Source organism: Dromiciops gliroides, chromosome 1, assembly GCF_019393635.1.
Source record: "Dromiciops gliroides isolate mDroGli1 chromosome 1, mDroGli1.pri, whole genome shotgun sequence".
Lineage (NCBI taxonomy): Eukaryota > Metazoa > Chordata > Mammalia > Microbiotheria > Microbiotheriidae > Dromiciops > Dromiciops gliroides.
Genome location: NC_057861.1, coordinates 53,446,551 through 53,560,305, shown reverse-complemented (window position 1 = coordinate 53,560,305; position 113,755 = coordinate 53,446,551). Strand labels below are relative to the sequence as shown.

At 44.6% G+C, this 113,755-nt stretch overlaps 1 protein-coding gene across 1 annotated transcript; it reads right to left on the bottom strand.

The window, feature by feature from the left end:
- Positions 1-8,624: 8,624 nt before the first annotated feature.
- CSNK1G2 (casein kinase 1 gamma 2) lies at positions 8,625-101,782 on the bottom strand. The gene is made up of 12 exons (XM_044002331.1): positions 101,555-101,782; positions 50,429-50,911; positions 19,913-19,953; positions 17,725-17,794; positions 16,539-16,687; positions 15,618-15,852; positions 14,965-15,050; positions 14,282-14,366; positions 13,810-13,958; positions 13,522-13,605; positions 12,656-12,762; positions 8,625-10,528 (listed from the first exon to the last, which is right to left on the bottom strand). Exons 2-12 carry the CDS (start codon positions 50,613-50,615, stop codon positions 10,474-10,476), a joined length of 1,248 nt encoding a protein of 415 aa, XP_043858266.1. The 5' UTR covers positions 50,616-50,911; positions 101,555-101,782; the 3' UTR covers positions 8,625-10,473.
- Positions 101,783-113,755: the final 11,973 nt, after the last annotated feature.

The following is a 113,755-nucleotide window of genomic DNA, read 5'->3' as shown; positions in this document are numbered from 1 at the left end:
TCACCTTAGATCTGGCTCAATGTTTGAGCTGCTTCAGAATTCTTAGGATCTTCACTGTATTGTCATAGATGATGACACTGAAGTGGAGAACTTGTGTCAGGTGACCTGCCCACGCAAGATCACAAACATGACAAAGTTAGGTTTGACCTCAGATTTATTACTCTTTGCTACACATGTTCATTCAGTGGATTCACTATCCCTGCCAACTTACTGCATTCTCTGAATTTGATAAGCATGCTACATAATGTGAGTGGGGACAGGAACACTCAAGAGCCTCGGGCCTGTAAAAGGTCATTGGGTCCCTGCAATAGAGACCTCATAGTATTGCCCAGCCTGTATCTCTCCATCTCGTCCATAAGGACAAGGAGTACATGAGAGGCTTTGGCAGAGGCTTTCTAGGTTTATACTTTTCCAAGTATGTTTTAAGTCTACCGTGCCTACTGCTTGTAAAAAAGGAAATGACTGGTTTGACAGGATGAATCATCTTACCTTTGTCGCATTTGCAAAATGGGGATCATCAGACCCACCTCCGGGATTGTTTTGAGGATCAAATGAGGCTGTCATTGTAAAGGGGTTAGCACAGCACCTGGCATGCACTAAGCACTTCCTTTCTCGTCATCGGTTTCTAGATGCTCACAATTTACCTTTAAATAATTCATTTTAGATTTTGCCAGTAATTAAAAGTTAAGTTCACAGCATGACCAGCTTTTTTTAAACAACCAAATGAAACAGGGATATGAGCCCTTCTTTAGAGCTGCCCCCTCTTTTTTGTCCTTGAGAAGCTTTCAGAGAGTGCACCCAGAAGCAGTCAAATCCGCCAGTCTTCATTCAGATCCTTGGGGACATCGACTTCACATGCTGCATTTCTGCCCCTTGCTGACCATTTTCTTTCTTCTTCCAATGGTCATTTGTCTAAAATCCATTTGGGGAGTCGTGCAGTCCCACCCAACCTTTGCAGTAGCCTTGACTGACCTAGGCAGGTCCCTGGAGCCTCTGGTTTGCCGCTGCCTTTATTTCAGCACATCCCGATCCTTAGTGTACGTGGTGCCCTTGCTCTATGCCAAGACTCCCACGTGCTCATTCTTGCTTGCTTTTGCTGTCATCTTAGGTGTATGTATCTGAAGAACATGGTCAGTGAGTTGTCTAGGCATTCACATTGAACTTTTTAGGCAGCCTTTATTTGTGGGCCCTTATTGGAAGCGTTTGCTTCCAATGTGCTGAGTTAGCACAGCTTCACCAATTTAGAGAAAAATAGACAAAATCTAATTTAGAGGAAAATAAACATTAAAATCGGGTAGTTAGGTGGCTCAGTGTACAGAGTGCCAGGCCTGGAGGCACAAGACTCCAGAGTTCATATCTGATACTTACTAGCCTCAGACACTAGCTATGTGACCCTGTGCAAGTCACTTAACCTTGTTTGCCTCAGTTTTCTCATCTGTAAAATGAGCTGGAGAAGGAAATGTCAAACCACTCCAGTATCTCTGCCAAGAAAACCCCCAATGGGGTCATGAGTCAGACAAAAGTGAAAAAGTGCTTCAGGCACTCACATCCTCATTCAACAAACACCTGCCATGTGCCAGGCACCGTGTGAGGCCCTGGGGACACAAAGACGAAACAATTAAAGAGCCCTTTCCTTGAAGGATAGCTTATAGGTGAGGCTTCCTCCCCTTCCTTCTGTGACATCAGGTGTCGGCCTCATTCGGCATGACACCACCCCTTCAGTGCAGTTCTTCAAACATTGGGTTGTGAGTCAGAAGATTTGAGTTTAAGTTCTGACTGCACTACTTCCACAGCTGGGTGCTCTTAGGCCCAGATACCCTCAAGGCAGTCATATTGCCCCTTCCAGTTCCCCAGCTCTGCCCTGTGATCCTAATCTGAGAACTACCCCTACTCCTCCTCATGGGCCTCAATGCCCCTGTAGGATTTGAAATGATATCCTGTTTTTTCAATCGGCATAAACCCCCCTTTTCTCCCTCCAACAACTGTGAGCAAAAGAAAAAAAAAACCATTATAAATATACATGTGCCTATGTATACATTAAACCCATGTGCCACATATGTATGTATGTACGTGTATATGTGCAAACACATGTCACACGTGTTTCATTGTGCCTTCTTGAGTCCTTTGTCTCAGGAGCTGTTTTATTGTCACTCCTCTGGAATTGTGGGTGGTCATTGCCTTGATCAGAGTGGTCTTTATGTTGTCATTACATAACTTGTTCTCCTGGTTCTGTTCATTTCATGTTTCATCAGCTCATCCAAGTCTTCCCAGGTTTTTCTGAAGCCATCCTCTTCATCATTTATTACAGTACCATAGTATTGCCACATTTGTATATCATCATTTGTTTGTCCATTCTCCAGTTAATTGACACCCTCTCAATTCCCATTCTTTGCCACCTCAAAAAGCTGTTTTTATTTTGTCCTTTAATCTACCTTCCTAGGGGCAGCTAGGTGGCGCAGTGGATGGGGCACCGGCCCTGGAGTCGGGAGTACCTGAGTTCAAATCCGGCCTCAGACACTTAACACTTGCCAGCTGTGTGACCCTGGGCAAGTCACTTAACCCCAATTGCCTCATAAATAAATAAATAAATAAATAAATAAATAATATATATATATATATATATATATATATATATATATATATAAAATTATCTACCTTCCTTCTAATTTCCCCTTCCCCCTTCTCTTTCTCGCCTTTTTTTCCTGTTGTGTGAAATACTCTGTGTGTGTATATTCTTCCCTCATTCAACCATTTCAGGTGGGAATAAGTTTGAAGTATCAGCCCTTCACCCTCACCCCCTGCTGACCTGCTTGTTTGTATAGACTTAGAGATCTTTATACCCTCCCCGTGGAAGCACTGCCCCCTGCCCTCATTCCTCTTCCCCCCTCTCTCTCTTTTACTCTTCTTAAGCTGTCAAGATGATCTTACACCACTTAAAACCACTCTTAGGCCTTCAGTCTCCCTCTCTGAGCACTGATGATAAAGTTTGAAGAGGACACATGTATCTTCCTAGAGTACAGGCAGTTTATCCTTGTTTGGTCCCTTATTCTTTTTTTGCTTTTCTCTAAACTCCAGTGTTTGGAATTCACTTTCTACAGAGTTCTGGGCTTTTATCAGGAATGTTTCAAAATCCCTTATTTCATTCAAGGTCCATTTCCCCCCTAGTAAGATTATACTCAGTTTTGTTGGTTAAGTTATTCTTAACCGCAAGCCTAAATTCATTGCCTTCTGGAATAATCATATTCCAAGCTCTCTCATTCTTTATGGTGATGGTTGCTATATCTTTTGTGAGCCTGAATCTGCTTCCTTCATACTTAAATTCCTTTTGGATTCTTGCAGCATTTTTTCTTTGACTAGAAATTCTGGATTTTGTCCATAATAGTTCCAGGCCGCCCCCCCCCCCCCGCCTTCCCTCCCTTTGTAGGAGTCCAGATGAACGTCTGCACTCTCTGGCCCCCAACCCACCTGCCATGGTCTTCAGCCATGGTCTAGAAGTCCAGATTCTGTTTTCAAACTCCCAAACCAATGGTGTCCTCCTTCATCTGCCTTTTTTTTTTTTTATCAGAAGTGCCCAGACTGCCCCGTGAGCAGCAGGGATAGAAACCACCCGCAGCCATGTAGTCTTCGGTTCCCAGGACTTGATGATCTCTACCTGGCCATCATTCAGTCAACAAATATTTATCAATAAATGCCTACTGTGTGCCAGGCATTGTGCTCTCAAGAAGCTCTCGTTCTCATGGGGAGACAGCGTACAGACATCTGTGTGTAAACTCTGTGTGTGTATATGCATATACATACACCATAAACATGAGGTAATCTCAAAGGGATGGGAGATGCAAGAGGGGAAACCAACAGGAAAGATTTCTTTTTAGCTGAGACTTCAGGGAAGCTGGTAGGCAGAGGTGACAAGGGAGTTATTCCAGGCCTGGGGAACTGTACAGGCACAGGGTGTGGAGATCAGCCATGATGTTGGTGTCAATGGATCCGGGGGTGTGGGGGTTAGGGATGGGGGTGGGATAAGAAGCCTGGAAAGTTAGGAAGGGACCGGCTTATGAAGGGCTTTATAAGCGAAACAAAAATTTACATTTGATCCTGGAGGTAACGAGGAGTGGATTGGGGGGGGGAAAGCGGGAGGGGGGGGGGGTCTGGAGGGATGTCATGGGTCAGACCTGTGCTCTAAGAAAATCACTTTGGCCCATGACTGGAGAATGGGAAGAGGTGAGGCTGGGAGACCTGCCTGATGGAAGGCCGTTGCAGTAGTCCAGGTGTGGGGTGAGGGTTTGGACCAAGGTGGCAGCAGTGGGACTGCAAAGATGATATGCACAAGAGATGTCATGAAGGTAAAGCTGACAGGCCTTGGCCACAGATCGGATGGGGGGAGGGTGGTTAGAAAGAGTGAGGGTTTGAGGAGGATGAGCTGGCTTCAAGGATGGCAGTGACAAGGCAGTTTGGAGAAGAGTTTGAGGGGAAGTATAATGAGGTCAGTTCTGGCCGTGTTGAGCTTTCAGATATCATGTACAGTGGAGTTGGAGACAGTCTGGAGCTTAGGCTGGATACATCTGAAAATCATTTCTATAGAGATGGTCACTGAATCCACAGAAACTGATGTGACCACCAAGTGAAAGAGGCCCAGAACTGAGCCCACATTTAGTGGGCATTGACCTGTGAGCTGGAAGAGATGAGAAATGTCAGATAAGAAAACCAGGGGAGAAAGACAGAGACAGAGACAGACAAGGTGGGAGGGAGGGGAGAGAGAGAGAGAGAGAGGGAGAGAGGGAGAGAGGGAGGGAGAGGAGAGGGGGAGAGAGAGAAAGTGCAAGTGAACCAGGGAAGATGTGGAAGAAAAAGGGAGGAGGGAGAGAAATGGGATAGTCAGAACAAGCATGGCATGTGGACATGTTTACGGGCATCAGGAAAGCAGCCAGTAGAGAGGAAGAAGGTGAAGATTGAGAAAGTAGAGAGCATTCTGCTGGAGAAGATGGGACAGAATGGGAATCACTAGTGCAGACCGAGGGGTTTGTGTTGGCGAGGAGCAGGGCCACTTCCTCATCTGAAGTGTGGGAGTTGGTAGAAAATGGGGGAGGAGGGAAGAGGGAACTCTCAGGGAATGGCCTGGTTTTCTTAGTGAAGTAGGAGGCAAGGTTCTCAGGTAAGGGTGGGAGGGAGAGGAGGCTTGGGAGGTTGAGAGAGACCTAAAATGTGGGAAATCTGCTGCAGCGAGGGGGAGAATGGATCAGTTAGGGAGGGGTAGAAGGGCTGCCTCGCTTTAGTGAGGGTCCGGATGAGAAGATGTAGCATGGATTTGCAATGGATCCAGTCAGCAGTTTTATCATTCCCCATCTCCATTCAGTAACGTGAAAGTAGGGGCAAAAGTATTGTCTGGGCTGTGGGAATCCGGAAAGGCTTAGGCTTGGCATTAAGGGAGTAATGGACCCAGAAGAGGGTTGAGTTGACCTGGCTCACCTAGAGGTCAAGGTGAGGAAGGAAGAAGTGTAATGAATTCCCAGCAATAAAAGGTCCAAAACAATTCTAGGGACCTGTAATGAAAAACGCCCTCCACCCCCAGAGAAAGAACTGGTGGAGTCTGAGTGCAGATCAAAGCGGACGATTTTTCTTGGGGGATTTTTGGGTCTGCTTTCTTTCACAATATGACTAATATGTAAATGTTTCACGTGAGCACACATTTATACCCTTTATCCCCTTGCTTGCCTTGCCTTCTCAGTGATGTGGGAGAAGGAAGGCGGGAGACAATTTGGAACTCAAAATTGTAAAAAAGAAAAAAAGTTTAAAAATGGTTTATAGGTAATGGAGGAAAATACTAAAAAGTTTTTTAAATGTGTAGCAAATACAGTGGAGACTGGTGGTCACAATGAAGATGGTGAGGTCGAAGGAGAGATCTGGGGATGATAAAAGATTATGACCAGAGAGGAATTTCTGAGCTTATGAACATAGAAGGGGAAAGCTCTGGGTTGGTGGTAAGATCAGAGGTATGACTGTACCTGTGTGTAGATGTCTTGGGATAAAGAAGTAGTAGGTCACTTGAAATGAGTAAGTCAAGGAAGTGGGAAGGTAGGGTGTTAGAGAGATTGTCAATATGTTGAAGTCTCCTGGTATGACAGGAGTTAGGAAGGAGAAAGGCTGAGCCAGGCACTGAACTTGCTGGGGGAGGAAGGAAGGAGGGAGGAAAGAGGGAAGGGTGTCCCGGAGGTCCATGGATAATAGAACCTTAATTGGAGTATATCACCTACTATGATGTGGATTGATATGATCAACCTCAAAAGTTCTTGAGTGATGGTGGTAGCAAAGTCTAGAAGTGGCTGTGGGCAGCCTGTGTGTTGGGAGGGGCACAGGGGAAGGGAGCTAAGCTTCTTACTTCTGGAGCTCTGTTAACACTGACTCCGACAGGAATCCTCATTAGTGTTTAGTGGTCGTCCTGCCACATTGTTTCACCCTCCAACCTTATGGTGGAGATTCCCCATTGATTGCATCCTTTGAGCTACTGTTTCTTTCTGAAGCATTTCTTCTATAGGTGCTTTAGAGGAAGACTTCATTCTCCTGTTAGGAGGGATAGAGGATTCCTTAACCATCCCCCCCCCCCCCGCCCCCCCTCTGTTCTTTGGAGTGTCATTGCTCCTAGTTGGTGCATAGGATTAATATGGCTCATGCGGCACAACATAGGGGCAGTCTTTAGGTCTGGTGCTCGAGCCCATCCAGCAGGAGTTCAGCCTTTGAAGCCCTTTGCCAGCCTGGGGCCCTGATGAGGAGCCAGCAGTGAAGTCGTGTCCTGGAACCTGCGGAGAGCTGGCAAGACTTGGCTCTGAGTCCAGATCCTGCCCATAAACCACTCTGGATCAAAGTGTGTTTCCTGTGTGGGTGCCTCTTTTTCTGCATTTCTGTGTTAACCTGATCAGGGTCTTTTAAATCCTATCCAACAAGCAATTGTTAAGTGCCTTCTGTGGTCTAGGCCCTGAGGACAGAAAGTCACAAATGAGAGGGACAAGCTGTGCTTTCCCATTTAGAAGTGGTGAGCTTTGGATGGTGTATTGGACAGTGGTTGGCGGTCTGAGCTTGGCTCCTGGTGGCATGAATGTTATTTTTGATGCTCTTGTAAAAAGCTTTTTTTTCTCTGCCCTTTTCAAACACAGATGGCAGACCTGAGCTTGGCTGGTAGACTAAGGCTGGACAAAAGCTCCCGTGAGAAATGGTAATAATAAAGACGCCCCTTTCTCTAGTTCCTTAAAGTGGGGCACTGTTTCCAGGCTGCACTATCCCAAGCTTTGGAAGGTCCCAGGTGGTATGATTTGAGGAGCAGCAGGTTCTTTACTTGCCTGGCCTGTTCCCTGGTCCGAAGATGACTCCAGACCAACTTGATAATCAACCAGCTTTGTGTATTGTGGTTGTCAGCGCCCCTGAGCCTGTGCTCCTCCCCGACCTGGGCCACTGCTACTCAAGCCTACCTCCTGGTTCCCAGCAGGGGTGAAAAACCCAAGCTCTGCCTCAGCACCAGCAGAGACCCCTGTAATCTCCCCCTTGCCCAGGGCTCAGCCCTCTCACCAGACTGTGAATTTAGTTCCAGACGACCCTGCGGCTGCGTCTGATTCAGAGGCTGGGGGGGGGGGGGGGTCCCTTTCTCTGACGAGGCTTTCCTGGGGTTGGATCTGTGTCAGCACAACTGTGGGGCTGGGCTCCACTCCTGTCTCAGCACAGCAGCCCCCTCCTTCCGACCTTCCCTGCTGTCCTTGGTAGGAAGATGATTTCAGCACATTCTACTGTGGGTTTTGCTGCTCCAGACATCATCCTATGGCATCATTCGGATGTTTTTTGGAGCAATCATGGCACGAGTCGGAGAGCTCACCGCCTTTCGTCCCCCGCCCCCCTCTAGTGGTCTGCCCTTTGCAAAATAGCTTCCTCACAACAGCAGACAGGGCGAGAAGAGGGTGGCCTCTTGTCCCCGATTGGCCAGTCTTGGTAGGGGGTGGAGCCAGGATGGGCACAGGTCCCTTCTCTTCACACCAGGTGGGTTTGAGGATCTCAGCACCTTGGCAGAAAAACCTTCCACCCCCCGTAAGTAATTCAGCTGGTATTCAGATTTTCACTTGATCTCCTGTTTGCTCATGACAGATGGCTGGGTGAGAAATGGGAAGATCTGGGGTCAAGTCCTTGGCATGTCTGCAAAATAGGGATGAGAATCCCAACCCCCACAAATGAGAGGCTGTGCCCTGGCCCGTTCCCTCTCTTCCAAGGCTGGGTGAAATCTGTTAAGGGGAACCACCCTTCTGAATCAGCAGTGGTTTTGGCATGATGGTGTTTTAGCATGATGTTATTTTTCTCTAAGAAGGCATTGTGGTATGGTAAAAAGAGCAGGATGCTGTGTCCTAAGCCCTGGATTCAAATCCTGACTTTGCAGCTCATTTGCTTTGTGGCCGGAGGCAAGTCACATCTGGGTTTCTTGGACAAGATGGCCTCGGAGAGCTTTTCCCGGTCACATTTTATGTTCCCCAGAGACCAGGAAACCCCATGCAGTACAACGCTCTGGTACCGAGTGGACATCTCTCTAAGGACCTATCCCCTCAGCTACACTTCCCCCCTCCAGGATGCCCAAGCAAGCAATGAAAGGCCTCGAGTTCTTTTTCATTTTTGTTTATTTTTTTTAAAAAAGCCCCTAAATTCTATGGCTTCCAGGAAGCATCAGAGAAATGTAAATGCCATTTCTGTACACTTTGTAAAGCAGTAACTAAACTCACAATGGACGCTTGCTGGCCTGCTGTGGAGCTGCGCAGGTACGGTCTTTACACTGGGACTCGGCTCTGGAACAGGGGTGCGTCTTCTAGCCTCAAGCTGCTGCTTCTCAGCCAAGCCAGACACATGGACCAAAAGAAGTGAGACTTGACAGGCAGAGATTCATGTACAGACTGGGCCAATGCTCCCTTGGGCCGTTTCCTTTGGGGAGGAGGAGGTGAAAGGGCGCTTGGGTTTAGGTTTGTTTGCTGTGGTCACCAATGACCGGTATGGCCCTTCCCCTGCCACACGTACTCATCCTCGGACCCTCTCAGGGGTGCCGGGGTCTTAAGGCGTTTTGTCGTCCTTGGTGTTGGCTGGGGACAAGGGGGAATGCCCAGTGCACGTCACCAGCTCTCAGAGAGCAACCTCGGGGGGAGGGGATTAAAGGAGCCGCTGTCCCCTGGACACTGGCAAGGGGTTGGGGGAGAAAGAGGAGACAGGCTGACCTGGAGTCTCTTGGCAGCCTTAGTGAGCAGGACAATCGATGTGGGGTGGGGTGGGGTAGGAGAGGATCAGGGTCTGGGACAGCACTGAGGGCAAGGGTGTTTTAGGCCCTATGCCTTGTCCCAGGGCCACCAAAGAGGGCCCAAGTACCCACTGTAGACCTCTCGGCTGCTCGCCAGGCCGCGCCACCATTTTGGGGTACAGCCGGCTGAGCTCGCCTTTCCCCGAGGTGGATGGGGACAAGAGAGGGACATGGCTGCAGGCAGCCCTGCCCCTGGGGTCCCCATCCTGCCCTTCCAGGGGAGACCCAAATTCCCCAGGGCTTTGGTGCAGCATTTTTGGCTCCGATTAGGGTGGGAGGGTAGGCTGGGGGTGTGTGAAGAGAACACACAGAGTAGCTTGAGCCACCCTGCATGTTGGATAAGACCTTGGGGTGGCATCACTTTCCCAGCTGTGGGGACCAGTTTCCCCCTTCCCTTTGGTTTCAGACTCCCCCCTCCCCTCTGAGGGGCTGGGGGTGATCTAGTTCCACTTCCCTCATCTCACTCCTAGCTTCTCCTCCCCCCCGCCCCATGCCCTCCACCACTGGATGATCCAAGTGTGTGGGTGACAAGGCTTAGCCCAGCCCCGGAAGAAGACATACAAGGGGAGGAGGGTAGGCACCGCGCCAGAGAAGCGGCCTCCTCAACCCCCTCCTCCCGACCATGATAGAAGGGCCTTTCTGAAAGAGGAAGGGAAAAAAAGGCTGGATTTTATAACACTAAGTGGTGAAGGTCAAACTGAGGAGGACGGAGACACAAGGGCCTCCCAGGCTTCACCTGAGACCTAAGCGCGCACGTGGAGACCGAGTCTGTGGGGCTGGATCCCTGATGCGCGCAAGTCAAACCTCAAACTGAAGGGTGAAGGGAAAGGGGGGGTGGGGGGAAGTGCTTTCTCGGTGGGCTTCGGTTCCTTCCTCGGTGTGTGGTTTTTAAATAGCGCTCTCAAGGTGGACTGGACGAGACACAGATGTAGGAATTTCTGCCAAAGTCTTGCTTGGAGTAGGTGACCCCTGGGCCCAGGGGGGTGGGGGCTGGGGCTAGCGGTCCCCCTTCCTCCCCCTGGCTTCTCTGTTCCTGGCCTCTCTCCTGGCCGCCCCCTGCCCCGGCTGCAGGAGGCAGGGCCACAGGCAGGGGCCACCTGCCAGCTCTGGGGCCAGAAAGGGTGGAGACGACAGAGCTCCGCTCGGTCCGCCTGGGCCCCAGAGGCTCACTTGTGCCGCTGTGTCGATTTCCTCTTCCTCCTCTTGAAGAAACAGCAGCACCTAGAGAGCAACGGAGACGTGGTGGGCTGGTTATCGCCAGGGCCACAGGCGGCTGCCCCACCATCCTGGCTGTTACCGGGGCCACTCCCCCATGCACAGGGTTCCCTCTGCAGGCATCACACACACAGGAAGCAGCTGCTACCCATGTGTGTCCCTCCACCTTCCGTCTCTCCCTGGCCCCCTCATCACAATCATCTCCAGTCCCCTGACCCACTCCTGCCCTGTCCTCTACTGTCCCACCACTGCTCACTCATCCCCTGCGCCAACTCTAGCTCTGGATTCTCCTACTTCTGCTCGGGGGCTACATAAAAATGTTGGACAAAGCCCAAGTGTGACCCCTGTGCCCCACTACATCCAACACGGCAATTGGTAGAGCTGTTGGGCCTGGAGACTGGAAGACCCGAGTTCAAATTTGGTCTCAGACACCTCCTAGCTGTGTGAGACCCTGGGCAAACTACCTGACTTCCATTTGCCTCAGTTGCCCCATCTGTAAAATGGAGAACACAATGGCTCCTGTCTCCCAAGAGTTGTTGTGGGGCTCCAAGTGCTTTGCTCACAGTAGACACTGTATAAATGCTATTCTTCTTTAAAAAAAAATTTTTTTTTTTAGTGAGGCAATTGGGGTTAAGTGACTTGCCCAAGGTCACACAGCTAGTAAGTGTTAAGGGTCTGAGGCCGGATTTGAACTCAGGTACTCCTGACTCCAGGGCCGGTGCTCTATCCACTGCGCCACCTAGATGCCCCTTTTTAAAATTTTTTTGCTATTCTTCTTCTTAATTATTGGTGACCTCATCTGCTCCCAAGGGCTCAATGATCATGTCTCTGCAGAGGTCTTTCAATCCCATATCACCATCTGCCTAGAGATTAAACTCTTCTTCCCAGCATCCCATTTTTTTTGGGGGGGGGGGGCAATGAGGGTTAAGTGACTTGCCCAGGGTCACCCAGCTAGTAAGTGTCAAGTGTCTGAGGTCAGATTTGAACTCGGGTCCTCCTGGATCCAGGAGGATCCACTCCACCACCTACCTGCTCCCTCAGCATCCCAATTTCTGCCAAAAACACCATTTTTGAGTATCCTGGGTTCACAGCCTTGGCGTTCTCTCCCTCCTTCACCTCCTCCCTACATGTCCAATCAGCAGCCAAATCTACCCCACACTCTGTGGCATCTGGCCCCTTCTTCCTCCCTGCCTTTCCACCCCACCTTTGCTTAGACTCTTGAAGTACCTTCCTGCCTCCTTCCAAGGCATCCTCCACCCTGGCCAAAGTGATTTTCCTTAAAGGTAGCTATGACCTGTAGAATGAGACCTATTCCACAAACTCCCATGGCTCCCTCGAGTTGAAAGGTCTTCACAAAAGGATCCCACCCTAGCTTTCTACATTCTTCCCCTCGATGCCCTTCTCTCCTTTTGTGCTGTCTGTCTGTCCCTCAGGCCTCGAACGCCCCCTTCTCTGTGCCTCATCACGGCCTTCAGGATGCAGCTTAAGTGCCTTTTACATCAGGCCTTTTCTGACCCCAACTGTCCTGTCTGTACCGTTTGATACACGTGGGTATTCTCCTCACACTCCTTGTGTATCTACTTCATGGCTCTGTGTGCCAACACTGCCACCAGCCTGGACCCTTACAGCAACTTGCTGGAGGGGGTCTGCTCTTCAGCCCATCATGTCCTCGGCTGCCAGCGATCTTCCAGAGATGCAGGTCTGGCTGTGTCACTCCCCACTCACGACACTCCAGCAACTCCCTTCCACTCATCTCCAGATCACATCGAAGAGCCCCTCAGGCCTTAGGCCTTGTGCCCCCCTCTCCATGACCCAGGCACAGTCCCACTTCATCTCCTGACTCCATGTTCCCAGAATTCTCCCCTTCCTGGTGTCCCCTGTTTCCTTCAAGCCTCAGTTAAAAACTTACATTCTGCAGCAAAGCCCTTCCTGTTTCCCCTTAATGCTACTGCTGCCTTCCCCTCCCTCGGACACACTGGGAGCTCCCTGAGGGCAAGGACTGTCTCTGCCTCTTTGTGTCTTCCCAGTTGTACACAGCAGGAGCTTAATCAATGCTCCCCCCCTAGAAGGTAAGCGTCCCCAGCAGCCGGCCCAGGGCTCAGCACAGGGATGCCTGCCGTCTGGCCGTCTTACTTGGTTTCGTCGGCCACCTCCACTTCCGCAGGGGCCGTGATGGGGGCGTTGGAGTGGCCAGCCGTGGGGTCGTCGGTGTTGAGTTCACCGTTGGTGGAGCTCATCACCTGGGAGAAGCAGATGGGGAGGGTGAGCCCCTGCAGTGCAGCGTCCTGTCTGTCCCCCAGGCCCCATGTACATCACTATCCTGTGTCTATGAGGATTTCAGGGGGGGGTCGCTTCATCACTGTGGGAAATGTCCTGACAGGAAGGTCAAGGGTGGGGGGGTCAGATGTCTGGGCCCTCTCCCAGTGCAGGTCAGTGCCCATCAAGGAACTCAGCAGATGAGCTCCAGGGTTCAAGCTGCTCAGGGCACAAAGGTCACAGAGCTAGTAAGCTTCTGAGGTCTCCCTGACTAAACCCAGAGATCCCTTTCCCATGCCAAGGAGGGAGTGGAAGCGTCACATTCTCCATCAGGCCGGCTCAGAGCCATGGCCAGCAGCAGCTTGGACCCTCCCCTCCCCCAAGGAGCAGCCTGATCTGGGCATTTCTCCTGCCTCCTAACCCCTTCCCCAGGCTGCCAGATAAGAACGAGCCCTCCAGGGACTGGCTCCAGGTCGCCTTTCCTGTCCTCTCCCAGCCCTAAGGCCAGCCGCCAGCATGTGCGCAGGCTCTGAGAGTTCTCCATCCCTTCATTTTCCCAGCATCACCCCAGCCTCGGGTCTGTACAGACAGGCCTTGGGAGCAGGGACTCTCCCACCTCATTTCCACGTCCCCAGCACCTGATGGCACAAGGTCCTCTACAAAGCAAGTGCTTAAGATGATCTTTGAATTGGCCTTAAAAGGGGGATTCCCATGTTGGGAGACTCCACCCAACACCCCCTTACCTGGTGTTTGGTGTGGGACTGAGCCTTGTCCCGGTTCACCGGCTGTACAGGGACATCACTGTGGATGGTGCCAATTGGGGTTGGCTGGAAGGTGAAACAGAGGAAGGTTGGGGTTGTGGGCCAAGTGTGTGGGACCCCCCCCCAACCATGACAGGGCAGGTGGGTGCTCTCCAGGTCATGGCATAATGCGTCCCCTCCTGCCCCCGCCCAGGGCCCCTTTAGCCAGCCAGGGCTAACAGGAAGTCAGGCAGGGGCTGGTGTGGGTCTCTGGGCTGGGGCGTGTCCTACCAGGGGTTTTCCAGCCCAGTCATATTCGTAATCAAACACGAATCCATGGCGGTCAAACAGGTCTGTGAAGAGTTTCCGCAGATAATCATAGTCAGGCTTCTCAAAGAAGTCCAGCCGCCGCACGTAGCGCAGGTAAGTGGCCATCTCCTCTGCAGAGACACGAGGGGAGGGGAGAATGCTGCAGAGGAGCCCGCCCTGGGCAGAGGTGAGGGCCGTGTCTCTTTCACGGGACTCAGATCAGTGCCTCAGACCTCCTGGCTAGCACCACAGGCTGCGGCCGTCCCAGCTGGCCGGCCGATTCACCGGACAGGCCTTTCCTGAACCTGGGGTTTCAGCCAGGACATTTATGCTCATGCTTCTCCAGAGAAGTGTGGGAAGCTCCCAGCACGGGGGTGATCTGGGTGGGAGGGAGGTTCCCCACAAGCCCAGACGCCGAGTGGCATCACTGCGGGGGCAGAGGTCGTCCTCTCACCTGGGAAGTTCTCACAGAGGACCTCGACGGGCGTTGCTCTCTTGGTGTCGCCAATCTTCTGGTACCGTTCTTTCAGGGTGTCTGCCTAAAAGAGAAGGCCACAGTGGGCCAGACCTCAGCGCCCACACCCAGGGGCTCCGAGATCCCAAGGCATCGTCGCTGTCTAAAGCTGAGGAGGAGGAGCTGATATGGCAATCCTCTGCAGGGCCGGGCAGCCTTTCTGGTGGGTAGGCTCACTGTGGCACCTTCACATGTTCCTAAGCTGTCAATGAGGCGGGGGAACTCACGGCTCTTGGCCACCTACTGCCTGCTCTTGCCTTCTCAAGCTGAAAGGCTGAAGGAGACAGGCCCACCAGAGAGCAGATTTTGGCCAAAGGAGGACGTTGGGCTGTGTGTGGAGCAGCCTGGGTCTCTGACTTTCAGGGACTTGTGTGGAAAAAGGGAGATGATAGATAAAATGGAGGCTCCGAAGCAGACAGATGGGGGCCTGCCACTGCAGGCCTCAGCTCTCTCCAAACGCCCTGAGCACACACAAGTTACATAATCCAAACGATGCAAAGATGAACCAGGGCATGCACAGCACTGTTAGTGGCCCTTTAGACCGGTATGGATGAACACCATGTCTGGCTCCAGGGCCAGCTCTCTGCTGATGGGATCCTCAGCCCAGCAGCCACTGGGCTTACCTTGAGACCTTGCCAGGGGAGGCTCCCTCGGAGAAAGTACATGAACATGTGGCCTAGTGCTTCCAGGTCATCCCGCCGACTCTGCTCTGCAGAGGGAGCACACAGGAAATGCATCACAACATCGGTTAATGCTCACCTACCGAGCACTGCAGGACCCCAATAAAAGCCTCCTCCTGTCCTTGGTGCTGCTGGAGCCAAGCACGTCTCCCTAGTACGCTGGTAAGGGAGGCTGCCTGGTCACCTGCTCTGGAGCTCAGTGAGGGGAAGCACTCGCACATGCTGCCAGCACCGGCCCTGGGCGAGCCCTGCTCACCACAGACACACACTTTGCTACAGTGAGGAAAAGGTCATCCCTTTGCAGACACAGTCCTCTCGCCTGAAGTGAGGACTCTAGGACACAGGGCTGCTGGGCTCCAAAGGGACAACCACAGAGAGCTACAGGCATTCTGGCCCAGGAAGTCCCAGAGCGTCTGCATCCTCCTCCTAGGCTGCCCCACCCGCAGGGGCCACACCAGGATAACAGGCTCTGACAGTCCAATGTGGTCCCTGTGCGTCCACCTGAACTCCTCCTCCTGCCCCCTTTGAAGAACCCACCTCTCCTGCTCACTCTTCTGGGACATCCCTAAGGGCACTCCCCAGTGCGGGCAGGTTACCTTTCCCCAGGTGTGTGTTGATGCTCATGTAACGCGCCGTGCCTGTCAGGCTCTTGTGCTCGCGGTAGGGGATGTGCTTTTTGGTCTCGGGGTCGATGTACTCCTTGGCCAGGCCAAAGTCGATGATGTGGATGGTGTGTTGCCGCTTGCTCCCCGGCCGGCCCACCAAGAAGTTCTCCGGCTTCACGTCCCGGTATATCAGGCTCTTGGTGTGGACATATTCCATCCGTGTGATCTAGGTGGTGAGGAGGAGATGATCCTCAACCCCAAAGGGCCGGTCTGTTCCGTGCCCGTCCCACCTCAGCTCTGACCCTGCTGGCCTCCATGTCTATTCTCAGCCTGTGCCAGTCTCTGGGCCTGGACCTCAGGAAGCCCAGGATGGGCCCTGCTTCTCACCAACTTGTTGAATACTCTTCCATCCGGAGGGAGAGGAAAAGGAAGAGGACAGACAACAAATGCTCCATGGGCACCTGTGGCCACACTAACCCAACGGGGCCTTTTAGGGAGCAGGACCGAGCCAGTGCCGGGTTGGTACCTCACGAGTCTGTGTTTGTTGAGTGACTAATAGAGATGGGGGGAGGGAGAAGTAACTTCATGTATGGCAGCTTGATGACAGACAGCTGCACATAACAGAAGTTCTTGAGGGTGATGGCCAAGAGGACACCCCTGCCCTCCCCCAGCAGACCCCTAGAAGAGTGTCAGAATCACCTCCCCGCCCCAAGAGAGAGATGAGGCCTCGAGTTCCTAGATTTGGGTCCTCTCAGTCCCCCTACCAGAATCCTGAGCTGGCTGTGTCCATCCTCCGGGCTACTGTTCTCATTACACTCAGTGCCCCACCTCCTCTGCCTCTGTTGCCTCCCACTTTTCACCCTGTGGCAACTTTTCTCTCCCTTTCCTCAGGCCCATCCCCTGGGCCCTCACCAGCTGGATGGCGATCATCAGCACAGTCTTCAGAGTGAATGTCCGGTCGCACAAGTCAAACAGGTCTTCCAGGCTGGGTCCCAGCAACTCCAGCACCATGGCGTTGTATTTCCCACACGGGCCAAAGTAGTAAACCTGAGGAATCCCTTCTGCAAGAGACGAGAGCGGGAAAGGGCAGCTGAGACATGAGCAGTGAGGGATCTTCAGTCCCTTTCAGCTCTAAACCCTATCCCTGCCTGGGTTACCCTCGGCCCATCCCGGGAGCACTGGGGGAGGCCGGTGGCCTCTCACCAGTCACTTGGACCTCCCTGTGTTTCAGCCTCCTTGCGGGGCTCTATGTGAAGACTAGCACATCTGCCATGTCCTGCCCAAGTCTTCTTGTGCCCAGCTCCTCCCAATGGTGTGGATTCCATCCCACTTGCTCTCACCATCATGGCACTATCTGATCAGACCATATTACTATTCCTGGTCAGAAATGGTCTTGGGTCTCCCATCAGTTACAAAACACTGATGGGGGGGGGGGGGAGAGAAGAGAACCAGAATGTGTGTGACCTGCCCAAGGTCACATTGTTAGTCAGTGGTGGAAGCAGGACTCAAGCCCAGGCCTCCTGACTCTCAGTCTAGGGCTCTTTCCACTGTCCCCCGATGAGTGATGTCTCCTGCTGGAAACTATTTGGGGCACACAGCGATCTGGCTCGATCAGTGAGTAGGACTCCTCCCCACACTTCACCTTGTAAGAGTCCTCTCCAAACACTCTCTTCTCTCCCCGTGAGCTCCCCCTCTCCTCTGATGCCTACCCCCCAGCACTCAGGAGTGCCCCAGACTAGGACAGCTCTTACACAGTCTCTCTTGTTCCACTTTCCTACCCGTTATTTGGTTTGTCAAAAACACTGGACGCTGGGGAGGTGGTCCTAGGCCTTCATCCTAATGGCAGGCTAGGGGTGGGCAAAAGAGCTGGGAAGCTATTCTTGACTCGTTGAAGGTCAGAGCTGGAAGGGATCTTAGTGATCCCAAAGTCTAACCCTTTCATTTAACAAAGGGGGAAACTGAGGCCCCAGATAAGGGAAGCAACTCCCCCAAGGTCATACAGCAGAGCTGAGCTTGAACATGGGGTGTCTTGACTCTCAGACTAGAATATTTCTTCAACCCCAACACTGCCTCCCCGGCCCCGAGAACCTCTCCTTACCTGAACTGCCGAGCTGTTTGTAAAACCGGTACTCCAAATGCAGCTGTGGGGCTCTGGACTTTATAGGTTCCTTCAGAGATCAGGATGGGAGGGAAGGAGAAAGAACAAGAGGCAGAGGCTGAAGTTAGTGACATGAACAGAGGCTCTCATTCCGCCCACATCAGGCTACAGTCAACAGGAGTCTGGTTGCTGGACTCATAAGAAGGATCAGGTGGAGAAAACCCAATGGAGGAAACAAAGAGGGTGGCCCTGGGGACAGGCCCATTTAAAAGCCCCTCCAAAAGGGGAGAACTCTGGCTTCTGGCCCTCAAGCTCCGTGGAGCTGCCACAGCTGGGACTGTGGCTGAGGTTCTCCTCGGGCCGCTGTCCAGGCTGTGAAGGGCATGGAGGAGAGCCAACAGAGCCACGTGAAGATGGAGCCGTGGTCTTGGCCCTCCTGGTGCTGGTCACTAAGCACTGATATAAACAAATGGCTCAATCTGAGGTAGAACATCGTCATCCCCCCTATGCCCCCCACTGTGGGCAAAGGTGAGAGTTCTGGGCTGGGAGACCAGAGGTGTGGGTTCTAGTTTCAGCTCTGTCCCTAACTGACTGTGTGACCTTGGGCAAGCCCCTCTTCCTCTTTGGGCCTCAGTCTCCATGAGAGATGAGCTCAGATCTTGGTTCTAAGATTCTATGGCTCATCCTGTGGTTCTTTCCATCTTGGATTTCCCCGTTCACTCTGTTGTTCCACGTTCTCTAGTCTCTTCCATGCCATGAATCCCCGGGAAGTCATGGTTGTAGCCACATGGTTTCTGGGTGAAGCCCCCACAAGAGCCCAATCCCTGCCTGTGTGAAGGAGTGTGGACGGCTCAGTGTCCCCCACGCTACAAAGGATGCGTAGGAAAGCCATGTGGGCCTGGCAAAAATACTATTTATGTTTTGTTTTTTCCCAATTGGAAAATAAATGTGGCCGAGTCCTTCCGCACACCTCCAAAATCAGTCCTTTGTCCCACCTGGACTCCCGACATTAGGGAAGAGAGAGTTGTCGCTGTTGTTTGTCCTTGATTCTCGAAGAGGCCCACGATGTCAGAGTGATGTCACAACCTGCAGTGAACTGGACTGAAGCGAGGGAGGCTGTGCAAAGTCACCAACCTCACCATCTCTCCCAGAGCCCTCTGGGTCCAGTGGTGAGATAGACATCAGGACCACTGGAGATGGTCCCAAGGGAAGACAAAAGGTTCTCCACTGGAGGAAGATGCTCCCTCTCTCTCCCCCCCAGGTTAAAACGAGGGATCTAGTGGGCAAAAAGTCAGATCTGTGGGACGCCAGAAGAGCCACAAACGCCAACTCCTGAAAGCTTTATTACAGCATCTCAAACTGGGAGAGACCTTAGAGATCATCCAGCCCAACTCCTTAAACACCTTTTGTTTTATAGATGAGGAAATTACGGCTCAAAAAAGAAAAGCGATTGCCCAAGGTCACAGAAGAAATGGCCGAGGCAGGATCTGAACCCAGGGCATCCAGCTCCAGAAGCAGTGTTCTTGTTTCACCCTGTCTCTCTCTGGCCCCAGACCAAGGTCTTGCTGGCAGCGCAGGCCGAGGTAGAGGTCCAGGCAGAGCCTACGCCCCTGGTGTGGCAGGCTCTGCTGGGGGGACGCTTTGGAGCTTCTTACTGTCCGGGGCCGCAGGAGATAGGGAGTCCTCGGGACCCTCGGAAGGTCGTGGGGGGTGGGTCATGGTATAATGGGGTAAGCCGACTGTTGTTTGAGCAGCACTGGTCTCCTTGTCTACTAAGCCAGGACCCACAACTGACGACTCATTCCAGCTCAGGTCCAATGCAGGAAAGGGGTCCCTCTTCTGGTTCAATAGCTCTTGTCCGACCCATTCCCGAGGTCCTCTCCCCCAGAGGGCCAGCATACTTCCTGGTTGTGCTCCGTCCTCTTCATCTTGGTGCTCACAAACCTCCACTGTCTCTTCTGTGAGAGCTGAGCCAGACTGTTAACAGCCCCTTTCTGAGATGGACTTTATTCCCTCTTCCCCCCATGGGGCTGGGCTGAATTGAATGAAAACTATGTAAAGTCGGGATTTAGCAAATTAATGTTGTCTCCCTTGTTCTGGTTGGGGGAAGGCCCTGGGCTCGGAAAAACCAATTCAAAGTTGCTGAGAGAAAAGGGGGGGATTAGGGAAGCAAGGGAGTAGCACTTACCAATTTTATAGCTACGTATTCATTTGTATAGAGATTCTTTCCTGCAGAAAGAAAGAAAGGGGCTGTAAACACACTGTATGTAAGACCAGCATAACCCGAGACACTCGAGAACAAACCGTCTGTACACACATTCAGTTTAAAATCAAAGCCACTTTCTAGGCCTGGCACAAACCATCCCCAACCACCAATCACTTCTGTCACTGCCAGGGTCAACAGTCTTCAATAGCTCCCTCTTCCCTTCGGACTTATGGTTATTGGCACAATTCATTTAGAAAGTGTCCCTTTCACCACGACTGTCTGAGGTAAGGGAAAGCACTAGCCCTGTTTGACAGGGAGGAAACTGAGGCTCAGAAGGATTAAGGGACATATCTATGGTCACAAAACTATGACATCCCAAAGCAGGGACTTGAACCTAAATTTTCTGACCTCCAGGCCAGCCCCCTGGAAGTGGGTACCACCCCACCTTCCAAGCTCAATGCCATATTCTCCTTGCCTGACAAAGGGCAGGCCTCCCGAGCATTGTGGTCCCTGTGTCTTTGTTCCAGCACCTCCTCCTCTTCCTCTTCTGTGAAAGGACAACTCAAAGGCCTCCTTTTCCAAGATCCTGTCCTTGAGAGCCTTTCCCCGGCTGATGCTGACTTCCAAGTACTTTGTGTGCACCGACCACATAAGCTAGCTGTTAGAGCTGTCTGCTGGTCTGTGTGTCATCCCTCTTCTAGCCAAGAGCCCATAAGCAAGGGGATGGTAGCTGGCTCTGCCTGGTCAGTTCAATGTTTGCTGAATTTATATTGAATTTCAGAGAACTCAGAGGCATGTGGACAGCCTCTCACTCCTGGGGATGTAAGAGAGTAGGGAACCCGAGTGGCACTAGGGCAGGTTATATGTGAGAGGGTACCCAGAGAGGAAGAGGAAAATGATGCATCAGGCAGGCCCCGACCACGAGTGGTTGCTCTCCGACATGACACGGCCATGCTCTCGTCAGTCTCAGTGAGACCTTTGGAACGTGGGCAGAAGAGCCACGCTGTTGGCCCTCCGTGGGCTCATGGGGTCCAGAGCAGTGAAGTCCTTTAGACATCAGTAATGATGGACCTGAGCACAGGGCCTGGCTTTTTCCTTTGGGGTGGGGCACCTAGCACAGGGTATTTAACACAGTAGGTATTTAAGACATTATTTGTTGAAATGAATCCTCCCCTGCTCATTGGACAAAGGAGGAAACAAGCCCAGAGAGAGATTTATCCCATGTAATAAGCTGCAGAGCTGGCATCTGAACCCAAATGTGTTCTCTCCCTGTACCACGCTGGTCTCTGTAGTTCAAGTGTGGCCATGCTGAGGGGCCTTGCTGCTACTTGGAGCCCCCTCTAGTATGATGCATGGCATCCCTCCCCTCCAAACAGGACAGCCCTGTGGTCCTGGAACTTCCCCCCACTGCTTCTTACCCTTAACCCAAGGCATGCCCCCAGGAGACAGCTCCTGCTAGAGGACCGGGAGGGAGGATGTCTGAGGCCAAACCTTTCTCCTCAGCCCTCAGTTCTTTTTTTAAATCCATAAAATGGGAAAAATATCCTCTCCTGTAAAACTCCTTCCCTAAGAGATAAATGGGAGCATGTTGCCAGGATAACCCTTCCCTACCCAAAGTACCGGCAAGCCTTTTCTCCAGCCCATCTGGGGATGGTCGGGGGTGCAAACACCCCAGGGAGAAGAAACTATAGAACTGGTTGAAACTTAATCTGTCCCAAACGTGGCTTCCTTCCTCCTCCCCTCCCATTCAAACGGCTTCTACACTGACAAGCCTGGCCTGCTTCCTCCCCACGCCATACTGCTGCCCGTGTTGTCTGGCCCCCTGCCCATTTCCATCTGCTGTAGTTCCTCCTTCCATGGGAAGGACCAGCCCAGGCACCACCTTTTCCATGAAGCTTTTGCTGCATCCCTGACTGAAAGGGTTTTCTCCATCCTTCAACTGTTCTAAATTTTTGCTTAGCTGCAGTCCTTGTCACATTCTCCCTTGTAATCCTTACCTGTGTCCATAGCCTATCCTTTCTGTTCAACCAAGGCATTGTGTGGCTTTTCATCTCCACCTCACACCAAGTACGGGGCTTTCTATATGCTAAAGACATTTCTGCTGAATTGATTATGTAGGGCTACACTGAACACCAACACCAATTACATGCTGCACCAAGGACTGATCCAAGCAAGAATTTTGGGGAAAAGTGGGGCTTATAGTCAAATCCATGTTGTATTTGTGCTGATATGGGATGCATAGTGGGATCCAAGAGCCCTGCTGAGGACCAGCCCAGAGAGACTACTGGAAAAAGTGAGACCACTACAGGATCAAGCCTCAAGAGAGAGCAATGGGCCAGAGACACCATCACTGACAAGCTGCCCAGCAAGGCTCAGGAGCTTTGGAGAGAGACGAGGGCCAAGGAGCTGGACCTCCACATCAAGGACAGACAGACGGAGCTCCCATACACCTCTTGCTCCTCCAGCAGAGGTAGCTCTCGGAGCCACAGAAGGCAAAGAAGGGTTGGGAGCCCCAATTTATGTGTTTGGAGGGTGGGGTGAGGAGGGGGAAGGGAGAACAAACAGGCAGCTCTTAATGAACAGAATAAAAACACAGCTCCCCCCCCAGAAAAAACCCCAAACCTCCAAACCCAACAACCCCAAAGAGAGGTTTATTCAAATAATAATAGGCTTGATCAGGGCAAAAGGAATGGATATAAATGTATACATTCAGACCAAGGTATGGGACTTACCAGTTAGCTTCTGTCAAATGGAAACTGACATATGCACTGCCAAGCTGCCTGAGCCACTGAAAAAATGGGCTCATCCTCCAAGCTACAGAAAGAGCCAGTACTTTGGGGAGCACATTTTAAAAAGGGCAGGGCCAGCCTGAGGAGTCACCAGGATAGGAGTGTAGAACCCAAAAAAACAAAGATTTTGGGGGGGGGGGGGGGGGGGGGAGGTGTTTCCAAGATCAGGTCAGTTCCACAAACACTTCTCCTGTGTCTGCTGGGGTTAAGGCACTGCCTAGGCACAAGGGATCCAGGCAAGAAGGCCCTCAAGGGCCTCAAGGAGCATGTATACAATGAAGTGGGATCCAAGGACGTGCCAGTATCTGAAGGCCTGTCATATACAAGGGTGGTTAACCTTGTTCTGACCCTACGGGGCAGAATCTGAAGAAATGGACTTTTAGGAAAAACTTCCTAAAAATGGAGCTCCCCAACCGTGGAATTCTCACTACAGGCTAGAGACCTGCTGGGGATCGGTGCCTCTTTAGGGAGAGGCTGGATTTCATGTTGTCTGAAGGGGCTCCTAGCCCAGATCTTTGACCTGGGCTTCACTTGACACTGCTGGGAAAAGGGGGATTAAGTTTTGTCAATAGAGGCCTAGGGGAATAATATAAGCTTCCACCCCTGGATGGATGACAGCAAGCAGGGATCTGGATTCAAAGAGATACCCAGTTTTAATACTCTACCCTTCACTGCAATTCACCCCTTGCCCATGTCATACTCAGGAGGTAAATTAGACCTACATAAAAATAAGTTCAAGTTGGGGGGTGGGGGAGGGTTCAAAGACTGTTCCTATTGGTTGGGGAGAACTATCAAGGTCAAAGCCTTTTCTCAAAACCAATGGCCTAGGTCACAGGAGTAGCGACAAGTGCTAGCTTTTATATAAGGGGCTCCAATTTGTGTCTTCTGCCTTTAAGGTAAGTCAAAGCAAGTATTGTATCCAGATAGGGAAAGGAGGCATAGAGTGTGGATAAATGCTTTGGACCGACTTGGGGCCTATGAATTCAGAACTCCCTCCTAGAACAGCAGCAGCGTGGTACAGTTTAGAGCAAGGCTTCTTCACCTTTTTCTATTTGTGACCCCTTTTTGCCTGAGAAATTTTTATGTGACACCAGGTACACAGGTATATAAAATAGGTGTGCAAGTCAAACACTTACTGCTAAATTTTCTGTGATCCCACATTCAGTTGCAGGACCCCATATGGGGGTCAGTTTAAGAGGCTTTTGTCTTTGGGGGCAGCTAGGTGGCGCAATGGATAGAGCATCAGCCCTGGAGTCAGGAGTACCTGAGTTCAAATCTGACTGCAGACACTTGACACTTACCACTTACTAGCTATGTGATCCTGGGCCAATCACTTAACCCTCATTACCTTGCCCCCCCCCCAAAAAAAAGAGCTTTGGTTTAGAGAGCACTCTAGACTGGGAGGTAAGAGATAGGAGTTCTGATGTAGTCCTAGGTCAGCCACCAATCGGCTAAGCAAATGATTTCTCCTTTCTGGGCTTTATTTTCTCCATCTGTAAAATGGAGAAGTGTTTTTTCCCTTTTTAAAAAAATTTGCCTTCTCTTTCTAGGGTCTTTGCATGGACTCTGAAAAGCAGAAAGTATCACAGCATACTCATTTGTCATCCATTAAATACTTGCTCCCGTGTCTCAGACCTAAGCTCAGTTAGATTGGGGGGTGGCGGGGGGGGGGGGTGGCAGAGCTGGACAATGTTAGTTGTTAGTTACTCACACTCTCCCTGTTCTTAGGGTGCAAAGAAATTCTACATCTCAAGTCTATTATTCACCAACTCCCTGATCTTGCAAATATTCCTGTCCCGGACTGTGCCCTTTTCTACCAGCTACTCAGCTACAAAGCAAGTAGACTCTCGGTGCTCCCAACCAGCCAGGACCTGTATGCTGGGGATGGGTGTTATGCTACAGGGACGGTCGCTGAAGGCTGGAGGAATGGCTTAGGCTGTCTTGGTCTCTCTCTGCCTGGAATGCCCTACTATGGCCTAGTAGGATCCTCAAGGCCCTGCTCAATGGGTATTTCTTTCTTAAAGCTGGCCTCCTGACTGCCTCTCACCCCACACTGGCAGCCCACTGTGGTGCTTTGTACTCTTTTCTACATTATATTTAGTCTTAGATTTTGGCATCCATGCCTTCTCTCCCACTAGACTGAAATTCTTGAAGGAGGGGACTGTGTGTCATCCTTACATCTCCCTTGTCCTACCACATATCATGGGATGAATATATGTTGATCCAAGCACAAGGGGATAGGTAGAGAAGGTTGAGATGGGTGCTGCTAAGGAATAAATGAGTTATAGAACGAGGCTAAGAAACCAAGACCAGAGATCTGTAAAGCAGGTTGTGAAACTGAGCGGTTAAAACAAAGTCTAGAATGAGGCCAAGAGCCCAGAACAAAGAACAGGAAGAAAGCTAAGTTGAGGCACTAGAAAAATGGAGACACTTCAGAGAAAGCAGGGGCAGTTATGTCTGCCTGGGAAGGAGTCAGGCTCCATAGCACACTGTACTAGAAATAACACTAGCACAGGTATAAAGAGACTTGGGTACCAGCCCTGGTTAATGCTCTGACTCCATGGGTAACTGACCAAATCACTTCCCCTGTTTGGGCCTCTGTTTCTTCCTCTACCATATGAGCTGGTTGAACACTAGATGCCCTTTAAAGACCCCTTTCCAGATCTATTTCACTACGATGCTATGTTGTGAAAGTTTGCGCCAGCCAGGTGGAAGTGCGAATCCTGGGTCAGTGATGGCCTATCCTGGTGACAAAAGGGATGAGATCTGACATAGATGGGTTCTGGAGAGACCTAGTGGCCAGAGCTATGGGGATGGGGGAGAGGGGGAGAAGGAGAGAGAGAATGTGCATCATTGTTGGCAAGTCAAAATCTCTCCAAACTTCAGTTCATTCTCTGTAAAAGAGGCCTGATATTTCACTATTTAGCCCATCAGGCTGTTGTGAACAAAATGATGTACAAGCTTCAGAATGGCATATAAATATGAGCTAGTCTGATCCTAGGCCCTAATTAGGGGATTTCACCCTTTGGAAAATGACCAGATAAGTGGTACCCAAAGTTTGTTACTGAGAAATGGGCTAAGAACAAGCTAGCCAACCATTAGGCTTTGAACTTGCACAACACTTGGAATGAAGGAGGATGTCTGCCTATGCCCATCTTCCCTTTGTGCTTCTTGGTAGCAGCTGGCTGTCCCTGTGGGATGCAAACATCTTGGTGGACACCTAAAAGGTTTACTTAGAAATATGGCCCATTCATTAGTGTTGAGAGAACCGTGGCATTGATCAACAAAACAAGATTCTATGGGTGAGGTGTGCATTTCCTCTAGGGAGAAAAAAGTGTCCATGGCTGGGTCTAGGCTCCAAAAAACAACAAAAGGGAACTCAAGAAGACCCTCTGATGAGCCCCTCAAGAGTGGAGGCAATGTCAGTGGCTGAAAGGATGGTCAGCGACAAGCTGAATCATGTATTACAATTGTTCCAAACCCCAAAGAAAACGAAAAAGTCCCTCCGGTTACGTGCTGCGAAGTGGGAGTCTAATGGGTATGGGATGCCACATAGACCATTAAACACTGCTCGTGGGTCTGCTGGTTTTTTCGACTGTTTTCTTTGTCACAAGGGAAGACACATTGGGTGGGGAATGGAGAAGTGTGGAGGGTATATCCAGAAACGATGTTTTAGAAATAGGTGCCAATAAGACAACAGACAACAGGTGAGGAGATGGAGCCCCTAGTTGTCCCTGAAACGGGCTATGCAGCTTTAAGTTAGTCACACTCTCCAGCCCACATTCCCTGGTGAGAAAGATGGCAGAGAATTTCTCAGAAAAGCGTCCAGGATCCAGCCAAGATTCCAGTTTGGAGAGGGAACTCCTTACCTGCCCACCCCTCCGCCCCCCATCACGTGGCCTCGGAAGGCTCTCCTCTCCTTCTGGCATGACGCAGACCTATGGGATCCTGGGGAAGGCCTGCCCCCGCTTTTGTTCCTGAGCTCCTGGGCTCAGAGGGCAGTAAAGATCAGGCCATCTGGCTGTGGGGGTGGTGCCGAGTTTTCTAGGATGTGAGGCCAGAAACCCTGCAGGACCAGCTGCCCTGGGCCTTCCAGGACAGCAAGACAAGCAGCGTCCTAACTGCTCCTTTGAGCCTTGCTCTGTCCTCCCGGCCTCTGTGGCGGTGGCAACAAGCTTAAGCTAGGAGAAGTTCCCTGGGAGTTGGAGAGACCCATTGGTGCAGAGAAAGCAGGACTGAAGGCTGGTAGCATTCTAGAGAGAGAGCATAACACAGAGGCTTAATGTGCATCCACCTGACCTACCTACCAGAAGGAAATAGGTCAAGAAGAAGGCTAGGGATGGGCATCTGAGCCAAAGAGCTACTGAGGAAAGGCTGAAAGGAAGGAGGGGAAGAGAATAAATAAGTTATAGATTTGTAAGAGAATTCATATCTAAGCAGAAATCTGCTCAACAACACTCCAGACAAGAGGTCTAGAACCCATCTTTGCTTCAAGCCCCAGTGATGGGCCACTGAGTCACAGATGGAAGGAAGCTCTGTCCCGAGAAGGTGAAGTGGCCTGCAACAGTCATAAAGGTAGTGTCCAAAGCAGGATTTGAACCTAGGTTCTGTGGTTCTCTGCCACTGGACAGCTTTTCCCTTTCGGGCACGTTGTCAGCTATGGACTAACTTACCTGTACAAGTCAGTCCAGTATCTGAAGACACCAATCTTTAGGCAAAGCATTCCCAGTTCCTGCACATGACTGTTAGATGGCCATCATCTTCGTCGGCCTCTCCTGGACATACTACTCAATTTCATTCCTAAAATATGGCATCAAGAGCTAAACAAGATTTCCTCCAGAGGGTCTGAGCAGGGCTAACCAGAGTGCAGCTGGCCCCCTCCCTCATTCTTTTTTTTTCTTTTTCTTTTTCTTTGTGAGGCAATTATTAAGTGACTTGCCCAGGGTCACACAGCTAGTAAGTGTTAAGTGTCTGAGGCCAGATTTGAACTCAGGTACTCCTGACTCCAGGGCTGGTTCTTTATCCACTGCACCACCTAGCTGCCCCTCCCCTCCCTCATTCTTGACACACACAACAACACTGCAGCCGGAGCCAGAAGCCCCAGCTTCCAAACCTGACTCTGCCTTTTTAGCTGCCCCATCATACCACGGAGAAGTCGCACATACCACAGATCTGGTGTGATCGTTCACAGGGCACACATACACACTAAACACAACCAAGGCAAGGAAGCTGATGCTCAGGTATCAGTGAGGGGTGCAGAAGTCAGTACTTGGTCAAAACTCAGAAGAGGTCACGTGGGCAGGCGAGAGGGACAAAGTCTAGGTATTATGGCATTTTAAGAGGGGGAAAGTCAATCCAGAGCCCTAGTCCAACTGTCCATTAATTTACAAGCGACTAAAAAGCCCCAGGCTATAATGACTTCCCAATGTGGCACAGCTAAGAGGCAGAACCAGGACCGGAACTGAGCGATCTGACTCTCAAGCTGTTCTTTGACACTAGCACATTGCTCCACAACTAGGGGAAAAGGCAAACTAGAGGTGGGGGAGGCAGGAAGGGAACCAGAGAATTCAGGGAAAATGACCAAAATGTAGAGAGGCAGAAGGGGTGAGAAAGCTGGGAAGGAGAGCCTCTGAAGTGGGCACCCCCTTAATGCCTAAAATGAAGTCAGTGCTGGGAGGCCCTTAGAGCACAGAGCACCAATCCATTTCAATGTGCATCTGTCAGGGTCTGAGCCTAGGCTAGGCACTAGAGAGATGCCAACTGTTCCTTGGGGAGCTCATAGTCTACTAGAGAGCTACAAGGGCTCTTGGAACAAAGAATATCAGAGCTAGAAAGGACCCCCAACTTAGAATATCTACAACAATCTAGAACACAGAACAGAACATGGAACCAAAATGAACTCTAGAACCTGGAATATTGGACCTGGAAGATACTTTAGAACACAGAATGTCAGTGCTGGAACTTTATGGGTATCTTCTCCAACTTAGTAACTTGGGAATGAGTCCCATCAATGAAATCCCTTATGACAAGTGGTCATAAAGCCTCCATTTGGATCACCTTGAAAAAAATTCCATCTCTGTCCCCCCCCTCACCCGCCCCATGTCATTTCATTGTTGGATAGACAATTCTAGTGTCTATTGAGCTAAAACTTGACTCCTCACCTTCTTCCATTGTTGCTAATTCTCCCAACAAGGCCCAAGCAGAATAATCCTTGATTCTTCTCTCTGATCATACCCTTCAATAGCTATTACAAGACTGAAGCCATCCCCAACCCCCCCCACCTTAGGCTTTTATTTATTTATTTTTTTTGGGGGGGGTGAGGCAATTGGGGTTAAGTGACTTGCCCAGGGTCACACAGCTAGTAAGTGTTAAGTGTCTGAGGCCAAATTTGAACTCAGGTCCTCGTGAATCCAGGGCCAGTGCTCTAACCATTGCACCACCTAGCTGCCCCTTAAAACGCAATTTCTTTTTTTCTTTTTTCATTTTGCGGGGCAATGAGGGTAAAGTGACTTGCCCAGGGTCACAGAGCTAGTAAGCACCAAGTGTCTGAGGCTGGATTTGAACTCAGGTCCTCCTGAATCCAGGGCCGGTGCTCTATCCACTGCACCACCTAGCTGCCCCTTTAGGCTTTTATTCTCCAAGCTAAAGGCTCCCAGTTTCTTCAACGATACTTCTATGACACAGTTTTCACGTCCTCCTTAATGTCTCTCCAGTTTGATCTTCCTCAAATTTGGCTTTTGGTACAGAACACAACATTCAAGATAGGACATGACTTAGGAAAGAATAGATTATGAAGAACTCACCAGCAAGAAGAGTAGTTGATAATCAGCTCACTGCAAGCCCCTGTAACCGACTCCAGCAGCCCAGAGCTGTCAGGCATATCTACATGTGGCTCTTTTAGACAAGCTGGGTATGCTGCCCAGCAATCGCTCACAAGCAGTGGGATTCTTTAGCAGGCTTCCTCTGAGTGCCCAGAGAATGAGAGCTCCCACCTTCAGCTGCTGGCCTTGTTAGATAACTTTTCAGGGCCCAATCTAGTAGCACCTTCTCCCTAAGAGCCAGACTTTCCCCTGACTGCCAAAGTGACAATGTACTAATATGAAAAACTCACAATCTAGCTTTGTTATAAACCACAGAGAAGGTGAAACGAACTCCCACCATACCCTTCCTCCAGGTTCTAGAACACAGCTAAATGCTAGCTACTGTGGAGGCAGCTAGGTGACTCAATGGGCAAAGCCCTGGGCCTGGAGTCAGGGAGACCTGAGTTCAAATCTGAACTCGGATACTAGTTGTGTAGCCCATGGCAACTCGCTTAATCTGTTGGCCTCAGTTTCCCCATCTGTAAAATAGAGACGATAATAGCACCTACCTCCCAGGGTTGCTGTGAGGATCAAATGAGAAAATCATTGTAAAATGCTTACTACAGTGCCTAGCACATAGCAAGCATCCATAAAGTGAGCTAATAGGATTATTGTTAGCCATCACATATATACACTATATAAGCATAACAAGGGTCCCCCGGCAACAATAATAATTATTTGGCCAAATATTTGTGCAAACTAACAAAAACGAATACGTAAGTGCAGATGAGCTTGGTACAGGATCTTTTATCAACTAAAAAAAGATTTGAAATACTGTAGTTCTTTAAAAAGTACTAAAATATGGGGCAGCTAGGTGGTGAAGTGGATAGAGCACCAGCCCTGGATTCAGGAGGACCTAAGTTCAAATCTGGCCTCAGACACTTGACACTTACTAGCTGTGTGACCCTGGGGAAGTCACTTAACCCCAATTGCCTCACAAAAAAAAAAAAAAACCAAAAAAGTACTAAAATAGCTCTTCTTGCTTAAAAAGTGGCCAATCACTGGCTAAGAAGAGAGCCTAGGCATACTGGGAAACAGCACCCTTAGATTCTGGGAGAGCAGATTTCAAAGAGTTCAGAGAATGGGTTTGCAATATCTAGCAAATGAATATTCTGTATGGGGAGATGATCTAATAGCGATGACAAGTTAAAGATCAAAATTCTGAGTATACAAGAAAAAAGGATTCCTATGGCAAAGAAAAATGAGCACTTGCCTGAGATTAATGCTGATTGATGAATATGGAACACAGCCAGATTTGATTTTTTTACATTTGAATTGCCACCTTTTGTTTTTACAACACATTCATTTCCAAATAAGTGTCCCTTCCCACTTTCCTCAACAGGTGAGCCATCCTTTATTACAAAGAATGAGGAAGGGCAGCTAGGTGGCACAGTGGGTAGGTAGAGCATTGGCCCTGGATTCAGGAGGACCTGAGTTCACATCTGGCCTCAGACACTTGACACTTACTAGCTGTGTGACCCTGGGCAAGTCACTTAACCCCAATTGCCTCACTCAAAACAAAACAAAACAAACAAACCAAGAAAGGGGGGGGGGGGGGGAGAGACACAATTCAGTAAAATGAACCAACACTTCAACTGAGTCTGACAACATATTTAATACTGCACATTCTTAGTCTCCCTTTATCCACCGCCCCCAACCTTTAAAGGTGAATCTTGGTCATTATATTACAAAGCTTTCACCACCTATGATTTTAAAAGAATATGTTCAAGAAAACTGAATTAAAGGCAGTGAACAAACAATGAATGCTAAGGATCCAGTAGAATATATTAAAATTTCCCTGGAAGAAGATCCAAGAAGGGACAGGCCCACTGCTCCAGGTGGATGCAATGAGGATAATAGGTAGCAGTGAGAAAGCCTAGGTTCAAATTGGAGGTTTTGCTGGTTACCACATCGGTAAAAGCAGGCACCTCATTTCACCTTAGCTAGGCCTCAGTTTCTTTATCTGTAAAATAAAGGGGGTAACAGTCCTAGAAGTCCAATTCTAACCCTATAGTCCTAATATTATCAACTCTTATCTTCCTTCTGCTTTCTTTAAAAGATGAATGACTGGATGGGGAAGGATAAGACTGAAGAGAAGTGATGAAACGAGAGGTGAGACACACCTCAGTAAGTTTAAGTCATCAGTCCTAGAAGACACCCTGAAGTACAAAAAAAAAAAAAACAGCAGGTGTTAGTAGCTGCTCATCTCTTGTCATTGTTGGCCCTTTTATTCTCCCTATTTGGATCCCCCTGCTTTGCACAGCAAGCGCTTCATACTTATTGATTAGGGAGGTGAGAAATGGCAAAGAGAAGTAAGAAGAACCAAGAAAACAATAAACATGATTATAACTATGTAAATGGAGAGAACAAAAACAAAATAGCAAAATGGTACCAAATGATAGTGACCGAGGAGAGACGGGAAACCACACTGCTCTCTTTTGGCGAGGGCGCACTTACAGACTGTGGGTGTTGATCAGTCTTGCCGAACTGCTTTTCTCAGCTACACTAGGTGAGAAGTTGGGCAAGACGACTGATTATAAGGCCCCCATCTGGCCTTGAAATTCAAAGATTCTAGGCTCTCGATATTTGCTGAATGCTTATACTTCAAGGACCTGTGATTTCTTCAGTATAGATAGCATCCTGCCACCTCCTGCTCATCACCTTATTAGAAGATCTCTGTGGCAGTGTTGAAAGAGTCATCACTGGTGATGCGCCTCTGCAGAGTCAGGCAGCCAACCAATGGCCCCTCCTGATGCCTCTGTAGCCTGGATGTACCTGCTAGTGCTTGGAGTACACAAGAGCCCAGGGTTACATCTTCACAGTGATGAAGCATCAGAGAAGGACATGATTAATGAATATTTATTTTAACTTCTTTAAAAAGTTTCATTCCTGGGGGCAGCTAGGTGGTGCAGTGGAAAAAGCACCGACCCTGGATTCAGGAGGACCTGAGTTCAAATTCAGCCTCAGACACTTGATAATATACATGTCGATCAATATACAAGGATCGTGCAAGCATGGCATATGTTAGAGTGAAAAGGGTGCTGGATCTGGTGTCAAAAGGCCTGGATTCAGGTCCTGCCTTTGGTATTTTAACTTGTTGAATGACAGGTTTCCTTTCAGCTCTAAATCAAAGGTTTTGTTAACTTAGCCCCTGCGGGCTGACCATGCACATGTATAAAATGGGCAGGCAAAAGAAATAAGGGAAATAAAGCCGGCATGCTCAATCACCAGTTTTGTTTGGTCTTTCTCAAGGCCCCACCTGTAGCACTAACACCTCTGTTCCAAGCTTCCTCTCAGCTCTTACATCTATGACTACGATTTAGTTGGGAGAATAGACCCCCGCCCCCCATCTCTCTCTCTGGACTTGGGGCCACACTGCTCTGTTAAGTCACATCAAGCATAAGAAGTTACATAAGCACTCAATGTGTTTTCCACACATAACTATACAGTTTTTCAAGTCAAGAAATTAACATAAATTCCTTTTTAAAAAAATTAAATATTTATTTCATAGATACTAATGGAAAGTGACATAGAAGCTGGCGATGGAGTCAGGAAGACCTGAGGGTTAAGTCCTGCTTAGCTCAGTGATCTCAGGCAAAGCCCTCAAACCTCTCAGGGGCCCAAGTGACTCTGAAATGGATGTTACAGAAGAGTTGATGATATGCCACTATGTATGAAGTTTCTACACCAGGATTTCCCCCATCAATGAAATTATAGATTTGGACCTTTTAAAAAAAACCAAACTATACAGAATAAGGAACTAGTTAGTTACCGTATCAATCTTTTCCCTTGGTCTCATTTGTCACATGCAACCTTACGCTGCCCCCAATTCTCCTCCAATAAAGGAACGATGTATGACACACTTAATTAATCCAGGATGACTCCGGTATTCCAGACCTAAGACAAGAGTCTGCATTCAATCTGTTCTGCTACCGCTTGGACCATTATCCAGTCAGTCTGAGGCCATGAAGTAGCATCGGTACCAAAGAGAAGCTATTTAACATGTATCTTAAAACAAAAAGCCTCACGGTGACCCTTCAGTCAGTCACCCACCCAGATGATTCCATGGGGAGCACTAAGCAGACAGAAAAAGACCTTTAGTTGACAAAGCAAAACCACAAAGTATACAGACTCAGATACCCCCCAAGCCTTTTCTCATATGAATTTCAACGACCTACTACTGGATGCCTTCAGTCAACCAACCACTGACATGTTTGCTTTTGAGATGGATTCCCCTTTCAGGAGGGGAATCCTCTCCCAACCTCCAAAGACAGACTGAGAAAACCACACTCATACATACATAATGGGAGGGGTTCAGCAACCAATGTGTTACCAGTAAACATTCTGTAAAAGATAGGCTTGAAATAGATCTTAGCTAGAGAACTGACTTTATGAAAGCCACAGATTTCCTTTTTTGACCAAGTCCTAGATTATAAGATCAAAAGCTCAGAGATCGGGGCAGCTAGATGGCACAGTGGATAGAGCCCTGGCCTCGGATTCAGGAAGACCTGAGTTCAAATCCGACCTTAGACACTTAACACTTACTAGCTGTGTGACCCTGGGCAAGTCACTTAACCCCAATTGCCTCACCAAAAAAAAAAAAAAAAAGCTCAGAGATCTGGAACTGGAAGGGACTTCAAAAGCCATGTACAACCCAAGCTCCTAATTTTACAGATGAGGAAACTGAGGACCAACGTGACGAGGTGAAATACCCAAAGTCCCTCAAGTCCTGAGATGGTCTTTAAAGCCAGGTCTTCTAATTCTGTATACAGGACTCTCCAGCAAATTACATCCTGGGAGACTGTTCCTTCTCTCCTGAGAAAAGTGGTTACACTGAACACTTGCAATAAATTAATTAGGCTTCCGTGACCCAAGACTGGTTCGAGACCATGGAAAAGTCACTTGTTCTTTCTGGGACTCAGTTCCCTTGCCTGTGAAAGGGGTCCACTAAGGCCCACAGCTTTGGCTCTGATGTTGTAATGGGAAAAACTTGGGGCACTACCATCAACTGGCTTAGCAAAGGGACTTAACCATTCTGGTCCTTCTGTTGCATCAACACTTGTCTATAAAATGGAGAAAACACAAATGGAAATAGCTTTGAAAAGGGGGGTAAAATGGATAACCTATATCTGAGTGCTTGCCACCTTGGGAAGAGGAAGAGTTTGGAACTCAACTTTAAGTAAGAATATTTATTTATTTAGGAAGGCAGGGAAGGAGGGAGGGAGGGAGGGAGGGAGGGAGGGAGGGAGGAAGGAAGGAAGGGGTAAAATTCAAGGGATCCTTTACTATTATAACTACTTGACAGGGCTAAATTGATAGTTCCCACCATTACAAAATATAGCTATTTCTAATTCCAAAAGACTGAAAGTAAAGAATGAATGTGGTACTGCTGGGCCCTCACCATGGCTGCCTCCTCCCTCTAATCCCTCAGAAGCACCCTGTGGCCAGACAGGAAGAGGCTGTTCTTGGCCATGCTGGGCTCTCACGGCTTTTGTGCGTCACATTCAATACTATTTCCTCCAGATGGATCAAAGTTCACTCAGTGGTGAGTCACTCCCTCTCATCTGGCCTCTTGAATAATGTTCATTTCCATGGGCCAGGAGGACTAATCGGTTCTGCAGCAGGATGCTCAACACCCAGGGAGGCACCAGTAGCCTGTGCAAAGCTGAACTGGTGTAGGCCCACCTACCTCAAGGAAATAAGCATATTCATTGGTGTTAAAAAGAATGGAGGGAAGGACTCACAGCCGAAGGCACAGTACCCACAAACAACCTGAAAAGAAGGAATCATTTTCAATCTGCTGCCTTCCCCCCATTATTCTGTTCCTTGATCTTTCAAGGAAAGTATTACAAGGGGCAGCTCAACAAAGGTTGAGGGGGCAGGGAGAAAAAGCAGACCTTTTGAGTTCCCAGTCCAAGTAGAAGTCTTCTCAGCTGCCACCAGTATGAAATCTGGTGGGCTAAACATTAGATGGGTCTCCCGTATCAGACAAATCTGAAAATAAATAAATGAACACATTCTCCCAGCAGCACCTGAGAGTACAGGAACCGAGATGTCTACATCACGTGGATGAACATTCACAGCAGAAAAGGTGAGGCAATCTGTCTTGATCAATTACAGGAAGCATAGAAGCAAAAGGGAGTCAGCGCATCGCTTTTGTTCAAAACCAAAACCCCAAACTACCAGATTGACAGAAACCAGTCTCCTTGACTTTGCTGCCATCTCACTGGTGACCTTTCTCTAGAGGTGTTTTCCCATCAATAAAATGAGGAAGGAGAGACTAGATGGTGTAGGCTGACATCCTTTAGATTTGATACTATTCAAAGAACCCTTCCAGCTCTGACACTTCGTACATAAGGTGCCTCCCATCTTCAACATTCAGCATGGTTACTGAAAGACCCAGGTTAAAATCCCAGCTGTAATACATTTGAATGACAATAAGTAATAAGTCATTAAACTTCTTTGGGCCTCAGTTTCCTCATTTGTGGAATGTATGTTGTGTGTTGGAAGCAAAGCCTTTGGCAAACCTTAAAGTGCTAAAGAATTAGAAGTCATTTCCCCAATATATAAGTGGTTCAAGAATATAAAGAATTTCAGATCACAAATAGGAAAAACACAAATCTATACACCTAGAATTTACCTCATACCTAGTAAATTGGCAAATAAATAAATAAATGAATTTTGAGAAGAGTCAATATTGGAGGGGTGGAAGAAATATGGTACACTAATACGTTGTTGGTGGAGTTGTGAATTGGTGCATCCAATCTAGAAAGCAATTTGTAATACAAAGAGAGTGGCTTTAAAAAGGAGGCTTAAAAATTCTCTCACCCCCCCACCTGCTCCCCACACACACCCTCTGATTCATGTCCTTTGTCCAAAAGATTCCATTGCTAGGCATTTACTCAAGGAGTCAATGACAAAAAATATTTATAGTGGCACTTTTTTTTCCATAATAACAAACTAGAAATAAAATAGATGCCCATTTACTGGAAAATAGTTAAGTTGTGGTGCATGAATATAATGGAATATTAGTGTATTGTAAGAAATGGTGAATATGATGGATACAGAGAAGCACAGATTTACATGAACTGATACAAAATGAGTGAAGTAGAATCAGGAAAACAATATACATAACAGTGAAAATGGAAAGGACAACAATCAAAATTGAACACTGCAGCATTATAAACAAGTTCGGCTATTATAATAGACACTGCCCTCCTAAGACAGCTTCTTAGGAGAGGAGGCCATAGGTGTGGAACACTATATATAACCTATGACTTTTTTTGCCCTTTATTTTATTTTATTTTTTGGGGGCAGAGCAATGAGGGCTAAGTGACTTGCTCAGGGTCACATAGCTAGTAAGTGTCAAGTGTCTGAGGCCGAATTTGAACACAGGTTCTCCTGAATCCAGGGCAGGTGCTTTATTATCCACTGCTCCACCTAGCTGCCCCTGCCCTTTATTTTAGCTTGGTTTTGTTTTGTTTTGTTTTTTAGTGAGGCAATTGGGGTTAAGTGACTTGCCCAGGGTCACATAGCTAGTAAGTGTTAAGTGTCTGAGGCTGAATTCAGGTACTCCTGACTCCAGGGCTGGTGCTCTATCCACTGTGCCACCTAGCTGCCCCCCCTGCCCTTTATTTTAAAGGACAGCTCTCTAGGTGGTGAGAAATGTAGGTAATAATAAGTAAAACAGATAAAATTTAGTTTTAAAAATGGAAGTTACTTTTGAGTATTCACCAGCTTCTTTTAGAGCTATAATTCTATTACTCCACAAAGTCCCAAGTAATAAAATTCTCACCCTAACGCTACTATAATTGACCACAACTTCTGGCAGGCACATTCAGTGATAGTCTAGTCCTTGAAAGGGTAGTTCAGCATATCTGTTCTCCTTCCCAAGAAGTGGTGCAAGAGCTGGCTTTCCCTTTTCTTCAAGAGACCCTTTACTGGAGGACACACATAGGTACCACCCTCAGAAACTGGATCAGAGCAGAAGCAATGGACCTGGGTGATGAGGGGAGGTCCCTAGGTTTTGCTGTGATTAAACAAACAAGAAAGTTTTCTATCTGGGCTTCCCATCTATCTATTCTTTTGTCAAGACAGCTCAGAATGGGGGGGATGGGGAGGGAATAAGGAACCTAAGCTTTAGCACTTAAGAGTAAATAAGGCACCTGGAATAGGGGAGTGTAAAGTTCCTGTTATCTGCCCTGGTCAGACAACATCTGGACAACTGTGTCTCCTTCTGCATGCCACAAAGCCACATCCCAGAAGGGACATAGGGAGGCTGAAATACACCTAGAAGAAGGCAACCAACATGGGGAGGGGACTACAAGACCAAGGACTGAAGGAAGGAACCGGGGAGGTTACCCTGAAGAAAGGATTTAGGGGAGCTTATCACTTCCTCCAATTATCTAAAGGACTATCATGGGGGAAGCAGGAGTAAAGTTGTTAAATGCAGCTCTAGGAGACAAACAGGAAGGGGGAGGGGAATATAGTAAAACAAATTTCAGTTCCATAAAAGGAAAACCTTTTTAGTACAAGGGGTCTAATGATGGAAGGGGCTTCCTCTGGAGGTAGTGAACTCCCATCACTGGAGGTCAAGCAGAGCCCATCTTTAACAGATTTTGGAAATGGACACATTTCAAAAGATAACAAGACATGGCTGGGTTGTGAGATTTGTCAGTCTGTGAGCTTTTCTGACCCAGCTCATGGGAACAAAGAGTGCTCCTTGTAGAACAATTTATTTTCCAGATACTCTCAGCTGAAGCCAAACTCTCCTTTGAAAAATATTAAGAATTATTAATCCAAATGACACATTCCATCCCCACGTGTAGTCATCTTCCTTCCCTTCCCTTTCAAAATACTCTGATTCACTACTTTTCAGGCTAGTCCCCCTAAACAGGTCTGGTCAGAAATCCATTCAATTTCCTCCTTACCTTTTCCAATTAATCAGCAGATGAACCCAATGTATTCTGTCTAAAACCCCTTTGGATAAAGCAGTCAGTGGGGTTCCCTCCTTCAATCAAGTGCTTTCTCAGTGTCTTGGGCCCCGGCCCCTTAAACCCTCTGGTTATTTAGGAGGATCCAAGACCCTGAGGACCTAGGTCTGAAGGACTGGGAAGATGGTGTTGCCCTCTGGAGTAATAGCGAAGGTGGGGTTAGAGGGGAAGATCACGATTTCAGTTTTGGACATGTTGAGTTTAACATGTTTACAGATCATCCTGTTCAAGATGTCTGAAAGGGAGTTGGAGATCTAAGATTGGAGGTCAGCAGGGTTTGGGGCCGGACAGGTAGATCTGAGAATCATCAGCGCAGAAAGGAAATTATGGAAAACGATGAGATTACCAGAAATGAAAGAGGGAGAAGGTGGCCTAGGACGGAACCCTGAGGGACACCTACAGTTAGAGGGATGATCTGGAGGAGGATCCAGCAAAGAAAACAGGAATGGTCAGAGAGATAGAAGGAGAACCAGGGGAGAACAGTATCCTGAAAACCTAGAGAGAAAAGAGTATCACGGAGGTGATCAGCAATGTTAAAGCCTGCAGAGAGGTCGAGAAGAAGAGAATTGGGATTACTTTCTCCCTTTGTCTTCTCCTTGTTCTTGGCTCCAATAGAGGCTTGTCTACTAAAATGAGATGTCTTTGAAAGACCTTCCCACTCCTATCTATTCTTCACATAGCTGCCAAAGTGATGTTCCTATAACCACGTCCTTGCCTTGCTCAATACACTCCAGTGCCTCCTTATTATCTCTAGTATGTAAGAGAAACAATTCTACTTGGCTTTTAAAGCCCTTCACAAAATGGCTCCAAGTTCTTCAAAACCTCCTTTCTGCTTCCTACATTACAGCCAAACTGGGAGCTCTCTGTTCCTCACACAAAGGCAGCTCCATGCCATGAAGGAGGCTTCCAGATCAGCTACACCTTGTGTCTAGAATATACTCCCTCCTTACCTCCACTCCATGGAATTCCTAACTTTCTATAAGCAACAGTTCACGCACCAGTTTCTAGACAATGCCTTTTTCCTGATCCCTCTTCCCAATTCCTAGGGCCTCTTCAAAATACCTTGTATTTATTTTGTAAATATTTTGCATATATATGTCTATGTCTTGTTCAAAAGAATATAAGCTGCTAGAGAATAGGAATTATCGGGTTATTTGTTTTTGTATCTCTAGCACAGTTACTGCTACAGATTCTTAATAAATGCTTATTAACTGACAGAAATATAGAAACACTGGAAAAAACATATGAAGCTGGGGCAGCTAGGTGGCGCAATGGATAGAGCACTGGCCCTGGATTCAGGAGGACCTGAGTTCAAATCCGGCCTCAGACACTTAACACGTGTGTATATATATATATATACACACACACACACATATACATATATATATATATATATATATATATATATATATATATATATATATATATATATATATATATATATATACGAAGCCACACATTTCAGATGTCAACCAATACAGAGAATAAATAGTAGCTCCTTGGCAGGAGCAATTTCGGCTTCCCTGTATCCCACAGGTTGAGATGACTGGCATGGGAGTGGGAAGAAATGTATCTGAGTCACTGGTGGGATGTATAGATGTGCTTGAATTCACACAATTCACATGGAACAGACCTGATTTTAGTTAGTCAATAAGCATTCATAAGTAATGGCTATGTTCCAGGTTTGGTGTTAAGTCACGGATAGACAACGAAAGGTTTAAAAAAAAAAAAAAAAAAGACCCCTATTTGCAAGAAGCTCATATTCTAGTGGAGGAAACACCAGACTCCGCCCCCATATATTCAAATGTATTCAGTATAAATGAAAGATAAGCAGGGATCTGGACAGGCCAAAGATGACAGGATTTGAGCAGAGCCTTCAAGGATGCCAGGAGGTGGAGGTGAGCAAGAGGAACATTTCAGGTCTGAGAGACAACCAGTTATAAGTCACAGGAGATGAAGTGTTGTGTACATACAACGAGAAACAAGAAGACCAGAGATGTGGAAAGGGCAGCTTGTGAAGGGTTTAGTAGCCAGGATTGCATATTTGTTCCAAAGGTAACCAGGAGAACATGGTACTTGACAGTTTAGTGAAGTACAAGCCCAATAATAGCCAATGGGATGTGGCAAACAAGAAAGATAAAGTCACCGGAGTCCACACTGAGATAATTAGCTTTCACTGTCCCCTGCTGGTTTGAATTGTGTTCCATGTTGGGCAGACAGGCTACTTAAGGAGGTACAAACTGGCATATGCCCAAAGGAAGTGGAATGAGATGAGGAAAGACCTAGAAGATACACCTGGGGGAAAAAAAATGGCTGGAAGAACTGAAGTTGTTCAGGCCGAAGGGGAAAAGTCACTATCTTCAAACTATGGAAAACTATTCTGGGGAAGAGAAATTAGATTGATTCTGTTTGGCCCCAAAGGGAAGAATTTACTGTAAGACCAATGGCTAGAATGTATAGAGGTGGTAAATTTCAGTTCAGGACCTGGAAAAACTTGCTAACAAAGAGGGTTGTCTAGAATTGCAAAGCTACGTTTCAGTCAAGAAGCACTGATTAAGCTCCAACTAAGCACCAGGTGCAGGGCTGAATGCTGGCAATACAAAGAAGGTAAAAGACAGTTTCTGCTCTCAAGGAACTCCCAATTTAATAGGAAGACAACACACAAACAACCACAGACAAACAAACTGTATACAGGATGTATAGGGAAAGTACTAGACTTAAGAGCAACTGAGAAATGTTTCCTGGAGGACTTTCGGTGGAGATCAGGAGGGGGTGCATTCCAGGCTTAAGAGACAGAAAGTGAAAATGCTCAGTCAGGAGATGCAACGTGTGAAAAGAGCCAGGAGGCTCTAGGCAGCAAGATGGGTGAAGTGGCCTCTGAGGAGTTTAATCATAAAAGGAAGAAGAAAGGTGGGACAAAAATTACTGAGGACAAATGGATCACGTGAGGGTTTTTTGAGGCTGAAGACATGAGAATGTTTGTAGGCAGGAGGAAGCAGCCAGCAGACGGAGAGATGAAGATAACTGAGAGTGGGGATGATGACAGAGGAAGCAATCTTCTGGAGAAGACAACATGGAATGGGCTCACTCTATACATGTAGAAGGGTAAGCTTTGGCAAGAAGAGTCACCTCTCCATGTGAGACAGAGATGAAGGAGATGTGGTAGAAGCCATCCAGGTGATGTGAGTGAAGAGGGTAGAAGAGGGAGTTCTGGGTAAATGGTTTAAAATTTTTCAGTGAAACATAAGACAATAGTCTTAGCTGAAAATGAAAGGTTTAGAAGAGTCACTGTGGTGAGTGGGATTTTTTGTTAATTAGGAAGGTGAAAAAGGAGCAGTTGAAGTTAAATAACAAACTTGTAGTGGACCTAGTCAACATGGTTTTGTGATTTTCTCCACCTTCATTCAGATACACACGCACAGGGGTAAAGGCTAGGGAGTGATCCAAGACTCTCGGAAGAGCAAGACTGGTAAAATAAGGGGACAAGGGACTTAAGAGGACAGGGTAAAGTTGAACTGGTTCACTAAGGGGTCAAGATGGGGAAAGGTGGAAAATATAGATAGTGCAGGACTAATGACCTGGAATGAGGTAAAATGACAATAGAAGGTGCTCAGATACAGGAATTTCAGAGATCACGAACAAGGAAGCAGTATATTTGTGGGTGCTGGCAAGATCAAAGGTATGACCACCTTTGTGCATAGCTGTCCTACTTATCCAATTCCTTCTGTCATTTTTTGAGGGAAATGGTGGACGGGAGGGAGAGAATTAGGAAGATGAGAAGCCCTATCCCTAGTCTCCCTCTTCTTACAGCCTCACCTTACAATAGAAAAAAAGGAAAGAAAACCCTTGTGACAAAATTACATAATGAAGACTAATTCTCACATTGGTAATAACCAAAATGTTTGAAAACTCCCAGTTAGGAGCCCACTCCACTTTCATGTCTCTTGTGTCTAGCCAACATTTACCCCTTTGCAACTTTTCGATTCTTTGAAGCCAAGGAGCACAAGCCCAATTCCTCTCCTGGGTTACAATCCATATAGTTGAAGAGAGCTTGTCATCTCCAAAATAAATATTCTCAGCTGCTTTGACTGATTTTCAAAGGACCCCAGCCCCCTCCCCCCCATTACTTCCCTCTGAAACTCTCCATCTTAATCAATATTCTTTTCAAAATGTGACACCCACAACTCCAGATGTTCAGGGCAGAATAGAGGAGGACTGTCACTCATTTCTGGAAACTATACCTCTCTTGATGCATAAGAGCTTATGCCTAAGATCATAGCTGGTTTCTTGGCTACCATGCTTACTTGTTTCCCCCAATTTAACTCTGAAAAAGCTAATTTCCCTTTTGTTTATCCTTGGATATCCTTCCCAGTGTCCACTCATTCTGAGCTTCAGCACTCCTGACACTGTTCTAAAAGAAACATGCTATGCTTCTGTATTATTACTCCATTACCGGCCTTGGCTTCCATCTTGTGAGTTCCTTTGAGCATCCACTTCTGTGTCTTTTGTTTCTCCTCTTTGTGATTTCAGAATTTCATTCTTAAATGCCTCCCATGACTGGATGATGGATAATCAGTGGATGAGTTACAGTCTCGAATCACCAATTATCTATGGGACACTTCAAACTAGATGTACTGGACACATCTTACGTGCAATATATCCAAAACTGGATTCATTATCTTTCCGCCAAAACTCCCCTTCCAAATTTGCCTATTTCTATCAAAGGTGCCACTGTCATTCCAGCTTCCCAGGTTGTCAACTGTGGCATTACCCTAGATGCCTCACACTACACAATCACTTATTGCCAATCTGGTTTCTATCTACATATCTCACATCCAACTCCTGTGCTCTATTCCTATAGCTACTCCCCTAGTTCAGAGCCTCATCACCTCCCCTCCAAGGTTACTGTAATGATCCCCTGATTGGAGTCCCTGCTTCAGGTCTCTGCAATCTATTCAGCACACTGGTGCCAAAATATTTTCCTTAAACACAGATCTTACCATGTGATTCCCCTACTCAACCAACTCCGGGAGCTCCCCCTCTCTTATCTCTAATGTTTAAAGCCCTATACAACAAACCTGGTTCTAGCCTCTTTCCAACCTCACTGTATATTCCTTCCATTCCCACACTGCTGTGATCTAGCCAAACTGGCCTTTTTTCTTACACGCAACACTCCATCTCCCACCTCCATCCCTTTACGCAGGCCATCTAACATGCCTGGAATGCAATCCTGACCTGGGTCTCATCTAGTTCCTTTCTTTCAATATGTAGTTCAAGGACCATCTTCTGAATGAAGCCTTCCCTGATTTCCCCAACTGCTAATGCTCCCCCTCCCCAACTTCCTTGTAACTGCTGTGTGTGCGCGCGCATGTGCACACACACCCACACACCCCACCTAGCTACAGCACCAAGCACAATGCCTAACACACAGTAGGTGCGCTTGGTTACTTGGTTAACTTCCCCTAACTTTTAGTTCATGGGATCTTTCCCCCATCCCCTTTGAAGTCTGCTCTCCCAGAAGCTAGAGTGCATGTCAGACTAGGCCCAGCTTCCATCTCTTCCTCCATCACAAACTCCAACATGGAGAGCTCACGGACCACTAAGGTTTCCATCCTATCTGCTCTATCGATCGGTTTCTGACCTGTTGATGAGAATTTCCATTTGTTGGCTGAGATTATCATGAAGAGCAGTCAGGAAATTATTGGCTGCTCTGCTTTTTGCAGGGAGCATTCCAACAGATTTTCAGACAACTGAAATCTTGTACTATTATATCATGCCTCTGTGTGAGACATAGACCCATTCTCTAAACTTTTTTTCTGCTTCCTTTTTCTATCCAGGTGGTTTCCAATGACATAATTGCTCTCATTTTCTAGCAGAAGGCACCCCCCCCCCCACCTCTGGTTCCTGGATTCCCGCTCACAAATGTATCTTCTTAAGATGTGATGCTACTTTACTCCACTTTTACCTATCCTGTTTCTTCTAAAGGTATAGCCTTCCAGAGTCATGTTCCAGTCAGAGGTCTTTTAGTCCATTAAGTCTCAGTGATACCTGGGAGGTCAAATTTACCTCCTTATGTTCACGTAGTTATTTAAAAAAAAAAAAAAAGGGTGACTTCTGCACCCTTCCCTTTCAGTTGACCACTATCCCTTGCTATTACTCACTGAAGTGACTTTCAAAGGGTCAAAGTGAATTATAACAGCAGCTCATGTTTCTGTATCACCTTACACTTTACAAGCATTTGTTACACAACAACTCTAAGTAGAGTTTTTTGTTGATCTGTAAACCGGGAATAACAATGCTCTCACCTCCAAGAACTATTACAAAGATAACATTTTCCTGTGATTCCCCCTCTGCACGCGCGCCCCCCCACACACATACACTGTGTTGTTAAAGACCTTCCTCAAGACTTCACAGAGCATTTTGTTTCGTAACTTTCATATCATGTAATATAGTTATATGATGGTAGCTTATCCCCTTACTAGACTTAATCTCTATTCGGGAGATGAGCCAGGCCTTACTGAAGCTCTAGCACAGAGTACTGCATTCTGTACCATGAAGCAACTTAATGTTTTGTTATTGTTTGTAAACAACATCAGCTAATACAGAAATGGGAGCTAGCCTTCAGACTGTGAGCTCCTGGAAAACAGAGATTGTCTTCTGCCTTTCTTGGTATCTATCTCCAGCACTTAGCACATAGTAATAGTAGTAAACATTAATGTTTACCAACTATCAATGTCATCGTGTTCATGCTATTCCTAGTTCTGTAACACTAAAGGATTGACAAAGAGTCTTCCTCAAAGCAAATCTGGCAGGTGGTACAAGCATTATTTATCCTCACTTTATAGCTGAAGAATCAGGTTCAGAGGAGAAATGACTTGCCCAAGGTCACACAGCTGGGAAGTAGCATTTTTAATTGAGGTCTTCTGAGTCCCAGTTCTCTTTCCACTGTGTCACAGTGCCTTTCTGATACGAAGAGAACAAGCAGGCTCCTACTATGGCCCCTCTGTAACACCTGTGTAAGACAGTGGCTCCAGACATACCCAAAGCCCAGGAATCAGGACTACTTTGAGGCAATAGGCCCTTGGCTTATTCTTTGATGTAAATACAAGGAATCAAAAGGCCACCAGTTTTAAGAACTTGACATTTGGTTCCTGTTCTTGGTGAAACTGGTCTCTGACACAATGGTTATAAGGATTTTCATCAGGAGAAAGCACACAAGCAGGAGATTTCCCTAGACCAATAATCTGACTACAAATAGGCCAATGAGGTCATAGGACCTCAGGGACAGAGACAAACCGGCAGAATTCAAGTTGTAGACAATACACCAGACCAAAGATTTGGGCAGGCTGGCCAATCAACTAGTGGCAAAGGTAACAGCACACAATTAGTCCTATTAAGGCACTCTGGACAGATCAGACTTCTACCTCTAAAATCCCAGGGGCTCAAATTTATATATCTACCACTAAAGACCCTACCCTAATCTGAGCTCAAGATCACTGTTGGGAACCTGTTCCAAAACCTGTAAAAAAACTTACAGATACAAAATACTGCAGAAATTAATCTTACTATATGGAATAGACATAGCTCTACGCAAAGCTGGGCATAAATTTTAATTCAATGTTTTATGATCATAACAATGTGGGTACTCTATCAGTGTGCATCACAACTCATCGATCATTTAGAATCAGATGTTTTAAATGCACCAGGAAAGATTAGCTGTGATTTTGGATTTTTCTGTGAAATGAAGACTAACTCTTCACTGTCTCTTTAGAACAGCTCCTACCCCAAAGATTTAAGGAGTTAAAGTCTCCCTGAATATTTTAAAATCTTAATCTGTTTTCTATTCGGCTGTCTCTAAGGTAGTCGGTGCTTCCTCAGAAGCTTTGAGGGAGTAAAAGCTGCATTTTGGTTGGTCACTAATATCACTACAAGCAATGGTCTCTACTTGTCCAGCCTGTAAAATGGTCATCTCAAGAGCAGAACACATCTGCCTCTATTCTGACCTCATCTCCACCACGTTATACTGGATAATGATGCACTCATTAGAGCAGTGATTGTAAATATTGAACGCTTCTGGCCTGGTTTGTTTGCAAAGGCACTGTCCAATGTTTTGGACATTTCATATGCAAGGTAGGAGTTGGTGAACCGGCCTCAACTCCTCCTGAACTCAAGCTCCCCCTGTTGGATGTGCTGCTCCTGTGAACACAGCTGCTTGAGCCCAGCAAAAGAAAAAGGAAGTCAAAAAAAGAATCCAAGGAGCCAGATGATGACAGTAGTTTGTGGTCTTTTTGACTAAATATCTTTTGTAACATATTGAATAAAAAGCTGAACTAAAAAAAAATTATATTGGAAAGCCAAGAGCTTGAAACTAAAACCTTTTTTTAAAGCACTTGTAATAGAAATTACTCCTAAGACACTAATGCACTGTTGGTGGGGTTGTGAACTGATCCAACCATCTGGAGAGCAATTTGGAACTATGTCCAAAGAGCTATAAAGCTGTGCATACTCTTTGACCCAGCAATACCACTGCTTGGTCTATAACCCAAAGAGATAATAAAAAGGGAGAAAGGACCCACATGTACAAAAATATTTATAGCAGCTCTTTTTGGGGTGGCAAAAGTTTGAAATCAAGGGAATGCCCATCAATTGGGGAGTGGATGAACAGGCTATGGTATATGAATGTATTGGAATACTACTGTGCTGTAAGAAATGATGAGCAGGCAGATTTCAGAGAAACCTGGAAGGACTTACATGAATTGATGCTGAGTGAAGTGAGCAGAACCAGGAAAATATTGTGCACAGTAACAGCAATACTGCATAAATGATCAACTATGAATGACTTAGCTATTCTCAGCAATATAAATGATTGAACACAATTCCAAAGGACTCATGATGAAAAATGGTATCCATCTCCAGAGAAAGAACTGGTGGAGTCTGAATGCAGATCGAAGCAGACTATTTTTCACTTTCTGTATTCTTTTTGGGAGTTTTTCCCCCCTTTGGGTCTGTGTCTTCTTTCACAACATGACCAATATGGTAATATGTTTTGTATAATTGAACAATTAGAAGCTCTATCAAATCAGGGAGGGGAGGTAAGAGAAGGAGAGAAAAAATTTGGATCTCAAAAAAAATTTTCAAATAAATGTTAAAAATTGTCTTTACATATAACTGAGGAAAAAATTACTCCCAAGGATTATGTCCTTCCCTGACTTCTTAAACAGTCTACTAAACATTATCTTTCCTTCTGTGGATAGCTTGGCATCACTGTAAACCTCCATTGCTGTAAGCCGCCATCACTCTTGAACAACATCATCAAAAATGCACATACTAGAGAGAGGAGTAATTTGTTTGCCAGTCACAAGCGGTGTTTGCAGAAAGCCTACATGGCCTTGCTGACCACACAATAAAAAAAGACCCCACATGCGCTGGATAGTGCCTCTCTGGATAATCTAAGCAAAGGCAAGGTCAGAAATTGTACCCAAAAGAACAATGTAGATGGATATAATGATCTGTATCCCAGGGAGAAGCACCCCTGGCAATTATTGCACAGATGTACTTAATTCCCAAAGCACCTGCTTTTGAAAGGTGTGAAACATTTCCCCCTTCACACCACCCCCCTCATATGCCCTGAGGGCCCAGTTGGGATGGCTGCTTTCTACAATTTTTCTAACTTGTTGCTTGCTGCTCAGTCATCAGCTGTAAGACCCACAGACATTCTTTTCCCTCCTACCCTCTTTACTTTGGAAAGAATGCAGGCACCCTAATAGCTGTCCCTAAGTATTTCAAGGACAACCATGTGGAAAAAGGACAATCTATACTTTTCTGTTTGGCCCCAAAGGGCAGAACTGGGAGCAATGGGAAATTACAGAGAATGAAATATAGTGTCAATAGAAACTTCCTAACCACCAGAGCTGGCCCAAAGTGGAATGAATCACCTTGAGAGGTGGTGGGTTTCCCTTCCTTAGAGATGTCCAATAAATAATAAATGAGTGTTGATTTACTGATTCAAGCAGAAGTTAGATGACCACGTGTCAGTATGTTATATATAGTGAGGATTCCTTTACAGTACAGGCTGCACTAGAGGACCATTCAAGTGCCCTCTGTGAGCTGGGGAAACAGACTGTCCAAGCTTTTCTGGGTTTGAGGGGTTAGCCACTGAGGAACCTACATAGATTCTGGTTAGCTTTGTTACAAACAGAGAAACTTGTAAAGTTGGACACAGAAGAATTATTCCCAGAGCTAGATCTATGGTTGGAAAATCGAGTTGATCCAAGACTCTGGTTCGTCAATTGAAGAGTTGCCATATATACAAATCCATGGGTCACCAAACTTAAATCAATGAGATAACAAAAAGCATTCCAAATGAAAACTATGCTGAATAAAATTACACCCTTCTTTAGGATAGCATTTCAAAATCTTGCAATCACTTTTTTTGAACATCAGTTACCAATATGCTGGAGAAACACAGAACTGTCAATTAATAAAAAAGTTGTTGTTAGTATTTAAATTACTTAACTACTTATTACCTATGTGACCTTTAGCAAGTCATTTCACCTTGGACTGGATGGCTTTTGACTCTCTTTCTATGTGATCCTATGAATGTCAGATAACTGAACATTTACAATTTTATGCTTGTTTAATTACATTTGTTTAATTTTACTATTTACAGAGAAATGGGAGAGACATCAGAGAAAAGGTGGGAAGGGAGACAGAGACAGGAAGAGAGAGCAAGAAAGAAGAGGGAGCAGGACTATGGAGGTTATCCTGGTGTACCACACTGACCCCTCCAACTCTGGATAAATGCAGGAGTTGGATTAACAGGCTGCAATGAGCCTAAGATCCAGCAGAGGCAGAGGTAACGCCAGTTAGCATCTGCCCTTTGTCCTGTTTGGGGCCTATTAGGAAGGAATTGTTATCACCATTTAGTTGTTTTCAGTCATATCCAACTCTCTGTGACCCTTTTGGGGTCTTCTTAGTAAAGAGACTGCAGTGGTTTGTCATCTCCTTCTTCTGCTTATTTTACAAATGAGGAAACTGAGACAAACAGGGCTAAGTCACACAGCCACTAAGAGTCTGAGATCTTCCTGACTTCAGTTCAGGCATTCTATCTACTGCACCACCTACCTGCTATTAGTTAAAATACATACACAAAAATGAAAGTAATACCTTGTATACTTCCCAAGGTCTTTTTCACCTTCAAATGCAACTATATTTGTATACAATAACAAGTGATAGTGGGCTAATGGAATTGATAGTATAGCAAAAAAAAGATGGGGGGGGGGTTGTCAGCATTATTTAAAGATTCTTTCTGGGGAAAGAGGGAACTCAAGTAAAGATCTGCATGTATTCCATGACCTCAGACTACTGAACCACTGCTGTCTCCTTTAAAAATAGCCTCAACATTTGTAAGTGATCAGATCTCCAGTTGCTTATTGGGAGCTGGCCACCCTCTTCCCCAACTATGTGTCCAAAGGAACAAGTTGGAATAGGACCAAGAAGGGGAAAGTTTCCTTCCTTTGTTGTTCTGCTTTAAAGTAATGGTATCTATTATATTGGCAATGACATCCTTTATAAGTGATGAACAAAGAGAACCAGGCCAAAGTCCTAAGCTGATGGTCCCCAACATATTTGTCCAACGGAGCTAATTTTCACTTCTCTAAGCTCTAAGATCACTGTTTATCTGGAGAGGGGGGTAGAGAGGAGTAGGCAATAAAACTTCACAAGTGGAATAGGAGGAAGAAGAAGCATACAAGCTTTATGCTCCTCCCCAAAGGAGGCTTTGTCAGTGAACCACACTGGATGCTGCATTATCGTCTCCTGGTCTAGGCATGCATAAGAGTGGAAAGACATTCTCACCTAGTCGGAGCTCCCCGAAATTGCCACATCCGATCTTCTTCCCAACCCGGAAATTGGGGCCCACCATTAAGACTCCCGAGTTGGTCCCCGTATTCCGACAGCCATGGGTGTTCCTTCCCCCCCCTGTCTTGGCCATTCTTTTGCCTTCCTCCGTCTCCCCTTTCCCTCCTCTCTTGTCAAAATCCATAAGTTTGTGATACCCTGGCCTCTCCACGGTTACGCTGCTGCCATACAAAACCCCAATCCACCGAAACTCAAGGACAAAGCGCGCTTCTTCTGTGGTCAATACACCATTGCGGCCCAAGGCAGAGGTGGTGGGTGGGGTGAAGGGGAAAACGTCACCCACAAACTCCCAGCTACTGAAATGTTAGTGGTTCCCAAAGTCCTAGCGTGGCTCTCATCTTCGTCGCCTGTAGGTCGCTCTTTGGTGGAGAAGGCATTCTGTGGGAAGGGTCCTTCCAGCTTAGATCCTTTGGCTCCCAACTGACAAAAAAGCAAACACAAACAGAAGAAATTAGTTAGGAAACAGACCGATAGTTCTACTAACAATGACAAGATTATCAATAACGACTCGCATTTTTAGAACACATTAAGCTTTATAAAAGGTTTTCTTTACAATATGTAGATGATAAATCATAAGAGCTCTAGATCTGGAATCCTGGGTTCAAATTCTAGCTCAGCTAATCACCACCTGGATCACACCTTTGGCACATCCCTAACCCTCTCTGAGCATCAGGTACTCTTGATACTAAGTCTAGTGCTCTTTTCAAAACAGGCTGCCCCTTTATTCTACACATTCAAACCACCACAAAACAAGAAATAATGTTTTTTCCTCTAAGAAAATACTAGACTGAGGCCGATAAAACCAGAATCACTTCATAAAATTAATTTATCTAAGAAATATTTAATGAAGTAAAGGATAAATTGTGGTCCCTGCCCTATAGGAGCTCACTGTAAAGAGACAATATACTAATGGTTAATATAAGACAATACCATGAAACAAATTACCAAGCAGTGTTAGTTGTTAAGGATCACACACCAAACAAATCTTAGGAGGCCAGAGAAGGAAATGACCACCACTCTACATGGGGCACTGGGAACACTGCCTACAAGGAGTATGAATTTAGCCTCACTTTTTGAGGACAAGAGGGACTGGGGGAGGGACAGACAATAGGGAAGAATGCTATTGAGGCAAGAGACCCTGGCATCTGAGGTTTTATCTTCCCAGTCCTCCCCAGTGCACGCTGCAGGATCCCCCAACTGCAGGACAACTGGCAATGCACTTACCTGCCAATTTCTAGCCACAAATTATCATGTGCCTTATATAGGAAAGCAAAAAAGAGACAAGAGATAAACGATGTAAAGCAAAGACTGGGGGTCAGGAGACCTCAACTGTAATCCCCTATCTGTCACAATGATAATGTGACTTTAAACAAGCCCCTCTCTGGGCCACACTTTTCCATATCAATAAAATGGGAGAATTGAATCATACGATCTCTCAGGCCACTTTGGGCACTAAGATTCTACTTCTATCTAGATTTAAAAATTTCTATGTGGACAAAGCCCTAAGCAAAGAATTGATCTGGTCTCCTGACTCTCTTTCTGACCCTCTTACACTTCAAGGGAAGAGCAAAGAAGATAGAGAACAGAGGGAAGAAAGCCAGCCCTTTGCCCAGGCAAGGGATCAGCTTAGGGTAGCAGGACATTACTAATAATAGCCCCACCGGGGCAGCTAGGTGGCGCAGTGGATAGAGCACCGGCCCTGGATTCAGGAGGACCTGAGTTCAAATCTGGCCTCAGACACTTAACACTTACTAGCTGTGTGACCCTGGGCAAGTCACTTAACCCCAATTGCCCCACCAAAAAAAAAAATTTTAAAAAAAAATAATAGCCCCACCTGTGTACTAGTCCCTGACACATCCTTTACTGAGAAAATACCACAGGATGATCATTGGGACCAGAACAAACCAGTCTGGCCCTAAGATAGCAACAGGTCAGAGCAGGGGAAATCCAAATGGCTGCTTCTAGCAACTCTGACCCAAAACTAGCCAAGGAAGGCCAGAAGGCTTGGACTCTAAGTAGCTCTGGCGCTGGGCTTCCTCAAGAGGCAGGTGTACAAATACCTCCATTGTTCTTAGGGAGGAAGTGATCTCAGGGGAGTCATAACTACGGGTTCTCCAGCGGCCTGCCAGAGGAAGTCTAGAGGAGGCACCATGCCAAATGTACACACAGCCGTTTGAGGCCAGGGCCAGGGGCAGGGCCATAGGGAGAAGCCAAGGTGCTCAGGATCAGTAGCAGTGAGGGGTCTGGATTGAGCAGAGCTTTGTCTGGGTACAAAATGCTTGCTGTACTGGGAGAGTCCACAGGAAAAGCTCCACTTTTCAGTTTTGTTTTCAAAAAGGTGGTAGCTAGGAGCCACAAAGTTGACAACTTGGCTCCCCACTCAGCAACATTAGTTTACAGAACAGCAGCACATTCAAAGATGCTGTTTCTCTAGCCTTAACCCAGACAGTTCACTACCTGTGTAGATTAAGCACACAGAGTCGGAAGTCCATTTACTTTCATAGAATCTTGTGATTTTTTTGAAGTCTGAAGTTGATTCAAAAATATCTAGTCTAATCTTTTCATTTTACAGAAGAGAAAAATGAGATCCAGAAGGCTTAATACAAGAGCCAGGAATTGAATATAGGGCTCCTGACTCACTCCCAATATCTTCCTACCCAAATAGGACACCTGCTCTTTACCTACTTGTCTGATGAGGCTACACAATGGGAAGTTTTTAAAAAGAAAATAAATTTGTGTTGGGGAAGCAGTGAACAACAGGGAATAAAGAAATGGAGGCCACGGGCATTTCATAAAACATAAGAATATAAATCTAATTAATCATTTTTATACCAAAGAAACACTTCTCTGAAGAGGTACCTTCCTTCCTATTTTTCTTTCTGCTCCCAGTTTCATTTGACTGAGATTTCAGATGGATTTCTGGGAAGTGAATTAAATCTAATTTATCAAATACTTACTAAATGTTTACTAAGTGCAGGATCCTTGTCCCCAAGGAACTTACAATCTAATAGGGAAGGAGATACATACAAAAGTAATTAGAACATGAGGGAGTGAGATAAGTAGGAAAGAGAGGTCCAGGCAAAGTGCATGAGAAATTTGAGGAGCGAGAGATCACTTTCACAGTGAAGGTGGAGAAATTCAATTCAACCACCATTTGCTAATCATCTAACACTGGTATAAGGCACCATCTGCTTTCCCCATCCCCCAAGGAATCAAAGAGGGCTTCCTGAGAGAGGTGGTACTTGAGTTAGACATGAAAGGGAGAGTAGGAATTTCAGAAGATAAATATAAAAGAGAAATATAGTCCAGGCACAGGCTAATTCAATGAGAAACATGAGCACCTAGTGGGGTTTTAACAGAAGTAAATAACAGAACAAAGGACTAGAATGAGAGCTAACAGTCACACTATTTGGCTGCAACAGAATCCATAAAAGGGATGGAAAAGTTGAATGAAATAAAGTTGGAGTCAGTATATGGAAGGTCTTAAATGCTAAGATCATGAATTTATACTATAGTCAATAAGCAGTAGGGTGCAGAATGTTATTAGATGGATGGAAGATGATACTAATGATGATTAAGATCACTCAGGCACCAGAGCAGAAGATGGACTGGCCTGTCAGGAAGTGATCCAGGAATGAAGAACTCAATTTGATTCAACATTTGCTGAGAACCTACTATGTAAAAAATGCTGGGGATACAAGGATGGGACTGTCCACAAGGAGCTTATGGTCTAATGGAGAAGGGATTGCCAATCAGGAAGTAGAATGCAATGAAGATGAGAGATCCAAGGAGGTAGGTGACATAAGGGACAGAGTACAGTATCGGGAATCAGAAAGACCAGAGTTCAAATCCTGCTTCAGACACTACCCATGTGACATTGTGGGGGCAAACCAATTAACCTCCTGCCTTTGGAGGACAGCTAGTCGGTGCAGTGGATAAAGCACCGGCCCTGGATTCAGGAGGACCTGAGTTCAAATCCAGCCTCAGACACTTGACACTTACTAGCTGTGTGACCCTGGGCAAGTCACTTAACCCTCACTGTCCTTTAAAAAAAAAAAAAAAGGATGTCCCAACAAGGACACGAGGTTTAGCATTTGGAGGCAGCTAGGTGGTGCAGTGGATAAAGCAGCAGCCCTGGATTCAGGAGGACCTGAGTTCAAATCTGGTCTCACACTTGACACTTACTAGTTGTGTGACCCTGGGCAAGTCACTTAACCCTCATCGCCCTGCAAAAAACCAAACCAAACCTCCTGTCTTTGTTTCCTCATTTGTAAAATGGGAACAATAATAGCACCTATCTGCAAAGATTGTTTTGAGGATCAAGTGAGATAACATATGTAGAATTGTGTCTGGTCTCACACTTGACACTTACTAGTTGTGTGACCCTGGGCAAGTCACTTAACCCTCATCGCCCTGCAAAAAACCAAACCAAACCTCCTGTCTTTGTTTCCTCATTTGTAAAATGGGAACAATAATAGCACCTATCTGCAAAGATTGTTTTGAGGATCAAGTGAGATAACATATGTAGAATTGTAAAGTGCAAAGTGCTATATAAATCCTAGTTATTGTTATTGTTGTCATCATTATTATTACCATTAAATGCTTGTGGAAAGGAGAAGGGAAAGATCAGTTTCAGCAAGGGAATCAGGGACGGCTTCAAGTAAAAGGAAATAACTGAGCTGGACCTTGAGGAAGGGTAAAAAAGGTGTAAACAGAGATAAGAATGCTCTCCAGGTATGCCCAATGGTCTCAATGTATAGAGATAAGAGAAGGAAGAATGAGAAAAGAAAATATCTAGCTCTCTGGGTGGCTTGGAACAGAGAGCAAAAGGAGGGAGGTAGAACAAAATAAGATTGAAGAGGCAGTCTGGAAAAATGATGAATGTGAGGATATCAAAGAAATGTGTCAGGAGTTGCATGTAATTGATAAAGGAGGGAAAAAGTAACTCTATACAATGACCACAATGTAAATGCAAAAAAACACAACAACAACAACAACAAAAAACACCAAAAGAAGTCTGAATAATGGAGAAAATCAAAGATTGCAGAAATGAGATAACAAAACATGCCACCTTCCATATAGCAAACAAGATTTCGGGAGCAAATGTTTTTTTTGACAAAGAAAATTATTAAGCAAAAAGAAGGTTCAATCTGAGGTTAGTTGGGTGGGAAATGACTGATATATGAAGATAACATCAATAATAAAAGGAATAAAAAGGTATTTGGAGTCAAATTGCAAAGGGCCAGTTATGTCAGGAGTTCATATTTTATGTTATAGATAATATGGAATCACTCAAGGTTTCTGACTATGGGTTATCTGACCTGTTCATATTTTTATAGGAAGAGTTGGAGAAGAGAGAAAATGGAGGCAAGAGGACAAATTTGGAGTCTGTTAGTACAGTCCAAGCAACATGAGATAAGAACAAGGGTGAGCTGTAGTAGGAGTTGAGATGAGAAGAGCAGATGCTTGTTAAATGTGTCTGCTACACCTTCAAGTTCACATCACAAGGCTGAGTTGGTCCAGAGTATCCATACATTCATGAATTACAGCTGGAAGAGGTCTTATTGGCCTTCTAATCCAACCTTTTCATTTTTAAATGGGAGGAGACTGAGGCCCATGGGAGTTGTGACTTGGCAAAATCACAGCAATAGCAATCAGAAGCTTAATATGAAACCAGATTATCTGATTTCAGTCATTGCTTTTTCCCATTCTCTTACCTCCTTCTGGCACATTTGGATCAAGCTATGAAAACCACTGAGCTGAGGGCCTGAGATAAGGTCAGTCCTAGGTATCCAGATTTAGAAGATGGCCTGAGGGGCAGCTAGATGGCGCAGTGGATAGAGCACCAGCCCTGGATTCAGGAGTACCTGAGTTCAAATCTGGCCTCAGACACTTAACACTTACTAGCTGTGCGACCATGGGCAAGTCACTTAACCCCAATTGCCTCACCCAAAAAAAAAAAAAAAAGATGGCCTGAGAGAATGCACAGAAGCAAAACAGCAAGATGAGAAAGACTAGGTTTCAGGCCAGAGATTTCTGGGCCCAAAAAATGATATGAAACCCACTCTAGCTAGAAGGGGAGAGAACAGATGCTTGTTGGTTGGAAAAATAAAATCAATTTTAATTAAAATAACAAACAAAAAGCCAAGTATTTAAGTGCTACATGCCAGGTACTATTAGGCACAGAGATACAAATACAATGAATGATACAATCCTTACTTGCAGGAAACTTACACTCTGGCTAGATTTTCAAAGAAAGGATAGAATGTTTAGAAGCAATTCCTGGTGAAGAGGTTGGCAATACATGACCTTTAATATCTCTCCCCAAGCCGAGATGTCATAAAGCAGAAACTCTCATGGCAGTTTATTTCCAGGGAGAAACTAAAAGATGGCTTCATCTCACTTGTAGGTAACTGAGTTACATATTGGTTTCAAAGATCGACATCATACTGATTCACATAATGGAGGTGGGGGAGGGGAAGGGGAGAGGAAGACACAGGCCTGAGCTTGCACCTTTTCTTTTTGGGTCCCCCCCCCCCCCCCCCGTAAGGCAATTGGGGTTAAATGACTTGCCCAGGGTCACACAGCTAGTAAGTGTTAAGTGTCTGAGGCCTGATTTGAACTCAGGTACTCCTGACTCCAGGGCTGGTGCTTTATCCACTGCGCCATCTAGCTGCCCCAAGCTTGTACCTTTTCAACCTTAGTGTGGCACTAAAGAAGTTTGGGCCTGAGAGAACATGAAGTAGAGCCTAGTCTGGCTATTAGTATATCCAGATACAAGCTGGAAATCCACTGGGGATGACAGATTGGGCAGTTTTCTACCAGGTTCAGTCATTCTAGGTTTAAATTGGGGCAAGCAGTTGAGAAAAGCCTCCCACCTCCATGCTTCCCTAGGCCCTCCTCTTTGATTAGCTCTAGTTACAGACAGCTAAGGAAGCCAGAGGGTTTGGGAAAGCCACATTCTCTTCTTTCCCATCTGGGCTGTAAGATACCCAGCCCTTTTACCTGTGGGTTAAATAAGCAAAATACCACCCTCCAGGAAATGACCCTGCTGCAGGTTGTTTGCTCAAATCTGATTAAACTTTGCCGGTGCTCAATAAATATTAACGGCAGAAAGCGTAGGAACATATGGAACAGGTAAAGGAGGGGGGATGGATAGAGGCCAGCAACCCAAAGATGGGGGAGGCACAGGAGCTCATGTAAAGGGAGAGCAGAGGAAATCTGCTTAGACCACTTAACCACAGATGTTCTCTACCTTCCAGGGCTGGAAGCTTTAGCCTTTTGGGGAGGGTGGGGCAGATAAACAACAACAAACACTGAAGTTCCCAATGGCCTTTTCTTAAGCCTCATCCTTTTTACTTCTCTATAAAATTTCTCTCCTAACACTCCTCTTCTTTCTGCTCTGCCTAGCCCATATCCAACCCTACTAACTGTGGGTTTACTACAAGGCTGTCTCCCTTTACACTCTCTTGATGATCATCTCATAGTATTTGATGGATTCGATTATCCTCTCTACATAATAATATTCTAGATGACCAGATGCCTTGAAGTAGCTGCTGGCTCAGTGGCTAGAGCACTGGGCCTGGAATCTGGAAGTCCTGAGTTCAAATCTAGCCTCAGACACTTATTAGCTCTGTGACCCTGGGCAAGTTATTAAATCTGTTTTCTTCTCCTCAGCTATAAATGGGGACTTTGCAGGACTTTTATGAGGATCAAATGATTCATTATTTGTAAAAATCATTTAGCATGGGGCAGGGCACATAGTAAGCGCTATATGAATGCTTATTTCCCCTTCCTCTCCTAGATCTCTCTACATAATCTGCAGTCTTCTTCTCTTTACAAATGCACCTCTAGGGGCAGCTAAGTGGCGCAGTGGATAGAGCACCAGCCCTGGAGTCAGGAGTACCTGAGTTCAAATCTGGCCTCAGGCACTTAATACTTACTAGCTGTGTGACCCTGGGCAAGTCACTTAACCCCAATTGCCTCACTAAAAAAAAATTAATTAACAAATGCACCTCTTGTTGATGATATTTTTATTGCAGTACAACCAGTAAAGAAGGTACTTTTGGCATATTTAAGTCCTAGCACTACTGATTTTTAAAAAGATGCTGTCTAGGCAAAGTTGACAAATCTATCTATTCCTACATCTAAATCAATCTACAACATCTCTAGCATACATCTCCTTCCCTCCACTCATACAACCACCACCCTAGTTCAGGCACTCCATTTTCTCCCATCTGTACTATTGCAATTGATTTCTACTTGGTAATCCTGCTTTCAAGTCTCTTCCTTTAAAAAAAAAAAAGTGCCAACTATGTACCAGGCATCATGCTAGGTGCTAAGAGAGAGAGAGACACAAAAAAAAATCTCTCTGGAGTTTACATTCTATGAGGGAAGAAAAGAAACTAATGGTTCCTTAACTCTACTATTAAATACAATTTTTCTAGCATTGAAATTCTTTTGCAGCTTTACTCCAATCTATCTTTCTAGCCTTATACACAGTCTTTGGACCAACCAAACTATCCTTTTTGCTATTCTAGCATTCAAAAAATATCTGTGGAATTAAAAATAAAAAATAAAGTTGCAGACTAAGTCAAATTTTTGGTCCTCTAATAAAACAACCTTTTTCTAAGAGTTCTTTAAGAGGTCCGAAGACCTGGAAGTTTTTCCTGAAAAATTTTACTGAAAAGCTACTGGCAACAATACATCCTATGTGTAAGAAAAACTGACTCCAAATTAAGAACTGACATAAAGAAATGTTTGGGTTTTTTTTTTAAAGAGGCTATTGTTTCATCCTGTCTTCCAGCCCCAAATACACATCTTTCTCCCTTTGGAGACCTAACTTTTTGTACAGGGTTTCTAAGACTAGTTAGTCCACATCTAGAGCAGCCCCGATGTTGTAGAAGATGGTGAAAAATAGTCTTTGGGTTGAGACAATCAGCTTACAAGCTCTGAATGTGGAGCGAGGCTAGGGGAAGCATAGCTATGAAGTTCTATTTCTTCTCTGCCCCCATGCCCCCAAGAGATATAGTCACTGCCTGTTTGACCCAGTGATCCCACTATCGGGTATATATGCTAAGAAAGCCAAAGAGCCACGGTTGTAGTATAATAAATATTTATAGCAACACTGTGGTAACAAATAACTGGAATCAAAGGAGGCATCCATCACTGGAGGGAATGGCTAAAAGACCTATCATATTCAACATAATGGAATGATTACACAGTAAGAAATAGATATGAGGAAGGCAAAGGAACATGGGAAGTGCTGCCTGAACAGATGCAAAGGAAAATGAACAGGATCAAGAGACTGTTGAGAGGAAAGCACTTGGTAACCTGTGAAGCCATATGGCCATGAGTTATGTCACTAGGATGGGATCAGATCAGCAGGATCTGATTTGGCTAATTTGGTTCAATTTCCTAGTTTTAGGCTAAGTAACCTTTCAAATGGCAACCTACTAGAGGAGAAAACACAATGGCCTTAGAGTCAAGGGAGCTGGGTTCTAGTTCTAATTGCCATTGCTTTGCTATGTGATGTTGGCAAGTCATTTCCTGTCCTCAGGCCTCCCATTTATTTAAATGAAGGATACTAGATTGGATCTGAGAAGTCTCCCAACTCTAACCTTCTGTGGGTCTCTGGAATTCCATGGTTCTAATCCCTGCTTTTCTATTGGGCTGAAGATAGTGAGGGGTGACCAGTGCCAGTTGATCATAAATTTATGGAATGGATGTTACAGTGGTGACTGTGGGTGGGCAGTGGCAATCGTAAGCAGCATGGAGAGAACCTATGTCAGTTGGATGGAACCGTTACAACTCCCCCACATGGCCCCAAGCCATCAGCTGTAGCCCCTTTGCCTCAGACACTTTACACTTACTAGCTGTGTGACCCTGGGCAAGTTACTTAACACCATTTGCTTCACACACACAAAAAAAAAAGAAAAAGAAAAAAAGAATAAATGCTCACAACTTGAAAAGATTCAACAACAAAGGGTTGGAAACAGGGTTTTCTGCTTAAAACACATTTTTTAAAACCCTAATCCATTCCTTTATGAATCACTATTCAGAATAATAACCTTATCAGATGATAAGGCAGGTTTGAGGTCTGCCCCCAGTCTTCACATTTTAAGGCGCACATCACAGGGGCATGATACAACTGTTAAAGTTTGTTGGATGGTTGGGTTTCTGGTACCCTTTGTGATAAAAATCACCTAGAGATAACATAGTATACCAGAAAAAATACCCCATCACTCTTTCCCTCCTCTCAGTTCCCACAGGTGGTAACACTCACTTAAGTCTGTATCACTTGGTACTTACAAGAATAGGGAATGGATTTCCCTGGTTTGTGGAACTCCCTGGTGATAAAACTAACAATACCAACACAGGCCAACACCTTCTCTGCAACATTTAGTGTTTAAGAGGGTTGCCCAGAGTACCGAGAGTGATTTCCTCAGTCATGCAGCCAGTATATGTCAAGGAAGGATCTGAACCAAAATCTTCCTGGTTCAGCGACTTGCTATCTTCTATGCCAGGCTGCCTTCCAGCACTTATCAGACAGCTTATGATGTTGGTGCAACTGAATGGCCTGGCATTACACTGTGGGGGGTGGGGGGGGAGAGGGAGGGAGGGAGAAAGAGAGGGAGGGAGGGAGACAGAAACAGAGAGAGAGAGAGAGAGAGAGAGAGAGAGAGAGAGAGAGAGAGAGAGAGATTGAGATTTCCCTAACCAGATTGTGGCTTCCTGAAGGCAGCTAACACTGCTTAAGAGAATCTTTGTAACCCCACTCCCCCTTCAATCACACCGGTTTCATGAAAACACAATATGCAGTAGAGCAATGTTAGAGTAGGGCAGGTAGTTGCAAAAGGTATTTTTTAATATCAAGGCTAGCCACAATGTGCCGATGGCAGGTAGGCTGGGGCTTACACACTAAAATGGTATTGTTGCCAATCAGCCATTCTACAAATGTCTGAGGGATGTCACAGAAGACATTTGCTACCCAGGGTGCTCGTGTGAGGTGATGCTAGTTCTGATTATGTCATGGGGGGATTCCATACCTGTGACAGGCCTTTCATATAACTATTATGTGCTCCATAAATATCCTTTAGTTGACTGAAGACTGCCCTGGCCTCTACAACATGGCACTCAAAACAAGACCTAGGCCTGGCTTTATCTGGGAATTATCCTGGGGTGATAGATAGCTGGAGCTCCCATCTCACTTGGGAGATTCCCATCTTGGCTTGCTATCTTCCCCTGACAAGGTAGCCTGGGGTTCCCATTAGCTGTCTGAGTTCCAAGCTCAAGCAGAACGATGATGGATGGACAGACAGATGGACACCTGCCCACTTCTGTGTCCTTGTTTTCTACAGAATTCCCCATGTTGTCAGCTTATTTCTACTTCTCCAGCTGACGACATATAGGTCACTCGGCAATTTTTCCCTCTCTGAAATACATCGCTTTAACATTCATTTCTATCAAAACCTAATCAGGGGGCGGCTAGGTGGCGCAGTAGATAGAGCACCGGCCCTGGAGTCAGGAGTACCTGAGTTCAAATCCAGCCTCAGACACCTAACACTTACTAGCTGTGTGACCCTAGGCAAGTCACTTAACCCCAATTGCCTCACTAAAAAAACAAAAACAAAAACAAACAAACAAAAAAAACCTAATCAGCTGCTTCTCTACCTTCTCACTGAGTTGTAAGGTTTTCTGAAGAGGCTCACAGTCACTCAGATACAGTATCTCTGGGGCATTAGAAATGCAACCAAGAGGCAACAGCCTAGTCTCGGATGACTGAAAGGGAAGCCGTGCAGTTAGTGATGGAAGTCATGGAGACATACTACTTACTGTATAAATATGACATTTTACTTATAGCCATTTAATCAAACTGTCATCTACTTGTGTCACTTGTTAAGGAGAGGACTAAGAGGCAACACTGGCAGTGCTCAGGACCCTATGTTGCTTTAGCTCCAAATAATTTCAAGAAATATCAAATTTCTGAGGTAGAATGGACCTTAGGCACCTTCTAGTCCAAACCCTACCTTAACAGCATCCATAACAAATGTCATCTGTTCTCATCCATTCCAAACACAAGAGTATCCAAGCTAATCATGTCCAAGCCTTCATTTTATGGATGAGAAACCAAGATTAATTGACTTGCTCAAGGTCCCATAGCAAATATATAGCAAGTAGTTGGGATATGAACCCAGATCTTTTGATTCCAGATGCAGCACATTAAATCCATTAGACCACACCACACTCCAGCCTCCACTTAAAAACATTTGTTGAGGGGCAGCTACATGATGCAATGGATAGAGCACCGGCCCTGGAGTCAGGAAGACCTGAGTTCAAATCTGACCTCAGACACATGACACTTCCTAGCTGTGTTGACCCTGGGCAAGCCTCACCAAAAAAAAATAAAACAAAACCAAAAACATTTGTTGATGGTGAGCTCACTCCCTCCTGAAACAGCCTCAGATGATCTTCATTATATGGATGCCAAAAATCTGCCTCCCTGTAATTTCTATTCATTGGTCCTAATTTGGTCTCTGGAGCCAACTGTTAGATGATGATCATTTCCCACCTACCCCTTGTGGTTTTTCATCTGCAAGATAACCAAGTGTAACACAACCCTCTTATGGCATAGTTTTTGAGTCAGAGGATCTGGGTCTGAATCTCCACAATCTGTGTAACTTTGGACAAATCATTTGCCCTCTCTGAGCCTTGATGTTTTTTTCCTTCTGTAAAATAAGGTTATTAGACTAAATAATCTCTAAGTTTTTTTCTATCTCTAAATTCTATTACTTTCTGGATTTAGTCCAGTATGCCAATGTATCCCTTACTAAATTGTGGTTTAGAACTGAACACAAGAGTCCAGGTATAGTGTGATCAGGGCAAAGAACAACAGGACTATAACTTCCCTCAATTATAAAATTATAGGGTACATAATTCCCTGATGAAGAAGATCCCTCAAGAACTGTCAACATATTATGGTCAGCATTAAGAATATCAAAATTCTTGTTTCAAGGACTACAAATTGTGGGATATTAAGTTAAATCTGTGGTGACCAACCATGGAGGTTCCTTTTCTGAAGAGATGCGCTATGCAATATGTCCTTGGGAATGCAATCTTCAAGTGAACTGCTTTAAGGTGAAATCCTGACTGTACTTGAGCTAGATTGTGGTCACAGGTGTTCAGTTGCTTTACTCCAAATGGATATTATCAGAAAGCTGTAAATGAGATGGTAGTGTCAAATAAAAGGAGAGAAGAAATGCAAAATAATGCAAAGTGGAATCTGCCTATACCTGTTTGCCGGGGGCATGAGTATTAGATTCAAAAGAATTGGATTCAACTTCTGGCTCTAATATCTCCTTGATACATGACTATGAGCAAGTTGACTACATCTGGATTTTAGTTTACTCATCTGCAAAGAGACAACAATTGCACGCATGTGTGTGCATGAGTCTCTGTGTTTGTGTCAGCATATATATACCCAGCTTACAGCGCTGTTGTGAGGAAAGTACTTTGTAAATTTTATAGCCCTAGAGAAATGGGAATTATTATCTCAATTTCATAATGGTTAAGTATGCCTTTGTTTTTTCTTTCTTTTTTTTTTTTGTTAAACAATTTTGATTTTCTCACTTAGGGATGATTTTAATTGTCAAGATTCTAATCCCTGTTCCTAGGGCATTATGAAGAAGATAAACCTGAATCTTGTAGAAGTGTATGCTATCGTTAGCCAACTATCATCAGCAAAAAGGAAGGCAATGAGACTGGTTGGTAGCTCTCATAAGCAAAAGGGCAAATCCTCCTCCTCACTTAACAGATGAGCAAATGGAACTGCTGAAAGTCAGAGTCCACACAGAACATCTAGTCCAAGCCAGAGAATGGATTACAGAACCTTTCTTGACTCTTAGTCTTATTTTTTGCCAACAGCATCCTTACTTAATCTGATATCTGAATGGGCAAGAATCTAGGATTCCTGGGTTCTTTGCTCCACACCACTACTTTATTATTAGGGAAAGGTTGGAAGATAGGGCATCTAGGGTGTCTCTGTGCCTTCATTTGTTCTACTGTCATGGACTACATACTATATAGCAATTAAGGAAAAGTAGCGCAGGCTCTTCAGACAAATAACAGAGCAACAAAGCATCTCCCCACACTATGACTGAATAAAGCCTAAGAATCCCATGAACCACTAATCTTTAGTCAAGAACAACTGTGCAGTGGCCCCCTCATTCCCTTAAACAAAAACAGAGACAAATTCCAAGTGGTTTCTCCCCTGCTCATTAGTCCAACGAATTAAAAAGTATAGGATACAGCACAGTCGAGCAGAAAAGAGTACTGGGCAACAGGGTTCAAAGCCCTGGGCTGGAATCTCAGCTGAAACACTTCTTAGCCATGTGTCCTTACACTTATCCCCATGAATATCGCATTTTCTCATTTGTAAAAAAAAAGGATAATAGAGGGCAGCTAGGTAACACAGTGGATAAAGCACTGGCCTTGGATTCAGGAGGACTTGAGTTCAAATCCAGCCTCAGACACTTGACACATAACTAGCTGTGTGACCCTGGGCAAGTCACTTAACCCTTATTGCCCTGCCCACCAAAAAAAGATAACCACACTCTATCTAGCACTTACAAATTCTTTGAAAACCATCTAGTCCAACCTCTTCGCCTTACAAAAAAGGAAACTGAGACCAAGAGATAGCCTGCCCATGGTAATACATGACAGAAGTAGGATTTTAGGATTGTTGTGAGGAAAGTAATTTGTTAATTACAGTACTAAATAAATGAGCTATTGTTGATCAAGTTTTCCAAACAGACTCCAGTATCATTTTTGTCTTCTTCTTTCAGAGTTTTAGAGGAAAAATAAATGTCTCTTTGCCAGAGGACTGTGAGAGTGTCCACAAAATTTGTGCTCTGCCTTTTAAGGGCAAGAACAAAGAATAAACTTTTATTCATGCTGGGAATTCAAAACTAGTGAAACACTCAAAGGTAGGGAGGGAGGGCTGGGGTGGGAAGGAACACTTGTAAAGTTGGACTTCTGGAAGAGGGTATCTAAGCAAAAGTTTTTGTTTGGACCACCTAAAATGGCCTCAGGCATTACAGTAAAAATAGTGATGGGGCAGCTAGGTGGCCAGTGGATAAAGCACCAGTCCTGGATTCAGGAGGACCTGAGTTCAAATCAGACCTCAGACACTTGACACTTACTAGCTGTGTGATCTTGGGCAAGTCACTTAATCCCCATTGCCCTGCCAAAACAAAACAAAACAGTGATAAGAATCCCAGATACTTGGAAAGGACTAAAGGACTTGGGGGGCAGGGGTGGGAATGAGAAGGGGAGACAAGGAAAAACTTCCATTTAACTTGAATCCAAAAACTAATGCACACAAAGTGGGCATTTCCCCTGAGTTTTACAACTGAAGGCAGTTAGGACTTTTGAGGAGTAATCTGGCCAAACTACCCCTTCAAAGCAGGAATCATCTCTACTCATGGCAACACACAATACTAGATTTAAAACCCAGACCTAGAGTTGAGGTCCTGCCTCTGACACTAATGTATAATCCTTCTTGAGTTATTTAACCTCCACATCTGAAAAACGGAGATATCATTTTTACTACCTACTTCATGGGGCTGTTTTTGTGGTTGGTTTTTTTGGGGGGGTAGGGCAATGAGTGTTAAATGACTTGCTCAGGATGGGGCTGTTTTAAGGAAAATGTTTTGTAAACCTTGGTTAAGAACACCTCTTTATATAATGTCAGAGCTTATTAAAGTCTGGTTGGGCTTAATTCAGTCCTCAGGGCAACCAGGTGGCTCAGTGGATAAAGCCCTGGGCCTGGACTCAGAAAGACTCATCTTCCTGAGGTCAAATCTGACTGTGTGACCCTTAACCCTGTTTGCCTCAGTTTCTTCATCTGTAAAATGAGCCGGAGAAGGAAATGGCAAACCTCTCCAGTACTTTTGCCAAGAAAACCCCAAATGGGGTCATGGAGAATTGGACACAACTGAAATGAGTGAACAACAGTTTAGTTCTCTGAAGCAGGAGTCAAACTCTTGCTTTGTGAAGTCAGTGAGACCCAAACAAGATTAAAATGTAATGGAGAAATATTTAACAAAATTTTTCTTAAAAATAAAAGAGATGATGTTAATGTATGGTTTTCTAATTCAAAATGCAAACTGCAGGAGTTTCTATTCGAGTTTGACACCACTACTCTAGAGCTACACAGAACAAGTCTCTTCTCATGAAACCCCTTCAAGTATCCCTTTAAGTATTTAAAGCCAATGAACAAGTATCATATAAGCCTTCCTTTTGGTAAGCCATCTCTTTAACCACTACCTATCTTTTTTTTTTTTTAAGTGAGGCAATTGGGGTTAAGTGACTTGCCGAGAGTAACAGCTAGTAAGTGTTAAGTGTCTGAGGCCGGATTTGAACTCAGGGCCAGTGCTCTATCCACTGCGCCACCTAGCTGCCCCACTACCCATCTTTCTTAGGAGAAAAGACACAAGTGACAAATAAATGGGACAATAGTTGAAAACTTGCTCATTTCTGCCTTTTACAATCCTTTTATTCTTCCTTCAAAGCTCTGAGTTCAGGCTGAATCTCACTCTGACCATCCTTCCCACTTCTTAGTGTTATTTTTTTCCTCAAATTATCCTGTCCTTAATTCAGTGATATGTTTTCTCTCAGCTAAATATAAATTCCATGAGAGAAGATATTCTTAGTTTGCGTTTGTATTCCTGACACCTAGCATAGCACAGAGTAGGTACAGAACTACTGAAAAAAAAACTGAAGAAAGCAACCTCTAGATCATGTCAATGACCCCATTCTGCCTCTGTCTCTCTAATTTTGTGCGCTGTGGACAACTGTTCAAAAGGATGAAGCACGGGGCAGCTAGGTGGCGCAGTGGATAGAGCACCGGCCCTGGAGTCAGGAGTTCCTGAGTTCAAATCCAGGATGAAGCACTAAGGCCCTATATCTCATCCTCAATCATCTCCTGGAAAGGAAATGTAGGACCATTACCACAATAGTTTGGTTATCAAATCCCAATTCTCTAAAAAGTGACCATAAGCATAGAGAAGTATGATAGAGATGACAGAGAAGTTGTATAGTGTAATTGAAAGAGATTGACTTGAAGGCCTAAAACCAAGGTCCATATTTTGATTCTGATACTTGTGACTACATGACCTAGATTGACTCAACTTTCAGAGTCAATGCCTCCATCTGTCAAGATGGAAACAGCTTTAGTATTACCTACTTCCACTGGGCTATTGGAAGGAAGTGTTTTGTAAACCCTAAAGGATTATAAAAATGCAAGTTACTGTTGTTATTAATAGCTCTCAGTTAGCAAAACCATTCAGTTACCCACAACCCAAGACACCTAGGTTCTAAAGCTAAAAGGGGCATCAGAGACCTAGTCTAACTCCCTCATTGAAATGAAGGCCCCGTAAGTTCTCGCATCTTCATTCTCTAATGTGGCAGCCAATCCTCTGTCAGAGAACAAACTGATGGTCATAAACACCAAAATCCCTTTGCAGCTCAGGCCAGATCTCAAACCTGCCTTTATTTCAGGTTTAAAGCCAAATTAAGGTCAAGACAGCTTAGAACTAATTAGTCAACAAATATTAAGTGCCTTTGTGCAAGCCACCAAGCTCTACTCTAGGTATGTGTGTACCTACAAAAGTATGTAAGCTCTCTTGTATAGTAGGCACTGACCATCAGTTGAAACATTCAACATTAGTACAAGGCACTGGAGACACAAAGATGAAAAATGACATTATCCTTGCCCTTAGGGAGCTTGGAATCCACTGGGTCAGTTCTGGGCATGGCCAGTGTCGGAATGTTTTGCTTGATTATGCAGGCTTGCTACAAGGCTTTTGTTTTTCTTTCTCCTCCTCCTTCTCAATGACTGGGGGATGGGGAGAGGTGGGAAAGAGAGAAAATAAATGCTAAAATAAAAAAAGGAAAACCTCAAGTTAAAAAAAAATTAATCTGGGCAAAATCTTGAAGGAAGAGAAGGATTTTAACAGGTAAGGATGAAGAGGAAGTACATTCCAGACATGAGTGTTAGCCTACCCAGAAGCCTCTAGGCGAGAGACAGAATGCTGAGTTCAGGGAACAAATAGTCCAATTTGGCTGAACATGCAGTGTTGTAAAGGAATTGAATGTGAATTAAAGCTAAAAAGGTAGGCTGGAACCAAAGCATGCAGGGCTTTGAATGCCAAGATGACTGTAGGTCATGGGGAATGACAGCAGGGTGAGTCACATGGAGGGAAGGGAAGACAGACTTACAACTTTGTGAGGAAGGTCAAAGTCCGGGATGAAAGGGCAGCTGGAGAGGGCAGCGTGAGAAGATCACCAAGGGAGTAAGGAAGTAGTTGAAGGGTCCAGAGGGGGGAAACAACACCCCTGTCTTGAAGAATGGGAAAGAACAATGGAAGGTTTCTGGAAGAGGTAACATTAACAGAAACCAGAAAGATGCATGACAGCAACTTTGTGAGGTGGAGGCATTTCTGCAAAGGAATGAGGGCATGCTTTCCAGGTGGAAGAAGTAACAAAAGCAAAGGTAGAGGGAATCAGAAATAACAAACAAAGTCAGGGGCAGATAGGTGGTGCAGTGGATAAAGCACTGGCCCTGGAGTCAGGAGTACCTGAGTTCAAATCCGGCCTCAGACACTTAACAGTTACTAGCTGTGTGACTCTGGGCAAGTCACTTAACCCCAATTGCCTCACTAAAAAAAAAAAAAAGAAAAGAAATAACAAAGTCTGGGGCTCAAAACCAAGATAAGCACTTTAGGAGAAGGCTCCCCCATGGTGGACCCACCTAAACCATGCCAACAAGCTCAGCTGGGCATGCTCCTACCTCCCAAGGGTTGCCACTCCACAACCTTTAAGTGAATAAATGTGATCTTATCATCTACTGTATACAAAAACCTTCGGTAAACCAGAATTAGGCCATACCAGCTGACAAATTTTACTGTAATTGTCTCAAAGGAAAGGTCAACATTTACTCTATTCTGTAAAGCACAAGCAATTTATGCCACAAAAAAATTCTTGTCACCTAACAGAGCTCTAAGAGAGCAAACTGCTGCTGAAATTAATTAAACTATCTTTTTCCCCCCCTAAGAAATTAATCGTAGAAAATATTGGGTTTTTATTATTATTACTAATATCTAATATTTATATGAGGCAGCTAGACTGCATAATGAATAGAATGCTGAGCCTAGAATCAGAAAGACTCATCTTCCTGAGTTTAAATCCAGCCTCAGACACTAGCTTTGGGACCTTGGGCAAGTCACTTCACCCTGTTTGCCTCAGGTTTCTCATCTGTAAAATGAGCTGAAGAAGGAAATGGCAAACCACTCCAGTATCTCTTCCAGGAAAAACCTCCAAGTTACAATGAGCCAGATGTGACTGAAAACTAAACAAATATTTCTATAGAGAGCTTTAGGGTTTACAAAGTACTTTACATGTTCTCATTTGACCCTCATAACACAGATGTGACATTGATGCTATTATTGAGGAACGGTTAGGTGACTTACCAAGAGTCACAAAGTACCTGAAGGCAGGATTTGAACTCAGGTTTTCCTGGCTCCAAATCCAGTACTATATCACCTAGCTGCATTAGAGGCAGAAGGGATCTCAGACTTCATCTGATCCAATCGTCTCATTTTCAGATGGGGCAACCTCTGAGGCCAGGAAGGTTTGACGGTTTGATTATGTACACAAGGTCCCACAGCTAGGAACTTACCAGAGAGCTGGGATCTGGACCCAAATCTCCTGACTCAAGACTGAGGGTTCTTTGTACTTCACTTATGCTGCCTCCTTTTCAAAGAAATCATTCCACAAGCACAGGGGACTAATGGACAAACCAAAAGCATGGTGTGACTTCAGTTAGATTTTAGACCAGAAGAGCTCCAGATATGGGCGATAGCCATATGGTGTCGTTACAATGGAAGTGAAGCTTTCCAAAGTCTCTCTCACCTCCCCATTTCTTCCTCCTCCTTGGCCTCTCTTTTTCAACAAATACCTCTAACTCGGCATTAGTAACTGCCAATTATTTGCTTACATCTCCTTATTGCCTCAGTACCACCTGCCCAGAAAATATTCAACATGAGATAACTAAAGGTATGAGAAATGCCATGATGTACAAGCCTCAGATACCCAAGCTGAAAATAATTCTGAACCAGAGGGCTTATGGGGCTAAGTAGAATCCAAGCACATACAGATTCTAAAATTGAAGAAAAACAAGTAAATGGGCTAAGATTGATTTGTAGGGAATCTTCCAAAGCTTCTGAACTGCCCATTTGAAATGGCAAAATCCACTTAAGTTCATCAGTCATTTGTATTTATTTAGACTGAATGCAAATCTCTAAAGTGACTCAAGCTGAAATGTACATCTCGGATAGGTGGGACTCAGGGAAAACTGAGGTCAGTTACCATGTAAATAGGTATTCAGACAATGGTATTTTACATTCATGCAAACCAATCTGCTTTCTTAGCAGACATTTCTACCTGATTCCCCAGATGAGGTCCTCAAAAATAATTAATCAAACTAATTGTAAAGTGTGTACCATACTTCTTATTCAAAGAGTGTGTTCTTACTGCAGGAAAGGACCTGAGAGATCATCTATTTTACAGGTGTGGAAACTGAGGCCCAGAAATGTATGTTTTACATACAGTATGTTCCCTAGCAGCAAGAATGCACTAGGCTAAGTCATTAATATGCCCATGTGCCATCTGTGGCTGTGGTAAGATCAAAGTTATGAGGCAGGATGGTATGAGAACTGATTCTGTGACCCTGAGGTTTACCCACTGAACCAATCAGAATCAGAGAAGGTTGGCATTCCAATGATTCCTTAGAGTTCATCTAATTTGTCTACCTTGTTTTTCAGATGGAAATGGGGAAACAGGCCCAGATAGGGGAAGGGCCTTGTTCAAGAGGTCACACAGCAAGCTAACTGAAGATCTAGAACAAGAATCCGTATCTCCTGACTTCCAGTCCAGTGCTTTCATTACAGTATTGCTTCTGCTCCTACTTGGCCACAAAAATACTATGTTCCAAAACCCAGGGCTATTGTGAGGGCGTGCTCTCTAGAGCGCGACCGGCATTTCTACATGAAGGTGGTTTGATAAGTGAATATTTCTGTGTTCAGACTGGACACCTGGTCCCCAGCAGATCCATTATGGGTTTACATTTTAGCTGCGCAGCCCAGTTAGAGTCTTGCAAGTTCGGTCATAAGTTTTTGTCAAAGGCCTAGTTACCTGTCATGTTCTTTTGGGCATTTCCCATCTTGTCAAGGCCAATGACCAGGTCCCCTTTAATGGATCCAGCAATCTACTTCCCTTCTGACCTGCTCCATTCAGTGATGTCACAGTTCCTGGGGCTGACATCACTCAAAACAATACATTAGACCAGGGAGAATTTGAAAAAAGCTAGATGACTTCCAACATGCTTTTTCATGGTAGAGACACTTGAGCTGTCTAGGAAAGAAAGGTGGATTTAGAGTCAGAAGACCTGGGTTTGAAGCCTGTCTGTGCCACTTACTGTGTGATCTTGGGTAAGTCATTTCCCCTCCTCTGGGCCTCAGTTTCCTAATCTGTAAAATGAAGAGGTTGGAATAGTCTCTTTCATAAACTATGGGAATTCGGTAGAGTCATCAAGTGGAACAACTGGGGCTCTCCCCACCTCAATTAGCACCCAGGGAATAGGAGAAAAGGGACCTTCTTAGGTTCCTTGCTTTCCTCTTATCTCCCTTATCAGTAAAATTATTTCATTACTTGCTATGGGTCACTAGATTTCATTCATTCCATTTAGAATTGAAGCTAAAGCAGAAGTGACCACAAAGAATAGAAGTTCCTTGAGACCAAGGCCTCTTCATTTTCATCTTTATCTCTCCTGTCACTTAATAAATATTTGTTGCATTTCTAAAGGCAGCAAGGAAATCTCTGTTTTACCCTTTCAAGGCCTCAGATTCCTCACCTGGAAAATGGGCATTATAATGATAGCCAACAAAGAGTGTTTGGAAAGCACCTCGAGAGCCTCAGATGAAAGGTGTTCGAAGGAGGCAGCTATTATTTTAATTATAGCCCCACTCATAATGGAGGCACATTCTGCTTGCTTTACCAAAGGGCAAACTGCATCCTCAAAAGGGTTTGAAATGCACCTGAGAAGATGAAAGCTCAGGTGTTGGCAATACTACCATAAAACCAGCATCTGGGGGTGGTAAGGCTCACACAGTCTCAGAGCTGAAAGAGATCCCAGGGGTCATCTAGCCCAACCCATAATTAAAAATGAATCCCTTCATCCCCAACAAATATTCCAAGACAAAGATCATGATTTCATTAAATAAATTTCCCTTTTTAAAACAGATACAGAACCTGAAACCCCAAGAAAGTAGAACCCGAACTCCCTTGCTACCCATTGTCTAGAATTTTCTGCCACATTTCTTGTGGTGGCTAAGAATTAGAAACCAAAAGAATGAGCATAAACTGGAGAACGGCTTAACAAGCTGTGGTACATGACTGTGATGGAATGTTATTGTGCCATAAGAAATGACAAGCAGGATGACTTCAGCAAGGCCTGGAAAGACTTGTGTGAGCTGATGTACAGTGAAGTGAGCAGAAGCAGGAGAACGTTGTGCACAGAGACAACAATATTGTTTGATGAAGAACCGGGAATGCCTTAACTATTCTCAGCAATACAATGAATGAGCTAAAACAATCCCAAGGACTGAACACAGACTGAAGCATGCTATTCTTCACTTTCATTTTTTTCTTGTATTTGGGTCTTCCTATACAAAATAACTGATATGGTAATGTTTTACATAACTGCACATGTATAACCTATATGTTTGCTTACTGCCTCAAGGAAGGGGGAGGAGAGAAAGAAAATTTGGAACTCAAACCTTTAAATAAAAATGTTTATTAATTTTTCTTAAAATAAAGAATTGTATTCAGAAAAAAAAATTCTGGCACACACATCGCCAGTAACCTTGGGCAAGCCACAACTTTTAGACTTCAGTTTCCCCACCAGAAAATTGGGGAGGGGGAAGAAGATTAGATAACTTCTTTTTTTGTTTTTTGTTTGTTTGTTTTGGGGGGGGCAGGCAATGAGGGTTAAGTGACTTGCCCACGGTCACACAGCTAGTAAGTGTCAAGTGTCTGAGGATGGATTTGAACTCAGGTCTTCCTGACTCCAGGGCTGGTGATCCATCCACTACGCCACCTAGCTGCCCCCAAGATTAGACAATTTCTAAGGTCCCTTCCATCTAGTTCTAAATCCCTGCTCCTAGTGGATGTGGCCTCACCAGGACAGAGGAACTATCAGCTCCTACCTGTACACTAAACCTTAATTAATCCAAGATAAAGACTGTGTTAACGGGGTTAACTGTGTATGCATATATATTACTATATGCCTTAATTAAAGCATTGCTTGATGGTCTCCTGGGTCCCTTCTAAATCTGATATTTTTTGTTGTGAAAAAATTCACAGAATTTCATAGAATTTCCACAAAATTCATAGAACCCAAACTCATCTTTGAGTAATTAAAGTAGAATGGCTAGGCTAGGGAAAGATGACACAATGCTGCAAAATCAGCCATTCCTCAAGTCCAACTAAATAAATGCCTGCATCTTGTTCACAAAATTACACACCAACCTTTCGGCATTTTCTCCAGAACCAAGAGGCAAGGAAAGAAGCTTTGCAAGTCCTAAGAGCACAAAGTGCAAATTGCAAGCTCTGAGGACACTGCTACACTGAAGGCTCCCTGCAGCATCCTCTCATTTGGTTTTCAGAGCATGAGCTTTGGTGACAAAGCTCCCCATTCCCATCCACTATGTGCCAGGTGAGAATTGAAGAAAGGCAAAGTAGGTCCTAAACCCCAGAACTATGCCACATGCTTGAGATACAAAGACAAACTAAAACTGTCCATGTCCTCAAAGGGCTTATATTCTATTCAATTCTTTCTCAATGGAAGAACAGGCCATGCTAGCTATAAAGTACCACATTCTGGCCCACCACTTGGGACAAGAAGCTGTTGGAAAAACCTTTTCTTTTAAAGGCAGCCCAATGCATTCACACAAAACACTGGATTTGCTCCGCTAGACAGCCTGACTTTGAATCCTAAGCTCAGACTCAAACTACCTGTTTAACTAAAGCAAGTCCCTTCACCTCTCTAGGTCTTGGTTTTCTCAAATGGATGAGCAGATCACTAAGGTACCTTTTATTTCTTAAATATATTATTCAGTGTACCTTCCAGATATCAAAATAATCCTAATCAAATCTGTGTGTGAACAGGGATGTCAATTGTCTCACCTGCCAGCCTCAAGTGAGAATCAAACTTAGATGTATTTGAAAGCAGTCTGTAAACTGCATAATACTAGACAAATAGAAAAAGTATTATGACAACATTTGGCACTTCCTGAAGTAACATTTTCCACGTTCCTGAAACTGGAGAAACCTATTTTCCCTCCCACCACTCCATTTTTCAATAACATCTACATATTCTAAAGACAAACTCATTTCATTTCTGAGTTTAACTTAATCAAGTTATCCTTTGAGACTGACTACTTTAATTACAAAAGAAGACATTTTCTCCCCATCCTTGGAATTTCATCCACTACTTGAGCATATTTAGATGTCAACTCTTTTATGTGACATCAGGTTATCACCCATGCCTTCTAAAGGCCTGACCAATTACAGTGCTGCGAGATTACAACATCAGACATAGACAGTTCCAGTAAGACACTGCTAGGCAACTGATTTCTGTATCCAGAGGAGGCCTACAGTAAGAGGGAGCAAACAGAAAGACAAACATGTTGGACTGCACCAGCAGAAGTTATTTCCAGAGAGAATTTAGTTTCCAGTTTTCCATGGGCACAAGTAGATTCAAAACTGGCCAGTACTAGCTACTTTTATGTATCATTAGGTAATGTTATGCCAAGTCACAACAGGAAAGAGCAACAGGATGATCGAGATCAAAAATTCAGGCTCCAAGAGGAGTCAGGGAAGTCAGTGAGGTCATGACCATGTCAAGTTAATCTGAAGACAAGCTGTAGACACCCTAATCCAGACAGTACAGCAGACAGATCCCAGAGTTAGGAAAAATCAACAATCTGGGAGGAACATGAAGGGAAATGTGGCCACAAGGAGACTGGACAAGTAGAAAAGTCCAAGTAACATAGACCTTATTAGGAAACAGGTATCTAACAAGCATTTAGGTAGGCAAGCTGATTTTCAAAGAGAAGAGAAATCAAGGAGCAGGAATCAGAAACCCAGAACAGGTGCCCGAGAACACAGACAGACAGACAGACATTAGGGCTCAAACATCTATTGAAAAATGAAGGTATGTTTTTGTATTCCAGGCAAAAGCCTTTCTTTCCTAGTCTTGATGTTACTTCCTTCCTGAGGTTTCCGCCTTTTAGTATAAGACTGCCTGGGTCAGCAGGCCAGGACTTGAAGTTTTTCCCTTCCAGTGTGATGCTTGCTGCACGACCTGGATTTTAGGGATGTGTGCTCTTTAAAGACTCAGAGAACCCAGGTCTAGAAGGACTGAGTATTACCTAGAAATTCAACAAGAGAAGAGGCAAGTCATCAGTCCACGAGGAGCACTAACAACAGAGTTGAGACTCCTGAGCCTCGAGCAGAGGTTGGTTTTCCAATTCCTAATTTGCAACAGCTTACTTAAAGCTGGTCCAACTTCACTGGGATCAGTACTTGATCACAGCAGAGCAGAAGAGCTAGGACTTGAGCTTGCTTGTTCGTTTGTTTTTTATCACAAAACTGGGGCAGAAGTGAATGACAACACCTAGATAGAAGTGACACCCCCTAACTTAGAGTGGCAAAAGCAGCACATCGCCATCAGACACTTAGCCACAATAGTGGCTAAATAGGGATCATGTGATTTCATGGAAACGCCTCAGTGAGGAAATGTGCCCTCTACCAATGGAGGCTGGCACTGTCAATACAACAGAGAGTCCTTGAGTATGGTCTAGATCAGGGCTTCTCTTTTTTTCTTTCTTTCTTTTTTTTTTTGCGGGGCAATGGGGTTTAAGTGACTTGCCCAGGGTCACACAGCTAGTAAGTGTCAAACGTCTGAGGCCGGATTTGAACTCAGGTACTCCTGAATCCAGGGCCAGTGCTTTATCCGCTGCACCACCTAGTTGCCCCTAGATCAGGGCTTCTTAAACTTTTTCCACTCATAGCTCTTTTTACCGGAGAAATTTTTACACCACTCCAGGCTTATAAGTATACAAAATAGGCATATATAACCTTTTACTGAAGTCTAACTTTTCGTGACCACCACATTCAGTTATACAACCCACACAACCTAGAACACTGAGAAGAATAACTTGAACAGGGCAATCCAGGCCAGATGCGACAGACTGAGACAAGGATTCAGAGCTTCCTGATCCAAGGACAGCTCTCTAGCCACTATTTCTGAACCTCTCCAGAACACACATCCCTGAAATCCAGGTCGTGCAGCAAGCATCACACTGGAAGGGAAAAACTTCAAGTCTTGGCCTACTGACCCAGGCAGTCTTGTACTAAAAGGACGGAAGTAACATCAAGACTAGGAAAGAAAGGCCTTTGCCTGGAATACAAAAACATACCTTCATGTGTTACAATAATATGAATTCTCCACTCAAACTTAACCTTGTGGTGCCAATTACAGAGGAAACACTTAACTTTTGACTAAAGGTGTTTAAAAAATTTTTTTCTATTAATAATTTATTTTTTCTCCCTTCCACAACAACCCCCCATTGAAAATTAAAAGACAACAGCCCTGTAACAAATATGCATATTGAAGCAAAACAAATCCTCCAAACTGGCAGTGTCCAAAAATGTATGTCCCATTTTCTACCTTGAGTCCATCACTTCTGTGTCAGGTGGGCAACTTGCCTCATCAGTGACCCTATGGAATCATGCTTGGTCACTGCATTGATTACTGTTTAGTTTTTCAAAGTTGAAATACTTAACAGGACTAGAATGTCTTCTGTAAGTTCCATTCATGAAAGAATCATAATGTTGTGGTCCTTTCAGGAAAGGACCTTAGAGCACACAACACATGTGACTTTCCCAGGACTTAGCACAAGTGCCTGTCATATAGTAGGTGCTTAATAAATGCTTGTAGAACTGCACTGAGTTCTAGGTTTTAAAGTCCTCTCTACTGTTAGTATTTTATTCTTCCAAAAGGACTAAGTCAGAAACGTTCAGAGAATGATGACTTGCCACATTATAAACATTGGGCACATCCCACTTTGCCTAGCAAATGGCCTGTGCTTCTTTAGCCCCTTTTCTAAGTAAATTGAAGTATGTATGCATGTGTGTGCCCGCATACAGAAACATACACACACATTCATATATGCATCCATACATACATATACCTGGATACATACACATGGATGGATGGGGGTGTGTGTGTATGTTTCTGCTCCTTCACAACCAGGGAGCAGAATCCTCCTAACATATCTATTGAGCCACACATCACTAGTTTTGGGGTTCGCAAAAAAAAACTTGGCATTTGAGGTTCTTCACAATCCTGCCTCTACCTATAGCACCCCTTATCAGTAGTACCCTCCAGTCCAACTAGATGAGTCTAACAAGTACAACTTATAAGGCATTTCAGTCATACAAAGCATTTTCCTCAAAATTTTTGAGCTACAGAGCATATTATTATCCTCCTTTTATAGATGAAAAAACCAAAGCTCAGGGAGAAATGGAATGACTTGGGACCACATATTTCGAGGTAAAAGGAACCTACTAGTAGCCCAACTCCTTCATTTTACAGATAAGGTAACTGAGGTCCTATAGATGCAAACAGAATTAAGTGGTCCATGGACAGACAGGAATCACAAATCCAATTCTTCTAACAACTTTTTCCACTACATGACATTTAGGCTTTCAAACCTTTGCTCTTATAATTTCAACATTTGGGAATGTCCTCCTTCACTGGTCCAAATCCTATTTTCTAGAATGTTCCCATACTCTCAATTGATATTTTTATTCAGCAAGTCATCTTGCATTTCCTTGTGACAGCTGTCTTTTTCCTGAAGCATTATCTGATTTTTTTTAATCTAACATTTTACACATGTACATTTCCATCTTTCCTACTAGATTCTAGGCTCCTCAAGGAAAGCAGCTAGTCCAACCTAAATCAGAAAGAATTCCCATCTTCTCCAAAAAGAAGTCATCCTGACTCTACTTGAATATCTTCAATAAGGTGGGACCTACTATCATCATCCCAATGCAACTTCTAAATAGCTCTGTGTTAAGAACTTCAAGATGAGGTACATGGATCCATTATAGATGGCAAACTAGACTTGAAATCAGGAAGAGCTAAGTTAAAACCTTGCTTCTGACACATACTAGCTGGATGACCATAAGCAGGTCACTTCATCTCTGAGTGGCCCAGGCAAATTTCTAAGAAGTCACAAACGGTCCTAATCTGCACCAGTGAAGCAATTTTCCATACTAGGAATTTTTACATGGATGAAATTGTAGGTCTTGATGGGGGGGGGGGGGGGGAAGGTTGAAAAATTCCTCTCTCTAACTTACACCCAATGCTCCTACATCTGCCCTCCAGGGCCAAAGCATAAGTAACCCCTCTTAAATATGAGAGTCCTTCAAATACTTGAAGACAATTATCATATACTCTAAAAACTCTCTTATCTCTCTAGACTAAAGAGCCTCAATTTCTTCAAGTCCTTGCGTGGTATGATCTTTGGTTCTTTCACCATCCTAACCGCCAATGACAACCTGTATACAATTCTTTGCATCCCCCAGTCCAGAGAACAGAATATAAAATTGACAGATATTTGTGGATTTGATTCTACAACATATTCCACATCTGGCAGTAAGGCTTCATAAGAGACAGAGTAATAGGTGTTGGGGAAAGACAACTGGACTGGGAGGCAAGAGATTTGAGCGTATACTTAGTATTTGTGTGACCTTGGGCAATGGGAAATAATCTTGAGTCTTCACCTTCCACACATGTAAAATGAAGGGGTTAGATTTTTGTTGATTGTGAAAAAATAAAACAGGCTGAATTTTCATCAACTGAAAAAATAATTAAAAAATAACATATGAATAATATATGGATTAGATCATCTCTTCCAGCTCTGACATTTGAGGGTACTATATTTTAGAAATTAAGAACTAATCAAGTTCAGGTCTAATGATTCTATGACACCAAATTTCATTGTGGTACATAGTATTTTTGGCCAAGTCTTACTCAGTGCTACAGAATCGTGCTTCACTTTTCCCCCTCACACATGTCCATTCAGTTTAATTATGAACTTAAAGAGAAATAGTCCAAAGCACTAAAGATAGCATAATTTGATCCAGAAAGCAATCAGGGCCTTTCTGGGCTTTCTCAGCCACCAGAGCTGCTCCAGCTAAGAAGTGGGATCTACTTCCTATAAACACTAAACAGGAGGGCAAGATGAAAGGCAGGAATATGGAAGGGACCACTTCATGGCAGGTTTCTGCTGATGTAGTTAGTACCTTTAGACATAGAAGGTGCCCAGACAACATGAACATGTTCAGCCCCCTCTCTGACTCTTAACCAGACATTCCTTCCAGATCTTTGGTAGACTCTCACTGACTTCAATGGCTAACACACTACCTTTCTCCTCTCCCCACCATTTTTTCCCTTTCCCATAAGGCTGAAAATTTGTTTTGCTTCCAAGGGAACCAGATTTGAAACCAGATGACCTCAGTTAGAATTCTAGCCCTACTACTTACCACCTACACAAATTTGGCAAGTCATTTCCTCATCTTTCAAATAAGAAGATGTGACTAGATCAATTCGAATTCCTACCAAATCTGACAAGTCTTTTAGTAAGGGAATCAGTTAAAATGGCAAAGCATCTCACCAATTCCCGCTTTTCTTCCACATAACATCACATCATACACATATGTATGTATTCTCATATATGTATGTGTGCATATATATTCCCTTAAAAATAAATATTTACAGTTTAAAAGAGTCTCCAAGTTATAGCCATAAAAGCAGGTTAAATATTGGCACTAAACAAGCAGACAATGTACCTTTGAATCACCAGGCTTTGTACTTTGACTCCTGGACCACAATAGAAACCATCACCGAGACCTAGCCTTCTTATATTCCACCCTAAGCTCTTCACCAGGCTTGCCTGATGATATCTTCTAAGGCCTCTCCTATCTCAGAGGTGACCCACAATCTCCAAGCCAAGGACTACACCTTGAAAAATGACAAAGTATAGAAAGGCAACAAGTCAAATACAGCTCCCCTTTACTGGAAAAAATCAGGAAACAATTGAGCTTCAAACCTCAATACTTATTAAGCATCTACTAATATGCTGAGAACTACACTTGGTCCTGGGGAATACATGGTCCTTTGCTTCATAAACTCATAATCCAGGGGTAGGATATGAGAGGAGAGGTTAGACGACCACTTAGCAAGGATGTTACAGGCAGCATTCATCTGTCAAGAATGCTGAGATTCGGGGTGGCTAGGTGGCGCAGTGGATAGAGCACCGGCCCTGGAGTCAGGAGGACCCGAGTTCAAATCCGGCCTCAGACACTTAACACTTACTAGCTGTGTGACCCTGGGCAGGTCACTTAACCCCAATTGCCTCACAAAAAGAAAAAGAAAAAGAATGCTGAGATTCCCTGTTAGACCTGAGATTCAGTAGGGAAAAAAAATCAATACTCGCAAGTTGGGGTAACTTCATCCATATAAGTAAGTAAAAGAATGTTCCTGTCATTTCTAAATCATCATAACACAAAAAAATGCCTACAAAATAAAATGAAGTCCGTAAAAGAAATAACAAGCAAACAGGTCCAAATGGGAAAAGATCATTTCCGGTTTAGGAGGTATCAGAAGACTTTAGAAGAGGTGGCATTTAAGCTGGGTTTAGAAGACAGGAAAAATTTCAACAGGTAAATGAACAAGATGCAGAGGGGGAGGGAGGAACGAGCAAGTATAAGGAACAATGAAGCAAAGGTCCAGAGGTGAAGCCACAGGGAGTGGCTACTGAACCATGTACTTTCACTGGGGAATAAAGCACATAGAGGCAAGTGAGGTGAGATAAAGCAGAAAGGGTAGGAAGGTGCCAGACTCCAGAAGCCCTGGAATGGCTAAGGAGTAGGGACTTGATCAGATAGGCAATGAGGAGTGACAGAGGGTTTTGAGCAAAGAAATGACATAGATACAACAAGCATTTTGCAAGTGTTTACAGTATATAGATAGGGCATTAAGGATACAAAGGTTTAGATAAAATTAGTCCCTGCCTTCTAAGACCTCAGACTGAATGAGGAAAATTCAGCTATAGCTGAAAGATAAAATGGGTGAGAGTGGAAACTGAGGCAGAGAGCCCAATTAGGAAGTAAATAGTCCAGGCCTAATAGTATAATGGAACACTAAAATTATAGGGCAGCTAGGTGACACAGCAGATAAAGTGCTGGGCCTGGAGTTAGAAAGACCTGAATTAAAATTTAGCCTCAGATACTTATTAGCTGTGTGACCTTTGGCAAGTCACTTTACCCTGTTTGCCTCAGTTTCCTCACCTGTAAAATGAGCTGGAGAAGGAAATGACAAGCTGCTCCTGTGTCTTTGCCAAGAAAACCCAAATGGGGTCACAAAGTCAGATGTGACTGAAACAACTAAACAAGAAGCAAAAAGAACAAAGTGGTAGGGACAGGACTCCACATAATTAATTTCTAGAAAGTAGGAAGAATCACCAGTCAAAAATTGAAGTGTGGTGTTTTTTTGTTGTTTTTATTTTGTTTTTTAACTGTGGAAAGGAAGTAGGATTCATTGAAGCTACTGAAACCTCAATTTCCATGGCAAAACCTAGGGGCTAGTCTTAATAGTCACTTTGGCTCCACACTGGAGGGAGGGAGGGAGGTAGAGAGGGAGAGGGAGAGGGAGAGAGAGCGAAAATGAATGTGGACACATTCAGTATAAAGTCTGCTGCATAACAACTTACATTAACAGCCCCTATTCTGAAGAAAGCCTCATGTATAATCCCAGCCCCCCAGGGTAGTGGTGAGGGTCAATGAGTAAACAATTGTAAAACACTTAGCAGCTCAGTGCCTGGCTCTCAGTAAGTACTACAGAAATGGCAGTTATTATTATTATTATCATCATTACTGCTATTTAGTTCAGAATTCTATTCAATTACTCTTTGCCATCCCTATTCTCTGGGCTCCCCAAACCAAAGCACAGTCATTGCAGCAAACAGGGAAGAAAATCAAATGTGTCCCGAATTTGGCACACAACAAGATGACCAGACTTGACCAAGAACTGGCGGGCCTCTTTCAGACTAGAATCCCGTTCTCATTTAGATTCTGCCATTCTGTTCCAATACAATGCCAATCACATAAATGGTGCCTAGTTAACAAGTAAACAATCTGACATCACATCGTTATACAGAGCTGGAAAGCACCTGAAAACAATGTCCGAGCTGCAGGAACTTTATAAGCCCAGGGCTGGACTCAGACACATAGAACATTCAGAGCATCTTGCCCCAGAACTTCATTTTATAGATAAGGAGACTAGAAGCCCAGAGAGTAAAAAGTGGACTGGCTCAGGTAACCACTAGCTGAGAAAGGCTTCTCAAACCTAGGCCAACATTCCCTCTCTTATACCACGATGCCATTTCCCTGCATTCTCACTGGACATGTGGTCCAAGGATACAAACTGCTGGAGGATTAATCTGTGTTGGGCCCAGGCTGGGCGAGCTGGTTTTCTGTATGTTGTGAAGGCCTTTGCCTTAATTTCTCCAAGCTTGTTTCCTCATTTGTAAAATGTTTCATTTCAAATAAGAGCACTTGAGTCTTTCATTCTGCCATGATGCTCCCTATTCTTGTGAATAGTTTCCCAGGGCACCATGAACTTGGGTGGGGAAAAAATATATATATTTTCACAAAACTCTAATTGAAATTAAGCATTTCCTTCAACTATGAATTTAGGCAACAAACCTAGAAGTATGAGCAGTACCTATGACTTTGTCACCAACAGAAATCAGATCTTTTGATATCATATTTACAACTGTTGCAGTTCTCAAAAGATACACTCATCACTACTTCAAAACTACTATTCCTATACTCACAATTAGATTACATGGGAGTGTTCAGTCTTCCTCTCCACAGTCTATTTCAAACTTACTGGTTTCTCTTGCAATCCTATGTATTTTTATTGTATGCATTCAAAAACATTCTGAGAAAAGATCCCACAGATTTTCTTAGCCTGCCAAAGGGGTCAATGCCACACAAAGAAAGGTTAAGCACCCCTCAACAAAGGAATAGGGTTATTTTGCTCAGCTTCAGAAAGAATGAGGGCAAGTGAACAGAAGTTGCAGGGAAGCACATTTCAGTTCAGTATGAGGACTTCCTAATTAGAACTAATAATGGAGCAAACCACCTTGTAAAATCATTAGCTACTAGACACTGAAGGGCTTTAAGAGCACTAAGATGACTACTTGTCAGGATTGTGGCTAGCAAACAGCAAGCACTTACTGGTTTTTGATTGATTCATATTTCAGGTAAGGATTGAAACAGATGATTTCCAAGGTCTCCTTTGGCCGTGGAATTCTATGAAATAAAACCAGTTTATGCTGTATAACTCGCATTAGGAAGGTGGCCTCACAGTACCAGATTTCAAGCTGTAGTACAAAGCAAAAATTATCAAAACAATCTGGTACTGGCTAAAAAATTGTGGCGGACCAGTGGAATGGATTAGGTACACAATACACACTAGTAAGTAAATGATCATAGTAATCTAGTGTTTGATTAAACCCAAAGATCCAAGTTTTGGGGACAAGAACTCACTGACAAAAATTGCTGAGCAAATTAAAAAGGAGTTTGTCAAAAACTAGGTATTAGGGGCAGCTAGGTGGCCGCAGTGGATAGAGCACCGGCCCTGGAGTCAGGAGGACCTGAGTTCAAATCCGGCCTCAGACACTTAACACTAACTGGGGAAGTCACTTAACCCCAATTGCCTCACTAAAAACAAAAACAAAAAAACTAGGTATAGACCAACATCTCACACTGTATGCCAAGACAAGGTCAAAATGGGTACATGATTTAGACATAAAAGATGATATCATAAGCAAATTAGGGGAGCATGGAAAATTGTACATGTCAGATCTATGGATAAGGGAAGAATTCATGGCCTAAGAGATAGAGAGCATAACGGGATGTAAAATGGATAATTTTGATTACATAAAACCTAAAAGGTTTTGCAAAAAATCAATGCAGCCAACATTAGAAAGGAAACAGGAAACTGGGGAACTAAACAAAAGCCTCATTTTTCAAAAAGAACTGAGTCAAATTTAAATACAAGTTATTCCCCAATGGATAAATGGTCAAAGGATATGAACATGCAGTTTTCAGAAGACCTATCTCTAGTCACATGAAAAATGCTCTAAATCACTATTGATTAGAGGGATGCAAATTAAAAGAATCCTGAGGTACCTCTTCATTCATACCCATCAGATCAACTACTATGACAGAAGAGGAAAATGACAGATGTTGGAGGGGTTATGGGAAAATAGGGACACTAATGCATTGCTGGTAGAGTTGTGAATTGATCCAACCATTCTGGGTAGGAGACTGATTAAAACAACCCTGTAACCAAACTCCTTTTTATTGGGGGGGAGTGAGGAGGGGGGGTTATAAGAAGAGGGCAGGAGGATTCTTAGATACCTTCTCCAAACACAACTGTGCATTACGATCTCACCCTCCTTCAACTCCTTTATTGTCAACATCACTCATTTTGCAATTCTACATTTCACAGTACAGTGGAACAGCTTTTAGCCATAGTTCTACCCCTTAAACTATGTGACTCTAGAAAGCCACTAGCCTTGTATAACAAAGGAATACTTTTATAACCAGTCCTAGTCTTTCCCTCTTGCACTCTAGGCCCAATATAATCAAAAACTGGTTGGTGGGTCATCTCCCCCTGGATATCCTATTGCCATCTCAAACACATACAGAACATAAGTCATCTTTTCCTCAAAATCCATCCAAGCTCCAAACTTCTCTATTTCTTTTGAGGATCTTTCCAGTCACCTAGACTCCCAAACTTCAAGTCATCCCTGACACCTATCATCAATCCTAAATGATTGTTGACTTGACCCTCACAACTCTTTTGGAACCTATGCCCTTCTCTCCACTGACACTGCCACCATCCCTCTTGTCTAGACTAACATACCACAGGTTCTTGTTTCTCCCCATCTCTCCAAAATCTTCTCCACCATTTCCAAAACAGTGTAGGTCTGACCTTGCTATGCTTCTAATCAAGAAGCTTTAGTGGGTCCCTAATGCTTTCAAAATACAGTAAAACTGCAAATTTCCCCATTTGCCTTTAAAGCCCCAGAGTGTAGCTACAGCCTACTCACCAAGGCTTCATGCCTTTTTCACAGGTTGTCCTCAATGACTGGAAGGCCCTCCCCTTCTCCAATTCTTAGTTCCTTTAAGAATCAATTTCAGGGGCAGCTAGGTGGCGCAGAGGATGGAGCACCGGCCCTGGAGTCAGGAGGACCTGAGTTCAAATCCGGCCTCAGACACTTAACACTTATTAGCTGTGTGACCCTGGGCAAGTCACTTAACCCCAATTGCCTCACTAAAAAAAAAAAATTTTTTTTAAATTAAAAAAAAAAAAGAATCAATTTCAGAGTCCTTCCTGATCATCCTACTTGTTCATGTTCTCCCTATCCTCAAACTCTATTTTATTTGTATTTACTTAGGATTATGATCACAGATTTAAGGTGAGAAAGGACTCCAAATGGCATCTAGTGTAATCCCTGCATTTTACAGATGGGAAACTAAGATCCATTTATCAGTTTACATGTTGCTTTACCCAGCAGAACATAATCTCCCTAAGAAGAACTGTTTTCATCTGTTTCTGTAGTCCCAGCACACAGTGGTGTTTGCATAAGATAGGAACTTCAGAAATGCTTGCTGAATTAAAGGAAGTCACTATATTTGTACTAGGTACCTCACAGAATTATGTGTCCCCAAGAACACTGAATTCTTCAAGGGCAGCAAGCCAATTGATATCACCCATAGCACCTACAACAGTGACTTTCATATAGCTAGCGCTCCAATATTGATGCTAGAGATTCAGCAGTTTACTGGATCATCATATATATATGAAAATAAATAAAATAGCCTTTCAGCTACATTCCAATGCATAACATTAACACATGCCCTGAAAAAAATCGGAAATTAAGGAATGGCCGTCAACTGGGAAAGGGCCAAACAAGTATATGAGTGTGATGGAATACTGTGCTATAAGAAATGATGAGAAGGATGATTTCAGAGAAACCTGGAGGAAGTTACATGAAAAGAAGCAAAGTGGGCAGAACCAGGAGAACACTGTACACAGTAACAATAACATTGTTGTAAGGAATTGGTTGTGATTTGGGGTTTCTGTGACCCCATCTTTGGCTGGGATTGGAGGTCCCGGAATGCGCCTGTGCGCACTGGCTCACGCTGGACACCCGCACACCTGCATGGGTCTGGCCAAATTATAATGAGGGAAGCTCGACCATGACGAGAAACCCGGTGAGGACAGGTCAGGTGATCTTCAGCATCCGGAAGCTGGGGGGCTGGCATTTGTAGAGCCACTTGTTAGTTCTGTCAATCAGGGCTGCCAGTCGATTAGCTTGGGGCTGTGTGTGGCTGGCCCTTTTTCCTGTGAGAGAGGGGGCTTCTGAGAGAGAGAAGGAAGGAAAGAGCACTCTGGCATGAGCAGTGGAGGGAGTGAGACGCTGGAACACTGTGCAGTGCGTTCTCTTTAAAACTGCTGATTTCCAGGTGGTGGTGAGTTGAGGATTGTATATTTTTCCTTCCCCTATTCCCTTTTTCTTTGTCCCTAGTTCTATTAACCTTACTTGTGTTTTAAATTTGTTCCCATGAATAAACCCTGTTTTGTTTTTTTTAAAAGGCTGTTAATCTCCTTTCTTACCCCAATATTAAGGTGAGCTGCCCAGTTAACACACTCCCCATATTAAATTTGGCCCTTACATTGTATAATGATCAACTGTGAATGACTTAGCTATTCTCAGTGATATAATGATCCAGGACAATTCTGAAGGACTTATGATGAAAAATGCTATCCACCTCCAGAGAAAGAACTGATGGAATCTGAATGGAGATCAAAACAGTTTTAAAAAACCCCAAAACTATTTTTCTTCAGGGTTCTTTTGTCTGCTTTCTTTCACAACATGGCTAACATGGAAATATGTTTTGCATGACTGCACATGTATAACCTATATCAAATGGCTTGCCTTCCTCAAGCGAGGGGGGGAAGGAAAGGGAGGACAGGATTGGAACTCAAAATTTTAAAAAAGACTTTAAAAATTGTTTTTACATATAATTGAAAAAAATTTTGAAGCTTAAAAAAAACCAAACATGCCCTGGCATATAACAGTCATATTGTGACCTCTGGAAGCAAATCTGAAAAGGAATCCCATTTAGTAATAACAGCCTTTGCCCAATCCTAAAAACTCCTTACCTTCCCTTAGCCCACTGGTTCTCAATGTGTAGTCCAGGGGCCACGAGACCCTTTCAGAGGATCCACAAGATCAAAGTTACTTCATAATAATACAGCAAACATTGATAGATATATCCATAAAATAAAAGATCTTTGGAGAGATACTAAATAAATCTTAAGAATGAAAGGAGAAAATGACTAATATGGAAATGTTTTACATGATTGCACATGTATAACCTATATCTGCTTACCACTGCAGGGAGCGGGGAGGGGAAGAAGAAAGGGAGAGACAGAATTTGGAACTCAAAACTTTTTTTTTAAAAAAGCAAATGTTGGGAGCAGCTAGGTGGCACAGTGGATAGAGCACCAGCCCAGGATTCAGGAGGACCAGAGTTCAAATCCAGCCTCAGACACTTGACACTTACTAGCTGTGTGACCCAGGGCAGGTCACTTAATCCTTATTGCCCAGCAAAAAAAGAAAAGAAAAGAAAAAAGAAAACGTTAAAAAAATTAACATCTATTAATTTTTTTAAAAAGAATGTCAAAGGGTTCTGAAACCAACAAATTTAAGAACTACAACTATAGTCATTACACAGTAGTTTATGGATTACCATGGGCAAGTCACATCCCTTCTTTAGGGACATCTGGTAAAATGAAAAGTTTGGACTAGATTACCTTTCAGCTCTGTGTTCTAAGATCCCATCCAATTCACAGAATTTCAGGAGCTGAAGGAACCTCAAATACCATATTTTCCACCTGATAACTTCAAAAAGAAGTCTTATGAACCTTTATTTGAAAGCCTATTCCACTTCTGTAAAGCTCTCATTGTTACAAGTTTTTCTTTATATCAAGTCTCAATCTGTTTCTCAGCAAGTCCCACCCATTGCTCCTATTCTGTTTTCTGGGGCCAAGCAGAACAAACTGAATACCTCTTCTATGAGAGCCCTTTCAAATACTTCAAAACCATTATCATGCCTCCTCCCTTCCCTTTTCCAGGCTAAACAGCCAACATTCCTTCCACCTATCCTCATATAGCAGGATCCTTCAATTTATCAGTATTAACTGTGATGTCCGTTACTGAACACAGCAATGTAGTGTAGTCTGATTACAGTACTCTTGCATACTATACACCATTTCTCTCCATGCAAACCAAAAGAATAACTTTCTTGACTGCCATACCACAACACAATGCTGATGAATATTAAACAATCCACTAAGATCACGACATTCGGTGTTCAACAGTCCTTCTCTGCATCTTACTTCTATATTCTTTAAGATCCTTTCAGCACTACCATTGTATATTTTATATTCTTATTCTGTTCTAACTAAAACTCCTCAGATCTGACAGTCTACATTCAAAGATTCCTGGATTCTAAATTATAAAATAAACCCTTCTGATTCTGACACTGTGTTCTAAATGAAAGAATCACTTATAAAGCAGAAAACCAGACATTGACCCTACATCTGAACACAAACCTTCAGAGCGGCTGAGTCTGTAAGCAAGGGATTCCTGGCTACATAACAGCCCCACTTAGTGCCACAGAGACTCAGACTTTCCAGGAATTTCACGCCCAGAAGTCCAATCGGAAAGAACTTGTTGCCAGTGTAACACTAACCTCGGTCTGGAAAGACGCTGGTGACCTAGGGGGGTGTGATTACATTTGTTACAGACACATCCTGCTGACGAAAGGTGTGATGAAAGCTTCAAAATTCACTGGGGCCTGAAGGTGGGGGCGCAGACTTTAGAGGAGGTTGAGGAACAAGCAGTCCATACCAACATCAAACTGCATTGGGAGTTTGGAAGTTGCCTCCTGTTACTTGCTGTAGGGGGTGTTATCTTTGAAACAAAGTATGTATGAGGTAGGTCCCTACAAGCAAAGTTACATTCTGACACCCCATAGGCAGAGATAAAAATCCACTGTCTTAAACAACAGATTCCATTCAGTAGCTTCAAGGCACAGTGGATCCGAACTTTTTATAGCAAAAGCCTTTAAGGAACAAGGTATTCCACACAGCTGTTTTCCTGATAGCTGAAAGTTATTAAATACTTCCCAGCCTTCTTAAAAAGCACACAATGAACATAATTCAACTTTTCTTGACAATTTAAAATCACCACTGTAACATCTTAGGATACAGTGTGGCGAGTGGAGGGGAAAAAACAACTCTGAAGCCAGGTGAACTGAGTTTGACTTGTGGCTCCTCCAGTTACTCGTGTGACCATAGGCAGGCCAATCAGCATCCTGTGGTAGAAAGAACACTGCCTTGGGGATTAGAGAACTTAGATTTAGATGGTGACAGTTACTCACTACCTCTATCATCTTCGTGGGCAAGTCACCACTCCAAAGCCTTACTTTCCTTCATCCTTAAAATAAGATGACTAAGTCTCTAAAGTCTTTTCTTGGTCTAATAATCCTCTGTTTCAAAATCACTTCAACCTTATGAGGCTCAGTTAGCTAATCTTTATAATAAGGAAAATCCCATAGTCAACCCAAATTAATTCACTGCTCCCCTCAAATCAGATTCACTCGACTGTGGTCTACAATTGATGTTATTTTGAGTGTATTTCTATAGAACACTTTCTTAAAGAAGTCTTAGAGAGTAGCCTGTACTGAATCAAAAGGAGCATAAAGTGAGGAAAAGAGGAATGTGATACATTATGGGATTTTTGGTTGACTATTCATACTTGTTACAAGGGTTTGGTTTTTTTCTTTTTGTTTTCAAGGGGAAGGGGGAGGGATGGGAAAGGGGAAGTGGGATAGGGTTTCCCCCTAAAATAAGAGAACAGAAGGAAAGCCAAGGAGTCACAAACAAGCAAGACAACTTTCAAAGTTCCATGCTGAATTTATTATATACTTGAAAAGAAAGCTCTACCAAAGAAATGTGCAATTTAATATACAATTTTCTTCTGTTCTTTGTATATGCAAATTTTCTATTTGGTATTAAGTTCAGAATAAAAAAAAATTTAATCCATACCAATAAGAATGTGATCTGCTATTAAATATCTATATTTGCACAGTGCTTCAGAGTTGACAAAGCACTTCCATAAATATTTTTTAATCTTTAAACCAAGTCTTTGAGATAGTTGAACACACACCATTGTGCCCATTCTCCAGAAGCACAGAAGTCAGAACTCTTAGCTCTAAGATTTTCTTCCAAGTTGCTGGCTCATCAATCAGTCAGAGAACATGAGTTATTGTTTCAAGGAGATTCAAAAAAACAACAACAGCAGAGGCCAGATGCTTAATACTTATTGACTGATTTCTTATTTATAAATAACTAAGCATAGTTTCCAGGCTGAAAGGGGGTGATTTTCTGAAATCTATGTATTCTCACACTGCAGGAACAATCATGAATTTTCACAACATTGTGCCTACATTTTCCCAAGCACTTATATTTAATCTGTATTATATCTGTGAACATTTTTCATCTTCCTACTCCTCCTTCCCTAGTCCTAGCCATATCACTTAACCTCTCTCAGACTCAAGTTTCTTCATCTATAAAATGGAGATAATCATAGCACCCACCTCCCAGGGTTGTTATAAGGATAGCATGAGATATTTGTAAAGTGCTTTGCAAACCTTAAAGTGCTAGAAGAATGTGAACTATTACTACTATTGCTGATACTACTACTATTTCCATATCTTAACGTGACATTGCAGATAGTAAGCTGTTTGTTGTTTGTCCTTTGTTGTCGAAGAGGACCCATGACACATGTCACGACTTGCAATGAATTGGAGTTAAGTGAGAAAGGGTTGTACAAAGTCACCAGCCTTATTTTCTCTAGAGCCATCTGGGTCCAGTGGCAAGATACATCATCAGGGCGACTGGAGATGGCTCTGGATATTTTTAAGGAAATTGGGGTTAAGTGACTTGTCCAGGGTCACACTGATAAGTGTCTGAGGTGAGATTTGAACTCAAGTCCTCCTAGCTCAGGGCCAGTGAGCAACCTGCCCCAGATAATAGGTACTTACTATATGAGTGCATGACTTGGTTCCAGAGGGCTACAAAAACACCTGGGTGTGAACTGATCCAAGCATTTTGGAGAGCAATTTGAACTATGCCCAAATGCTATAAAGCTGTGCATACCCTATTGAACCCAGCAAGACACTACTAGGTCTTTTCCCAAAGAGGTCAATAAAAAAGGGGAAAAGGACCCACATGTACAAAAATATTTATAGCTGCTCTTTTGTGGCTGGCAAGGGAATTGGAAATTTAGGGGATGCCCATCAATGTGGGGAATGGCTGAACAAGTTGTGGTATATTAATGTAATAGAATACTATTGTGCTATAAGAAATGATGAACAGGCAGATTTCAGAGAAACCTAGAAGGACTTACATGAACTGATACTGAGTGAAGTGAGCAGAATCAGGAGAACATTGTACACAGTAACAACATTGTGTGTTGATCAACTGTGATGGACTTGACTCTTCTCAGCAATGACAATGGTCCCTAGATAGTTTCGCAAGGACCTCATGATGGAAAATGCTCTCCAAACAGAAAAAAAACCACAACTAGTGGAATCTAGGATGCAGATTGAAACCATAGCTATCTTCTTTTTTTTTGTTTTTCTCTTTGAGGTTTTTCCTTTTTGCTCTGATTCTTCTTGCAACAGCATGACTAATGCAAAAATGTTTAATGTGATTGTACACATATAACCTATATCAGATTGCTAGCTGTCTTGGGGGGGCAGGGGGGAGGAAGGGAAGAAAAAATTGAAACAAGAAATCTTATAAAAACAAAATGTTGCAAACTATGTCTACATGTAACTGGAAAATAATATTTTTATGGAAAAAAACCCACCTGGGGACCTAATTGGCTACGAAAAGGGTGTGAAAAGAAAAAGAGAAGCTCCTTCTACCAGTTTAGGTCTTTACCTTCTCAGCAATGTAATGTCAAAGTCTACAGCTGCCTAGAGCACTGGGTTAAAAGTTACCCTCCTCCAACCAGGAGAACATTGTACATCAGGTAACAGCAACATTGTGGAGATGATCAACTGTGAAAGACTTAGGCTCTTCTCAGCAATACAATGATCCAAGACAATTGCAAAAGACTCAATAAGAAAATGCCTCTCACATCCAGAAAAAAGAAATGTGTGTGGATTCGGAATGCAGATTGAACCATTTTCTACTTTTTGTGTTTTTTTCTTTTTGAGGTTTTCCCCCTCGTGTTCTGATTCTTATGACTAATGCAGAAATATGTTAATGTGATTGTTACAGTAGTATTAACCTATATCAGATTGCTTTTGGTCATGGGGAGGGCAGGAGGAGTGGGAGAAAAATTTGGAACTAAAAATCCTATGAAAACAAATGTTGAAAACTATCTTTACAAGTAACTGGAAAATAATAAAATACTTTTATGATTTAAAAAAAAAGTTACCCTGCCTCCTCAGAGGCAGGATCTAAACCCAGATCTTCTGGGAGGCTACTTCTTATCAAGTCTGCTAAGGTACCTCAGGTGCTGGAGATAAAGAGAGTACATTTTCTTAAAGAGACAAGACCCAGTCAGACACAAATCCCTCAGGGTCATCCCTCTTTCCTTCTCCCTTGGCATCCATTATATAGTTTCCAAATTTGTCGATCTACTAACCCAACCACCACCCTAGTCAAGCCCCACATCATTGCTGCAATTAGAGGCACTTTGATTGGTCTTCCTGTTTCACTTTCCTCCCCTCTTCAAGCTATCTTCCATACAACTGCCAAATTGTTATTCCATAATCCGAGGTCTGACCAAGTCACTTCCCTGATCAAAATCCTCCTTGGCTCTCTTTTGCCCCTAGGATAAAATACTAACTCTTTTATTAGACATGGAAAGCTGCAGCCCATCCCTCCTGACTTGTTTCCCATCATTCTCCTCACTGCAGGCTCCAACTAAAAGATGGGCTATTTGCATTTCCCTGTGTACAACACTATCCCTCACCTATGCCTTTGCCCAGGAGGATCTGAGGCCTTGGATGTCTCCCCCCCACACCTTAGAATCCCCAGCTCCCCCATGAGGCCTTTCCTGATTGTTCCTCCAACTTTAAGTATTTCTCCTGGTCCCTATCAAAACTACTTTGTATTTCCTCATTAGTGTACACACTGACAACAGTAAAATGTAAACTCCTGGAATGCAGAGCCCTGGTCCATGTTGACCCCTGGCAAGCAGAGACTTTTGGCCCCTGAGGACCCAGGGATTCCTAACATGATCCCTTGCATGGAGCTGTTACTTGCTAAATGCTTGCTGCCTAGCACTCAATTCCTGGTGGTATTCTGAAGTGGCACCTGGAGTTGGCCTTAACTAAAGAGCATTTCAAGGGGGCAGCTAGGTGGTGTGCAGTGGACAAAAGCACCAGCCCTAGAGTCGGGAGGACCTGAATTCAAATCTGAACTCAAGCACTTGATACTTACTAGCTGTGTGGACCCTGGGGCAAGTCACTTAACCCCTCATGCCCCTGTCCACCAAAAATAAAATAAAAATAAAGAGCATTTCAACAAGTGAGAAAGGACTTTCTAACATAGGGAATGGCTGAAACACAGGCACAGAAAGGGATTGGGGTTTGGCAGGGAGAGGGTGTTGAAGAAGAGACGCTGGGGGAGGAATAAGACAGTCTCATTTGGTGGAGACCAGAAGGCCTCCTGGTTCATGCCTGTCTCCCCACATTCTAATCCTTCCAACAGAGCTGCCAAAGTGATTTTCCTAAAGCACAAGTCCCCTTGTGTACTTCAACTCCAGCAACTCCCTATCATCTCTAGGCTTAAATAGGAACTCTTGTTTGGTATTCAAATCTTTTTCTTCACAAAATGGCATCAACTGACTTTTTCTAGTTTTAATTCTATTGCTCCCTTTCACGTTGCAGTCTAGGCCAGAGTTGTCCAAAAGGTAGCCCCTAATAAATGTTAACTGGGAAAGGTTTAGCAAATAAAAATACAACGCAACCCAGATAACGTTAACTTGTGACTTTCTAAGGTCAACATGCAGGGACTGGGCCCTTTCTAAGTGGACACCACCAGTCCCAGGCTATCTGGGCCCTCACACAGGATAGGATGTCCATCTCATCTTCAGGCCTCTGCACTTCCTCTTCACTTCTGTCTCTGAGAATCCCTTGTTTTCTTTAAGCCTTAGCTCAAGCACCATCGTGCCACATGAAGGTCTTAATCTCCTCCAACCAACCATTGGACCTCTTCATCAAAAACTGCCCTGTATCTACTTTGAATTAGACTTATTTACCAACTGTTTGTCTGCCTTCGAGGGGCCATCTCACTTTTGTGTTTGCATTCCACTGTGCTACCTACTTACTAAAAGGCACTTAGAATGGCTCATTTCCTGGTTTACTAAAAACTCTGATCCCTTACTCTGTATTCCATATTACAACCATGGAAGGGCTTTGAGCCCTGGTGGTGGTTAATAACAGAAGAGTGCTAAGATCAGCTCTCTACAGATCAGATCATTAATCTGGCAGTGGTATAAATGATGGATTGGAAAGAGGACAGGCTGTAGAACAAGTGGGTTTACAGACTCGGCAATCTCTGTGCTGCTACTTTTGCTATCTCCCACAGTGATAGAACAAGCCTAGATCCCTCCTTCTGCTAAGAGAGCCTTCATAAGCTTGAAACCAGCCCTCAGACATCCTCAGCTGCTTCTACTCATCCTTGTCCACCACTGTCTCCAATCATGTCTCCATCCTATGACTACATAGGTTTTTTCAAAATTCTTCCCTAAAATGTAGTAGCCAAAGAGATCACAATGAAAAATGCTCATAGAAAGGCCTGTTACCACAGACAGGTCAGTGAAAACAGAGAAAAGGAGACAAATGTGAAATATTACAGAAGTAAAATCAACACATGTTAGGGGAACTGAAGGGTTATTGGGGATGAGGGGAATTGAAAGAAAAAAATCAAAGACAATAACCAATGTTTCAAAACAGGAGATCTGGTAAATGAGTTTTACCACTTAGAGGAAAAAAGGCACAATAGTTGTCTGCCTCATTTTAGCAAGCACGCACATTAAATGCATATATATCCATGCTAAGAGACTGTAGGCTTCCAATGAACTTTACATACAGACATGGTGGGTGTCCTTACCAAAACGGTTTCCAGACTCTTACTATCCCAGTAACCTGCCCCTAGAAAAGCTCTAGATTTTCAAAATGTGAGACTGAGAATTTTATATAAGAGTCCAGATGTGGTCTGACCATGGTTGAGGACTTGGAACTATTATTCTCCCTCTGTTAAGGTAGGTAGGATCTAGTCTATTCAGAGGAATTATCATTTCTGAAGGCTCCATGGAAATAAAACAATTTTGTACCAAGCCAGTTAATGATGTTAAAAAGTAAATCATCAAGTTTGTTCAGAATTATGCTTTTCTGATCAGAGAATATTTGTTTGAGTGAGCTGTAATTACAATACCACCAACCCATCAAACAAGTATCACCCCCCCCCCCAAAACAACTGACATTATATAGACCTTTGAGGCTTACAAAGCATCATTACCTAACCTCATTTTAACAGAACAATCCTGGGAGTTGGCTGGAGATGGTGGAAGATGGCTTTATTATACCAAAGGCATGACAAAATGCCCATTTTACAAATCTTGTTAGAGAGGAGACTCAAACTCAGATCTAGGAGAGGACTATACCTTAATATTTCTGATAAAGATGTACTATACTGAATATAATTATACTTCTTGAAGGCAGGGCCTGAATTTTTCTTCGTATCCTGAGTATCTTCCCCAAAATATGGGGCTAAATGTTTGAATTGACTAAACACAATTCTCCTAAAATGAGATCTCTTTGAAAGTAAATATAGGTTAAAAAAAAAAAGCCAATTAATTACACAGACCGTACTCATAGTATAGATGTGGAATGTTGGTTGTACAGGGGACTATAGTCTATACTCAACCCAATATCAATCACATAACGTACCTACTATGTGTCCTGACCCCAGCAAGTCTAATACAGAAACAATATTTGATAGCTTCTGCCCTCAAGGAACACACCAGTCTAACTTAGACGAGCAGCTTAAGTGCCTTCTACCACTGTCCAACTTTTAGGTCACTTTAATCAGCTTTATTAATGCTTAGCTGGAAACCTCAGTGCCTTCCTGAATAAGCAGCTCTGGCATACTATGACAGAGAACTAATAAAGGTTAGAGCTGGAAGAGACCACAGAGACTATCTAATCCAATAACCGCTCCCCCTCTTTTACAGATGACTAAACAGGTTTCAAGCAAGAGAAGTTGCCCCAAGTCACCAGGCCACAAAAACCTGCACCCCAAGTACCCTGACTCTCAGTTCGGTGTTCTTTACAACATAACATACAGGACACTCAGTATGACACAGGTTTAGAGCAGGTCACCATAAGTACACATGCATTCTGTTTGGATGCTGATCAGGACTGTCAAACTCACCAAGACAAATAAGTGATGATGTAAAAACAGATTATTAGAAAGTGTCAACTAGTCTTTATTTTCGCTTCAACTACCAACTTTAACGCCCTGTCCAAGACATCTGAGAGAATCCATTTTCCAGATGATACCATACCCCCAAATTTTCAGTCAAGAGCAGCCATAGTTCCCTATGAAGCACCAAGATTAGAAAAACTCCAGCCTCTGGGATAGCTAAGTAGCACAGTGGATAAAGCACTAGCCCTGGATTCAGGAGGACCTGAGTTCAAATCCAGCCTCAGACACTTGATACTGACTAGCTGTGTGACCCTGGGCAAGTCACTTAACTCTCATTGCCCTGCAAAAAAAAAAAAAAAAGAAAGAAAAAGAAAAACTCCAGCTTCTATGAGCTTGGATTTAGGGATCCCTCCTAAAGGGAACAATGGGGCACATCCCAAACCTCAGCTAACCACAAAATAAGCTCACCCAGAAGAAGGGAAGAGTAGTTACACCTAGGACAATGTTTCCTCAATGGTGTTCCATGGAACCCTGATACTCCAAACTACGTGAACAGAGGTTCCATGAGAAGATGGCAATGCTAATTGTTTTGTCCTATAATTGATTTTTAAAAGTATTTTATGAGGCAATTTTTTGAGCATAAAACAGGTGTAAATTTCATCTAATTTCCATGGCTAGCTACATTTTTATCCTGGGGGTTTTCCCCCTTATACCCCCAAACTTCCCTAAGATTTATGGAGTCTACTGATGTACTTTGAGCCTCTCATCATATTGCTAAATTAGGATTATGGCAATCACCATCTTTAAGCAGACAAGGGCTGGTAGCAGATTTGAGAAGGAAGAAGAAAACAAACTTGGTGCTCTGATATCTCCCAGCCTCATTCAGATCACACTTGCCCTATTACATGTGACAACATGTGGGGGAGGGGATCACAGATTAGGGCAGGGGTCCCCAACAGGTCAACTGGCAAACCTGACTTGGTCAATCGTGAGCTGGCAAGCTAACAAGACTTCTCTAGGAGGTGGGGGCAAGGAAAGGGGAGGAGAAAAGAAATGGGAGCAAAGAACAATGGCTTTTAAAAGATGCCAATATGGTCCTCTTCCCACCTGACGAGGCCTAAGGAGGCTAGAAGCTGTACTCCACAGGGCCAAATAATCATCCACAAGAAGGAAGTCTCACACTTTTGGTCACTGGGGGTACTCAATCTTTCTCACATAAATAATAAATGGATCCTTGTATTAGGCTATGACCTAGCAAAGAGTGAACAGGGCCCAGCCACAGCAAGTAGAAATTCTTCTGGTTGGAGGCTATGCAGAATGCCAGGGACTAAGGAAGGAAGAGAAAGTATAATGAACCACAGAATGACATTAGGCCTAAATCCAGTGAACATATTCACTGGCAACTAGTGTGAGAAGACTTAGTTTCTCCAGTCCAAGGTGAAAAGCTCAATGTCCACACAGCAACGTTCCGCCTGTTTTCAGAGTCCCTGAGTCACTCCAGCATTAACACTAGGCAGCAAGTAAACCTCAGGTGGATAGAGCAGAGGCATGAAGTTAGTTATTCACATACATAGGTATGTGAATACATGAACACATATATATACACCAGCAGAAACAACCACATCTGTCTTATTGTACTTCCTTCAAAAACTTCCCAAAAGGGTAAAAACCATGGATATACAGGAATCCCACCAAACTCACCACCTCCTCTTACACTTCCTCAAACTCGTAATTACCACCCAATTTTTAAGAACATACACAACAAAGGGAGGGGTGCTAAACTTGGACGCTAATCAGATTAGGGACTCAAATCACTGGGAACAATAAAACTCAGCACAATAAACAAGGACCCTTTTCCCTCCAAACACATACCAGCTCTAACATTCTATGGTTTATGGTAACTGAACCACATGGACTCCCAATTATTCAAGCCCAAGATATTTCAGTGAAACAGTCTGAAGCAAAAACCATCCTTATGTCAGCTACCCATTTTCAATATCAAACTTTTAAAAAGCAATTTTTTTATAGACTAACATGAAGTAGCTCAGATAACTAATCTAATGGAGGAGCCCCCTTACCACCCACCTTCTCCAAAGGCTGAATAACTACAGTCAAACTTCTGGTTTTAACAAATGGGTGTCCAAACATCAATCACATTTTGGAATGTATCTCAAGCCATTCCCAAAGATCCTGCCCTCCCCCATACCTACCACCCCTCTCACATGTGGCTACCCTGCTCTCTCCAGCAGAGCCTTCCTGTTTCCATCCTCAAGTTGTTTGTTCACAGGCAGACAGCAAACATCTCCAATGATTTTTTTTTAAACAGCTTCTGCTCTGGAGAAGGGAGGAGACAAGCTGTGTATGTGACTTCAAGAACTGCCTGTTTGGACAATTCTGTCAAGAATATTCACCAGGTCCATGGCATTTTATTTCCCCAAATTCCATTTGGTGATAGGCAATCTGAATGAAGCCCCCTACCCATACATGCCAGGGGTCTTTTCCCTTATGCACAGTAATATTAACTTCTCTCCTTCACGTCTGGTATCCTGGTCACCCTCTCAGTTTGTTTAACATCAATCTGTTCTTTTCCGGTGGCGAGTGGCCTAGAAAAATGGCTACAAATTCACTATGAACCACCCCTATTCCCCCCACTTCCCATCACCATCCATAGTCGCAGTAATTCCACATATGCCCCAGCTTTCTCTGGTTATTTTTTTAAAGTTCTCTCTCCTTGGTTCCCCCTAACCCCTTCCAAACACAGCCACCCCCACCCCCAGGTTGAATCCTTTGTACTTTATAAGCCTCACTTCTGAGAGTTGAGCAGATGGATTTTGTCCATGAGCTGGGGAGCACTCCGGGAAGGGGAAATGGAGACTAATAGAGGCCACCCACAGGGAAGGGGGGGAGGGAAAAGAAGCCCACTGTGAAGTAGTTGAGGGTGGGGGTTGGGGGTGGATTTCGTGCCAGCATCATCATCATCTCAGTTTTCCAAAGTAAGGCACAACCCCTACACAAAAGGACAAACCTGAAAGGGGGAGACTATAGGGGGAGGTGGGAAGATGAGAGGATAAGGGGATGGGGGAGGGGGGGAGAGTACGAAAATATGCCCCTTAAAGGACTATAAAAAGTATCTAGACTCCAAATCCCACCAGTTTTAAGCCTTGAGAAAGGGGAAAAGAAAAAGAAGGGTGTGGGAAACTATGGGAAAACCTCCCTTCCCCAAGTGGGGGAAGGGCACAATACTATCCAGACAGAGATCTAAATCCCTGGTCTGAAAGGGTGGAGTGGGGTAGCAGTGAAGTAGGGAAACCTCAGCCCTTCAAGCCCCCTCTCCCCCCAACTAAAGGAAGGGTACAAGGTCTCTAGACACCAAGACCCAACAGCCCTGGCCCCTGCAAAGGGGGAAGAGGGTGGGGGTGGGGCAGGGGATGTGTGTCAGACAGAACAAGAGAGAAAATAGGAAAACCACACCAAAACCTACCACCTTGGGCCCCTGCAAAAAGGGGTGTGAGTGAGGGAGAGATGGGTGTGTGGGTGAGAGACAGGACACACACACACACACACACACACACACACACACACACACAGTGGGGGGTTAAACCTCTGTTGGCTCTCCCCTCTAATGGGGGGGACGGGGACAAAGTGCCTAGTCGGGTTATTAACTGTGGTTACAGGAAGCCCCCACTTACACCTGGGGGAGACCTCTCAACCCCACTTTAAGGGTTTCCTGAAAACAAAGCCAAGGGGAGATGGGTTGCTGAGGATTAAAGGGGGAGTAGAGTGGGGAAAAGGGGGTGTCTGAGCAGGAAGTCTGAGAAAGGGAAAGGTAGTCTCAGAGGAAGGAGGGGGGCTTCGGGGAGAGGGGTCAGGGAAGCAGCGGCGGGGGGAGGAACTTAGCAGGAAGTCTGGGGAAGGGGAGGTTTCGGGGTGGGGGGTCCAGGGAGAAAGAACTCAGCAGGGAGTCTGGGAAGGAGGAGGGGATCTCGGCCAAAGGGGGGTTTCGACGGCGGGGGGAGGGGAATCGGGGAAGGGGGAGGGAAACAGGGAGCTTGGGGAAGGGGAGAGAGGGTTACGAAAGAGGGAGGGGGTCTGAGCAGGATCAAAGAAAATGCGTGTCTCGCCTCCCTTTCATCATCAGTCCGGGGACGGCGGGCGGTGCAGGACCAAGGCCAGGAGCAGGGTCGCCCCCGCCCCCTGCCCAGGGGTTTTACCTCAGGGTCCGGGCGATCACCAGCGGGGCCCCGCAGCCCCCACCCCCGCCGCCGCCGCCGCCGCCCTCCTCCTCATAGCTGGGGTGGGGGGCCGCCGCCTCCGCCGCCGCCGTTACCGACGCTCCTCCTTCTCTTCCTCAGCGTCTGCTTGCTCGGCGCGGCTCGGCCTGTGGTCTCTTTAAGCCCCTATCGCCGCCGCCGCCGCCTCTTCCTCCCCGCCGGCTCCGAGTCAGGCTCCGGCTCCGGCTCCCCCTCCCCCGCCCGCCGCGGCGGCCCGGAGCCCGCCCCGCAGCAGCCAGTGTGGGCAAAGCGACGCCTCCACGTACGCCGCCAGCGTAAGGGCAGCGCCGGCGGGCGGAGGCAGGGAGAGGCCGCTACGCCACGCTCTTGGCGCAGACGCCTTTCGGGGATGCCGGTGGCGGGGGGGAGGGGCGGCTGCTACGCCACGCTCTCGGCGCAGTCGCCTTTCGGGAAAGGGAAGGGGGGGGGGGAGGAAGAGGCCACTACGCCGCGTTCTTGGCGCAGCCGCCTTTCGGGGATGCCGAAGTGGGAGGAGGAGGAGGAGGAGGAGGAGGACGACGACGACAACGACGACGACGACGAGGGGAGGGGGGGAGTGGAGAAGGAAACGTGCGCAGGCGGCAGGCCCACTCCACGCAGCCCGCCCGCGCAACTGGCGCAGGAAGTGTTCAAGAATGAGAGACTGGGAGGGATAGGCAAGGAGGAAGCGCGGAGGCGGGGGAGACGCGGCTTTGGGGGAAGCCGAAAGAGCAGCCGTTTCGCGACAACGATCGCGCTTTCCGGCCGCTGGAAAGGTGACGTCCACAGTTGTCTCCCGCCCACCGTCCTCGCCAATCGCGAGTCGACAGACTCTGAGCAAGCCGAGGAAGGGGTGGGGGGCTCGGATCTTCGGAGGCCTCTTGACGCCCCCCCCTACCCCACCCCACCCTGGCGTTTCCATGATGCCGCGGAGGCGGGTTGCCATGACGCCGCCCGCGCCGTCGTGGGCATTGCATCACCATCTCGCCATTTTACGTCAATAGCGTGAGCCACGGCGAGGCGCCGCCCGCCCTCCTGGGGCGGATGTCGCGACAGTTCCGGCTCCTTACAGCGATTAGGCGATAGGAGGGTGGGGCCCAGGGGGAAAGGCTAGGAGCTGTCCTGACGTAACCTCGAGGGAAAAGCCTTCCCATCCAACCCCTGCCAGTGTGGCTCCGGCCTAGTCACTCCCCCTCTCTGGAACTCAGTTTCCTCTTTTGTAAAAAGAGGTTGGGCCCCAGTACCCCCTTTTCAATAAATCCTAGGAAGGTGACTGAGAGTCAGAGACACTCTCAGGAGCTCCCAGACGGCCAGAGCCGGGAAGAGCCGTAGAGGCCGCTGAAGTCCAGCATCCTTATGTTAGCAAGGGAACTTGGGCCCGGGGAGGTGACTAGAGGTCACCCAGCAAGCAAATGTCAGAGCTCGGCTTCTAAACCGGGGCTGAGCTCCAGATCTGGGACGCTTAAAGCGATCACATGAACGTGGCTTCCAGGCATCCCAAAAATGGAAAGAGGACCCCAGTAGGTATCAGTCTCAGCCCCCTCTTACAGCGTGCCCGAAGAGTTGTCATCCAGCTTTTTGACTTGAACACTCCCAGCCCCGGGGACATTCGATGCTGGACAGCTGTCATTGTTAGGAAAGTATTTTTTTTAAGTCAAGCCAAAAATCTGACTGTGTGACTTCCACCGTTATAATAATAACTCACACTTCACCTCTCTCCTGAACTATTGCTAATAGCCTCCTGGTCCGCCTCCCTGTGTCAGATCTCTTCCCCACTCTAGTCGGCCCATCCAGAACCATCTGTCAGAGTGATCTTCCAAAAGTGCAAGTCTGACCATGTTATCTCCAGGGGGTCCCTAGCACTTCCGGGATCGACTATAAAATCCTGTTTGACATTCAGAGCCTGGCCCCCTCCTACCTTCCCAGCAGCACCCATGCCCACATACTCCTCTATCTTATTACCCTGGTCTCCTTGCTATTGCCTGCCCAAGAAACTTATCTCCCAGCCTTGGGCATTTTGTGTGTGTGTGAGGCAGTTGGGGTTAATGACTTGCCCAGGGTCACACAGCCAGTAAGTGTTAAGTGTCTGAGGCTGGATTTGAACTCAGGTCCTCCTGACTCCACGGCCAGTGCTCTATCCCCTGCACCACCTAGCTGCCCCTGGCCTTGAGCGTTTTTAAAAGATGTCCTCCATGCCTGGCACTCTTTCCCTCTTCATCTCTATCCTGGCTTCCCTGGCTTCCTTCATATCTCAGCTTTCCCTTTCTTTCAGTCCTCCTTAATCTTTTTAAAGCACCTTCCCTCTGAGATTATTCCAAATTTATCCTGCATGTGTATCATTTGTATATAGTGTTTGCTTGTTGTCTGCACCATTAGACTGACTTCTTTGAAAATAGGAACTGTTTCTTGCCTTTCTGTGTATCCCCACCCCTTAGCATGGAGCCTGGTACACAGTGAGTGCTGAATAAATGCTTGTTACTAGACTATGTAGTATTTTAAAGTTTACCAAGTTTCCTCATGACCATCAAAGTGGCAAAGATAAAAGACAGAAATAGTTGATGAACTGTAAGACTGGCATACCAATATACTGTTGGTAGAACAGCGAATTGGAAACATCTGGAAAACAGTTTGGAAATATGCAAAAATAATTACTTTCATACCCCTTGACCCAATCATCCCATTACTGGGCATATACCCCAAGGAAATCAGAGACAAAAAAATAAGGTCCCATATGCCAAAATAAGTGTACTTTTATGGTAGCAAAAATAAATAAATAAACTTCTCCTCCACTACAATTATTCAATATCCTTTTCTTCTCTGGGGTTCACTCTTTCCAAATTTGTTACTCAGTCTAGATTCTGTTGGCTGTTATCTAACAGTACATCCTTCTCCCATTCTTGATAAGTTCACTACCTGGCTTATGGTCTCCCTCTCTACCTGAAATCCTGCCCTTTTATTAGTAGTCTTCAGTATAGTAATTCACTTACACTGGCCCATTTAAAGTTCCTTAAACAGAACAATCCATCTCCTGCCTTTGCATTGGCTGTCCCCCATATCTGGGATGCTCTGTCCTTTCACCTCTGTGTACCTTGTTTTATCTTACTTAAAGATGCAGGTCAAACCCTGCCTTCTGTAGGAAATCTTTCCTATTTCCCTTAGTTTCTAATGTTTCCCCTCCCTTTCAGACTACCTTCCATCTTCCTTGTATATATTTTGTATATATCTTAATAATTTACAGGTTGCCTTCCCACATTATAATGTATGCTTCTTAAGACCTCAGAACATATGCAGAGTGTGATGACCTATAGGTGAAGGGGCATTGCCCATAATTCAGAGGGTGGACAGATACCACATAATCATTTCCTGCCAATTTATTGCATGGTGAAGAAAAGCCTTTTAATCTCCAGTGGATGAGTAGTGAGCTGGAATGAACCTAGCAGCAATCTTGTGAGTTCTGAAAGATTGGAGGAGACACCAGAGATCAGGGAGTTGGGGTTCCATGGCCCAGACAGTCATGGGCCTTGCTATAGCCAAGGCAAATAAGAAACCAGGCCTCAAGGCCTGTGAGGGAATTGAGGGAATTAGGGCAGCAAGTGGTTAATTGTGGGACTTGAGTGACCCATGCTTACTCTATTTTGTGACTCAATTCTGAAACTGGCTCAGTTCCCTTTTCAGTTATGCGCTAGCCCTAGGTGGCTGGGAAGTTAGACTACCTTTACCTGCTGTTTAGAGACCCTTAACTAAGGACCTCATGTATACTCTTCTCTCTGCCTTTTCATAGCTCTGGTCTCTCTTGGTTCTTCTCCTACCTGTCTGACAGTTCCTTCTTTTTTTTTTTTTAATTAATTAATTTATTTGTTTTTTTAGTGAGGCAATTGGGGTTAAGTGACTTGCCCAGGGTCACACAGCTATTAAGTGTTAAGTGTCTGAGTCCAGATTTGAACTCAGGTACTCCTGACTCCAGGGCCAGTGCTCTATCCACTGCGCCACCTAGCTGCCCCCTGACAGTTCCTTCTTAATCTTTGTTTATTCGATGCTAACATCATGCCCACTTACTGTAGATGTCCCCACCTTCTCCCCACCCCCCACCCCCAAGCCCAGTATCTCTTTTATCTCTATCTCGATTCATGACATCATCAGCACCATGGATTCCATTTTTATGCTCATGACTCCCAAATTCAACCCTAACTTCTCATATGAGCCAGTCCTACATCACCAACTACCTATTGAATTTCCAAGTGTATGTCCTAGAGGCAACTCAAATCCAGAGTCCAAAACAGAATTCATTATCTTTCCATTCAAATCAACCCCTCTTAAAAGTTATTGTCCAGAACACCATCCTTCCACTGACCCAGTTTAACAACCATAGTGCCATCTTCTACTCCTAACTCTCCCTCACCTCATAAATCCAATCAGGTGCCAAATTTCGTTCTTCCTACCATCACGACATCTTTCACATACCTCCTTTCTTCTTTGTTCATGAAGTACCACCCTAGTTCAGGATCACATCACCTCAACACCTGGATTATTGCAATAATCTCCTATTTGGTCTTCCTTGTTCCAGTTTCCCCATCCTCCTTTCCTAATGCGCAGGTCTGACCATAACTCCTCCACCTCCAAACTCAATAAACTCCAATGGCTCCATATTAACCAACAGAATCAAATAGAAAATCCTTTGTTTTGGCATTTAATTGGCCCCTGATCTCTTCTTACCCTTCCAGTCTTTTTTGTTTTGTTTTGTTTTGTTTTGTTTTGTTTTGTTTTGTTTTTCAGGGCAATGGGGGTTAAGTGACTTGCCCAGGGTCACACAGCTAGTAAGTGTCAAGTGTCTGAGGCCAGATTTGAACTCAGGTACTCCTGAATCCAGGGCCAGTGCTTTATCCACTGTGCCACCTAGCCGCCCACCCTTCCAGTCTTATACATTTTCTCTTCCACAGGAGGAGCTCGACTGGCCTACTTTCTGTTCTCCACAGAGAACATTCATTTCTAGTCTCCATGCTTTTGCATCTCTACCTTTCAAAATCCCCATTTCCCTTCAACACTCAGTTCAAGTTCCATCTTTAATATGAAACCTTTCTTGGGCAGCTAGGTGGCATAATGAATAAAGCACCGACCCTGGATTCAGGAGGACCTGAGTTCAAATCCGGCCTCAGACACTTGACACTAGCTGTGTGACCCTGGGCAAGTCACTTAACCCTCATTGCCCCCCGCAAAAAACAAAACCAAAAAAAATGAAACCTTTCTTGATCCTATCCCTCCCCTCCCCACAGTTCCTTGTGTACTCCTTCCAAAAACTACCCTGTTTTCATTTTGTATACATTAGATATATATTTAATGATAGGGAAGGAGAAAATTTGGTTCACCTCCCTCCATCCCCCCATATCAGCTCAGTTGATATACTCATAGGATGTAATCACAGTGATGTTTTAATATGTCAACAAGGTGTTAATACCCTGGAACCCTTTTACAAAGTATAAACACCTCTAAGTCAGAAAGTGACAAAATCATTGGATAAATAATAATTGGTCACTTCCCTGGATGACCCATAAAAGATATAGATTCCAGCCAGTTTGAATCAGTCTAAAAGAGAGCCAGGAGTCAGGGAAGCACCCAACTCCTTACTACTGGGGAATTAGTTCAGAGTGGGGGGGGGGAGCAGGGAAGAGAAGGGTATCTTTTACCCTGTGTGTCTCCCCCATTCCCAACATTGGCCGTAGCATCTAAGAGTAGCAGTAGTGATGTGAGATGGAATTTGGGGTCAAATTGATTGTGAGTTGTCCCAAAAGAATTACAAGACTCAGTGACTCAGTTTCCCAAGTTTTATTGCAATACTGTGAGTGATCACAGAGAGAGAACCAGAATAGTGGAAAGGTATCTCTCAAATAGTGAAAGAAAAGATGGTTATATTTGTAGTATGGATAAATTGATTATCAGTCTCATTATAATAATCTCCACCTTAGGGAGGTACAAGGGAGGGCCTGTCCTAATTTGTAGTTGAGGTCCTAAGCCAACCCCCGAGATGGGTACCTTTTTCTGTGGAGGTGTGTTTTGGGGGTTTACATGTCATAAGGTGAATCTGGAGACAAATTTGGCCTTTTCTGTGCATGTCTCTTTCCGATTCCCATGCTTAGTTTCAAAACATCTTCCTTTATCATTTATTTCTAGTCTGAATTTCTGTAGCCTGTCATTTTATTTAAGGTCTTCATGGTCTAGCTCCCTCTGTTCCCGGGTTATGGGTACTGATCACTGTGGGTAAGAGAACTTAGCATCCTGACTTGTAAGTTATCCATTAACTGGGGTCGGAATCCCTTTTAGAGCTAATATCTGAATTAGAGCTTGGACCTTAGGTTTTTCTATTAACCCCTTTTTGCCTCCTACATCAGTAGCAGACCTACTTACCCAGGAGGTAAGCTTATACCCAAGACAGCAAAGAGTTAGTTCAAGAGAGTCTACAGTACAGTCGAGGAAGACACAGACTCCCAAAAGACACAGATAGAGAAGGTCAGTTATTTGAAGGCTGGAAGCAGCTTTCAGAAGTGAGACCTCTGACAACCAAGAAGAGAGCTAGTGTGAGAGAGAGAAAACCCTGGCAATCAAAAATTGTTCTGTAGAAAGGACTCCCAGAGGAGAAAAGGGGATTTCAAGGCCACACAGACCCCATTGGTAAAGGAGCCTTGGCCACATGGTTTCCCTCCATGGGTGCCTCACTATCACTGTATTCCAAGTTTCTACCCTCTCTTTCCCCAAACCCTGAGTGTATTTGTAGCAGAGTGGGTCCCAAGTTTATGATGGGGAGTGTTTTGTAGCTATTGCTATAATTATGCCTTCTTAATAAATCCCTTTAAGGCATTTACCTGTAGAATCAAATATAAATTACTCTGATATTTAAAGTTCTTCACAACATGATCCCAACCTACATAACCAGCCCTTTTCTTCTTTTTCTTTTTCTTTTTTGCTGGACAATGAGGGTTAAGTCACTTGCCCAAGGTCACACAGCTAGTAAGTGTCAAGTGTCTGAGAGCAGAACTGAACTCAGGTCCTCCTGAATACAGGGCTGGTGCTTTATCCATTGCCCCATCTTGCTGCCCCCTCAGCCCTTTTCTTCCTGAGACATCCTGGGGCACCTGGAAGGCTGGAGTTGGTGCCCAGTGGGACCTTAATGCCACTCCCCTGCCATCAGGCCACCTTAGACCCCATCCAGGGTGCTTGGAGAACCCTAGCCAGAAATGGTAACCAGTAAGATCCCACTGTTTCCTCCCCCTGCTCCAGAACCCACTCCCAACCTTCCTATCAATGTTCTTTTTTCTGTTTCCCCTATTGGCAGGACATTGAACCCTTTTCAGAGAAAAAAACAGAATCTCTGATCCACTCTGACCCTTAGACTTATTTTCCCTTTTCAAAATTGGGTGGTTGGCCACATCCCAAGGATTCCCAAGCCTTGCCATCTGCTCTCTCCATTAGTAATACTGTGAGCTCCTTGAGAACAGAGCCTGTCTTCTTTGTATATTTATATCCAGATCATTTAGCATAGCGCTTGGCAAATTCCCACCTTGTGTTACACCCCTCTGCCCTTTCCCATTTCTTTTCCGATTTGAGTGCTGTTGAATGCCAATGGAGGAAGTCACATAACGGTGCCACCCAGTTCTACTATAAAGCACCCTTTCCCCGAGCCCCTCAGAGCATGCACAACTTCTACCAAGGTAACCATAAGGCAACTTTGGGGCTTGGCTTTGGGCCACTGATGGCTAATGAGATGGAAGAGCTAATGAAGCTGGGTGCCATACCTGGAAGAGGAGGAGTTGGTGTCTGGCTCCAAGGACAAGAAGTGACCTCGGGGTGGAGAAGGATTGTCCATCACTGTTCCCCACATGGAGCCAGCCTTGCCACAGACCCTAGGTGCCTTTACCTCCCTTTGTATTTCTGTCCTTTACCATCAACCTTGTGAAGAAACAGCAATGTGGCCTCTTCCACAAGCAAGACAATAACAGCTGTGTCCCCCAGCACCTTCATGGGATACTTCAAATACCACCAAAAAGAGACCACAAGAAAGAATATCAAGCAAAGAAATTAAATGTAAAGTGGCTAATTAACAGAATTACCAAACTGTTATGCCTTGATGAGGCTTCTCAAACAGCCTTTCAGCAGATTGCAACACTAAGTTAGAAGTAAGTTCCTAAAGTCTGTTGTAATCACTCCTAGTGGACCCTATGATTATTTTATGGGTAACATTTCCTCTGTTATATAGATTTTATTCCATACCTAATTCATGTTTGTACATTTGGTGCCTTTTTTACTTTCTCCTTTCATGGAAATCCTTTAAATGTGGAGTCCTAACTATTACTATTATGTAATTAGCAGCTTTTCCCAGGATCCTGAGGGTGATGAGCCAATGAATAGGAGAACTGGGAAGCCTGCTTCCCGTATTGACAAGTCAGGATGCCCCCGGCGATCCCCTTTCTCTGAGAGAAGGCTACTAGGGGCTCATGACTCAACATGTACATGTGCTCCTGCAGCCTCAGGAGGGAACAGTTCCCATGACCATAAGCCTTCAATCTCCTGCTGCTCCTGTCCTGACTGAAGGCTGCCAGGGGCCAGCACCCTTGACTTCTTCCTTTGGTTAGACAGTACAAGGCTACTTCCACCTCTTGCTGTCAGTCTGACCTCCCACCTTTGATGAGCAAAGAGAAGCAGCCTTCTCTGTGACCTCAGGGCTTCCATATTCTCTGGTACCAGTCCCTTGAGAGCAGAAGAAGAGGAAAGTTAGTAGGGAGAAGGACTTTCATCTGTTCCTAAGCAGATTTGATTTCTCTCTCCTACTGCATTGTACCCTGCCTCATTTCCAGCCTTTGGAGGGAAGAGGAATAGTGGAACTGAGCTTCCCATCTGACCATGTGTGCCACATTTGTCTCCTGCCTGATCTCAAGGCTCCTTTCAGAAGAGAAGCAGTGCCTTCCACTCAATGATGAACATTCGCACACCTAGTCATAACCTAAAAATTCCAGTGATTCCAAAGCCCTGTAGGTCCCTGTAGTATCCCAATACTCCAGCCACTCAACTCCTTATTCCTACACTCTTCAAACATCTACCCCAAAATCCCAACAACCACATGTCACCCACTCCTTCTACTGTACCCTCTGGAATGCCTGTTCCATAGGCAACAAATTTCCCTTCATCCTAAATCCTTTCCTCTCTCCTTGTATCTTCTAGCAATCACTGAAACATTGCTCCTCCCTGATGACACAGTCTCCCTGGCCATTCTTTCCAGTATTGGCTGTACTTTCATTTGTTTCCCTCAGCTCATTGGTTGAGGCAAGGGAATTGGAATACTCCCTGCTCCCCAGGGCCACTTCTAGCTTCTACCCCTACCCCCATTACCTAGTAATCTTTCTTTCTTTGAGGTTCATGAAATTTATATCTATTACCCAATCAAAATTCTGATAGCTATTATCTCCAGACCTCCAGGTAACTACTCTTCTTTCCTTCCTCAATGAATTTTTTCTCTCCTCCACAACTCCTGTCCTCATACTAAGAGACTTCAACATACACATTGACTCTCCCTCGAGCACTTAAACCACTTACTTCCTCAACCTACTCACTTCCAACCCACCTCAACCACATGCAAAAATGGTCATACCCTTAATTTTGCCATCACTCAAAATGTACCACCTTCCTGTTCAATATTCTTTTAACTCACCTTAATCTATTGGCTTTCCACCTCTTTTTTGGCTTTCCCTTACCAAACCTTACCTTTTGTCCATACTATGACCTTGATTCCTTAGTTCTCTCCCAGGCCATCTCCCTTGCATTTGCTACTCTTTACTCTTTTCCCTATTTTGACCCCTTAGTGAACCAATTCAACTCTGCATTGTCTTCTCTTGAGTCTCTGGTCCCCTTATTTCACCAGTTGTTTCCTGCTAAGCCTCAGCCTTGGATCACTCCCACCATTGACCACCTTCACTCCTACAAATGAGTTGCTGAACGAAAGTAGAGAAAATCACACAACCGTTCTGACTGAGTCCACTACAAATTTATATAATACATCTTCATCTGGGCCCTCACTGCTCTTAGACAATCCTACACCTTCCTTATCAATTCACTATCCCACATTACACAGAGGCTCTTCCAAACCTTTTCATCCCTCCTCAAACTGCCTATGGCCCCAACTCCTCCCACACTCTCAGTTGAAAACCTTGTCTCATATTTTGCAGGAAAAAAAGCGAGGATATTTGCTATAAACTCCCCTTTTCTCTCTTCCTCATTTCATATCTCTCATATGTGTCCTTCCACTATCTCTTCCTTCACCCCTGTCTCACATGAAGAGGTAGCCTTAGTCCCTACAAAGGCCAACCTACCTGCTTGCCCAAGTGATCTCATTCTATCCCTTCTCCTCCAACAGATTGCTCCTTCTGCCATCCCTATTCTATCTCTTATCTTCAATTTCTCCCTATCTACTGGCTACAAACATCACCACCATTCTCAAAAACCCTCACTGGGGGGAAAAGCTAGGTGGCGCAGTAGATAAAGCACCGGCCCTGAATTTGGGAAGGCCCGAGTTCAAATCCGGCTTCAGATACTTGACACTTAATAGCTGGGTGAACCTGGGCAAGTCACTTAACCCCCATTGCCCCGAAAACCAACGACAACAAACCCTCACTGGATTCTTCAATCCCTGCTATCCATTGTCCTGTATTTTTTCTGCCCTTTGTGGTTAAACACCTTGAAGAGATGCCTTCACTTTCTCTCTTCTCATTTACTTCTTAATCCTTTACAATCTAACTTCCAATTTCATTATCCTACTGAAATTGCTCTCTCCAAAATTACCAATGATATCTTAATTGCCGATTTCAGTGGCCTCTTCTCAATCCTCATTCTTCTTGACCTCTCTTCAACCTGACACACTGTTGATCACCTTCTCCTTGATATTCTCTTCTCTCTTGGTTCTCAGAATACCATTCTCTCCTGGATCTCTGCTCACCTCTCCGACTGTGATTTTTCTGGATCCTCATCCACCTCATGCCTTCTAACTATAGGTGTTCTATAGGTATGTTCTGTCCCAAGCCCTATTTTCCTCTCTTTCTATACTACTTTCACTTGATGTTCTTCCATGGATTTAATTACCATCTCTATGCTGATGATTCTTAAATTTACCTTTCCCCCAATCTTTCTACTGACCTCCACTTTCTCATCTCCAACTGCCTTTCAGACATTTCAAACTGGATACCCAGCAGATACCTTAAATTCAATATAGCTAAAACTGAACTCATTCTGTTTTCCCACCTCCCAACTTCCTTGTCACTGGAAAGGGGACCAACATCTTACAAGTCTTCCTGTCTCCAGGCCCCAGTGTGCCACCTACCTGATTTGCCTATGTGCTAGGTTTATGTTATTTAATATTAATTGAGCCTTCACTGCTTCACAGGAATTATTTTTTTTTCTTCTCTATCATGTTCACCTAAACAACTGTTAGAAGTTCCTCTTATCTCCCCAAACTATTTATTTTTAGAAATTTGAGCATATCTTCTGTGAAGGAGTTCCCTCTTCTAATCTTATCTACAATCCCTAACATCATCTATTGTCTTTTCCTTTGCTCCAGGCTTAGAGGAAGACAGGGTCCATCTTGATCCTATCTCTTCCATAAGATTAACTCTTTCTTCATTCTCTCTCTCTCATTTCTCCTAAATCTGTGCAGTGAATGAATCCTAAGGATGGCCTTCCACCCTACTCCAATTAATCTAATCACAAAATACTCAAACACGGGGCAGCTAGGTGGAGCAGTGGATAAAGCACCGGCCCTGGATTCAGGAGGACCTGAGTTCAAATCCGTCCTTGACACTTACTAGCTGTGTGACCCTGGGCAAGTCACTCAACCCCCATTGTCCCCGCAAAACAAAACACCAAAAAAAAAAATACTCAAACACTTTGCTTAAATCACTCAATGAATCAAACAATTGCTTCAATCAATCAAACAACAGTTATTTTTCCTTTCAAAGAGGACCAATGAGTCCTATATCTGCTTATCACCTCAGGGAGGAGGGAGGGAAGGAGGGATAGAATTTGGAACTCAAAACTTTAAAAATGTTTATTTTTAAAAAGAGAGATAAAAGAATTTGGAGCACAAAGCTTTTAAAATGGGCATTAAAAATTGTTTTTACATGTCCTTGG

Bases quoted from the DNA above. Each gene is read 5' to 3' on its own strand.
- CSNK1G2 (XM_044002331.1), bottom strand. From the start codon at position 50,615: ATGGATTTTGACAAGAGAGGAGGGAAAGGGGAGACGGAGGAAGGCAAA. The intron at 17,795-19,912 runs GTAAGTGCTACT...TGATCTCTGAAG, and splicing joins AATACGTAGCTATAAAATTG to GAACCTATAAAGTCCAGAGC. The intron at 15,051-15,617 runs GTAACCTGCCCG...CTCCCTCTGCAG, and splicing joins CAACACACACCTGGGGAAAG to AGCAGAGTCGGCGGGATGAC.